At 40.9% G+C, this 144,179-nt stretch overlaps 1 protein-coding gene across 6 annotated transcripts; it reads right to left on the bottom strand.

Moving 5' to 3' along the window:
• Window positions 1-46,269: 46,269 nt before the first annotated feature.
• On the bottom strand, window positions 46,270-128,447 carry KLHL13 (kelch like family member 13). Of its 6 annotated transcripts, XM_080352367.1 has the most exons (12): window positions 128,374-128,447; window positions 118,285-118,349; window positions 111,266-111,324; window positions 107,632-107,677; window positions 83,150-83,194; window positions 82,560-82,672; window positions 67,661-67,802; window positions 65,328-65,460; window positions 64,857-65,053; window positions 57,607-58,402; window positions 49,816-49,929; window positions 46,270-47,784 (listed from the first exon to the last, which is right to left on the bottom strand). In XM_080352367.1, exons 6-12 carry the CDS (start codon window positions 82,655-82,657, stop codon window positions 47,297-47,299), a joined length of 1,968 nt encoding a protein of 655 aa, XP_080208493.1. In that variant the 5' UTR covers window positions 82,658-82,672; window positions 83,150-83,194; window positions 107,632-107,677; window positions 111,266-111,324; window positions 118,285-118,349; window positions 128,374-128,447; the 3' UTR covers window positions 46,270-47,296. The 6 variants fall into 6 exon arrangements, with proteins under 6 accessions (XP_080208493.1, XP_080208492.1, XP_080208497.1 ...); XM_080352366.1 differs by lacking the exon at window positions 107,632-107,677; XM_080352371.1 differs by lacking the exons at window positions 82,560-82,672; window positions 83,150-83,194.
• Window positions 128,448-144,179: the final 15,732 nt, after the last annotated feature.

Raw genomic sequence — 144,179 nt, 5'->3', positions numbered from 1 at the left:
TAATTCTCATAAGAACAATTTCTGCCTGGGCAAATGCAGCTGTCAGCAGTGGCACAAAGAAAACCAGGAAAAGAAACTTCTGCCTGTTGGGAGGGGTAGGAATAGCAAAGGCTGCACCAATGTGCTGCACCCCACAGCTTGTGATGTCCCCAGGACCGCAGCCATGTCCACAGGACAAGTGAGCTAGCCCAAGACATGAAGGTAGAACCTCATCCAGCAAATCCCACTGAATGTCCCAGGAGTCCTTCCTCTCTCAGAAAGAAAGCAGATTATCTGCCTTTCTTTCATTGCCATTTCTTTCCCCAGCAAGGAAGCAAAACCTTCACAGCACTGCATCAGGTCAGAGAGTTTTACCCCATGCACCACAGACCATTTTCAAGGACGCTGATTGCTCCCTGAGGAATGACTGCAGGATTGCAGAACCCTGCCAGGGTATCCCTCCAAAGCACACCTCGCAGGAACGAGAATCACACAGGGCAATATGGCACCATTTCTGCTCTCATAGCACTTTCTTTCACACCTTGAGACAAACACGCTGCTCCCTGTTTCACACCCCTCTCATTCATTTGCCATGAGCTGCTGGCTGAGAGTCCAGCAGAGCAGCTCTGGTGGGAAAGGTCTGGATGCAGCAAACAAACAGGATGTGAGATTATTAAATTCTTGGGAGAACAGGGGAAATATATGCATATAGTTATCCATTTGACTCCTCCTGTTACATTCCTTTTAGTGAATACCCATATACATATATATATGTTGAAAGACAAGGAATAATAGAAAAAACAAAAAAAAATGAAAACTACAGGAAGACCTGGGTGTGGTATTCCTGATACAAGAAGGGATTGTGCCATTTGGCACTGTGGAGAGATGCAATACTAGCAGGAGTGTGAAGCCCAGCAAGCTCCTCCACTGTGGTCCCACAACCCCTGCAACAAACAGCCACAACAGCCACTACCTGCAGAGCTGAAACCAGCACTGCAGTTTTCCGAGAGATTTTAATCAGGCTGCTGCAGCTATTTTCTTCTAGAAATAATGCAAAGAGATTTTTTTTAATCAATGCATGCACCTGGGAAGGAACAGGATAGGCAAGAAAAATTGCCCCTGCAGAACAGACACTGATGCCCCAAGGGCATGGCCCCAGGCACCAGCCAGACCTTTGTGCACTTGCCAGAGACTCACTGCCTAAGTAACCTAGTGCCATTTTTCTTTGCTTTCCTTATTTTCTGCTTTCGTGACAGAAATGCCTAAAGTACAGAAGATGAGGGGAAATTGGAGGGGAGTTTGGCTTTGGTAGAACACTGATGTGCAGCAGCCCCCCTCCTATTCCTTCCTCAGGTTCCTTCCTATCCCTTCATCACTTGACAGCTTCTGGCTATTATTAATTTCAGTAGGTAAGAGAGGACAGAGCCTTCCTTCCCCTGTCCAGAAGCCTGACTTCTAAAAATCTGCGTAACGAGCTGAGAAAATGAACCTCAACATGTTACACACTACTTTGATCTGGGCTATGCTGGAAGAGAGCTCTGCCAATGGCAGTGTTTCTCCTAATAAAGTTTTGTAATGATGCATTTGCAACAAAAATATATTGGGCCCCAGGAAAGCACTAAAACTGCTTACATCACTGAGTCTCCAACATCCACATTTTGAAGGCTAATACCTCTGAGAAATGGAGCACACTGCACCACAGAGCAGACAAAAATGACCAACTCACAAAACCCAGCAATGAAAACCAGTTTGTAATTTCCTTTTCCAATGCGATTTGGAGATGTCACTCAGCAGAAAAGACAGAAAAAAAATTAAAGACCTTTTCTGGGGATCTGGCAGCGCCTGGATCCATCCAGCAACAACCTTGTCACTTTGTGTTTTGTGAAGCTGATGGAGGCACAAGCCTCGGCCAGTCCTCAGTGACCACCAGGATCTGAACCCTGTTTTGACGTGTGTTTGTTGTCGAGATCTGTCCCCCATTCCCAGGCCCCCACGTTTAGCAGATGTAGTCCTAAACTATGCATACTGTTTCCTCTCCCATATGTCTCTGGGAACAAGGAGTGCTTTGGCATGGAGGTTGACAGGGACTTTGCCTCTGTTTAGTGCCCTCATTAAGCTTACCAGTGAGTCCAGGAAAGATCTGATGTTTGCTTCAATCCTTCCCTTAGCACTCCAGAGGCCAAGGCAATTGGCATCTCACACTAGTTTTGCACCAGGCTCTGCCAAGCTCTATTAGTGGTGGAATTTTTAAAAAATATGCTTGCTTCTATGTGCCACATTTCTCTGCTGGCAAAATATGTAGCAGAGATGTGCAGCACCAGCTTGAATTGCATTTGCCAATTTAGCTTATTTTGCTCACTAAAGCAGCTTTGAAACTGTGTTTGTGTTTTGCTGGAGTGGCCAAAGTTCTCAACACAGACCAAGCTGGATTCCCAGCTCAGCTGCGGGCCAGGGGGGGCTCTGGCTCTGCAGACCCAGGGGCAGTCTGGGGGACTCACCCGCTCCTGCCTCTGGCTCAGCTCCTCCACTTCCCTGCTCCTGCCAGTGGGAACAACTGACCTCAGATGGGTCGATTAGAAAGACGATTTTTCACACTGTTGTGTTTCATCTTGCAGTTTCTATCAGCCAAAAGCCGACCTTCTTGCAGTTCTAAGAACTAAAATATTACCCAGCGAAAACCAAACATGACTCTGTTAACACAATCTAAATCACGTCTTTTTAAGAATGTCTTCAAAGTGAAGATGTATTTTAGTTATAGCAGCAAGGACAGTTTTAATGGATGTTGAATGGTTCAGTTTCTCCCCTACATCTTGATTAATGAGCACAAAATACCATCTACCTTATAACTACTCCCAAATACCTAAATATGTTAAACAGTCTTTTGATTCTCTCCAGCTTTTCGAGTGTGCGTGAAACTTCAGCTGAATCCAATTTGTACCATCAGCAACTGGAGTTATTCTGCATTTGTCACTGTTGGCATTACATTTCTCTTAACCATAATGAGGTGACACTGAATTATAGAACTCTTTATACTGTTTTAATACTGTGATCATTCGAGTGTTATGAATCCGTAGGAATGTTAAGGCAGTTAAGCTATACATCTTGCCCAGATGAAAAGGCAGTAGTACTTCCAAGGAATTTTTGACCAGGTAAATTTAATCAAAATTTAAGCCAGAAACAGCTTTCCTGCACCTCCCCTGCAGGCAGTCAGGAGCATGTCTTCTGAGGGACTTGCTAAAGCTTCTGAAATAAATCTCAGCTACCAGTGGGATCAAGACAGGTGTATGGCAAACAGCTTTTGTGCAGAGACACTCCAGTCTAGCAAAGCCATGTAGTCAGAAGGTGGCTAAAGACACCTCCCTGACAAATTTAGGATCCAGTAGCTTGCTGAAGGTGTAGGACAATGCCTTGTTAAACCCCATAGATGGATGCCTCTGACCTAAACAGCAGCTGCATCCTCCCACCCACTTCCTCACGACTTCTTTCACCCTTTGGGTTTGCAGCAGCCTCAGGGTGCTCATCCATGCTCTTCAGCATTCCTCAGCACACATGAAGGGTCAGACATTTGGCTTGGACCACACAGCCAAAACATTCCATCTACTGAAACAAATGCAAGACTTCTCCAGTGCAGTTACAGCTTCAGCTAACCACAGTGTGCCTACAAAAGGACTCTTGGAAAAGTCCAGTCCTCTCCTGTGCTTTCCTGCAGGGTGGTAACATGCATTACGCCAGGTCCACGTGAGCCAAAAAAAATATCAAGAGCACTTTGTTTTGACAGTCAAGAGATGCAGACATGTTCCAGAGCAGAGATAGGATGAAAACAGTGGACAGACACGAATATCTGCATGAAATTCTGGCCACAAGCACAGCACATTCTGTGTAGTGAACATGCATGCAGATGAATGGGGCCATTTTTAAGCTTTGTGCCAAGAAGGAAATCTGTGCTGTCTTCTTACCCAGAGGAGTATGCAAACATTCACGATAAAGCATGAAGGAAAAAACTACTAAATATTTTAATCAACTCAGTCATCATATGAAACAGAAGTAATTTTCTCTCTCAGGGCCACACGGATGGGTGCACACTTGCTGCCTGATGTAGCAGTGATCATCTATTTAGGCTGCTTTATCTTAATAGCTAAAATTCAGCTCTCTGACTTCCTATGCTTAGGAAAGAAATTTATATACATTTTTTAAACCTTGAAATAGAAAGAAGATAGTAACAGCCACCAAGAGGGGGAAAAAGAAGATCATTCAGTGCAAAACACAGGCTACGGTAATCCAGAATAGGTTTAAGATTGTTTCCCCTCCTATTGGCCATTTCTTTCACTTATTTAAAACCTCTCTTTGAAGATCCCCACAGTCCTTCCTGAATCTTTGCGTTGCCTACATGATGGTTATGTTATTCCTTATTCCGATCATTAGAACAGGTGTTGAGCAGCATGTTACCCAGGGCAGGACCTCAAGGTCCTGGCTGCCAACTTTTGCCATAATGAAAACCAGCTCTTTTGTCTCCTTCTGTATTTTTGATGTGTGTCTTCCACACAGCTCTTCATTTCTCCAGCACTCCGTTGCCAGCTGGGCTAAATACCAACCTCTGCCACAGTCCTTGTCCAACAATAACTCAGGAAACACTGGTTCCTACCACCCCAGATATTTACCTTTATAAATAAAAACATTTGTAGTGCTTTCCTAGCTTTTTTACTACTCTCATCTAGCCTTCTTTAATCCATGCATTTATTTTCTAATGTTTATCATATGCACATAAACAGTTTCAGCTCTTCTTTAAAAGCTTTAGTCTTTCTGTTAGTCTAACTTGACCAGTTTTTTTGTTCTCATTGCCTTCCTACTCCCCTTCCACTGCCAAATAAAAAGAATGAGCAGGAACCTGTCACCCATTAACTGATCTTGACAGAAGAGACCTTGAAAACAGTTACTTCAAATACAAACCACAAAATACTTCATTTTCATCATCTTTCAGGCAAACGTCATTTGGTGCTTAATACCAAATCTTGATTATTAAATCTCTGAAACTAGTTAAGCAATAGATGAGAAAGGGAAAACAGAGATAACAGGGGACCAAAAAAATGAAGTGTTTTCAGATGGGATAGCCTCCTCAGCCCCATTACTGTCCCCATCAGGCTCTCACATTAGCCCGTAACACCCCATATTAGCCCATAATGCTTCATAAACTGTAGGTATCAGTTTTCCTCAGTGCAAGGCACTGACTTGCACATTTAACTGGCTGTTTCCCAGTGGAAAGGCCAACATGGAAAATGAGCTGCTTATCTAAGGAGAGGTTTTCCTTTCCATCTTAAAGACACACAGCAGACTCTATGTTTTACTTGCCAGGATGGTAAAAAATTCCACTGCAGAATCACAGCTGCTGACAGCTTTAAATGAGCATGGACAGTGATGTGCAATTAGCAATCATATGTTCATTACCAGGTTCATGATTTGTCATATGACCTTTTTTTTTTCTAATTCTCTCTTCATTAGTGAATTCAAGAAGAGATAAAAATGCACTGAAAACTGAAAAACCCCAAAACACTTCAGGCTGCATTTAGAATAATTAAAAACTGGATTTTTAGACTTCCATTTAGACAAGTTCTGTGCACAAATATTTGTCTACACAAAGTGCACACAAACTTTCATCATCTTGCTTTGCTGAGGATAGGAAGAATGAGGATGTCACGGGATATATTTCAATTACATTCACCCAGGGCTTGTGTATGTCTTACCATTATTATAATTCAAAATTGGAGTATTCCAACATAGATTGTAATAACTGAGACTAGAAAATACTTCTGGAGTTTTCTAGTCCATCCCCTGATCAAAGCAGGGCCACATTCAGAGCTGGACAAGGTTTCTTGGGGTGGCACGTTCAGACACAACATTTCCACTGGAAACCCTGTTTTAGGCTGTATCCAGACAAGCATTTACAAGTTTCACATCTCACAGATGTATTACCAGTCCGAGCAGATTTTTCACCTCACTACTATATTCTTAGCAAATTTCCATACAGGTTGAATAGTAGAACAGTGAGAAATATATGACTGTCACCAACCGAGATGGCTTCTGCAGAGATGAGAAATGGGTCCTGCCATAGAGCCTTGGGAAAGCTGTCTGAAAGAGACTCGGGCACCAGTGAGGGACCAGACTTAATGCCCATCTCCATAAAGATAAGTGAACCTGAAGGTACAGATGATTAACTTCCATGCAAATGAGACATAACAGCAGTGAATTTTGACTCAGTCTGCCTACTCCTGAAATCAGTCAGCCCTTTTCCATTGGCTTCAGCAGCAGCAGGACCCAAATCTCAGTTAAATCTGAAGCTTATTTTAGTTTCCCAAAGCCACCATCAATTTTCCCTATTTGTTTGCCATTTCCTTTGTACGTTTCCTCTTTGCCAATGTCACCAAACTCAAGCTTTCTTTCTCAGGTTTTGTAGCCATCCCAGCTCTCACCAACCGCAGCCAGACTGGCAGTCCACAGGGGAGGAGGGACTGAGCAAACTGAGCAAAAAAAGCACATATAGCGCTGTGCCTAAAACTGAATGTTTCCCTGGCAACATGGAGAACTTGGTATATCTCATGACTTGCAGCATGTACGGATTTACTCAGCCCAGGGAGGTGCAGGGAACTATCTGGAAACAGTAATTCCTGCCACAAGCACCCAAGCACTACCAGCCCAGCATGGCTCAAGGGTCACTGTTACCCACTGAACAGCATCTGGGGGACACAGCCTCCCACAATGGCTCATGTCCTACTGAAGGACAATGCAAAAGCCATAATACTTGTAATGCTTTTCATCCCAGCACACAGCAGTGCCATAAAATGAAAACAACACAGCAGCAAAGCACAGCTTAAATTAATTTCTACTTGGAAAAAAAAAAAAAAGCATTAATAATTACACTTTAAGGAGTTTGAAACTACCAAGCAACTTGGCTTTTAGTAAAGCAATGCCTGTGAGAAACATGGACCCCATATCCTAAAAGCATACAAATTGAAAACACAGACATGTCCTCATTAGAAAATTTGCCCCAATTCCCACAGCACAGATGGAAGAGGAACAACATCTCCTGACCCAAGACAAATTACAGACAGGCTTTGACCTTTGGTAATGGTTCCCAGCTTCCCAAGCCATAGTGTCACAGGCAGTGGCAATAACTGTGTGCTTGCAGTCAGTGTTTGTAGGAGAAAAATGCATGCCGTGCAGCCAAATTAATTAGAAAACATAAGAAATGACATGATGATGTACAAGAAATGAACAAAAAGGAATCCAAAATCATCTCCTTTGCTGCTTCTTACTGAAGATGTTTTAGTATGTTGTTCTTCAATACAATTCAGATTATCAGCTGATGGAACAATTATCTAACTAAAAGATTTGACTATGATTGAAGTCTAAACAATCTGCTGAACAAACACCCACTCAGCCTCGATGAGCCGAATTTCAATTCCCTGCACGTTTAGTGTTTTACTTATGGATTTTTCTAGTAATAATGCTAACAGGGTACGAGGTAGCAGCTCTTACGTTCCCACGCACAATTTACAATTCATCACATAATTACCAGCAGGACAAACGCATTGGTTGCACGGGTTTCTTTGGCCTGACCCAGCCCATACGATTAGTTCATACCATCCTTCACATTCCCATCTGGATGTAGTTTATTTCTCTCCCATCATAAAATCCAGGGAAGGTTAAAATCATGTTGGTATCTGCAACAAAACAACATGTTACTCTGGCTGTTTCTCTTACAGGTACTGCAAAACCCACCACCAATGCCTTTGCAAATACATAAAGGTAAAGAGCACTGAAATTAAATTTTCAGATAAAAACCAAGGGCAGACAGTAGAGGAAAAACAGGCAACAAGGTGTGTTTACTGTGCTGGGCAGAGCTCTTGGCTACACTTTAAGAGCAAGACAGCCTCCCACAGCTGCAGGGATATTCCTTCTTCTATGCTTGGGGCTGTTGCCTGCATTCACCCCATTGTGCTGATTCAGCAGTATTGTTCATTGCTTCCACCTGCCCATAGCTCACAGCTGGGTTTGGGGGTTGCCTTTTTTCCTTTCTTTCTTTTTCTTTTTCCTCCTTTTTTTTTTTTTTTCTTTTTCTTTGTTTGTTTGTGGGTTTGGTGGTTTCTTGGTTGGGTTTGTTTGTTTTACTTGCAAATTAATGAAACACCAAGAGAAAATCCTGGGAAGTGCATAGAGAGAGGGAAGCAGGCTCACCTTTGCCATAGATGATGAAAAAGGGCATGAGGGCAATCAGCAGCACAGTAGGGCATCCAGGGCTGAATGCATCTGCTTAGAAGGATGTTTTAAGGACCCAGCTCTACTCACCACCTTTGTGATGCCAACACCCCTTCAAGCACAGCAGGTCCCCTCCAACTCCTGTCCCTGCACAGGACAACCCCAAAATTCTCACCATGTGTCTGAGGAAATTGTACAACTGCTTCTTGAACACTGTCAGGCCTGGGGCCGTGACACCTCCCTGGGGAGCCTGTTCCAGTGTCCAGCACCCTCTGGGTGAAGAACCTCTTCCTAATGTCCAACCTGAACCTCCTCTGGCACATCTTCCTGCCAGACGCCTGTTTCTGGAGGCCCTGCAGAGCTCTGTGGATCCTTTTGGAAGGGACTGATGCATTTTAATGGATGATTTCTGCAGAAAGACCCAGGCTACCCAGCTTAGGCCTGAAGTAGAAGACAAGTTTATAACTCTGCATAATAAACTGCATCCTAATTAGTAATTGCAGAAGAAGACAAGAGCCAGCGCTCCTCCTTGCCACATGCGAGCCTTCCCTGGTAAGGCAGACGTGTCTGACCTTTCCATGGACAACAGGCAAATGAACCCATCAATTTGTCTGTGATAAATGATATAATGCATTAAATTAAGAGTTTTACAGCAGCAAAATGTCAATATGCCAATAGCCACTGGTGGCTTTCCATATCACCAAACAACACCTTCACATCCCGAAAATGTCACTGTCTTATGGCAAGAGCTGACAGATGTTTAAAAGGCATTTATTTAGGAACCCACGCAGCCACACACCACCACATTCATCATCACCTGCCGCCACACACGGTTCAGCCTTGGAAGACCCCAGCAAAGAGCAGGGACAACCCACTGCTGAGGGCAAGGAGAAATACAAATACAGCCGAGGCTTACGGCAGCTGTTGGGCTAACGTTGAAGCATTTTTGAAAATGCTGAAGTGCTCGTATCCATGTAATGTTATGCCATGGGTGCATCAGCTGAAAACAGAGAAGATTAAACTGACAGTCTATATTCTGATTTATGACATAAAAATGGCAGGATCTTTACTCTTGATAAATAGTTATGCTCCTTTACTTTTTAATTAAAATGTGAAGACTATTCATTATATGACCATAAATTGTTTGTATAACTAGCTGTGGTGTTGAAGTATCTGAAAGCAAAGGCTAAATAAAATAAAAACTAATAAAAATATGTTTTTACTATAAAATCGATAGTAATTTAAGCATGCTAGGGGTCACAGTTCTATCTGAGAAAGATTTATTATCTCATAGGAAGAATTTTTAAACATCTGGTCAGTTTCTTCCATTTTCCTAGAATCACCTTCCACTGAAGAGCCGACAACAAAACATTAAAACACGCTCATTTTAAAATGCTGGACTTTGAAAAATCACCCACAATTGTGCATATCAGGTACGTGATGGGGAATATGTATTTAAACAAAACTGCCCATGAGCTTGCTAAGAAAGGTGAAACACACCATGATGATGTACTACATACCCACATGCAGCAATAAAAGTAATCTGTAATGCCTATTTCCCCACATATTAATTCAATGCCAGGTAATAAAAATCAATACATAAGAGGATCTACAGGCACAACTATGGATATGATTTTGCACCACTGCTATAAAAAGCCTGGTAACATATAGTAATGTTAGGAAACTTTTAGGCTAGGTGGATGACAGGTAAGTGCAAGAAAAACTACAACTGAAGGAAGCTAGTTATGGAAAATCCTGTATAACATAATGCCTAATGCAGAAGTGAGTAGAACTTCCATATTTTCTGTGTTACAGATGTACATATTTGTTTAGGTAGATGTCTCAGAATGGTAAAAAGAAATGCGAGCATAAAAATATTAGATTTCTGTGAAGAAAACAAGAAACAGCAAGCTAGCTCTAGCTGGGAACATCTCCTTATCCTTCAGCACATCCTCACACACACGCAGGGATCTTCCCCATATGGACCACGTCCTGACAGGTACAACAGGTTCAATATCTTTTCCTATTTTTGTACACAAGTAAATAGAATGAGCCAGCAAAAACTTTATTTCTTATGAAATATTAGATATGCAAGTCTGGGGGCTGAAGCTTACAGGGTCTCAGCTCATTTAGTCTTTGACAGGAACACTGAAGTCATTACCACACATAAAGCCTGCAAGTTGTTATTTATGGGAACTGCATTTGAAAGTAAACCAGCTCAGGGTGCTCACCTTTTGCTGAAACCCATTTCTTAAGTTTGTCTAACATTTTCTATCAGAACTTATGCCTGTCACCTATTTTGAGAAGGTCTTAAACCTCTGCTATTTGCTGCCAGACACTAAAACTTAGTGGAGAGAAAAGCCTCCAGCTAGAAAATTGCTTTTCGTTGGGTTTGTTCTGTTTGGGGCTGTTCATGTTCCTTCTGCTCCTGGTGCCGATAGCAATATTGTTTTTGCAGCCTACCAAAAGAGTAATAACTTACATTCAAGACTGCAATCTAATGTCAGACCTCAACATCCCCAGAGAACCCCAGCAGAGACAGCTGGGTCCCACCTGCACCCAGGGTTTCAGCAGGTACCTTGCTTCAGGAGGGCTGGGGAACGGGACCAAGCCCAGAAACACCTCCCAGGCCTTTGGTGGGATTAATGTGCTCCTGAACCTTCTTTAAAGGCAGGCAGAGGATGCTGCTAGTAGCTCGGAGGAAGGCTGCACAATAGTGCAGATGCACAGACTCAGAGGAATGTAAATTTACCAGCAGGCAGAGGCAAAACCTGCGACTGAAGAGACAATTATTATGTTTGCATGTGTCCAGAACACAGCTTAGCAGCCTCACAGGAGGCCAAGAGCCCCAGTGCTTATTGTAGCCCAGCCCCAGGTGCTGATCTCATCTCAACACCTTGGGTCCACACATCAGCAGACACCTTCCACAAACCACAACTTTAGAATACCCAGAGCTACTCTCTGTCTCTGAAAGATGTTACTGCAATAAAAAAATTAAGCAGTAATTTACTTTTGTGGAAAGAGAACTGTATTTTATTGCAACATCAAGGAAGCATTGACTTCTGCAAAGATGAAAAAAGCACCAGCCTAACAGAAAGTGATGCCGGAACTTCTTGAGCTTCTCTGATGTTTGTGATTCCTCTGGCAGAATCTAGTAAGAAAGCAAAGATTATGCAAGCCATATTCTTTCACTAATATGTCTCAATCAAAGGCAAATTGGTGTACTTCTAAATATTTTTAAGATTTATCTATATCCACACTTGGATTATTGTGTATCCTTCTCCTCCTTACAAACTTAATAGTGCCAATGAAGTATAAAAAGCTGTGCAAGCGGGATCAGTGAGGCTTAAAAATGTTTTGCCTGATTAGGTTTGGAAAGATGCCTTGCTTTAAAAATGTTTTGCTTGTCCCTGTGCATAGAGCCAAAGGTGACTCCACTTTGCAGCATATTCCAGCTGACCTCCAGATAAGTAAGTGGGCTGCTGGTACAACAGGAACTCCTAGAGAAGATGTGCATTGAGATACCACATAGCTTCCTTTCCTCCCATCTCCTGTTTCATGTTCCTTAGACATGCCAAGTCATGTTTGTGCATGCAGAAAGTCCCATGGAGAGACTTTTCAGCACAAGGTTTGCAGAATTGCCCTTCACCACCTGCTACAGATGTTTAAAAGGATACATGCAGGCCAGGATTCCAAGTAAAGTGGGTGTAGAAACCCAGGACTCTCAGCATGCCAACTGGCAAAGCAACAAGGAAGGGTCATACATCTTGGCAAAAGTTCTGTGAAACATTTCATTTTCAATGAACTGGTATTTTCAAAGCAGAAAGTGCTTCATCAAAATATTCTCCTTGAGCTCTAATGTGAAGATACACCACAACTGTCTGATTTGCAACACCTTGCTCAATAAAACTGCTGAGCTAGCAGGGCTGTTTGCCTGAAAGGACATGCCAAAGATTTGTACAAACAGCAGAGATGAAATGATATGTTAACTTCTGGATTATAACTAATCCCTCCGGAAATGATCATTTATTCAATCAACAAAACAAGATCAGTTACATTAACCTTGAAAGATCTACTAACAGCTACTCCTCAAGTTTCACATACACAAATGATGAGATTTAGCACCAACAGTTCCCAGAATCTGCTTTCTCACTCTATTTTCAACACAAAACAGTGAAAAATATCCTCAGGCTTTTTTACTGTTTTGCTTACATAGAATGAAATAATGTGGAAGCTAATTTTCTTCTCATATGGCCATGTTTATATGCAGCTTGACTTCAGCAAAGTTGCTATACTACATGCAAACAGGAAAGCACACAGGAATGCAATTTCTCCATACAACACTATGGATTTTTAGAAAACCTAGTTCAAAGTGCATACAGGAGTTTTGTGTCCTCGTTTGAGACACATGGGCAATTTTCTCAGGTGTTCAGGAGACCTTCCCAAACTCAGGTTGGTCAGACAAGCAGCGCAGGTTTTGAAATCCTACTGCCCCCAAAACCACCATGGATGGATGAGGGACTCACGGTGCTTCCCGCGTATGCTGCTGAGCTGCAGAGCAGGTGGACAAAAGGCTGGGAGAGGGACTTCTAAAATTTCGTTCTTTTTTTTTGTTTTTTAATTATTATTCTCCCTATCATCCATAATTTAAATGCACCATCCAGTGCAGTGTATTTTTGTCTCAAGATTAATTCTGATTGGAGAGAGCTTCCTATGGAAAGTGTCACACTGTGGTATCCTTTGTTTCATGTTGTGCTGCTGCCCCTGTGCAGGCGATGCTGTGCCTTCCCACACTGCACCAAATGCCTACAAAATGAGAGGGTTTGCAGCAGTCCCAAGATCAGCATGGCCGTTTCTGGAGGGTGACCATTACTAGTGCTGGAACACTCCTAGAGCACCAGAAGGATGGGCACTGAAATTTTGGACATAACACATCTTTATGTGAGCAGCACACCCAGCTCAGTGAACAGGCTGGTGGGAAAGGCAAGGACATTCCCTCAGCCATCTTCTATTTCCAAGTCCTTGATTTTTTCTCAGAAAGGAAGTTCAGAACAAATGAAACAGAAAAGGTGACTCAGAGCCCATGACAGGTAAAAACTGCAAGAAGACCAGAGCGTTTTGCAAAGCCAGGTCCGTACCCTGCCAGAGCTCCACGAGTGCTCCAGAGGAATACATTGACAACAGAAATTGCCAAGAAAGGATGGCTCAAGAAGACCCAATGACCAGCTGAAAGGCAGCACAATGCTATGGTGTATTTCAGCCAAACTTCAGCTACACTCACAAAACTGCAAGAAGTCAGCTTTGCTCAGTATTCCTGTAAAGCAACAGCATTTAGCTGCTGGCTATGAAGAGGCACCAGGATGGCAAGGTTTCCTGGAGAGCTGGAATTACCTGGGAAATGGTCACCAATGTCCAGATGTACAGAAGGGTGTGAGTGCTGTTTTCCATTTTAAGCACTGTACCTGGGGAGAGCAGGTTGCCACAGGATGGGTTCCATGACCATGGTTACATATAGGAAATGCCTACAAAGACATGGAAGAAAAGTAGATGTCTCCTGTTGGCCAAGACTTGGCTGCAGTATTCACATGTCTAGGTGCAAACTGTAAATATTGAAAAGTGTTGCCTCTTGGGACTGGCAGTGCCCCTGGAAACAGGCACCAGCTGAGCAGAGAGCAGAATTTCAGCTCTTGGGTGAAGGTGAAAGGAAACTTAATTCCAACACACTAAGGAGCAAATTTTAGTGGTGTTTATATTTATATAATTAGTATTTGTGAAAAGTTCATTCTGGGAGCTCTAGAGAACAGCAACATCAGAAGAGAGAGGGTGAGTCGATAACAGAGCATCTTTATCATCCATGTATTTAACAAATGTATCCTTCTGTGCCTTTTTTTAGATAAATCACACTCATGTGCATTTTGAAACACCTTTATTATACAATTCCCTAGGAAAATAATTAAATAGAATCCACCCACGTTATAAAGCTGAAAGTACTTATATTTAACAGAAACTACAGCTTCTAAATGATTATGGTATTTAATTCGCATTCTTTTTGCTATTTTAATTGCAGCTTTCTTAGAACAGCATTGTTGGCTGCAGTGTTTATCTTTTACCACCATTGTCATTATCAGAAAAACAGAGAAAGCAGATGAAAAACAGGGAAAATATAAAAAGAGAAAGCACGAGCAGAGTAGGCTGAATATTTGTGTTTGGGGAAAAAATATCTCAGATCTCTGCAAAGCTCAAATCCCTATTCATCCTCTGTGTGAGCTTCCAGGATAAGAAAAGAAGATGTAGGATGTTGCTGGCTCATTTCCATACCCATTAAACATCCTTTTGCTTCAACAGAGAGGGGCAGAGAGTCAGCAGGTGAAAACTCAGTCCTCTAGCAAGCTGTGCCCATTGGCACTGGGGGAAGAAACTGCTCACAGCTTGCCCATTTCCTCCATCCTTAGATGGTGGGACCAGAAATTCCCTTTCTCTGTTCTCTCCCTCTCAGGACCTGCTCAGCTTTGTGGGTTGGACCCGGTGCCAGATGTCTGTGTTTCTGCAGTTCAGCTCCCCAGCCAGGAAATTACGCACATCTGCACCGAGAGGATCGTCTTGAATTTCTGTTAATTAAATAATCACAAACATCAAGAGACAAGGCTGGAACGCTGGGCGCAGCACACCCAGACTGTTTGACAGAGAAGAATAACAAATGGGTGAGAAGGGAGGTGACTGGTGGGGTGGGTGAGCCGGGACCAGGTGGGTGCCCAGAGCCCCCGCCCTCCCACCTGAACCCACAGCCCTGCTCCAGCCCCACCAGGCTCAGTCACGGGCTTATTCAGAGTCAGACTATAAATTGCAGAGAGGAAAACGTGAGCAGAAAAAGCAAGTTGATCACAGACCCCACTTTCTGAGCTGGAACCAAAAGAGTATTAACCACTGAAATTGTGTATAATCATACAGGGTGATAACGATGCTACGCAAACTGAGCTGCAGTCTCAGCATCCATGTTGCCCTTTGCTACCAGTTCAGTACCATTCCCCAGACACTTTTTAGAGCCACTCTGCAGCTCCCCAGCACGCTCTTCCTCCCTGCCTGAGCACAGATGCACTTCTGCCTGCTTCTGGCAGCGTAGCACCAGCCCATGCAATGCTGGGGGAGCAAGAAATATGCATCAGGCCACTTGCCTAGAAATCAGCACAGTTCCGCGCTACAGAAAGGGCCACTGTCAGTCAGCATCCCCCAAGCCCTCCCGAGGCAGAGAGCAAGGAAGGGATTTAAAGAGGGAAGGTGGGAAGACTCCAGCACTCACTGCAATACAAAACACTGGCGAAACACAGTATTTTTAAGCAACTGGGGCACCTCAATAGCACTCACAGCTCAGTTACACAGGGTGACCTATGTGCATGCAGCCAAAAGATAGTCCCTGTCCTGAATCCCAGGACAGGTGTCTGGTTAAAAAAAGGAGGGAGACAAGAGGAAGCACTGTGGAGTTACTCAGCTCTTTGAATTTGAAGCAAATGTGATACTGGATAAGCAAAATATCATGTAGGAGCCTTACTTCTGCAGATTCTGCAAAACTAGTCATTAAATTGTCTTTCAACTTTGTCCATAGGTGGGATTTGCTTGGATTCATTTAGTCATCTTCATTGCTTGCTGGACGGAGCAAGGAGCAGCAGCTCACCTTTTTATGGATGTCACTGAGTTTATGGCCCCATGAAACTATGCTAAGCAGGTAAGGCTAATGAGGAAATTATTAAGTCTCCATTTGCTAAGAAATCAGGTTCACACTAAAAAGTAATAAAACTATAATGATTTTTTTACTGTTTCTCTTTCTAATAGAAAAAAATTACTACTGTGAATTCTGTTTCTGATGAATGACAGACTTATTGAGATAATACATCCGCTTACAAGATTTAAAGGGGCAGGGGTTTTTTTGTTAATGGATGCTTTTGAAAATACTGAACTTTTTGGTCACTACAGTCATGAGGTTAGACAGATCTACATCAAAAAGCAAACTTTGATCCAGCATAACACTCACCAAACCTGAAGCAGAGTCAAGGACGCCTGCAATCCCAGGACAGCAATATGCCTCTCTCCTGGGGTTCTTGTGCCGCAATATCAACAAAATGTTTCAGACAGTATAATCCAGATAATATTTCAGATAGCATGATTAGTAACAATTGTTTTTTTAACCCTCATCAAACAACACAGAACAAAGCACCATAATACCAACACACCAAGGCCAATGCAGATTTTTTAAGATTTGGTCAAGCAGGTCATCATCAACAGCTTCATCAGGAAATGCAAAGAGAAGTGGGTAACGGGAACATTCATGCAGAGACACATGAGCTTGCAACTATTAAATAAACCTAGGAAAGAGCTTACTATAAAGGGCAACTGAGGTTCTAACCTGACTTAGACCTTATTGCCAACTGAGAACAGCTCTTCAATGGTTTCTCTGTGCCTACCAAATGTCACTCTTCAGCCCTTCTCTAAATATATTCCATGTCATCTTGGGAGAAATATTAAAATGGAAAAAATAATTTCGGTATTTGTACCTTTTCTTGTGAAAGGGCTTCTACCAGCTCCATCTCCCTTCTTAGATCTGCAACATCAAATGGGTCTGCTGAGGGGTTTTGCCCAGCAAAACTTCATAAGGTGGTGATGCCAGAGCACAGAGCACAGCAGACAGATCCCAGCCTTCACTTGGTAGCAAGAGAAAACAAGGTGCCTTCAGCTTTTGAAGTCTTCTTTTAAGCAGATTGATTCATCTGATCAGAGGCAGGCTGGCTACTCTGAAGTAGATTTTGTAGGAGATTATAATGGCAGAGAAATAAAATTTAAATACCTATTTCAATTCAATTAACTTGTGATTATCCAGCATAATTCATCTGCAGTCCTGCCAGGATGGAACAGATGTACATCAGGGACAGACACACGTGGCCTCAGCAGTGCCCACGCTGGCCCCATCAGTCCCAGTGACTGAAATGGGACCCTAAAGCCCACCTCTGACCTCTAGTAATGCACCAAATCACTCCATTGGCATGGATGAACGAGTCGAGCCAGGGGTTGCCATATATCTAGAAGGTATCTTTGATCCAAAAAGACCAACATCCCGTTGCACATCATTTCCCCACCAAGTCCTCGGATCAAGGCTGCATCTACCAGGCTCCAGCTGTACTTTGCTCTTTTCCAGCAGTGGCTCAACAGTTTGTGTTCCCTTCAAGGTGAGCTCTTCCTTCAGTTTTAATTTGTCCATGTCGGCATGTTTTTGTGCTCACATTCAAGTGAAGCTAATTTTACATGGCAATATGCCAGCTCAGGAAACCAATACGCAAACTCATAATTATTCATGCATAATTCAGGAATTATTTGCATACAGTAAACAGGCCATCATCCTGATGAAGTCTCAAATGATATAAAGTGCTAATGAAAGACAGAAGAATAGACAAGAAGAGATCATGAGATCAAGAGAGAGAGGAAGTGGGAGTGGAAATATATCCTCTAATGAACTTTCTAAATTCTCTCCAGGCTCTTGTGCATGACAAGAGACACCCAGAACATCATTAACAACAGGCCCAGTTGCCATCGCCCTCTCCTGCATTTGTGTCCAGGACAGTACAAATCCTCCCAGTGAGCAAAGATACATTTTAAGTCCAGCTCAGCCCAGGATTTATCTGTATATAAATCAGATCTTTCGAATCAAACCAGAAATTATTCATTCCAAGACCTAATAATTAAAAAAAACCACCGTTGTCAGAGGTGAAGTGTTTCATTATCAAAGGGTTCCTCGGCTGTCTCATGAGGGTACCTACACTCTTATTATGTATTATGTATGGTGAGATTATTTCAATCATTTCACTGCAAGAGCAAACATTTCCCAGCCTCATCCAAATCTTTCTTTTACTTTTATCTTGGGGCCTACAAGTGAGACACAGTCCCCAGCTCCAGCAAGAGCAAAAACACTCTATATTACTAAAAGTGCTTGTTAGCAACATGATATTCACTGAGAAAGAAAGGGAGAAATTGATTCACACTCTGATAATCCAGCATTGGATTCATTCACAGTGTTTTACAATGAGTTTAACATCCAGTGGCGAGACCCAGCGCTTAGTGAACACATGATATTTGCAAGGAAAAACAATCAAAGGTTTTCCCTAATAAACTTCTCCTTTTTAAAAAATGCAGATTTCATTATTATTACCCTGAGCATTAAAATGTCAATATTTCAGAAAATGGCTTTTAGCCTTCAAGATTCAGAATAAATGTGCCCTGTTTTAATGTATTTTTATGTAGATGAATATCTCCAATGAACCACGGGTCTAAGTAGTTTCAATATTCATCTTAATAAAAACCTCAGGGAAAAATGTTGAAAATTGTTGTGAGAAGTATGTTTTTTAAGTAATTTTTCAATATTTAATTTTCCAAACTTAAATTTTTAATTATAATTGTTAATGAACAATCTGACGGAGCAAGGAAGAGTGCAAAAAGAAATTAGAAAGCACAGTTCCTGTCCTGATTTATAGTATATGACCCTGTTGCTTTGTGCACATGATAATTGGCATAAAATTAAATAGAAGTGATAACGTATTATACCTGGTAGTAACTCCTGCTGGACTGAAGGAAGCCCAGCCAGACAGTTTTAGACTCCAGGGGGCTATTGGAGTTTCCAGCACTTTTTTTTGCGTTTGCGTTATTGGGTGGTTTATCATTGATTAGGTGTCATAAAAGACCTGACTTTGCTATTTGCTTCCATTGAAGTGGAAATCAGTGGTATCTGCCCAGACATGCTATAGATTTATTATACTTCCACTAAAATGAAAACTTATCTATTATTGACAGAGGGGCAGTTGACATTGTCACTTAATACAGGTACCAAAACATTCATTATCTCTAAGAATTTGATTATATTATGATTTGCTCATTTCTATTCTCACATCAAGAGCAGCAAGGCTGCATTCAAAGGACAAAAGGAGAGATAGGTTTTCTCTGTTGCTTGTTTACTTGCTTTTTAAGCAGATAATATTGCCTCTCCACAAAACCTATTTACAATCAAGGCTTCAGTCTTGCTTTTTTTGTGAATAGAATACCAGGGGAGCTGAGATTGGGAGATAAACACACTGGCTGCAGTAACTCTTGAGGAGAGCTGAGGATCGGCACTTTCACGCTGCTCTATGCATGATAAAAGGATCTTTTCTGGTGAAGATGCTCTAGGAGAAAACATTCAAAGCACAGTGCACAGCAGAGAGGGAAGGAGCGAGACAAGGTCTGGAACAGAAGGCGGGAGCACTTTGCACCGTGAGAAAAGATTTAAGTTGGTCAGAATGAAAGACAGGTGTTTTCAAAGTGCATGATTTCCAGAGAAGTGCATGAGATGTGGGTGGCTTCAAGGCTCCAGCTCCTGCGCTGCCACAGATCGTTTTCAAGGCCAGAATCTAATTTTATCCTGTGATATAACCGTCTGTATGATGAAGCTGCCGAGGTGTGTCTGAGCACCTCTTGCTCCAAGTGATCAGTGCCTTGCTTGCCCTGGCTGTCTGGAGCCAAAGGCAGCATGAGAGTGGGGCGATTTGGGATCACTCTGTGACTTTTGACGTGTCAGCCTTGTAAAAAGCGCAGGTGACACGGTCACAACCACAAACACCACTTCAAGCAGCAGCACAACCACGCTTTTACAATGAGCTGAAGGTGGTGAAGGTGAAGAAATGAATGCACAAACTCCTGTGTCAATCACAGGCTATGGAAGATGCCATTTTTTTCAGTCATCTCACAGAAGTCCTGCACCTACTTCAGTGCAGGAACCAGAAGTGCAAGGCAGAGAGACAACGTGAGCAGTGATCCTGTGCTCATGAACTCTAGATGGTCAGTCTCAGCCTCAAAAGTTTGGAATTGCCCTGGGAGAGGCATTGGGACAAAATTAGACTTCAAGCAAACTTCACCTCTCCACACCCCCTGAAAAAAGAAGCAAAGGCAAATTACACGCCAAGGAGACAGACTTGAGGAAACCGATGAGGATGAGAAGTTGCTGATGTCTGCTCCTCCTAGAGGAAAGGAGGGATGGACAAGACCACAGGGCTGGACAGTTGTGAGCTCTGGACATGGGTCCATCAGGGTGCCTGGCACGGACTCTCTGACATCAGGGTAGCCAGAGCTCTTCACATAAGTGGTTCCTGCCTTGGAGCAAACACAGAGTGAAATGACTTTCTGCATTTCCTGCCAGCCCTGCTATTCAATCATTTTTTTAATATCCATGAATTCCCTCTAATTTCTCTGTTGGCATCTGCGATGCATTGCAAAGAGACGTGATGAGCCTTGTGAAAGAAACTCGGGCAATGTTTTTTGCAGCTCTGAAAGCTTTGTCTGATTCTCTAGAGTACCTCATGAGGTAAATCATGGTTTTGTTAGTGGGGTTTCTAACAAGGCAGTGACAAATCCTTGGGAGATAATGGTCTTTTCAGCACTCAGAATTTAAAAAAAAAAATCACGATTCTGGGAAACTTTCTGAACACCAGCAGAGAGATCAGCAAGGGGCTTGTGTTCACAGACACTATGGATAGACCTATAAATAACAAAGACAGGAGTTGGACTCAATAAGTCCTTGTGGGTCCCTTCCAGCTCAGGACATTCGATGATTCTATGAGACATGCCAAAAATGAAAACAATCTTTTTTTTTTTCTTTTTTCACAAAAATAAACTTACAGATCACAGGGCTGTGCAGACAACGCTGCAGAGCTGCACACTTCCCCACAGCCCAGGGCTGCTGCTCTGCAACTGTCACACAGAAAACATCAGGTTTTACTGTCACCACCATGTTCCAGGGCTGGCTCAAAACCTGATTGAACAGAAAGGTCAGTTCTGGAAGGGTCGATCCCTTCCCAATGCAACAGCCCATCAGGCACTTGAGGACCCTCAGGGATCTGCCCTCAGCCATGTGCTCACAGCCTCCAGACACACATGGGATTTTCGTACCTTGCAATCTCTTACCCTCCTGTGATCTTACCTGTAGCAATATTAAAGCTGTCTCCTAATGACAAGATCAAAGATGATTTTTTTCCTTGCCCATGTAAGACCACTGCCAGTTCCACCCACCAAAAGTATTGACAGCCACTGGGATAGGGTCATACCTGGAGCAGCAAGACAACTGAGAGCAGCAAATTGTACAAGACAAATTAAGTCTCCATCGACAACTCTCCCTTCTGCAGCATGGATGACAGAGATCAGCTCAGTTTTTTTGGCTCTAACCAAGCTGATACCAGCTACCAACCCCCAAGTTAGAGACCCAGGGCCATTGCAAACGCTCAAGTATCTGGCAACTGTAAACAATAAACTCTCATCTGAAACACTCTGTTAAAGCAAAAACTTCACTATCTTTCTAACACAGCCTACTTTTTTTTGCCTTGTACCTCACCTTGCATTTAGCTGTATTGAAATTAGCTTATTCTACACCAGTCCAGCACTGACTATAAATTATGCTGTTGCTGATAATAAATTCTTCATGTCGTTACTTTCAATGTAGGAAAGATTCACAAGGTGGTAGAGTCTCTCCTATAATCCTTTTACCTAAATCAACCAAGCTTAAAAACTTATTATAAAGAAAACAATCAGAAAACCAATATCAAATTTGTCTGACAAGGTTATCTTGTCCTTCTTTAATATTTTACTGATTATGAAGTAGGATTTAAAATAAAGATGCCTTCAAGGTACCTTCACCTCTAGCAAATGGCAGAAGTTGAAAGGCAAAAGCTGTAATTGAAAAATCAATAGCACTCTCATCATTTACTGCCTCCTGCACCAATGCTGAAAAGAAAAAGAGGGGAGTCTGTCTGCTGATATTGAGGGAACTCGTTTTCCAGTGGGTTGCTCCTTGCCCATCGCCTCCACAGAGGACAGCCACATCCCACTGCAGCTATTTTAGAAATCTCAACTGCTCAGTTGTTTCCAGGACAGAAATCGGGAAGATATGTCACTTTGCCTGCTAATAAGTCCCCAATCACTTTTCTATAATGATTTTGAAACTGATTCACAGGGACTGGCAGAAGAAAGGCACTTACACTGAGATTGTGCGTTTTACATCCCCATGACCAGTGACCAGGCTCATCCCAGAATGTCTCCAATGCTATGGTGAGTGCATGCAGAAAACCTGAACTCCAAGAAATGCTTCATGTATGTATGGGGTAGGACAGTTTTAATTACATGCTTTTATATTATTTTTCTCCCCCAGATTCCCAGGCTCATGCAGGACATGCTGCAGGGCTGGTTCATGATCCACGCATTTAGAAGGAGCTGTATTCATAAACCATAAGGATAAGATCAGGCCCGATCCTCCAGGACTGTGTGGTATGCTACGGAGCCCATCTAGGGGCTTAAGATACCCGCCGCAAGCAGTACCTGGAGCTGCAGGATGGGAGCACTCTGTGCTGCAGATAGTCCAGCACAGCACCACTAAGATGCAGTGGGACCAGAAAGCTCCAAAAGTGAAGGGTTTCGGATGAGACTCTCAGAAAGAGTCTGTGCTGAGCTCACTAGGTACTCGCAAGAACCTAATTTATAGGAAAGACATGATAAGTAATTTCCCTGCCTATACAGGTAGGACAGTGCTGTGTAAGGCATACCTTCTTCTCTCTGGCCCAGGCAGATACACCTTCTGGACAGATCATACACACTGCAGAGCTATAAAAGGCTTTTGATTTGGGGAAATCAAATCCTGGCTCTGCTGTGCTAATGAGCAGTCATTATTTGAAGATGGTGGCATCAAAGTCAAGGGAGAGAGATCCTGGAGCGGGGTGAAAACACAGAGGGCTGTCAGGAAGAAGCACGATTGCCTTCCCTTCAGAAGGAGGGTGTTCTCACCCAGAGGCTGCCGCAGTATATCCTAAAAAGCAGCTAAAATTAAAGAAGTTACCAGAGAAGGTAATGAGGAAGTGGCTGAGCTGGAGATGGAGCATATGCAACCCAGTGTTTCCACTTCCCTGGCTCAGCTCTGCCCCAGGGAACTCTGCTCTCTGGCTCCAGGAAGGGGGAGCAGCTACAGCTGGCTTGGCTGAGCACCTGGATTTGATGAAGGTGGCCCTGTTGCTGTGGAGTTTGATCTTCTCCCTCCTTTCAGCTGCACTCTCTCCTCATCTTGCCCGTGTAGGCTCTTGCCACCACATTTTCCCCTTCCAGCAGCACTATCAACAACAGCCATATATCTATTACCCAAAACTTCTCACTCCTAACCTTTACACCAGGGGCTGGGGAACTCACCAGAAAAATCAACCTTCAGCAAGTCAAAATGGAGCAGAAATTCCTGATGAGAGGCAGGGGCTCTGCACCAGGTGCTCGGGTAGGAGAGCCCCCAGCTCTTGCCCAAGTGGGAAGGGAAGGGAAGGGAAGGGAAGGGAAGGGAAGGGAAGGGAAGGGAAGGGAAGGGAAGGGAAGGGAAGGGAAGGGAAGGGAAGGGAAGGGAAGGGAAGGGAAGGGAAGGGAAGGGAAGGGCAAAGTGGCAGCAGGAGGGATGGGAGAGCAGGAGGAGGCTGAGGAGGAGGTGGGCACCTACGGAGAGGGCTGTGGAGAGGGCAGGTTGCTCACTGGGGCTTTCTGGGACAGCCCATTCACCTGGGTTATTCAATCCTACTGGTTTATGCTGTTAAAAGTGTTTCATAAACCCAAGAAGGGAGCAAACAATGTAATTAGCAAGCAAATTGCACATCACAATGTGATACAGAGTGAACAAGGGAAAGGCAACTTGTTGAGATCTATCTGCAAATAAGTTTCCTGTTGGAGCAGGCTACCTAAACAATTTCCAAAAAAACTTATTACATTTTATGAGTCAGAATTGACTTGAAAACAGGAAAAAAGGTAAAGTTCACTGAATCTTAATTGACAACAAACATTGTATGAGCCTCAGACTTAGTATCATTGTTGCACTACTATAAAAAAATGCTGGCTTTTCTATAAAATGTGTAGAAATACGTTAAATAACATCTACTGCTGCTTTTAGTTTAGCTGAATGCTGTAAAATAACGCCAAAGTATGGGAAAATAAAAAGCAAAAATTTCCAGTACGTGAGTGTCAGTAACCAAGGACATGAAAGGGTTTAATAGTAATATTTACTGTAGACATACCTTATGCTATTGGCTGTCCAGCCAGAAACACCTAATTGAACTAAAATTATTCACTCTGAATATCTAATTAGAAGGCACAATCTGAAGTCTGTGATATACTCAGTCACTCCATGTCAGACTTTTATACGAGATGCAACTGATGATACTCACTTGTGCATGGCAGGGAGGAAACGCCAGTGTTGGAATCACAGCTTTTGTTTCCAGCAGACATTACTGTTTATGATAGCCTTGATCTTTTTGTCATAAATTTACAGGCCCTACTGCTGCGTACAGATATCACACACTAAATCTATCAGAAAACATTACCCAGTATAGCTCTTGGCAACACCAACTCCGCTATGTCAACCAGCCAAAACAGGGCTCTAAATGAGGAGAACAACTTGGATCATATGTTTTACTAATTATGCACAAGAAGAAGATGTAAACAAGCTCCATTAGGATTATTATGCATGAGTTCACGTTTTTGCACAATTCACAAATTACCTATAACTGCTCTTCTCAGATAAATAATGTTTGAACAATAAAGCTGACATTTTGTGCTGAAGACTATGACTTCATTGTGGCTTTCAGAGAAATTACCCTTAGATCTACGGTCTTATTAACCCATGACCCTGAAGAATGTCTGATGAGACTTGTTTATCATTCTAATCTGATGGCTGAAAACGGTCCTTTTCTCAATCCAGATGACTAAGTGCAGAAGCAATATGGCTCTGAACCGACTCCTTAATAATCTGATCTTTCAGTACTTAAAAGGGGCCTGTAAGAAAGACGAGGACAGACATTTTAGCAGGGCCTGTTGCAAACGGGCAAGGGATAATTGTTTCAAACTAAAAGAGGGGAGATTCAGGTTAGACATGAGGAAGAAATTTTTTACAATGAGAGTGGTGAAACACTGTCCCAGGTTGGCCAGAGAGGTGGTGGATGAACCATCCCTGGAGACATCCCAGGCCAGGCTGGATGGGGCTCTGAGCAACCTGAGCTGGTGAAGATGTGGATGAGGTGACTGTTGAAGGGCCCTTCCAACCCAAACTGTTCTACGATTCTATAGTCTGAAAAAATAAATTAAAATATATATATAAACCACAACCAAAACAAGCCTAACTTTGTACGAGCATTGACGTCTCTGTTTTGCCTTGGAGAAAAGTTGCCTCAGGAGGATGAACATGTAGGATATCTTTCCGTTTCTGTTTAAAATCAAACTTATACAAACTGAGAATGCTGGAAAAGACAAAACTTCTAGAAAGCATTTGTCCAGCAGTATCCCCAGCTTGCACCAAGCTTGTGATGTTCCTGCAGAGCGATGCATGGAGAATCTGTGGGGTCAGGACGAAGACATAGGGTTCCTGCAAGCAGCAAAAACACAGCTCCAAATGCAAAAATCCATGGCCTCTCCCTGCACAGATCACAATGAGCATGTTGCTTTGCAACATCACGCCCTTTTGAAAGCCCTCCATCCCCAGCATTTCTGTCTTCACTCCTAACTGCATATTTATTTGGGGTTTTCTGTTGATTAATGTTGCCAGGTGACTGCACCCAATTTCTCAGTGCCTTTGTAGTGTTTAATAGTGCATAATCAGATCAGAGCAGACTTGTGACTTTCTCAACTAATCGTATTATTTTGTATTATTTTCTTCTGGATTGCTAGATAACAGGAACCACTTTCTAACCCCATGTTACTCTGCAAATTGGTTTTTTTTTGTACCTACTAAGCACTGGCTCACTGTCCAGCACTAGAAAAAATAAATTTGATATGTAGAGATTGTCTGTTTCTCTATAGTATCTCTTGGCAGAGATGGAAGAAGGAAAGTACCTCCCTGAGACGAGAGTAACACAGGATGAGTACATCATTTCAGGCAACACTGCAGACAGCTTTGTTGGAGGAGAGCAGTGGTCAGCAGGTTTCTTCCCTTGACTGGGCTTGTACAGACGCAGGGTACCTTAATCATCATTTGTTAGATTTGTAAATCCCCAAACGACCTTTGTGCATTTCTTTAAAATAATTTTGAAGCACTGCCAGGTTCACTAATGTTCAGTCATTTCCAAAATGATACTGTGAGCCTTGGCAGTGCTGTAAGAGCACCTTGTCCAGCTGTTCTCTTCACACCTGAAGAGCTTTAAAAAGACAATTTGAGGATTTCTGCAGAAATCTCATCCATCCTCCAAAACTGGCCATCGAAAGGGGCACAAATGCTGTTGATACCGAGCGCCTACTGGACTGGAGGGCAGAGCAAAAGTCCAGATGGACCCAACAAGATGTAAGTGTTAACCCCAGATTAACCCATACCTGCATGAGCTGCCACTACCCCTGAGCCAGAACAAGTGTGTGTTTTCCTAAGGATGTGTTTGGGCTTTCAACGCTCAAATTCAGTTTGCTCAGGGTCTCCTGCTCTACGTAAAACTGCACCCAGACCCTGAACATAACGCATACAAGCAGCATCCATGTTCTCCTTGACTATGACATTCACAGTCTTTAACTACAGGTATTTTAGAATTATATTAATGTCTCCTATATTATGTAAAACAGATTAGAGTTCTATTCCATTTAATCTTTCTCATCCATCATTTAACTCTGCACATTGTCATTCAAAGCAAGTATTTAAAATCAAGGCTCCATTAAACCTATTCAATTATCTGTTGTTCTGAGTAACTGTTATCACCAGGTGCAATAGCTTTTAATAACTGAAATAGAGCACTATGAAAATAAAAATATGATTGTTAACCTTGGAGCATTCCCAGGTCCTCATTTTAAAGCAGCTCAGGCATTAATCCTACAACTTATAAATAAATGATTATTTTAAAAAGACTAGGAAAAGTTGTAGAAACGGACAACTAAGCAAGGTCTTCCATCATTGATTTTGGCTTTTTGAGCAGGTAGGTCTTTTTCTGTGCACCACACAGAGTGGCTTTGATATTTATGTAATTCTGTTGCTCACTGAAAGGCAACTTGGGAACTCAGCATAAAATTCACACTGCACAGAGAGTCTAACCTTGCAGCTACTGCTCCATTTATTCAATGTTTTATATTTAAGAGTATTAATACTGCTTGAAAACTATGTTCAGAAGACAGACAATTGTGGTGACTCAGTCTTAATCACTTTGTAATTAGATGTGGGTTTAGTAACTTCAAAGTAAGGGGAAATATTGGTCTATTTCCGTACTATTCTTACTCTATGTCATGCTTGTAAAATCTTCAAAGTGTTTAAAAAAGCAGTCTGATTTCATACATAATTAGTTATGGAACCGATACTTCCAAACAGAAGCCTAAGACAATAGCAACCCACTTCCTAGCATTTGGCAAGGAACAAAACAAGGCAGAGACAACAGCAAGAACTATAGCTGATAGCAGAAACTGCCTCCCTGCTTTTCTGAGTGGGAAAGCTCAGGATCAGACAAACTATGTGGGCTGCGCATCTTTAGATTTCTTGCTTGTTCCAGGAAGTCAGCAAGGAGATCTTATGGACTAAAACACATGAAATGGTGAGAGGTAGGTGGCTAGATCCAGAAACGGATTTGAAACACAGAGGTGCAGAGAAGTAACACGCTATAAAGGGAAGATGCTCTCAGCCCAACTCTCCAGAGGACAAGGGTACCTGGCACAGCATCACGCAAAGCAGCTAATAACAAGGCAAATTGCAAGTCTGGCTGTGAAATTTCATGATGGTTAGAGGCAGCCATTAGCTTTATCCAGGGAGAAGTGCTAACCCAGGCCTCCTTGTTGTCCATCTCTTTCCCAGTGCTGGCCACATCACCCAAGTAGCCCAAACCACTCTTCCCTGGACAGCAGTGCTTGCACAGCACAGCCTGCCAAAACCACAATGAATCAATGTAAACTGCTATTCAGGCATATTTTTTTTCTGCTGTTCCTCCATTACAGTGCAGAGAATAAGAAAATACCTTTGAAAATATGTACAAATTATGGGCAATATCAACAAGAGTCATACACAGGTATTGACCAGCCTTCTTGTTCAAAGTAATTTTTGCAGGCTACAGTGAGAAAACTGCAGTCTCCCAAATACCTTCAATCATATCTCATTGGCCTCCAGCCAGATCAACATGCAAGAATCTTTTTAATCACACGATGCTATAAAAACCAATTTGCTCTCACAATGGTGATGAATCTGTCCTCTGACTAATCTCATTATTTGTTTGCTTACTTTGAGAAGGCCCAGATCAGACAGCTTCAGATTTATCCATATATTTTTGGTATTCCGTTAATCACCCTATTGCTTTATCAATGTTCCCATATTGGACAATTATCTCCATCTGAAGAACACTTGCTAATTGTCAATACTTGGGAGGCTGGACATTTGTAATAAATCTAATTAGGGGGACAGCATTTCTGTTGTTCTGTCAGAACATGATAATTAGCTGTAAGCCAACAGGATAAAAACAAGTGGAAAACAGAATAAAATGTTGTGTGTTCTCATCCATGGGTAGTCATGCCAGACCAACAGCACATCATTCCTTATAAGAAAACTACTGCGTTGGACTGGGGGAGCAAGCTTGTCCTCATCTATCCAGAGCATGACAGTGTGAGTGGGGTTTACCAGCAGCCTATGCTGAAATGAGACTTCTCAGAGCAAGGACATTATCAGTGATGACAATTCTGTTCATGGTGGCCATTAAGGATCCTGGTACACGAAGTAGTTGTGATGTTCAAGGAACATGTCAGGCTCATGTTCAAGGCAATAGCTGTCTTACAGAAGTAGACGTTGCATCAAACCTGTGTAAAACTGAACTGTACGACCAGGCTTTTCCTTAATTTTAAACCTTGCAATGTTCAGCCTAAGAGTCAGAGAAAAGGTGGTGATTTCAGATGGACTAATCCAGCTAAAGAGCAAAGTGTGCTGCAAAGAGACACAGCTTGCCTTAGCTCTGCATTGGGCTGGGAATTGCTGCCCCAGGCCCCTGGGAAAGGAAACAATAAGAAACATATTTCACCTCCTGAAGAACCAAGATCTGGAAGAAAAAAAAACAACAAAAAAAAAAGCAATCAATGGTACAATTTGCTTCTAATTCAGAAAATTTTGAGGTCTGCTGCTGTGAAATAGTTTATAATGAAGCAATTTCTACCATCATGCTGCAGAGGATCGACATATGGGCCAGGAACAAATCGAAAGCCACTCCACCAGAATCATCCCTCTTGAAGACCCATCAGTATTACTGCTGAAGTGTCTTCAGTGCATGTGACTTGGCATTCACTACCCACACTGATGCTGCGCTAACCAGCCCCGCACAGGTCGGTGTATCGCTGGCGCTTCTCTGCTGCACTGAGCCTGGGGGCTCAGACGGCATTTGAGCTCCTCTGTGCGAGATGTGCAGGGCTCGGAGCATGAGATGCTCCCATTTGCCTCCCAGAAAATCTTCACTTCTAAATAATCAAGCGGTGGAGGAAAAAGGGGCTTTATAATGTCAGCTGCCTTTGCCTTTGTCTGCGAAGCTTCTGCCCTGTAGGGAGTACCAGGAAAGGCTCAGCTGGTGCAAAGGGTTTAGTCCACACAGCGGGGACAGCAACTCCCACACCAAGTCAGGAGGCCTTGTGGTGACTTGCCTGCAGTCACCAAACCCTTGGAAGTTTGCAGGGTTTCCTCAGCTCATCCAGGACCATCAGGGCACAGGGGCGAGCAGAAGCAGCAACACAGCCAGCTGCCAGGACCTGCACCCGGGGCTGAGGCTGCTGCTCCTACCCCAGCTCAGCACGGGCAGACTCTGGACCACAGCATCATGGTGAGGCAAGCTTAGCACACTCATCCTAATGGTCTACCAATTACATCAACAAACTGCATTAATTTTAATGCTCACCGATTTAAACCAGAGTCATTGTGCTTTCACACTCCATTTACCTGATGGTGTCCGCTGAGAGAAACAGCAGCTTATTATTAAAGTAATAGCATCTCTGTACCCCCATGAGCCCCAAGCTGGAGGATCCAAGCTCAGGCAGGAGCTCACTGAGACCCAGATGCAGCACATGTGATGCAGGGGAGAATGGACAGGCACCCTGCTCGCTGCACCGCTGCATTTATCCCAGGGCAGGATCAGTGCTTGGCTGAGGGCTAATGAGGTTTTTGCATCTAAAACCATCCCAGTCCTGCATCTGCAAGGCAGCTGATGGACCCGAGCAGGATCCCAAGCGGCAGCGTGCTGGGGTTGTGCACAGAGGCAGCCCTGGGCTCTTCCATGGACAGCAGAGCCGCCCAGCCCCTCTCATTGAAGAACACGTCTGGCAGAGGACGTCTGCTCATCAGAAACCGTAATTTTCACAGGAGGGAATAAAACAAAAGCAAACAAACAAAAAACCAAAAAGCAGGTGGCATTTTTCAGTCTTTTATATTGAATTTTTAAACTGAAAATACCACAATTTTCAAAGGAGGCTAAAAAGGAAAAAAAATACAAGATAGTGCATAAAAAGAAATTAATAGAAGTATTTCCACAGGATTTTTAAGCATAAAAAAGCTTTTATAAATATCTATGGAGAAATTACTGCTATTTTGGATCAGCTGTGGAGTCAGCATGGAGCAGCAGATTTTTCTGAGCACCTGCTTCTCTAGAAACGCTTCCCAGGATAGAAGCAAAACTCCCAGACTTCTCAGCACCTTCAGTTTGCTAATTTTGTCCAAGGAAATCTACCTACCAGACTGAACCCTTCTTGTTTTAGAGGGAAAAGTCCCAAGGAAGACAACCAGTACAGCAGATGCTTTTGTCACCAATTCGTCCTTCCCAAGGCTGCACTACAGTGTATGTACAACATGGTGTACATACAATACACTGTATGTACAATATGGTATAAATGTCTTGATCAGGGTCTGCCAGAGCCTTTCCCTTGCCAAATACATGGTTTTAACCATATTAATGCTCATCCTCCCTGCAGCCGCTAAGCATTTACAAGGGGCTGAAACACAGGCAAATCGTGGAGGCAGCAACAAAGGCATTCACAAGGCGTTGAGGAGCACCAAACCCTCCCATGAGAGCCCTGATGGGAGCTGATGTCCTCCTTGTGACAAGTGACAGGAGTCAAACAGGGTAGAAATTTGGAGGACTTCTTCCAGCTGCCCAGGGGTGTTCAGCATCCCAGGCAGCTGCTCAGGACTGGGGCGATACTTCAGGAAAATCCAGCAGAGAGCATGGAGAACAAGACCCTTGAGAGAGGGTGGAACAAACTGTACAGTCACAGCTGTTGACTAACAAACAGCTGCTTATTATCTAACTAATGATCAATTAGTGTTAAAGCACAAGGTCTGTCACATTCCACAAGCCAGTGGTAGCAGCATCTCCCTTCATAGCTGGCAGCACCCAGGTGCACATGAAAAAGCCTTTCTTTATAGGAATTACTAGCAAAACCAGCAATCTTTCCCATGCAAACAGAATAATAATTTGAAATAGTGGAACTAATGTGATTTGACCATACATTTGGGGTTTTCCTCTCCTGGGGATAAAGCCCTTATATTATAATTTTTTTATTAACATAAGCCCTTATTGTCATCAGGATTAACCTCCTGCTTTGCACTGCTGGGAGATGGACAGATGCAGGGGACATGGGTGCAGTACAGGGGACCCATGTCTGAACCTACCCAGCGTTTTGTGCAACCTGTGGTGACTGCAAATGCTACCAAAATGGCACTGCCAGTCACTGGGAGGAAAACTGCATCGGTGGTGTCCATGGATGGTGGTGGAGAGGTGCTGGCAGCTGTGGTTTGACCCCCAGGTTGGTGCTGCATCTTCTGTCTGAAGACAAACAATGCTACTTGAGCAGGGCACAACGTGCCGGGATTAGCTGGTGCTTGTCCTAAGTAGCTCCTACACATCAGCATCACCCACACGTCCAACCGCCCTTTCTGACTGTACCACGACTGAAAACAGTGTCGTTGCTGAAACACTTCAACGCATCATCCACTTGCAGATGTGAACACAGGGGAGGGAGCAACTTCCAAAACCACTGCAGATTTAGGGCATAAAAACATTTTGGTTAATAGAGTAAATCAGTATACAGAGACAAATCTCCCTATCCACTGTAAAGTTTCTTTCTTGACAACATGCACTATAGCAGAGCAGCATTCACTCTTAGTAATTCCAGTTAAATCAATGGAAATACCCAGAAAATAATTTAGTCCCAAAAGTTAGTTTGCATTAAGCCAGGCAGGATGAATGACAGTGTGGTTCCTCACATGTTTGGTTGGTTTTTAACAAATCTATTGTCTGGACTTCAGTAATAATCCCCCACCTGGACTCTTAGTGGAGTACTGATGCATTTTTGACTCAGTCCTAGACAGAAGGACCATTTTTACCGACTTGGGAAGGTGTTGGTCAGGGCTCACTCCCTGGAGGCTGCGCTGCCCCAGGCACAGGGAAGGGGCTTTGGTGCCTGGACCGAAGGCAGAACCCACCAGTTCCAGCTATCGCCCTGCAAAGCAGGAGCTCCATTAAAAACCCAATTAAGGACACTGACATACACACTTTTTTTGTTGTTTATTTGCCAATATTAACTCTGTAAGCTGTCGATGCTGCAGCAGAGCTCTGCAAGGCAGGATATTTGTGAGGCTATTTTTAAAATTAGGAAAGTGAGTAAAAAAGGAAATGAAGAGTTTCAGCTGAAAACTTTAAAGCCAGTTTACCAGCAAAATAGTGGAAGAGAAACAAAAACAATTAAATATAAAGTTAGTATGTCTTTAGTACTATTTTTATCAATCTAAATATAGCTGTTAAATATAACAGCTAAAAATAGCAGTATTAGACTAAAACACTCTCTTTAAGAGGGTTAAGTTTCATCAGTTCATTTGTTACTTAACATCTACATGAAATCCCTCAGCACTTTAATGTTTTAAAACAGAGACAAATAGTAAATTTTTATCTCTTTAAAGAAGCTCAAATCACAGTAGGCTAAGCATAGAAAAGGAGAGCAATAGCAATACCAGAGAATGATGTAAAACCTAATTAAAGACCTTTGGCTGCTGCAGAATTGAAAACCAATTAAAAAACCTCTTTTTGCCTAGAAAAGTCCCAGAAGAAATTGCTAAATCTTAATTTGCTTCTGTCCTTATCTCGGTTGTGACAGGTCTCTGAAGCGTCCTCTGCCAAGCCTGGGTGACAAGAGAGGAGCAAGCAGCGGCGCACGGGCTCGGCTCCCCCTCCACGGGCAGAGCTGGCTGGACCACAATCTTTAATTATGGAGCACGACCGGGTGCTCCATTAGAGAAAGGGCTTTAAAAAACCTATTTAAAATTAGATATGCAAGCCTCGCTACCTTGCTGCTAAAACCAGCCCTTGCAGACGATGTTCCGTCCAGGCCATGCCCTGAACCCACCTACTCCTGCCACCAGTTTCAGCTGCTCTGGGTGATATCAGCTGCAGCACAAGCAAGAAGGCAAACTGGAATTTTCGAGTTTCTTCCAAAATAAATGACATTACTTATCAGTTCACTTTTGTCCTGCTGTTTAGGGGTAATGCCTCAGCACTTTGCCATACACTTGATACCACTTTGTTCTATTACTGCAGAGAATCATCAAGGAGACAGGCTGGGGACCTTTTTACAGGTTTCTATTTAATTTAAGAATCTAATCTAATTCTTTAGTAGCCTTTTTGTTTGTTTGTTTGTTTGTTTTGTTAAATTAACACTTCATGCTATTTGAATGAATTCGTATCTGTGGTCAGCCAGAGAAAGTGAAATTGGAAATTACAGTTCTGGGGTGTCATACTGCATGTGAGTAATGAGAACCAGGGTGGGGTTTTTTACACGGATTTTGACATTTATTAATTTTCTTTAATACCACTTTTTGTTCTGTCTGACAATCTCATTACAACCTGGGGTTTGAGATTCACAGCCATGGCAAGTGCAGAGATCAGAGGTAACCCAGTTCCAGCACTGGGAAGACGCAGCCTGCCCACGGTGTGCCTGCTGAGAGCAGCAGTTGCAATCCCGAGCATCACGCACACACAGATCAGAATCCCCAGGCCACTGAGACCCTCTGAAACATGATCTGGTGCTGCACCAGAGGGAGAGCTTCCAAGGGCAGAGAGGTTACAATGCTGGATAAGCCAGGGATACAAAAGCATATTTTTTCCTGCACATCATATCCTCTCCTTGCATGCTCCCTACTCCTGTAACTGCACTCTTTTTTTCCTTCGCCTCTAGCATATTCTGCATTTTCCTTCCTACCAAGCCAGGCTCAATCTTCTGTACCTCTGCTCAGCCATGCAGCCAGGTCAGCTGCCCCAGTGCAAGGAAACAGCCCCTGGGTTTCCTGTAAGCCTCCGCTCAGAGAAGGAGAAGGGAAGCTTTCCGCAGCAGGAAGGGAGGGCAGCTGTAACACAGGGGACGATGAGCACCAGGATCCAAAGACCACAGAGACATGTATCCCATCTTGAGTCGCTAAAAATCTCAGCAGAGAACCAGGTACTAACCTGGGTTCTTACCCTGCTCACAGGGAAGAGGGTTTTCTGCTCCTGCAGGGGTTCACAGTCCCTGCTGCCATCAAGAACATGCACACAGGGCTCACCATGCAAAGGGATCTCACTGCACATGCAAGCCCAGTGACACGGTGCCACTGCTGGAGATGTCCTCATCAAGAGGGTGCAGGCTCAGGCCCCTTCACTTGCACACTGCAAAGGTTTGCTGGGCAGCTGCTGCTGTCTCGGAGCCCAATTACAGAGCCAGAGGCAGTGATGTGTTGGACATCAGCACCTCCCTTGCTCACTCATAGGTGTTATACACTCGGATGAGTGATGAGAGTTGGAATATCTACCTTCCCCAGGAGTCAGCTTTAATTGCAGCATCTTTCACCCAGGATGGGCACTCAGAGGGCAAAGCTTTTCCTCCCTAGAGACCAGCTGGGAGCCGGAGCTCTCAGCCTCTGGCACGCTGGGCAACATGCTCCAGGACTCAAGTGGTCCTTTTCCATCAGGTGGCTGCACATATCATCACTTAGTATTTGCAACCAGCCCTCAAGGATTATTTCCATGAACCAAGGTGATGAGTCATCTGATCAGTTTGCTTAACGTGCAAGTGAGTTTTGCTGCTGCACTCATTACACAGAAAAGGCAGCTTTAATTTGGAGAAAGCAGCTTTAATCCTGCTGGAGGAGAAAAGCCATTAGGAGTTCATTTAGTGCAGTTCGGTGGGAGCTCTGCGTGTCAGCTCTCACACCATCAGACACTTAGTAAGAGGCAACTCCAGTTGGGAATTAACCCACTTTGCAGTTACTGTGAGACCTCTGGGCTTAATTTTTTAAAAGAAAATATTTTTAATCCCCATTTCTGATCTCTCCCAGAGACTCAAAACAGGTTCCTTTCTACAATGGCAACTTCGGGACCTTCTCTAAGGTAGGTTTGATACAGAGCTTGAGGGGCCCCAGGCCATCAGACCCATCCAGGTATCCCAAGATCACCAGCTCAAGAGCCTCAAGGGTACAAATAGGCTCTTCTTTTTTTTCTCCCACTATTGCTGCAGCTAAAGTTTATTTTCCTTCATACCAAGCCTTTATTCCTGAACAACAGACGGCCCTGAGACAAGGATGGAGAGAGACTGTTTGTGTATTGTAAGGTCACAGTAGGCTTTCCCTGATGTAAGTCACTAATAACATGATTAGACACAGTAAATGATGTAAACGTCTAGAATGGACAATTAAATATAATTTAAAGTGATATTTATCCTACTTGGAAAGAGCACTGGTTTTATAGGGTCTAATCCTTTGCAAAATGTCTGCATATTAAATAGCAAAATTAAATGCGGCCATGTATTCTCTTGGTGGTCTCGTTAGTCTATCCTCTTGCTAAAAATACTCTTGGTTTGTCTCTGGGAATACAGTAATTCTCATTAGCAAATCATGGTTAGTCATCTAATACAACAGCACAGACTAATATACATGGAAAATACATTAAAGAAGCTAAGTGATGGTTTTACACCTTTCTGAGTAGTAAAATTAGTCAAAGTGATCAGTAATTTTCTTGTGAGAATATAACAGGGAACAGAAAACCCACAGCAAACAAATTAGTACATGCAAATCTAGCAATAATCTTGTCTATATATAAATTAGACCATACACCTCATTGTGCTCAGACCATGCATCATACCTACAGCTATGTCCTCTCATTCCCTTTACGGCACGTGTTGCTGGAAAAATGGCTGGTGGGGCTGTACAGTTTCCAAAAACAAGTTGCCACTAAACTACTGCACCGCCTTCCAGTGTCTTAATGATAGAAAGCAAAAGTGGGGGCTTGTTGAGAATTGGTAAAGCGCTTCCCACAGAAAATGAGAAGCAGCGGAGCCAAAACTGCCATATATTTGCCACTGTAGTGCATGTTTTTACAACCAAATGTTGATGTATAAATCATAATCTATGGTGGAACAAGCACTAAAAATTGAAGAAAGAACATTCAGCCACTCAGGTTTTTTATTCAGCCATTCAAGGTGGTTTGATTTTTTTGCCATTTAAAAAAATTCACCCCACTCCACCCTGACAGCTTGTTTACAATTTGTTTCTGGCCACAGACAGCTGACAGATGTGATGTGATTAGCAAGACAAGACAGCCTAAATACAGAGCAGACAGCACAGCAGAAGACACGCAACGGGGCTGTGAGCTACTTCGCACGCTTCAAGGTACCTACCAGCCTTGAAGTTTTCATCTGAAAGTAGAGATGGGCATTAACCCCTGCAATTCCAGGCAAGCTTAGGTTTCAAAACTGACTGCATTTAGGAGCAGACCCAGTTTCTGTTGAATGGCAGAGAAAAGTAGGTGGCTTTCTGTGGCTCAGCTCTTTCAGACAGGAACATTTTCAGCTCAGTTCTACTGTCGTTAGCAGAGTTACTAAAATAATTATTGCAGCTCAGCTTGTGCACTGTGACCTTCTCCTTGATGCCACCTCCGCAGTGCTATGGTAACAGGAGCCCACGCGACAGGCACTGCCGAGTGTCACGACTGCTCTGATCTGCAGGAGCAGAGGTGTCTGTGGGGAAACACTCCCCTCCAATATTCGGAGTTCTCAGATGTGAAGTCATCCGTGTGTTTTCCAAGCAAGCAAAGAAATTTCCTAACAAGCCCAAATGAGTATCTCTAGCGGTAGTAAATTCAGAACTCAGATAGCTGAGGTCTCCCTTGCTAGAGGGTCTTGACATCTTATGCTTTGGCTTCTTGAAAAACACCAAGTAATACATCCAGAGAAGAAGCCACTTTGCATTCTTTTGACTGGGCCCTTCCAAAACATTACTCTCTATTTCTGAAGGGCACACAAAGCTATTTGACATTCATACCTCAGTGTAATGCCCCTGAGAGCAGACGAGGAGGTCACAGGCCTGGTCAGGCTGCTTTACTTGCTAGTTGAGTTATGTTACTGAAGATTGTCAAATCATATGGATAAAGCCTTCACCTAGCAAGTAGGCACTGACAACTGAGCAAAGGGCACACCACCTTCTGTGGGAGCGGCACTGGGAGGTTCAGGGGCTGACGGTTCACACCAGACAGTAGCGACGTGCAGCATTTTGGCAGAGGCATAAACTAACAGGGACGAGCATCTCTTGGCTCAGAGTGCAGCTGGCTGAGATGCCACCACATTATTTTAAGTGGTTGCTCCTCTGGAAGCCAGGGAAGCCCTCTCACCGTGCACACAGCAGTGCTGTTTCAGTGCGGCAGCCCAGCCAGGTTGCAGCCACCTCCCGCACCTGAGCAGGGACAGTTCTGAGCCAGGAGAGGCAGCCTGTACTGCGTTAGACATTTAACCTGTACCACACCAGACTTTCAATCTGTTACTTCTTCAATGAGCCCACTTACCTGCAGCAATTCAAGAACCGTTTTCATCAAACAACCGGTGCTTCCTCATGAGGTTCTCCTATGCCTTCCATGTCTGGTCAACACAGCTGCTTGACAGTGTTGTCTTTGATGTTGACATCAAAAAGCTCTGAACCTGATGCATCATCTGCCTTCAGGCAGACCAGAAGATGTCTGGGCTTTTGAGAAAAGAAATAAAATATCAATAAACAGTCAGAGAAAACAAATACTTTAAACCTTAGATGATTGATAACAAGCATCAGAAAAGTCTGATAAATCATTTGCTCTCATTTCATGGGAATGCAGACTTTCCAGGTGGCTTAGAAAAGGAACTTGAAAGAGAAAGGTCTTCCTTTAGCAAACAAGAGAATTAGTAAAATAAAGATGGATCACACCCTCCCACCAAGACTCAGGTCCCTGAGCTCGGCTCATGGACAGCCCAGGCCAAGGGTGCCCCCCGAGACTCCTCTTGCTCTCCCCAACAGCAGCACATGTTCCTGTGAAGCTGAAGAGCTGCTGTTGGGAGCTCATATACCGCTAGAGATTTGTGATGCTCCTACTCTCAGGGCACAGCTTTTGGCCACCAGTAGCAACATTCAAGTATTCTTCCAGCAGGTCCCTCCCTCCACACTCTGGGAACACTATGCCAGTAACATTTAGTAAGATAGGGGTGTCTTTTGCCTATTAGCTTACATATTTGCATCTTACACGTTAAGCATTTCTCTGCTTAATTTTGAGCCATTTCAAACGGCCGAGCAGGAAGGTGAACACAGGGTTTAACGGTTTGATACTACATAGTCAGCTCTGTATGGGGCATGAGGAGGAGGAGAAGACTCAGAGAAGGGGCTTCTGTAAAAGGAAACTGCTGTAATTTTTAATTTGTTTGCTAATTGATAAGCTGATTTTATACTGCTCAAAATAGTAACTATTTTCCTTCAGCCAGTGGACTGTTAATGAAGCTGGAATTTGTCCCAGTGACCATATGGCACACGTCATCTCTAGTGAGTTATCTATAAATTCCAGAAAGTCCATATTTATCAGTGTGTAAACATGGAAGAGGAAAATGAAATGTATTCCTTAAGGAGTGCATTTTATGGAGTAACCTTAAGCTGCAATTTGCAGCTGTTTATTGACTGGCATGATTTCTCATGCCACATGGTGTTAACAGAAGCCTAAAAAATTCATCTTCATTTAGAATAGACAGCAAAAATGAAGAGTGAGATGTATAATGTGAAACATCTTTTAAAACTCCCACATCTATTGCCTGCTCTAGTGCAGATGTATGTTTACAAATAGGATGGGTTTTCTTTGGGGAGGAAGAAAGGAGGAGGAGGAGAACAAACAGGGCTTTTTTTCCCCATCGGCCTCACAAAGTACAGGACATATGCTTCCTGACACAAGGAGGTCACAGTCACATTCCTACCTTTTAGCCTCCACGTGCCTCAACCTGCCTAGAATAAGAGGAAAAAAATAGTGAGAAATATTTAAAGACTAAGCAGAAACTGGAGGGAAAACACCCCCCCACCTCTCTCCAAAATCAGTGTCTGACAAGTGCTAAAACTGAGCGGTCTCGTCTAGACAACCTCTTACAGTGAGCTCTATATGCAATGATTGCAGCTCAGGCTTGCCCTATGCTTTGGAGAGCCAAGATTCAAATAATTATGCGTTTAAAACAAAAATGAAGAATTCTTCCACGCTATCAGATGAAGACGTTTTCAAGGCTCCACTCCGCACAGCAGCCACGCCATACGCCTTGTTCATCCTGCTCAGACGGGCACAGCCAGCACCCAGCAGCCTTCACAAACCCACCTTCCCACCAGAGACCTTCAGTCCCCAGCACCACGGGCTGGCGCAGACAAGTGGGGCTCCCACACTTGCTGTCACAGTGTAGACGCAAGTGCACTGGTATTCCTCGGCATACAACAAAAGTCACAGACAGGGGATAATGCAAAGATGTTTGATTTTTTTTTCCTTTCCCAGCACTGTGTCACTGCAGGCCAAATGGAAACCTCCTGGGTTACTAAACACGAAAAATCTGACAGGATTGTAAATCATGAAATTGTCCCAAATTGCAGAGGTGCTGACAGCACATGTTATAATCCTGTTGGCATCTGATGTTTCCTTTTCCATGTTTTTTCTTGCCACAGGAAGAAATATTCCCCCTTAAATCTCTACAGCAAAAAGCAACAGCAGCAATGCCAAAAATCCTGAATGATGAACCAAAACCTGACATGTCATGTTATCTTTGCCAGATTCAAGTAAACGCAATAATGCTATAACAGTTACATACAGAAAATTGCTTTAAAAATGCTTTAAAACAAGGAAGGATATCCCCTAATATTCTATATAATTTAAAAACATTATTCAGGATTGATTATGAAGAACACACAGTGACTCACGGGAACTAAGGCATCATCCATGTGGTTACAGCAGAGAAGTGATGCGTTGGTTACATATGAGCACTTGAGACATCCCATATATACACACAGTCAAATGTTAAGTGTTGCATATCAACAGAAGCAATCTGTCTCTGTTTTGGGGACAGACTGGGGGATTTACTTAACGGTCTTTATTTAAAGCAACAATCCTTTCATTGTTAATACCCTAAACTCCCGACAAAACACACCTAAGGGACAGCAACTCTCCCTCTGCTTTCTAGAAACACGGGGCTTTCCAATTGAGACGTTGACCTTTCTTGACTGCAATTCAGAAACTGCTTTGATTTTGCATCCAAGCTCAGTTCTCCTGTCCCTGGTGCAGGTTTTCTTTCGTTACACGAGGCTGTTCCTTTGAAGCTGGGACAGTATCGCTCTCATCCAGCCTTTGTGGGCAGCCTGGCAGGCAGAGGCTGAGTAAACCCCACAAGCTCTACCCACCCATTAGCAAGGAATACATGTTCTCTATTAAAAACAACGCTATATAGGCACTATTTGCAAAAACGTATTTAAAAAGTAAAATATTAAAAATTGAAGTTAACAAGCACAGGCCAAATTAATCTGCATTTAAATGATCCAGGGCAGGCCTGTTCTTCAAAGCAAATTATTTGTTCATATGTATTCTACTGTTAAGAAAAGGGATGGCCCCTCCTTGCCACACCTAATGATGCAGCACAAGAACCTGCATCCATTAGCAGGAGTTATAGCACTTTGTAATTATGTTTATTGACAACTGTCAAAGGTTTGGGTAAAAATATGGCAAGATACACTGGCAGGAACTTTGTAACAAATATGGGGAGGGGACTCAGGTGATCAGTGGTGTGTTTATTTTGGTGCATAAAACATGTAAGGAAAATTACTTCCACACTTCTAAGAAAAGGTTACAAGCAATGAAAAACAAATGGAAAAGAAATCAAGCAAATTTTTTACAGTGATGTTGAACATGGCAGCTAAAGGCAAAGTTATTAATTTAACAGAAGCCAAGCATTTTGGAACAATCCTGAATATGGGGAACACATGTTAAAATGGATGAATTTTAACTTTTTCCTTCATTAACTGCTATTGTTCTGTGAATTAATGTTTAAAATCTGAAGCGTCCTTACAGGTCGTTTTTCCCCACAGTGTTGTGCACACAGATGGGAGCGAACAAGTTTGCTCTCTTGCTGGGATCGTGACCAAACCCTGACCCCCTCTCCTGCAATTTCCATACAGGCACAGAAGAAATAAAGGGCAGAAGCAATGGCCAACAAGAAGTATTGCATACCCCTTGTATTTACCCCTTCCAGGGGACTCAGCAGCTCTGGTATACACCCTCGTATAGAGGACAAGGAGATTCTGGTGGTCTTACATGCCAAGGTAAGTAGAATTTTAGGTCAGCCTGAAGAGATTTTTCTCCTGCACACAGTTTTAGCTGCGTTTGGGAACGTTTGCCTGCAGGGCAGCAAGGGGCCAGTGGGTAATGAGATTGCAAAGCTATAGTCCTCATGCCCCAGCTCCACGTGATCTTTAGCAGACCAGAGCCACAATGTACCTTCGATAGAAGAATCAAAGCTCAGATTTGTTTTCGAGCTCAATGAAGAGGCAACATGGCAGACAGGAGAGGGGCTTTTACACTCGCCCAGAGAAAACAGAGCCCAGCCAACGCAGAATGCTGCTGTCTAAGGGAGAACACAGAGACAGGCCAGCCAAGAGGGCAGGCGGGTATAACAACTGAGCTCTGGCTCACCCAAGCCAACTACAAATTATTATTCTTTATATATATATATAGAAATATGTCTCACTCCAGACAGTCTGTAGAAGCTCAGTGTCCAAGTGAACCTCTGAACCATGCCAGATTCTAAAAAATGTGGGGTTTCTGCCTAGAATTATAATTTTCCTCTGAAAATTTGCTAGCTTTGCACATTTCCAGTCCCAAAGACATTTACATCTAAGATCTTTTCACATCCCAAACCTAATTCTTTTAAATGCTTAGGAAACAGAGCCCCAAATAGAAAACTCTTTAATGAACATGTGGATAGCCAGCCGGCACGCAGCTACTTCAGAGAGAACCAACTGAACCTTTCACTCCCACTACAGATTCAGAGGCATCACTTGTTTCATGAATAAGAAGTGAAAAACCCAAATAGCAGCCACAAACACAGCCCAAGATGGGGAGAATAAACCTGCACTCAAGATCCAAAATAATACAGAGGAGGAGGCAACCCCCATTCCATATCACCCCTTCTGGAATGCTGACCACACAGGGCTCCTGCTGTGGCACCACTCCCAGGTTATCTGGACTTGCATCTTCTGCAAATCACCTGGTCAGTAAATAAACTCCCATGTAACACCCATGTTGGAATTCCTGACAAAAACTAGCCATGTCACTTTACTAAGATAAATTGCGGAGCAAATCCCACCACGTTTTCCCCAGAATAAGTAATCAGCAGGTCCAACACACTGAGAAAAGAACTTCCCTGCATAACGTGTAACAGTCTGGCAACAAGAACATGTGAACTGGTGCCAGTCGGTAAAGTCATCCTAATTCCCTCGCTTGTTCTCAAAACTGTGATCACATTCCCAAGCTGAATTGGTCCTGCAATACTCATGGGTCCAAAACCTGTATCATGAAGTGAAGCTTACATAACTCTGCATTTTAAGACTTTTTTTTTTTCCTGAACACATCTGTACACAAAGAATTTTCATTCACATTTAAACTAAAATACAAAAGAAAAAAGATACCTGATAAGCTACATATGCTGTGCAAGTAAAGAACACTTTCACAGGGCATGGAAAGCACAAAGTGCAACATAGGAGAGCTTGACTCCTCCTCCAGATCTCCGGGTAACCTGTCACTATGCTCAACCTAAACCACCACATAAGGTGCAAGCCAGGAGGAGCTGGGGCGGGCATTACTCCTTCACCACACACATACCTTTTACTAGGTTAAAACTGCTTATATATTTCCAAGTATGCACAAGCTGAATTATGATTACGTTTATCAAAAGTATGTTACATACCAGCAGTGGGATATTTTCTCCCCTGACATGAGGACCACACCACTACAAAAGCTTCAGCTTGATCGATTCTGATCAGGAGCAGAGGGAAGCAACAAAGATGCCGGCTACAAAAAGGAAGAGTGACAAACTAGCAACCAGCAGAGCCAGACACCAATGCAAAGACAAAGTAATTACCAGCTGGAGTTTAAATTAAGAATTAACAACAATTCTAGCAGGCAGAGTGAACTTTGGGAAGAAAAGATCAGATAATCCCAAAATCTTTGGCTATAAACTTCTCCAGACATTTGTACTGCACTTATTGCTGTGGCACCAAGTCATTTTTGATGTCCAACCAGAACATCAGATTAAGACTGTAAACCTTTGGGAAGAATTTGTCTGTATGCAAACTGCCCTACCCTAATCTAAGATTTCCATTATTCTGCTAAAGAATCCTACTATTGATTTGAGCTGTTACTAAAATACTTCTCCCTTAAGATTCTCCCCCAAAGAAACAGAATGAGCAATTTAAGAATAGCAATGGTATGAAAAACAACTCATTTTTTGTCCTGGGAATAGGTTAAAACCCACAGTGATTCTTCAGCACAAGGGAACTCCGGAGCCGCAGGTCAGGCCGTCAGCTGCCTTGTGCTGCTCCAGCTCAACCCATCGTGACAAGTCCATTGTCCCAAGAATGCCAGGACTGCAAATGCCCCAGGAATGCCATGAATTGCTTGCCCTGGGCCAGACTCTTAGACTTTATAACACTTGCTAAGGGAAGGGGAACCACAGAAAACTGGACACCTGCAGATGATCAGCTCTTCAGTGTGAACAGGTCAAAGAAATGTCAAATAATCTGGGTTTTTCCAGGTTTTCTTCCCCATTGCTCTTGTCCTATTTCAAAATACGCACAAGGGAAACATCCAAGCTGTCTCAGGTCATTCTGTGTGCCCTGTTTCTTCATAGGGATATCACAGCTGGGCCTTTTGATGAGTTGTATCTGGAAGTGAGCACTTTTGGTGTTGCTAATGGGGCACCAAAGATAGCAAAGTCCACAGGAATTCTGAGATTGCAGCGTGTGTCTGTGATCATCAGGAGAGGGCAGACAGCTCCAGCAGCTCTCCCTGCTAGCGCGCTAATGCAGTCTTATTCACATGCAGGACAAATATCTGCTAATTGCTTTTTATCCAGATGCTTTTCTAATTTAGCTACTGTAACTGCAAAAATGAAAGCATTCCAGATTTATGAAAAAAAGAGGCGGCTGCTTATCGTATGTACACTGCTGGGTCTAGATACTACGACAGGCTTACTCTTCACAAAAGCAGCCTTACTGAAAGTGGAGATTGAGTATCTGCTCTATCTATATGTATACATACAGCTGTGGAGTCAGTGATGCAAAGGGCTTGTTATGCTATGGTTAAAGATCTAATGAGCCTCAAGTCATTTTACACTGCATTACAGAAGAAAACAGTCTGCAGGTATTTGGCAAATCTTTGATGTTTGCTTTTCAATCCCGGTGAGTAGATGTTAACCAATGTAATTATGAACATTTTAATCCAGAGGGAGATATAAGAAAAAACCTCGAAGATTAATTTGATTGAAGCACTATATTTAATCCACTATTCCAACACTCCTGTCATAGGAGCCATCCCACCACATCTGTGGTGCCCATAAGATCACAGCCCCAGAGGTGTCTGCACAGCTCCAGCTCCTCCCATTCATACCCGTGCTATGTGTGTCTGCACAGAGGCATTGAAGTTGAGCCCCCGATGAACCTGACTTCATGTCAGCATGTTCAAACCAGAGGATTTAAACTCAAGCAGATTCGAAAATCTGGTCTCTGAGCTGGAAAAAATAAGAATTAGTAGCATGTGACACTTAAACGACACAGCAACATTTTCCTATCCGGTGCTTTGCACCTCATTAGAAGAGGATTTTTAAGGTGATGAGTCAATTCATCTTGCCTGGCTACTTTCCTCTGGTACCACAACTAAAACCTGTAACAACCTTGCGCAGCTACGCACAAGTTTATTATTTTTTTAAAGAAGAATAATTGCTTTTAATTTTAACCAAAACAATTATAAAACCTAAAGTTTACATATATATTTTGGTAGTGATTATTACTAGTAAACTGCATAAAGAATAAATATCAGTACTTCCAAATTCGACACCATAGTAATACTGCTGCTTGATGCATCAAGCAGGGACAATATACAAATAGCATCCTCCCAGCAAAAGTCTATTAAGCTTTACATGGTTATTGGTAATATGCAGCACAATCAAATAAGCTAACTGGTTTAAACCCTTTTGCCTAGATGACGGTCCCCTGTGTTCATTAGCAAAACCACTCGTAACATACGACAGGAAGCTGAGAACAAGCACAATGGTATTTGCCCCCTACAAGCTCTCAGAGCTGCCATTTGTCAGCACTGCGCTGTATTTTGGAGCAGATAAGGACTTCTGTAACTTCGCACGGCTGCAAACATCAGCAGTAGTTCTCCAATGAAAATAAAATTAAGACCGTTTGTTCTTTTGTCCGTCCTTAACAATACAATGAAAACATTAGGCCAAAATAGTTCCTCAAAAGTAGGTCAAAAATACCCATTCGTGATCACTTCAGCATCGGTTTCCTGGCAAACTAATCAACCCACACAGATATACGTAATGCGTATCCTGGAGACAGCGAGGCAGAGGAAGAAAAGCAAATACATTAATGAGGTAGCTTAGGCTGAATAACTGCAGTTAAAAGTTTTATTGAACAAAAGAAGGTAAAACGTGGTAGTCCAAGTTCACTGAGCAAAAGCAGCTCTCTCGCCGAAGCTGCACTTTGTGCTAAATAACCTTATTAACTGAGACTATACAGAGGACACATTATGCAAGTTATCTCAACAGCAAAGGAGAAAAGGTAGATTAAATTTGAGCTGATGGAACGATTTGGTCAAATTCAGTGGCTTAAGTTAATGTTTCTAGCCCTTATCTACCCACATTCAGCACAGGCATACAACAGAATGTACAACTGCGCTGAATTCCCGTTTGTTAATAGTGTGTGCTCCCATGTGAGTGGAAGCCAATTCCTGAAAAAAACCCAAATTAAAAAACCCAAACAGTTCAAATCTTTTGTTTGAAGTATCATTCAACCGACTCAGGATAAAACACTTGGTATACGTTATAAAAAACTCCCAGCCTCTACAAGGTCCGCTTCCTGGATAGTGCTAATATTTTAAAATTACTTTATTTCCCCCCTCTGTCTAAGAAACTTCAAATGCTCTGAATGCACCCACAGAGGCAGGTGGGTAAACTGATATGTCAAAAATACTCTGTGAAAAGAGGGAGGTAGCTCAGGCCCCTTGGCAACCTTCTGTCATAGTTCACATTGGTGCGGCCTACCCCCCCTCGTAATTGGCAGTCAAAAACGAAAGGAAAAAGTATTTCAACTATGAAATTTAGTGAAAGAATATGGTCAATACAAAGCCTTCCAATTTGACTCATTGGGCTTCCAAATGTAAGCTATAAGGTACCTCACACCCAATACACAACATTAATAACGTACCTAGTTCATACATTTTATAGACAGTATTTTCTCATTTGTTAAACATTTGGCTCGGGTAAGTACATCATTTTTTGTTAACCACTTGACAAACATTCTAGGCCAAACAAACAGCACAAATAATGTCAAAGTCTTTTTTTTTTCCAGTAATTGTACGAAATGCTGTAGGCTAAGCCTAACAGAAACTACTGAAGAAAAATTAACAGACTCCATGATGCAGTGCAAAGGTGTTACTACAACATCATAAGTCAAGGGATGTTCCTAAGGTGCTGAAAGAGGAGATTCTCTCGACGGTGACCCTGTATTGTCCTCCGGTGGGAAAACAGTAAGAGTGCAGGCTCGAATGCCACCAAGCGATTCTGGAAGGTCAAATACTTTATGCCACTCATCTTTTTCTGGATCATATTTCTGAACTATTTCCACCATACACCGATTATTCCAAGAATATCCTCCAACAACATAGATTTTATTTTCAAAGACAGCAACCCCAACATCACTTTGCCCACGTAACATGGCAGCAATTGGAGTCCACTGGTCTAGAGTTGGTGAGTAATATTCACAGCTTAGGACATCATCATAATCACTCGTTCCTCTAAAGTGATTTCCACCAATAACATATAGCTTGTCCCCTACAGTACACATGCAATGTAGACCTCTGACTGTTGTCATCGGAGCTTTCTGAGTCCATTTGTCTGTGTCAGGGTCAAAACACATAAGTTCCTTTTGGAAAGTATCATGGGTAATTCCTCCTAGAGAAATAAAACACATGTTAGAGCACTGCTCACCCTTAATAAGCAATAAATAGCAAAAACAAATTTTTGTGAACCAATTCAGCCTTCCCTAAATCATTATCACATTACCTTAGATTACTATCACATATGTGCTCCGTTTCAAATGACATTTTTAATATACCTTGGTCCTTTAAACCTGAATATGGAAAGAAGCCACGTCTCATACAGTACCTCATTACTTAAGATGATACTGGCAGATTAAAATAACAAAAAATTGTCACCTATGCTTCGTTTTGGCAAATTTATTTCTTTGCTTACATTTGTTCGGTTTGCTAGTTTTCTTTCCCACCATCAAGAAACTAGGAATTCATTTCCCTTTCAAATTTTGATACTACGCTATTGTGTTTTGCTATCACATAGCAGAATTTTCTTCAGAAAACATTTTTCATCAACTTGAACTGAAGAGAGGGAGGAAACAGATTTCAAATATTCTTCTGTTAACGGATGCCTACGGTTCTTTCTATATTTAGCTTCTCCACGGTTCCCTGCAAAAGCAGTTGGAGAGGCTTCAGGGGAAATCACAGGACAATTTCCCATCAGTGGATGAAACGTCCCACCTTTCTGTAAGGTCACTTGGCAGGTCAGAAAGCAGTCACACCAATTTCAGACACTGTACGCTCATTAGTTATGGTTTAAGACCATAATGCAACTGTATTTGAGGTGCTAAAAAATATGCAGAGAACACACTACTACTGAACAGCCTCCTGCTGGGCTAACTATTCAACACTGAGTTATCACCACGCTTGGATTATTAGCTGACAGAGATAGCATGGTGTCTGCAGGAGTGATGCAAGAAATTACTTAATTCTTCAGCTGGACAATAAGAATTAAATATGGAATAAATAAGAGGACTGTCTGGCCCTGACACTTAATGACAGCAAAAGTAGAGGCAGCACTTGGGAGCCTGTCAGAGAGAAGAGGCTTTAATGACAAAGGAGCCAACCTTCACATTTTCAAACCCAAAAGTGTCTAGACTTGGGATATCTGAGAACACAGGAGGAAAAGAAAATTCTGTGGGAAATACACAACATCTACATGAAAAAAAAACCAGCAGGGAGCATATACATGTGCCACCTGCAGTTAAAACAAGCAAAAGGGGCAACAAAATACAAATAGCAGCACAATGATTAGAAGCTGGCTTAATGGACTTGCTCATAGAAAAATAAGCAGGTGTACTTTATTGTAGATTTGAAAACAAATCCCTCCTCCTAGCCTACTGATACAAGGCCCCCTAATTCATAATGCCCCAAGGACCAAACTGTTCCAGTGCGTCTCCCCACCAGTTCTTTACAGCCAAGCAACCTTGCCCCACCTCTCACCCTGAATTTCAGCTTAGTTCTTAGAGGACATCCCTTAAAACCACAGTAGGAGAACATACACAGGGCTGTGATCTCTGCAGAGATCACTGACAGGCTGAATCTCCTTTAAAAATTGAGCAGAGACCAGATTTTCAGAAAACCTATTGCCCCCTGTTTGGAAAAAAATGGAATCAAATAGTGACATATAGGACGGAGCACATCACAGTTGAAAGGCCAGTGAAAGTACAGACACCATTCATACACTGTGATTAACATGACAACTTATCCCTTTCCATTAGCTCAATGAAGGCAGATGTTCTTCCTCAAAGTATTAAAATTTCCAGTGCTTTTTCAAAGTGTATCAAAAAGGGCATATTTAATGGTTATTGCTATATAAAAGTATATATGTGGTGTTGCCATAGAAAAACATATTCTGGTGGCTGAAGTGAATAACTGCTTTGGAATTCAGAGCTGTCATTTATTATGTAAATGCATAATATTACCTAAAATAGTTTCCTCAGGCTCTGCAGTATATATGTTGTTTGACTGGCTTCTTAGGAAATTGCATCACTGCTTACACCATAGCAAACCTACTGCAACCAGAGACAATCCTTATTGTCTCCCACTGAAACAGGAAAAGTTACATAAGTAATTGTTTCATAGAGATGATACGATCACAAGAATTATTTACCTGAAATATACATTAATCCCCCATAGACTGTTCCAGCATGACCATAGTGGGGTTCATTCATTTTTGCAACGTAGCTCCATTCATTCATCCTGGGATTGTAACATTCCACAGTGGCTGTTTAAAACAAATGAGAATATAAAAACGTTGAAGCAGTTTGGGTTTGAGTACAGTCGCAGTGGCAGTAATATATTCATAAGCAGAGGAAGCATCAATGAGAAACATTGTTCAGCTGAGAAAGCAGCAAGGGAATTATTGAGCATTATGTCGAGAGACAATGCAAAAAAAATCTCAAGCCTCATCCCAGAGGAACAAAAAGGAATTAAACACCCTCTTGCATTCTTGCCTTCTACTTGTATCATTCCCATTCCTGCTTGACACCAAAACCTGCCCTGGCTCCTGAACCCGGTTGGGTGTACAGTTGTGGGACACCGGAGAAAATGGCAACAGAACTGGGTGAATTCAGCTTTTCCACCCTTTTCCTCTTGTCCAACTCCCTTTCAGTGCCTGCTGTAGAGAGATGGGGAATAAACTTAAAACCTGTCTCTAAGAGTATCAATACATTTGGCAACCAGAACGGGCTCAAGTCTTCAGCAACGTCCCACCTATACAGAAAGATCAGGATAGATTTTCTTCTTGGTATTTCAAATTGAAATGGTCCTGTGCCCTCAAAAGAGGGCAGCAACTGTCAACTGATTTTCTATTGTCTTGCAATGTGTTACTAAGTACTTGCACAGCAACATATAGTGCAGCATATGCAAGTCACTAATTCAAACAGTTTACAAAAGCCAAGCTTTAAAAAAAACATAAGATGAAACATCATTGACTCTCAAATGGAAAGAAGCAGTGTCTGTGTCAATACCCAGCCCTGTTTGTGCAGTTTTCTTTGTGAACTGGAATGTTAAAATTATCAGAGGATCCACCAAATCAGAAATCAGTTCTAAGTTAAAAAGAAAGGCAGAGCCCAGGTGTCCTTGCAGAAAGCAGTTCTGAGAAGGGATCCCCTCTTTGAAGCGGGATGGAAGAAATGTGGGGTTGCAGGAAAAGGACAATGCAATAAGCACAGAGAACAGAAATAAGACACAGATTTAATAATGGATCTGAGCAAGCTGTAGAGATTGACAGCTTGAATAGTACAATATGACCAGAAGGGCAAGTGATCCTGAAAAACGCTGTAATACAGTGACCTTATGATACACAAAGCAATTATCAATAATTGTGTTATCTTAAACTAAATCTCATTTTAAATAAAGAAAATTAAGAATCAGATTCTAATGCTTTTTATACAAAGCTTAATCTCTGAAGAAAGATGTTTATAAACTATGTGTACAAAATTGAATCTGTCTTTGACAGTGGCATTTTACTTGCTCTAGAAAAAGCTTTTTATTCAATCAAGGGTAGTAAAATCCGAGCCAGTTCTATGGAACCAGTGATCACGACTTACATGCCAGGATTACACATCAACCAAAAAGAGACAAAAAGATATTCAGAAGCTGAGAAGCTTGTCATTTTAAAGGCAAAAACTAGCTGGTGTTAGCATAAGCCTGCAGAATTAGCAATACTGGGCAGGCCAGTGAAGAATATCAATCAGTGACACTCATACAGTGACTATAAGGTAGCTCATCCCAACTCCAAATCTGTCCTAACAAACAAACAAAAAAAACAACACAAAAACACAACAAGAAACAAACAACAAGAACACCACCACCCACAAACAAAACCCATCATCATCCTCCTTTGGAGGATTTTGGAAGAGTAAGGTATAGCTACGGTCCCAGCCTACCAACCAAAAAATCCCTAGTCATGGAAAAATGTAGCAAAGAACACATTACAGTGACTTCCTGAATTTTCTTTTAGCTGCTACGAAACACACAACGTCCTTAGTGTTGCAAAACAGGATCATATTTTTAATTCCACACAATTAGTATCTCAAGTAGACACACTCAAAATAAAAGCTTCCAGTTCCAGTGTCAGCAATACCGTTTCACAACTAGTTGAGCATCATCTAACGTTAGAAATTTTTTAAATCTATATTGCACATACTAGTTGCTAAATTGTTACAGCATACTGGATTTTCTTCAGCTTTTCCCCACCCAGGAGCTAAAATTAAAATTTAAGAAATATTAAAAGTGCTGGTCCAGAACGCTATTCATTTTACAAGGGAAAACAAACCAAATTACTGTTTCTTTCAAAGCAAATTATGTACATTGACTTGCAGGTATGAAATGATTAATTTCATTTACTTGAAACTGTTTAAAAGTAGAAATGCTTCTTGTTTTGTAAGAGTGCCTTCCACATGGACCCCAAGTTATGCCAGCGATCTCCAGGGCTTTGTAAGATGGACAAAAGATTCCAAAAATTATGCAAAGTAACTGAAGCCAAGTGTATCCATACACTACCTTGACATGCCGATTTTGTGACCTAAAAACCTGCCCGACATGAGCAAGTTCCCAATTTTACTCTAAGAGATCCGTCCTTCACTAAACACTTTTTCTATAATCCCATCCTCTTGTTCCCACATTTCCTACCTCAGCCATCTGACATGAGCCTCGAGCTGCCTTTCACATCACACACATGTACAGGTAGAAATCTGCATTAGGAAATGCAGGAAAAGGCACCCAAGCATTCTTCTACAATGAAATGTTTTGAAGTCAGGCTTCATTTTTACTTTCTTTTTAATGAACCTAAAAATCTCCTCTTAAAAATTTTTGTGTTTATCCCATTTGATATCCTGCAGATTATGTATATCCACCAAGGACTTATGCAGCCATAAAGCCGTTGAATGCTGAAGACAGCCTTTTGCTCAAATAAAGGCATAGGCACAAAGAACTGATTCCACAATTGACACCTAAAATTAAGTCTGTGAGCTGTATTTCTGCATACTGCCATGTTCACACCACATGCAGTATTTGCCCAGTCCCCAAATAAACCCATGCTCTCTCCTGTATAAATGTATTCATCCTTTCCAATATACTTCTCTAAAAACGGAAAGCTCCTTTCTACTCCGCTCCACTTAGCAATCAGACGAAAACAAAGCAGCACAGAAATTTCAAGAGTGGAGAAAAACAGATTTGATGTGCAAGTAATTATAGCTGTCCCAGTTCTACCCTGACAGCAGACCCTCTGACCCGCTGCTTGCTGCTATGCTGCACCAAAATCATCATTCTACTTGCTTTCCCAAAAACAAAAGTGCTTCCCATTCTGCGCTGAGGTGAGGACCTTAAATTTCTGATAGACCACAAGGACAGGAGGAGCAGAGTCCATGGAAAGCAACCCCAAACCCAGCAGCAGCCAGACTAACGTGACATTCAACACCGGACAACTGTTCATCTCACTCTGCCCTATGCATCTGAGAGAGGAAGCACAGCCAAACGGGCACTTCAGCAAGAGAAGATAAAATATCCAGAGATTGGTACACATTACTACATCTCTATCACCTCATTGTGAAGACATTAGTTATCTAAGAAAGGATGCTGCTGAGTCCAAGATCCTTCACTGTCTGATGTGGCTTCAAAATTCTTTAAACATCACCAGCAGAAATACAGTACAGTTTGACAGCATTTCAGACTAATCATTCCAACTCATATCTCAAATCTACAGTGCTTTAAAACAAAGCTGATTATTTTCCAGCTGAAAAAAAGCCTTACTGTTCTGTTCAGTTGTTTTGCACAGTTGTTTCCCTGCTCCCTTGCAAGCTCATTCCACTTCTCCCTCTGCATGGAAAAGGAAAAAAAACCCACAAAAATTCAGCTAGTAAAGGTGCCTGTTAATTTCAGAGGCATCAGGATGTTTTCTCTACATCATCTCCAGACAAAGTATCATTCATGAGACACTCAAAAGAACTGCTACTTCACTGAACCCAAGTATATATTCTATATAGCATGAGACTGGTTGATTCATTCTCCCAACAGCATGAATGATTCAAATCAGGCTTTATTTATGTTTAACAGTGGAACTTCTAATCTGTTCATTACCATAATCCAGGGAAGACAGGCCTCATTTTAATAGAATTAAGCAATCTCAAAAAGACACAAAGCTTCGGCAGTCCCAAGGGACGTTCAGTCTGCACTCATTTCACAGTGCCATCTGTGATGCTGTTTGAGGACTATACAGACATTTACCACTTCTCTGTCAGTACCTTCTAATGTGTCTTGAGGTTTCTTACAGCAGCACTTAGCAATTGTGGGTGACATCCTAAAACCCAGGATCTCCATCTTGTTATATCATTTCTGTAATACAGCTTGCTTCTGTAGAACTCAAAGCTGACTTGGTTAAATTATACAGAACCCTGAGTAATTTTGTCCCTAGCACTTCAAAATAAGCTCCTGTGCAAGAGATTCCCAGTTCACACTTCGGTTTGACATTCACAGTAATACACAGACAACCAACAGCCCAACTGAGTAAAGATGCATATTGTTCTTCTTAACCAAAAACATTTAAAATACGTATGTTATATAGAATCATAAGAGAGGTTTTACATAAACAATGAGTTGTTTGAATTGAGGGTTAAGCATCATAGCAGGCACTTGGAAAATAAATGCCTTCCCACTTGCTGGGCAGTGGGTCAGAAGAACACCAAAGTGTTCTGCCCTGGTCTAGAAGTCTTCTCTTGCAGCATGATGATGAAGGTATCAACGAATCTGTGGTTTAGTCACAACCCAGCATGCTCTGAAGTGTTTAGATAAAGCCCATATATAAACATCTCAAACTCCACTCAAGCCCATCAAAAGCAGAGCCTGAAGTATCTGGAGAGTGTCTAACTTATCATGCCTAAAGGCACAACTTCTGCCACCATCATCAAGCACCACAAATGAACTCTTTCAAAAAAGCTAAAAAAATTTACTTGTCCGAGAAAACAGTATCCAGAGCAGCTGGAAACTGCCAATGAGCTCTGCTTCATGAGCATCTCTGAACCACATCTGGTTTTCCCCTTGTCTCCTTTTCCAAGCCATCTTGCCTTCTGCACTCCTGCCTTCTGCAGGTGCTCTCCTCCTCGTGCCAGGGTGCTGCTCTCCCTGCCTTCTGGGAATATCTTTGGCAGGTGCCTGCTTTGACACGTAAAAAGAACCAACCAGAATTACATACAATCCTCCTAGGAGTGGTGCATGCTTCTGCATGGCCCTAAATTGTCACAGGGTTGAAAAAATCTGAACTACAATTTCATAATTCAATACGTTTCAGAGATCTGTTTACCATATCCCAATGCATGTACCACATACATTCAAATTCACCTGTCCTTAGCAATGAACCAAACTTTTCTCAGTGGCACTGACAAAATAGTAGCTCCTTATTACTGCCAAAGCACATACTACTAAGGTAGAAAGTGGTATTTACAAAGTTCACAGAAGGTTAAACATTTGGAAGCTGTTTTGGGATGGCCTGACAGAGAGACTCAAAAAAGTGTCATTTTTATTCCAGTCAATGCGTCAGGAGGAAAAATAATAAAGAAATCCATTTTAGTTATTTTAATCTTTCAGCCGTTTTCCATAAGAGCTGATCTTCTGGAAAGCTGAATTCAGGTTTTGGGAATTTTTCCTCTCCAACAATAGACTGAAATTAGTTTGAACCCAAGGGCAAAATCTTTAATACCTGTCCAACATACATTTGACCTTCTCTCCTATGAAATGCTCCAGAGTTTTTCTCATCTGAAGAGAATGAGAAGTTTAAGCTGGATTTCATCTTTCGGCTGTCAGGGTTTATGAAAGAAACATGAAAATGAAAAGTGACTTGCCTCACAATTAACAAGAAAAGAACCTGAAGCCCCAAATCAAAGCATCAGACAGCTACAATATTTAGCATTTATACAATTCTCTTCCCACAGAATGATCCAACGACATTTTTCGGGTCTGCGTGGCAATCGCTGCGGCATTTTAATGATATCTTTACAGGAGAATTTTAGACAGGTGATAGATTTTTGTCTTTTCATTAGAGCTGCAGAAGAGTTGAGGTCAGCAGAATGACACTGCTTGATCTAATTGAAGAAAAACCCTGCGCCTAAAGCCTGCTGTACACACAGACTGCACTGCCTTAGTGACAGAATTACTTCATACTGATTTTGTTAGACTTGTAACTTTTTCACTGCCATTCTTATAACCTTACTCTGTTTAAGATGGTGCAGTACACAAGGACAGCAACCTAATTATCTGCTATTAATTTATTTGATTAGAAAATAGCTCAATGAAGGTCAGCCTTTCTGCTATTCAGGATAAAGATCAATACACGTTAATTTGTACATTTGGTCTTTTACAGGGTATTAAGCTTGCTTTTAGAATGTATTTCCATGTAGATAAAGTGACATGTAAGAAAAACTCTGAAAACCTCTGGATCTGCATCAGAAAATGGCTGTTTAGGGAAAACAAGTTATTGCAAAACAGTTTCCAATGCCTTTTTGGAAACAGGAGACATGTTTAAATGTCTCATTTCATCAAACATTAGAACAGATTTTAAACTTCTGGCAAAATCAGCTTGGTTTTGAGTAGTGGAAGGAATGCACTCTGTGCTTCCTAAGAAAGTCTGCAATATGATCATGAAACAAAGTGTATATGTGAATGACTGAGATACATTAATAAAAAGAATATCACAGGTGCTGCAGCACAAATTAGGTTTTGTATTGTTTCAATTAAACATGTTTCTCACTTAAAGATATCAATGCATTTCTAAAAAGCAAATCTCAGAGATACTGCCACAAAGACTTGGCAAGATATGTTTGAGTATTGGGCTGAAAGCAGCAAATAAAATAATTAAATGTTACATCTGGTTTAGATATAACATTATGCTAAAATTCCAAGCATAATCATTGTTACACTTCAAATTTTGAAGCACAGACAAATTTCCAATTGACTGTATGCTCCCACACTTGACAGCAAATGCTAACCGCTAGAGTTTTGGAAAATGCAGTGCATTAATTTGGGCCACCCCCTACAGACTTCTATACAATTAAAAGTTACCATGTATTTATTCTTTGTTTCTGACCATCTTATTTCCCAGAAGCTGATTTTTTTTTTCTTTTTTTGGTCAAATAAAATGAAGCATCATTTGCAACGGGGGAAAAAAGGAGACAGCAGGACAGGGTCATTCCTATGAGTAAGTTCACTGGGTGGTCACAAGAGCACAGATGACAGGCAAAATATAACATTTTTAGTAATAAAAAAGTCTAGAATGTCAGGAGATGTGAATTTCGCTGACCTGTGAGTGAAACAAATCACTCAGTCATTAGCCCACCTTTAAAAATAATTACTATTCCAGAAATTTTGCATCTTTTAAAACACAACCTTAATTCAACAGTGAGTTTCAGTTAGGAAGTCATGTATCCCTTAAGAGTGAAAAGACCAGATTTGTTTTCTCGTTTTCTCACTTAAGTAATGATTTGGGGTTTTGTGTACAGTTACATATATATATCTATATATCTATATAGATATATACACACACACATGCTTCATGTTTGATGATAAAGGTGAAGACATTGGATACTATGCATCAATACACAAGATACATGGTTTGGTTTTGTTGTGCATGGTGGGTTTTTTTCGTGGAAGCCCTTCTAAAATTAACTGCTAATAGTGCCCAAATTTCTCTATGCATTTGTACTATTTCCAGAAAGAAGCTGCATGCCAAAAACTGCAACTGGTTTCCTCTCTGCCCATTCCTAGGGCAGCACAGTATCTGGCTGAAGATGTCCCTGCTCATCACAGGGCGGTTGGACTAGATGAGCTTTGAAGGACCCTTCCAATCCAAACTATGATTTGAAGGCCTAAAAAGCATGGCAAGCAGCCACACTTGAGAATAAGCACTCACCTAGCTCACCCGCTGCATTTCGACCACCGACTGCATACAAATGTCCTTTGAGGGCACTTAGGTGGAAGAAGGTGCGCTTCTCATTTAAAGATGCGACTTGCATCCACTTGTTGTAGCGAGGATCAAACCTAAAGACCGTGTCAACCGCCGTCTTTCCTTTCGTGTCATAATTGCTCTGGCCCCCAACCACGTACAGGAAGTTTCCAATCACGGCGATGCCGTGCTGGTACCTCGGTGCATCCATGGGAGCCAAGGATTTCCATTCGTGGGCCTTTTCGTCATACATCCGTAACTCCTTGCTGACCACCAGCTGCTGCCTCAGCACGCCTCCCAAGGTCACCAAGTGAGTGCTGTCCGACCGAATGGCAGTTCTCTCCGACTGCATCACCGGTTGCATGTATGGCATCATTTGGTAATTGCTGGCTTCCAAAAGCAAGTTGACACAGGTATTGTCAGTTCTCATGAAGTCCACTGTCTGAACATAGTTAATAAGATCCTGGGGCGTCATGAGTGGAAACCTGATGTTCTTCATTAGCTTTGCAGCATACTCCATCCGAGGGTCCTCATACCGTAGCCAGCGACACGCGGCCTTGAAGAGTTCAAGTTCAGTGCAGTGCTTAAGGCTATTACTTGAAAGCACAAAGGCAAGACGCTCAAAGGGGAGTTTCACAAATTCACCAGTACTTAATAATGCAGGAAAGTTCTTCAGGATGAAATTATTAACATATTTATCCACTTCTGTGAGATTGTATGTGTTGGCAATTCGCCCAACCTCAACACAGTTTTCCAACGAAACCTATTAAGTAAACAGAAATAGGAATCAGAACACTTTCCTGATTTGGCATATAAATGTTAATGTAGAATTAATGAATCCTATAGAATCAGCAATATTATATCATGTCACAATGCTCAAGGTGATTCACACACGAGCAAATAAATATTCAACGTGATGTATATATTCATGACTGCAAGGGGAGATCCAATGTATTCTTTATTTTGAGGAGAGAAATGAGACAAGTAAAAAGCAGATGGCATATATTAATGATGTCAAATACATTACACAATGATGACATATAGCAATTACGCAGCACTTAATCTTTGAAAAGCTCTGCAAACATCTTTGTAAGTAATATGTTGTGGAAAATGCAGTTAAGGGAGAAGTGATCAGCTCAAGGTTACAGAGAATAATACAAAAGTAGGTCTCACCAACAGACATTTTCTAACATTATTAAAATTGTATTGTCATAGTGCAGCCAAAGAGAATGGCACAGCTACCTCTCCAAAGCCACATCTTTCAGACTATTTATTAACAGTGTTCAATCCCATGAATACATTACTTAGAAACGAACAAAATTGGATTTTTAATAAATCAAGGTGGTACTCTTACAGAATATGTTCAAAATCAAATACATGGCATTGTCAAAAATAAGACAAAGGTAGCGATTTTTTAACACGTATTTAACTTTTTTTTTAAAAAAAGAATGAATCTTGGAGGATTTCCCCTGGAAATACCCAGCACATGGAATGCTTTAGCAGTAGGGGCCATGCCCTAATTCCATCCAATACCTGAGCAACCCTATTTTGATCATCACACCTTTCACAGTGCTGCTGTATCTGCCTTTCTTACATCTTTGGCTCCTAAATTTCTGAGGTCACTTGTGATTCAAGGAGGAAGAAAGACAGGAGGGATGGGACACAATTTAAGCGCGTCTCCAGTGAACCCAGCCAATTCATTTCGGCAAGCTCTACGGTACACATGCAAAGCAAGTCAATTTTCAGATAATTCTTGCTGAGAAGTGCAGCTTTGTTTCCATTCAGTCCTTATTCTAACCCAAGCTTCTTTTACACACCCCTTCTAGTCCCTGTGCATGTCGGTCCTACTCAATGTCGACAATTCCCACAACTTTGTGATTCTCATTATATTTGTAATGCCAGAAGAATTTAAGCTTCCAAATCTCATGGTTATTTTTAAAAAGATTATAAAGATTGAGGACTATGACCTGATTGCAGCCTAAGAACCCAAAAACCTTCAAATGACCTTCTGGTCATGACAGAGATTACAAGATTTTAATACTGTATAACTCAATCTGATCATTGTCCTTTAATGCTAGAAAATTGAAAAGTCTAATGAGTATGGGAACAGGAGGGTTTTTTAATTCACTAGAAACTGATCTAAGGTGCCCTAGAGTTAAGATCTGCAGTCACCCAAAGTCTCCATTCACACATCTTCATACAGTCGAATATTCCAAATCTTATTCCTCATCTCCAGGAACTCTAATCCTGTAAATCAGGTCCTATCTAGAAGATGAATGTGTGGCAGACTGTCAGGAGTTCTATCATAGAATACCTGTGTATTGCATGAATGGAAATTATTTTTGTATTAGAAGAAAGACCACATTGCTTATACCAAAATATAATCTCCTCAGCAAGCAATGACCTATAAAACATCCTCTGATGCTCTAGAAACATTTTTTTCTTCTTTTTACTGTTTTTGAGAGTCAGTATCAAACTAATTTCCGTGCATTTCCTTTCAGTATTTTTAATTTACATAAATTAATCGCATAATTGCAGTAACGGCATACCTTAAATTAAGTACCTGAAACAGGACAGTCTTACTTCTGAAATCTCTTTCAAGCTGTATAATAAAAATAAAGCAACAGAAAAATCACCCCTTAATGAACAGCTGGCTTACCGTATACCACAAAACTTAACTCTTGCTATACAGTAATTGTATTTTAAAACTACATTGGAATATATTCCCCGGTATCAAACTACAGAGATGCAGCACTTCCTCCATACCAAGGTAAGCTGACAGAAAGGTACTATGGCATACAGAAAAGACATGCCTGAAGTCAAAAGAACAAAGCAAAAAAGGTCCAGATTATGTCCCATTGGCACATGGTGCTCAGGTTGCAATGAAGCATTTATAGACCTAGCACAGAATGTATGCCAGTTATCAAGTGCCCAGCATGCATCCAGTTGATGGATCATCATAACTATGTTGCACCGTAAATCTATGCAGTTGAATGTGTTCCCGGAATGCTTACAGTTGAGGAACTTATTGTCACATTATATACTGTTAACGACTGATGAACATGACATCAGCAGTTTCCAGTCACCCCCTAACTCTCTGAAAATTTGCCTTACACTGCCTTAATTAATCCACTGGAACTGTATTGCACTCGGGGTTGTTTTTTTCATACTATCATTGCAAGCACTCCCCATCATGCTTATGAAATTGTGTACTTTGGTTTACTAACAAATTCCATCTCTCACCTCACATCAGGGTATCATATTAAATATTTTATTAAAAGTAACCTTCATTGGCAAAAGTACTATTACCAACTTGACTGTGCTCTAAGATAGCAACCAACAGACCAGCCTAAGTTATATTGCAAAGATTTCACAGTCGTAAAAATACTCTAAAGACTCTTAAGTCCTGAGCCAAAAAATAATCCTTCAATACACAGTTATTTTTACTTAAATATTCAAAACTGGACAGCATTGAAGAACAACAATGTTGTTTAAACACTTAAGTACTTGAGAGTTACTCAAATGTAGATTTTCAGAAAAAGTTTGACTTATGGTATGGTACTTTTGAGAGGTGTGGAAACGGTTCTCTATGGAAGTCAGTCAGTCAGGAGCTCATCAGCAACTGCTACTTCTGGAAATCCCACTGAAGTGAATGGGAAGAATAGAAATATCAGATGAAAATACAAGACTGGCTGTACAGTGAATCCAGTAACTAGTAAAGACACACAGAAAGAGCTACAAGCCATAACTGGTCAAACAGCAACCGCCATAAATCGTCAAGAATTTTGGACTGTTTCACTTGGGCTTTGACTATTGAACATAGCTGCTCATTCCCATTGTAATTGCTCATTAGAAAGCTTGAGTAAAAGTTCCAGAAAATACTAAAGAGCTTTTCAAAAAAAACAAAGGGAAAGCACGGCACACTATTATTACAGCCTGAAAAACCAAATGCAAAAGCTCAAGTACTTTCTTGAGAAAGCAGTTGACAATTCTTTGAAATGTTGAAGCAATCACTTCCCAGCTCTGGTGAAAACACAATTGACTATGAAATACTACAAAGCTGGACACAGAACAAAATGATTGCAAGCATGAAAACCCTGGAGAACAACTCAGGAGAAATAACATGCACGGAAAATCATGTCCCCAAGCCCAGTACCACAAAATAATTAGGCATCTTTCTTCAGTTTCAATGACTGTCAGACGCTGAAGCACCCACCATGGTGTTTCAAAGGCTCTAAGTTTACAAGAGCTTACATTGTCCTGAAATCCTCAATTTTTCTGTGGGGTCCCATATACAGAAGTCCAGAAATAACAGCAGAGAAGTTTAACCAGCTCAGAAAACAGATTTAATCACACCCTCACACTAGAAAAGGTGAATTTCTGGTGCCTGGTAGAGCTGGCCCCGGCATTCCATCCCACACAACCACAGAACTGAGACCACTTCCCTCCATCCTCGGTTAACCAAGTTATTGTGACAAGACAGGACTTCCAAATATTAAGACCTCAATATTTGATAATTTGTTACAAAAATGCAAAGCACAGAACTACAGAAAGAATAAAATTTACTTATGCAGCTATATGAAAGCTACAGCCATGACATTAATTTTCAGTGTTTTGGAATGTTTTCTTTAATTACAGTATAACATTCCCTTCCCCATTACTCTGTGATTTTCCCCTGAGTGCTGTAATTTACGTGGATAGGTTTCTCATATTCCTTCATTTTGTACACTGCTGCTACTTTTACAAAAACATTATTGTGCATTTTCTAACACTCACTACCCTGAAAATATTGCCATGGAATTTTTATTAATTTTAATTACATTATAGCTCATTTAGATCTGAATGTGGGAGCAGTTCAAGTCTATCGTATGGCTATAAATATTTAAAAGCAATACTAGAAGTAAGACTGGAAACATCTTCGGAAACATTCCAGTGCTTCTCTGGGAGTGTGTTCAGCTGCAGAGCAAAGATTGTCAGAGCAATGGGATACTTGACAGGAGGGGTGTAAAAGCAGAACAGCCAAAAGAACATCTACCGGTCAGCTACAACATGTAGCACTCTTTGAAGGTCTCACCATTTTTTGCACAAATTAAGCTGTTACCTTAAGCCTATGTTTTTCTTTGTCAATATTTCTTATGAAGCAACACAGTTACATTCCGCTTTACATGAACTGACTTCTAGAATCTCTTTAACAATGGACTCCCTAGACAATTTAAAGACAATTAAGTATTTGTCTGGGAATGGTTGCATCAGATGCTGCTCTCAGTCAGCTTATTTTCAACAGAAATAAGCTCAAGACTTGCTCAGAAAACTCACTTAAATTACAGAAATGTTCCTTAAAAAATTGACAAAGCTAATACAGTGGGGAGTAACCTTTGTAAAACTAAGATATGGTAATTAAAGAATAAAACCCAACCCTTTTGCTAACCAACTCTGCTTCCTGTTCCAACAAATTCCATAGTAAGTTTTTTTTTCAAAAACTCTTTGTATAAAAATGCTTAGGACATAACTAGGCTAACAGCACTAACTTAGTTTTGTACTTTCTCTACATTTATACAATGAACCAGATTGTCTCCTTAGACATCAATATAAATGAAAATATTTAAGAGAATCAATAAAATTAAGAGAAGTCTTCCTGATTCTTTCAAAATGTAGCGTCAAACAAGACATTTCCTACTTGAACCAAAACAGTGACTGAGTTAACACTGTAAGTGAAGGAACCTCCAGAAAACAAGCATTCGAAACAATGAAAACAATTCTTCCAAATAATGTGGTTTAAGATAAAGAAACTCTTGCCCTAAGAGAGCAAAAGAAATGAGCAGGGAAGGGGAAAGGGCAACACGGTGTCCCTGGGCCTCCCCTCCCAAAGGGAGGCTGCTCCGAAGCCCTGACTCAAAGAACAGCAAGACCTTATTCCAAGTTGGCTTTTATAGCAGCATCCACCCTGGAGAGGCAGATTGCATCCTTTTGGAAGGTAAAGAAACCTGCGCGACTGAAAAATAGATGGCGTAGGATTTAAGAGTATTATCACAACATTCACACAGAGAAGCGGCCATTAGAAAATATGCCAAAATTAAAAGCAAAACAGTAGTGTTATAAAGCCTAAATGCCTCTAACACTTTCCCTATGGAACAGATTGCTGTTATTAGCAGCTTGGAGTCCTCTGGTTTGCATAAATCCTGGTACATGTCTTCATTAGGGAGGTCACAATTCTAAGCCTGTACCCCAAGGATTAATTGGAATACCCGCTTCTTTATTTCTCATTTCAGAGTATCAGAAAGCTGAATTCCACCTATTATAATTCATGTAGAATATACTAGTTTCCATGTTACAGGTAAAGTTAGATTTCTCTTAAGGTATATAAGCAATTTACATTAACATCAGACAACCTCCAGGAAACATCAGAAATAATGCCCAAGTGTCTCTCTAGGCAGAACTGCTCTGACAGCACCGCTCTTAAAGCTCTCTCATTCTGCAGCCCCACAAAGTACGTGCTCCTTATTGCTGGCAGGACAGAACTATATTAATACAAGACAGTAGGGTAAGCCCTAGGAAAGGTATTGAAGCATCACGTTGGCATTGTTTATATACTATGTTTAAGTTAGAAAACAGATAACTGCACTGTTTTAACTATAGAATAAAGTGAACATACCACCTACATTTTGCATGTGTCAGTTAAGTTGACTGTAGCGCTAGAATGAGTGCAGTCATGCAGCAAGACCCTGAAACCTCTGACATGTGAGATTTAAGGAGGATGTTCAAAAAAGAAAACCTCTGAAAAGCAGCTCTAGGTGATCAAATGTGTACATGAGCTATGCTTGATAAACAACAGGATTAAACAGAGGAGTATAAACCAAACGCTTTTAACAAGAGGCTGGAGCCAGATAAATGAAAGGATTGTTTTCATGTCACATCTCTTTCCTTATGTGCCAGTAAGGAATCTGGGAACTCTGATTATCATCGTTGCTGTTATGATGGCAGTGCACTCAGGAATTAAAAGAATTTTGATGTGCTATAATATTTATAGCAAACTCAAGAGTGTACATAATACTTACAAGAAAAAAAGATTTTCAAGAAAACTACAAAGCAAACTTGTTCTCTGTGAATCCAAATTATGAATAGCAGCATTTTAGGCTTAACTTTGACCATTACATAGTCATGGTTCTTATCAATTTAAAAAAAAAAAAAGTAAATGTGAAACAAGCAATAAGTCTTACCCCGGAGATAAGAAACACTTTACAGAAGTCCAAAACAGGTAAAATCTGCAAAAAACTGGCAGCTTCCAGAGTGTCCTGAAGGTTGTCCATATTAAGGGAAAGTTTTGCAGTATAAATGAAATCAATGATCTTCTTCAGGCCTATTTTGTTCACACCATGAAGTTTAATGCACATTAAATCCTGTTCCTTCATTCCTCCTGAAAAAGACATGTAGGTAAGTTTATATGATCAATTTGACTGATTTGAAATAATTTCATAGACTTATACAAAATTTAAATACAATTTTGAAGTCTAGTTTAAAAACCCATATGCAAGGGTAGAGAGAGTACAACTACGTAGATTTGTTTGCAGTCCTGGGCTAATTCACACAATACTGAACATGTGTTTGAGTGTCCAAACGATGGCAATTTGGAGATAGCAGCGATGGCAATTTGGAGATAGCAGCGGGCATTACTTTAACAGAAGCCTCACCTGTGAACATCGCCTTGAAGTAATCACTTGCAGAAGCCATCATTGCTCTGTGAACGGGAAACACTTCATCACCATCTCCTGGAACAAGCGTCACATCACAAAGCAAACCTTCCACCCGCAGCTGGTCAAAACCCTGCAAGAAAAGCACCACGTGAAGCATTCAGTTGATCTGAGAGGAGAGTGGGAATCTCATTTCCCTTACGTAAATACTTATTTACTTTTATTTATATATGTACTATAGTTCCAAAAAGTCACTAAGTTATTTGCCATCTTACAACCATTCTCTCTAATATATTCAATGATAATTATTCACTGGAAAACAAGCAGAATAATTATTATTTTCCAGGAATGGTTAAAGAATGCAAACACTGGGCCTTAGTTTCTTTCAGTTAATTAAGTTATTTCCAGGAAGGAGTTTGTTTTGTAAGCTCTAGCAATTGCTCCAGGTAGGGTCTGAAATGTTTTTTGGACATACCCTTTCTGGACACATATGCATTCTATACATATTTCTGTCCCACACCAGTTTCAGTGCTTTGCAACCTAAGAGGCTGCAAAACATGGGGGCCTAAAAGAAAGGTGTCACCTGCTTCTATGATTATCAAATTTATTGCTGGAGTTTACATGGCATCTTCCACCGAAGATATGCCTGGTTTGGGATATCAGAAGATGGGTGGAATACTCGGCTCCTTCATGCACTGCAGAACAAAGGCTTAAACATAAACCAATTTCCTTCAACCAGTCATGCCTGATGTTTTTCAAGTACTAACAAGAATAAAATATCGTCCTTATAGTTTTAACATTTAATCTTGGCATCAGCCCCCAAGGTTTAAAATGTTATCTTAAAGAAATGCTGCATTTTTAAAACTGCAAAGGTAAGTAGAAATGAACATTCAAATTTGTTGCACAGAACAGAGTGCAAATGAAAAAATGAGTTATTAGCTCAAATAAATACCAGAAGCAAAACACAGGTTGATATAAAACTAATGCATTTCAATGCCTCAAACGACTTGTCTGTAATTTCTACAAACAAAGCTTTTCAACTTTTTGCTCAAATTTTGAAGAAAAAATGAAATGAAGGGCAATAAGTTCTGAACACTTCACCCAGGATTCTCACTATCATTATTTACTGTTATGTCCCTTGCCACATTAAAAGTATCTTTGTATACTGATGACCAGAGTATTTTTCTGACAAACTATGCAAGGCACAACTCCACATTTGGTGTTTTAGAGTTTGTAAACCTCCTTCACTGATGATTTTTTTGAGTATAAAATATACAATATAGTCTAAGCGGTTTCCTTTCAGACGGTAACCAGTTTATATTCATGCGATCTTGCATTGAGGGAAATCTTTCCATTAGCTGATTTAGCTTTAACTAGAAAACCTACAGCAAGGGGACAACTCCAAGCACATCAAATAAACAGTTTCTATTACAATAAGTATAAAACATAAAGAGACATAGAGAAAAATATTTAGAACCATTTAAATTGTTCCAAAATTTACAAATGAGGGAGAGCTGTGCACAGACGCCCAAGCCTTACAAACTAAAACAAAAGAATCACTATCTTCCCTGAAAGAAACAAAAAAAAATCCTTCTCATTTTTGTTCTAAAAGTTAGGCAATTTATTTAAAATGGCAGCAAATCAAAAAAACTAAATGTCAGTTCTCCAAGCAGTCACGCCACACAGAAATCATCTGTACTCCTACGCAAGCCTGCGCTGGAGAGCAGCAAGAGTTACGGCAAGTTCTGTGGTGTGTAGAAACTCCAGCAGAAACAAGAAGATAAAACGAATTTAGGTTTAAATTCTTAAAAGCTTCACAGAGAACATTTTTATCTGTTCTACCATACGGTAGTGCCATATAGTCAGAGCCAGCACAGAGCGTTACAGCAAAGCTGGCCGGGCTCTGCCATGGCAGGGACATGCGGAGGGAGCGCGGGGTTCTCCTCGGTCACACCCCTCAGGCAGCGCTCGCACAGGAGATGGTACTGGGGCTCACCTAACGCAATGACATGATCGTATTCAAGTGAGCTTCTTCAATAGAGCTGCCACTTCATCGTTTAAATGACATCACCTCTTAGAAACACAGAGTGGACACAGATACAACCCAAAGAAAAGGCCAGGGTTTTTATGCAAGCTATTGCTACAAGCTACCTCACAAGAAAAGGAGTTATAAGCCATACTTGCTTGTGGACACTGTCAGCACAGCACACTAACACATTTTTTGAGGCTTTTTAGGAATTACTAGTCTGATAAAGTCTATTGAGTGGAGCCATTGTTTAGAGCACCCAAAATTCTCAGTACAGATCAATAATGACACAAGGACATTTAATTACCTGTAATACCACAGAACTGTGAGTATTGCTGGTGAAAAATCTTGTGGTCCCTGTCTTAGAAGACTGTAGATGGGCAGAGACGCCCATATCGCTGCTACCAAGAGATACTTTCATATGAGGATCCTCCTCTTCCACCAGAGATCTAAGAGGAACAGAACGAAGAAACCTTAAGACCAAACTCATTTCCATTCAGTGCTCTTGTGTATTAAACCCATAGTCTTCTGGGATGAAATGTAACAGCATACATGCTATACGTCAAAAATCAGCAGGTGACAGAACCAGTCCTTAGTGGTCCCTTTCAGATAATCTAAGAAAGTGAAGTGTTAACAGCCCCTAAAACAACGTAATTTCAAAAACATATAATTTTTTCCTTCCACTCTGCCTCCCTGATTAAGACACTTGCAAGTTCTTTTATTTCTACGTGTGCCCCCAGTACTGTAGGATGCTTGCAAGAGCTTCGTTCGGTTTTCAGAATCAAATATCTTAGCAGATTGCCAAGGAAAGGCAAAAGATTGAAACTTTAAATATAATATTCAGTATTTTTGTTCTTATGGCTTACAAGATCTTGCTCAAGCGTGAAATACACATAGTGGAATTTCAAGCTGTAACTGTAAGCTACATTCATAAACAACTAGAAGAACTCCTTTAGGATAAGATACCAAAGAGTTTGTCTCTGCAGGCAACCACTTCATAATTTTAAGATTTGTTAGTGTGAACTCAATACTTATGTTTTTGACTCCAAGCAATTCCTGTCCAAATCTAGGCGGGAAGGACCAATTTTAGGTAGAACTGTTAAAGAATTATTGCACTATTATTAGCCTTCCATGTTAATCTTGAGATGTAAATTAGGTTTACATAAAGAGATACACATATGAGATTCTAACTACCCTAACCTGTAATTATTATAAAATGTAAATAAATTTCATCTCCAGAAACATTAACAATAACTAGTTGCTCTAATTTCCATGATCTAATATACTACCTATTAGCATGCATAGAGGTATAATGCATATGTACACAATATTAATTAGCAGACATAAGCTGTTAATCCGCAGATGAGGGCATCTTCAATGTTAACAGATTCCACATTTCATAAAAAGACCCATTGCACTTTGACATAATTGCTGCAAATCCTGCATACAGAAAGTTTTCCAAATCTTAAACGTGCAGGTACAAACATTGGCCTCCAAGCTAGTTTCAGAAATTACTTTAAATAAGTGACAAGAATGTGCTTTAAATTCCCCTCTCCCCAGGTTTTGACTGGGATCACTATGGAAGGAATAATTTGGAATTTGCAGATTAAAAAAAAATCATATTTTTTTTTAAAAAGCTATTTCTTTTTTTAAAAAAAATATTTCCCCCCTCCTTTTTTGGGTACATGGACACTACAGAGCAATTTCTGAAACTCACACATTACCCTGAGAGCACTGATGTGCCTTGTTCAAACCCATGAGTACGTAAGGTCAGCTATGAAAACATATTCAAAACAAATTCACCATTTAACAGAGTACATGGGTTTGAAACAGTGAGATTTTATGCATGCAGACATAACAACAGATTGTAGGAACAAGAATACATCTGAACAGCTTTGGCTTCTAATGTAGCAACCCAATAGTCTGACATTTGAAAAAACTTAACAAATGTGGATGTGCCGCAGCACGCAAGAATTGTGTCATTTTTGAAACAGAAATATCTCCATTTTATAAAATAAATGCAGAGTGTAATTTCAATCAAGTTTTACAGGGTGTACCTTAGAAAAGTGGTCTCCAAAATATCTTTGGCATCTATAACATACATACAATGATGTAGTACAGCAGCAAAGCAGTTGCTAGGTCATGACCCCAAATATTCGTGTTGATTTTGTTCTAGGGTGTTTTGCATTAAGAGGTGTGTGGTTTTGTTTTAGTTTGAATACAATCACACCAAGGAAAGAGTCTAACATAATTTCAAAGGACGCTCATTCGCTAAATTTGTACATGTCTTTCTAAGAATAATTAGAAAATAACGTGGAGAAATTTGTAAGCGTGGGTGGGAAGGAACCACAGATCCAACTAGAATGAATCTGACTGCATTGCTCTTGAAATACATTCCTGAAATGTCAGATCAGATAGCCATTATATGAAGGGAATTTTTAAAGACCTTTTCTAAACACAGAAGAAAACAGAAGATGTACACATCAGTTAAAATCATTAGGAAGAGAACAAGTAAGCCAACTTTCTTGGGTGTTTCATATGGACTTTTTAGCATGTTTCCCACATATACCATGCTACCTTATTTCCCAACAGCCAGCATACTTCAAAAATTTTACAAATGAAGGCAAAGACCTTGACCACGATTCATTTATTCCAAGAACGGCAGTGATGATGGAAACATTGCTCTCAACAGGCCACATTATGTATAACTTCCCAAGTCCTGAGAGGTCCCCTGTAGCACAAGATGCCTTGTTACAACTGCACAGCCAACAGAGAGGATACAATATATTTCAAAATACTTGTCATACTTACATGTTCAACATGCCAAGTGTGGCTATAAGCAGTTATTTCTGCCTACTTGATTTTTCAATACACAACGGGCAGCTGCCTAATACCTATCACACATACAAGCTCACCAGCTCACAATTTGATGCTATTCTGCAAAAGAGATTTTCACTATTTCTTTTCAACGTTTGCTGCTATGTCCAGGAACTTGTGTATGTGAATTAGCCATGAAAAATTTACAGACTTCCACACTATAAAATCCACCAGAATATAAACATTACAGTTCTAGTCTAAAACATTGACTTGGCTGCATATGACTCCACAATAATAAATTCAGAGATAACAAAAAAATATTCTTCTCTTTGCTTTATATCTAAACCATTATGAGAAATGAAGAAAAATATGTTGGTTGGTTTGTTGGGGTTTTTTTTTTTAATATACCACCTTTTTTCCCCAGCTTCAAAACGCTGAACACCCTTTCCCGTTATGCAGAAAGTGACATTCAGGAGCTGGTTTTGGCAGAGGTTACAATGCAAGTCAGCAATAAGATCTGACTGATCCCCAAATCCCAGCCTTGTGACACTCACCAAGAGGGAAAGAGCATTCCCGGAGCAACCAGAAATTCGGAGTTTGTCATTGGCTTTGTACCACTTTCAGCATTTATCTCCATGCAATAAGATAAACCCACCTTTGTAAGACAAAGCGAAAATGCAACAGCTCTTATGCACTGTGCTGATGCCAATACACAAAGAAACAGCAAAACCCAAGCGCTACATCATATACAATGAGAGTGATTTCAAACTGCACTGCAACAAAATTTTAAGCTATTCAGGATATAACTTCTGTTCGGGGGGCTGTAAAGTGAACATTCAGAAATAAATTTGCCATTCAGAGCCAGAACAGGGGTAACATGCTCCATAGCTGACCGCATTCCCAACAAAAACACAGAAGTTCATCTGTCTTGTTTGGGCACTCACCAAAGGTGTTCTTTACATTCATTAACATAGGTCTGCTAAGCACCAGAATTAATTAGATAATAATGAATGTAAACATATTGATGTTTTCACTTTACTGCAAGTACAGTATATCACAATTAAGCATACTACAAAATAAGAAAACTAATTCATTTTCTAATTAATTTTATTGTTCTGATCAACAGAAATAATTACACAGGTTTAGCAGTAGCACTTTTAGCCACGTTTTAAAAAAGGCAAACCTGGAAGAGACAGCTAAAACTACAACAACGCATAGTGATAATTCACAACAAGTAGCTCTAAATGGGGATATTAACAACACTTTCAATGCATACACTTGGTCTGGAGGGAGCTGAACATTATAATGTTAAGAACAAGGGAATGTTGGAGTTTAATATGAAACGAATATTAACATTGCAATAGCCAAGCAGAGGAGCTGCCTGACTCTGTCTCCAACCCCTGGGAAGAGGGAGCTCAGAGGAAGGCACCGGGGGTTCATCAGCTGCCACCACATAACAAGCTGCCAGTCAGAATTTTCCTTCTAAACTTATGCTGATTATTTCAAGTACAGCATAGTTGGTTTTTTTTTTCCAGCAAATGTGCTTTTCTCATGACTCCAAGTTAATCATCCAAGTACTTCCAATCGCAATTTTTGTAGTGATGAAATATGGAGTGTGCATTATATGGATATTAATTTATGTATCTTATATAAATTATCTTCGTATCCATTTTCTCTCTAAGATTTTTAACCTTGTTAATCTACTAAAAGGTACCTGAACACCCTCTTTGACAATCTGTGCAATTAGCAATTACTTTAGAACTAGAAAGACAACCATAAGCCGGATGTTGAACTATTAAAAAAAAGGCAATAGTTCAAGAGTCTTGCCAAGCTAATGTGAAGCTACACTGACTTTTGGGGTGTGGATTGGGTTTGGGGCTTGGTTCTTGTTTTGTTGGTTATTTGGTTGGTTAGTTGGTGGGTTTTTTCATAGCACGAACAATAACTAAGAACCACCCTAGTGGAAAAAATAAGACTTGAAACTGGAACAATTCAGTAGTACTATTTATATTACATTGATTTGAAAGACACACATTCAGTGGCTTTTAAATATTATGAGGTACATAATTCCCTAAATTGTGTGACAATGTAGGATAAAATACAGTGGTGTAACAACATGAACAGTTGATTTCTGTTAATGAAGAAGATTGGAAATCATGTCAGTCGGTCTTCATGAGTGTCTATAGGTTCAATCGCACAAAAAGAAGAGTGATTGAAGATGATCTTTTGAGGTCCCTTCCAATCCCAAACATACTGTGATGTGGCACAAGTAAATATCCAGACTGACACAAATATTAAGGACCATAGTATTCCTGCAGAATGCTAAATAAGCAATTTGAAAACAGACTGACCCAAGCGTTGACAGGAGTTCTGTCCATTACTGCTCCCAACTCCATACGCAACTTCTCTAGATTATTTGCAGTGAATTTTGGTAACTGTGTGAACTGACTTTAAAGGAGAAACTGAAATACGTATAAAGCAGAAGAGCCGCTAACCCTGTGACCAGGACAGGACACAAGACCCTGAGTCAGACCCAGAGCCTGAGCCTCACTCAATCCTCAGCTGAAGGACTGACGAACATCACTTTCCCCAGCTCTGGCGTAATTGCCATTTGTAGCTTCCTTCAGAATATGCTTTAAGCACTGGAACTTTCCAACAAAAGCTGACAAATATTTTTGAATTGGCGTGAAATATAACACGGTCCACGAATTGCTTTCTAAAGCACTTAGTAAATATTAACCTGTTAAAACAGTTCAGAGGCATCCAGGTGACCCAGGATAAGCAGGGATCTGTGCAAATAAGCCAAGTTTTACTATCAGCTAGAATATTCAAGGATGGCATTGCCGTTTGGTATAGCGTTCAGTGGCAGGAATGGAATAAAACAGTATTCTGTTATGATGTTTTCTTCAGAAGTACTTGAACTCATTCTAACGCAACAGAAACAAGGCAATTATTAATTTAATTGGTAATTTGTTCATTTATCAGTAAACCATTGATCTGTTTGAAATTGTCAGAGCATAGTGCAATCTTTTAAAACAAAGTAAGGAGATCAGCCTACAGCTACAGATATTTTAGAGTGCATGTTCTCTGATTTATTTAAAACCCATAGACTTTACATAACTCAGTACAAGCTTGCCAAAGCCATACTGGCCAGACAGCGAATTCTTAATTTGGTAAAGCTCAATAGCTTGTTTTTGAAAGGATTATAACCTCATTTTCTCTGTCAAATTACTGTCCAATGAACCATGACTGCAAGTGTTCTGGCCACTGGTGAATGGCATCTTCAGCAATCACTCCTGGCAGGTGCCAGTACTCTGGTATTTATCAGCAAACAAACAAAAAAACAGATTTCAAATTCATATTAAGATACTATTATCACAAGACAAATCTTTCCTATTTTATGATCTATCAAAAAAAATGTAGTATATTACAGGGCTACCCTACACATATATGTATTTTGTTAATGAACCTATTCATGAGAAGGCTAGTGAAATACAATGAAACTTTTATTTACTATTAGATATAGAATAATTCTTTACTTTGTGTGCATTATCTGCCAAAAAGTATTTCAGTATGCTTAGTCTGCCAAAAAATAATTGAAGTATTGACTGTCTTACTGTCTTCCCATTATGAACAGATGTTCCAGCTTCATGAGTAATGAATTCAGGAATTCCCCAAATTACATGGCCACCTAGGAGCTCAATAAGCATAACTGATATGGAAGCACTGTATAAAAGAAAATCTCATAATGCTACTATTAATAAATTCAAATATTAATATAATGTAGATGAACAAATTACACAATCAGGGTATTTCACATTTCTTCTATTTCCTGTCTTCTAGCCATACAATTTCAGGAAATCCTTTATTCTGAAAAAGTTAGTTTTACACTTGTCCTCCCCTAAAATCATCTAAAAACATCTTATGTTTTAGTTACTATTTTTTAATTACTATTTTTTAACAGCAGTTAACTTTATTTCTTCATGGTAGCGGTAAGCCAGTAAAACCAGTCAGTTTTATAATTTGTTAATGGTTTCTTATTACAAAAACACACCAAAGTTTCCATAGGAAACACAAGTTTACATTATTTTAAAATAAATACATTATTTCAGCCAGAAGAGAAAACAAAGACAAAAGGTCATTTTTGTTCCGACAGGCTGATAGAGCAAGTTAACTCCTCTCCTAAGAGACCAACCAACATGTTCAGCAAACTTCAAGTTCTCGCTTTGGGAGCAAACAGGTTCTGCCACAGGTTGCTGCCAGAGCTGAAAGTAGGATGAGCACAAAACTAGTGCTGAAAGGCAGGACCCAACTGACCTGTGATACACACAAAGCATTAGGAGTATGAACAACAGCTTTCCCCCACTCCCCCTTTCTTATTATGACCATTAGTCTCATGCTATCAGTGTCAGATGTCATTGCTTTTACTGAACAGCTTAAAGGCTGTATTTTTAATAGATGAACTAGAGGCTGATAATGTAACTTGAAACACTTTGCATTTATCGGGTTACTGCATTTCTTAAAAATGCCATTTTAATGCTGTTCACTTGAAAGGGGCCGCCACAACCAGAAGTTTGCAAAGCTTTACCTCAAGTGAACTAACATCCCATTTAAACTACCGTGCTGCAGTTTTCAAAAGTAGCTACAGCAGGTAGCGCAGAATGCAGCTCACCTCAGGCAACGCTCTGACGGTTATATTTGAATATCTCACTTTTTACACCTGACCTTGTTTATAGATTAGGACACCAGTAACATCAGAATATTTAAACATTTGTTTAGTAACTTGATACTGAGCTCTTCTGAATATCCACTCCAGGAGAAAGGCATAAAGTAAAGCTTACTGCCTTTTTTTTTTTTAATAATGTTCCTAAAACAGTTTTCCACCTTTCCTCTTAACTCAGTGTGTTCTGTAACAGCAGAACAGAAAACCAGGCTCTCTTTAGCCGAGCAAACCAGTGAGAAGTGGCATTTTACCTTCCTAAGGCTCTGGCCAAGGGCACCAAGAAAGGAGGTCATGGGGCTTCCAAACCCAAAAATCAGCAGAGAGAGAGAAAGATGGTTCCTGAACACCTGTTGATGGGCAGCAGAGGCAGGCAGGTCCCCAACTTTAACTGCTGCTCGAACACAGTTACAGCCTGAGATGCTCGTTGAAATAACCACCTTAAGAAGGCGTCTAAAGGGGAAATAAAATACTGAAGTGATGTAGCCTGAGCAGCTCAGCTCTGCAAGCACAATCACCAAAGGTAGCAAGGCCACAAGCAGAACATCTACAAACCAACCTGAAGGACAGGGACACCAGGACACCAAACCTTGGTCACTCAACCACAAGCCTGAAGTAACCTATTGAAGCTATTTTAGAAGCAAAGTTTTGCAGACTAATGCATAAATGTCAAGCTTTCAACATTTTTCTTTTCTCTCCGAAATTAGAGTCAAGTCTCTTTGGACATCAACACACAAACGGCATCTTGACAAAAAGCTTTCGGCCAAGCACACAAGCCCATGATGCAAAAAGAAATGAAGAAAGCTGCTAGAAACCTCACATTGAAGACACGATCACTATTCCAAACACCAACGGATCTGGGTGGAGAGGAGGATAAGACAGAAACAAGGATATTCCTAACATCACCTGAACCTTTTTGGATCACTTCAAAACAAGGCCATGCTGTGACCCAAACCAGCACAAAATCAGACCCCGCAAAGGCAGCAGCAGACTGAGCAACATCATCAACCGTTTCGGTGTGATTTCCCAAGGATACATGCATAGAAAATACTCTCCTCAGAATTCCTTCTTAAACATCTAAACTATCAGCGGTCTCAAGCTGTTTGCAGCATAATTACAGCCTGCTGGTTAATTCAAATTTGTTTTCCACAGAAACAAAGCAATATTTGGCTCAGTCATTGCTATAAAGCTTTTGTTCCTAACAGTATTTAGTCTCTCTGGGAGCCTTAGTATCACATCCACATTTGTCTATTTGACAAAGGGTTTACATCCATTGAGCCATTTGTAGCTTAAATTCACAGACTCAGATTGTTTAATGATGCTAAATTAGAAACGGTTCTCTAATGACTTTTCGCCAAAGTTGGTGTTAGTCTATTGATTCCTGCTATTAAAAAGAGAAAAAGCACAGCAAATACACATGCTTTGTAGCTTTTCTACAGAAACAGAACTAGTTCATTTCCCCGATATTCAAAAAGGTAGAACACAACAGTCACTCAGGTTTCACAGTTTAGGCTGGACTGACACTGCACATCCTATTCTCTGCCCTTTATATTTGGTCTTCATTGTTCAAAACGCAAGTCATAATTTCAAATAGGCAGCTCAATCCTCCTTGCGCATTACAAAACACTGGAGAAAAACATTTTGCATGCACCAGAAAATTACAGTTCTACCTGATATGTCTTTAAATTTAGTTCTCTTACACATAGATATTGTTAAGTTTACAGAATGGTTCCTTAGAGACAAAAAACCTACATATGTCCAAGATAGCACTTGCATTTTCAAGATTTGGCCATAGAATATATACATCCCACTGTATTCCTGTAATAGATTTAGGAACAGCTCCTTTCCAAAACGTTGTGGGTTTGTGTGTGTGTGTTTGGCGTTTTTTCCCCCTATACACTGTAGAGAATAATTCTGATCGCTTATAAGGCAGCAAAAACACATCAACAAGATTCTGATGTTAGGGTTTGATAAGTAACCCCTGCTCCTTCTGTTGCCAGGTCTGCTCTACTATTAAAATCTCCTGGGAAGAACGTAGGGTAACATTAATTACTTTGAATAGTAAAACATTTTTCCCTTACATAAAGAGTTCAGGTCTTAGCATGTCAGATAACAGATGTAGGTGACTTGTCCATCCTATGAAAAAACACATTTATTGCAACTTGGACATTGCAACAATCTCAGTCACTGCTGCATGAAATATTACAGCAATAATATGGATGTGCACTTCCACTTCAGTGTTATAGGTACGTATTATTACACTCCAATTCCCACTATTACCATTTAGAACAAGTGCCTATTATTTTAAAACCCCAATATTCACCAAGTACTTTATGAAAATCCATAGGCATCCCCATCCAAAATTCAACAAAAAATACTGCATAACACTAGAAAATCCAGTTAGTGGAAAGTGATCGGATATCAAGTTTTTTCCACAATAACAAGAATATAATGGCAAAAATGACAAACTGGCAGAACTGACACTGGGGCAGAACATGCTGAGTAACATATTCAAGATAATTCAATAAAGATGCTTTAGCATGTCACAATATAATGTCAATATTGCAACATCACACTGTATAAGGAAAATGTGATTTTGAAGACCTGTAAGCCACAGCATCACCTATGAAGGTCTGCCCAGAAAAATCAACGGCACTGGGAAACTTCACAACAACCATATTTGGGTGGTTTTTTCCTTGTTTTTTCCCAGTTTATTACTGGAATGAAATTTCCCATTTCAAACTTACAATAATCTATTGAAATACCTATTATTTGAAAAGCAAAAGTAAGATTAACAGCACAAACGAGAACTCTACATACACAATTTTTTTATAGAAACAGTCTTCTAATTATACGATATAAACCCCTTCTACTCCCCACCCACCCAATTCACCTGTTTATATACCTTGTCAGGTTAGTTTTAAAAATATTTGAGGTGACCTCCACATTGACTTTCAACATGTTGAAATTCGATGTATCTAGGAGATAATTGCTTAAAATGGCATGTTGCAAAGACCAGTGAATCTGACTTGGTGCAAATACAGTGTAGCCTGTCCAATGCTCTAGAGCCCAGCAAAAGGGCTTCTTTACCAAAAATGACCACTGAAGACAGTAGAGACATACAGGGCAGTCTCACAAAAGAAAACTGCTTAATACAGATAGTCTGATGGATTATGCATACACACCTTTTCCCATATAAGTGCCATTCATTGTATAGTGTGAGTGATAACGCACTCTTCAACTTTATTGTCGTTAACGACACATACTTATAGAGGTTACAGTAATTATGCATACTTGTCACTTGCTGATTGGCTTAAGTCCAAAGGATACATTTGCCTTGACCCTCCTACCTGCGCCTTTTCAACTCCCCCCTACCTGGAGTTGTTTACAAGACTTGCCAGGGTCACAGTGTCCTTGTTCCCTCATGATCAGCAGTCTCTGCTGAGGCCTATTGAGGCCTGGTTATGCTGAGCTCCTAAAACATGTCAAACCATTAACTTATCAGAACACAACTCTTATTAGAACAAACTCTGATCGTGCAACTGCTCCATGGATTCATGTCTTTTGTCTTTAAGCCACTCCCTAACAGTATAGCATGAATTCAAAGAGCTCATTGTAGAGCAGATCTTTTGAGAGACACAAAAGCATAGACACGTATAATCTATATAAGCAGCTAGAACTAACACTGATTGCTCCAGCATATTAAGAATTTATTCTACTTTTCTGCCCAGCAACTGATTTCCATTACTGCAAAGCATTTCCTATCAGACAAATTGCACAACCACATGACTCAGGATGGAAAGACTGTGTTATAAACCCTTTGATAGCAATATACTTGGAATATCACAGTTGTTTATTTCTCCTTAAAAGGCAGACTAAGAACTCTTAACATTTACCTTTCTGGAAAACAGCTATCAATCATTCTCACGTGATTTTTGAAAACAATATCTTTGCATTTTTGAATTCTTTATAAATGTCCATCATAATACTTTAATCTCCAGAGTTTCCACAAACATTTCTTCCATTTATGTTAGTGAAAGATGAGCACAACTTCAGAAAACAATATAAATGACATTGCTAGTGTGAATAAGAAGGACTTCTACTCTCAGTTCTTAATCTGTGGGCTGTGAACACTAACTGGGACAATATTCCTTTACACCTCAAAGCTGTTACATATAACCAATTTTGAACTGCCCTTTACCCTCTCCAAAGTAGTGCTTTGATCGTTAACCTCTGCTTATGTTAGTCACGGTTTTGTTTGGTTTTTAACATGTGGCCATCAATACACAGCTACAATGCCAAGGAATACTACTTTTCCAGCTCTGTACTATTCACTTAGTCCTCTCCTCTGATTCACTTGCCAAAACTGCTCACCTGCCCACATAATATATTAGGTCACCTACGTCTGTACCCACATAGTCAACACAATCACAAATAAGAATATGATTTCACTAGCAGAGCATAAACTTGCTGTAACAGCTTTCACACTCATTTTGACAGAAGGAATCTATATTCTAAACCCAAATGCCAGAGTGTTGTGAAAGAAAATGTAAGGTAGCTTGATGAAGGCACGTGCAAACACACATATCTGCACAATCCTCACTCGTGCACTGAGCCGGGCTGCATTACACCCACATATATTGGTCACATGGCAGTGCTCCACTTCTAATACTGTTTCATTTTACCTACGCAATGTCACTGGATCTCTCCATCAACTCGGGGAAAAGCTCAAGCTACTCCAGACTGGTTCCATCAGAAGCCAGGGGGTGCCTGCATTTCCCTTCAGAGGGACCCTTCGTCCTCCATCCAATGTTAAGAGTTACCTCTTGCAGTCAGGATATACTGAAAATATCATTAATTAGTAACTGGTGGGAAACAAAACCACCAGCCAAGAAGCAGCAATTCACTGCTGCTCGTTTCTATTGCCAGGACAGCAGTACCAGACCCAGCAAAACCAGCAGACTTCCCAGTAACAGAACCACATCCTCACCTACAAAGTCATCAGCTCAACTTCAGCAGGTCCTTTTTTCCTTATGCTCCCTGGCCACCGATTCCCTGCAGCAGAGAACTCACCGGGACAAGCTCTTTGTACTCATTCCCCACCTCAGGAACTATGGCAAACTCTCCAAGCAGAGACTGAAGCTAAACCTCCACAGCTGCAGAGCTTGCAGGACAGGTACCCATAGCATGGTGGGACTTTGGACATACATGCCAGCTTCATCCAAGAAGTCAAACACGCTGGTAACCACCAGTCTCGGCATTTCCACACAGGGAAACTGAGGCCAAGTTTGGATATCAGGTACATAGACTACATAAAACGCGAAGAAAATCTATGTGTCCTGACAATCAGATTAACCACTACCTAAGTTACTTGTAAATCATAAGCAGGATGAAGCTTTTAAAGCTAAGGTCAACCTTACTAGAAAAACCTGCAAAAATTTAATTTCATTTTAAATACAAAAAAAAAAAAGCACTGTTAAGACCTCCCTACTTCATATTCCAAATTACATTACAAACCTATTTTATAAGATTATGATGTTAACTATTACAAGCTCAATTATATCTTTGTATACTCTACATATAAAATATCAAGTATGTATCAAGTATGTAAGCGGTCTTCTGTGAATTCAAGAGTTTTATCATCATTTATTTTACGGCAATGTATGTTCCGTTTCACACGCCACTTGCTCCTGAATCCTTTACTTCAAAATGTAACGCTTTTGTTAGCGTGCAGAGCACTACTCATGAAAGATAACTTATAAATGTGAATGTGAAAAAACATCAGAGCACATTAAACAGTAGCACATTTACAGTAATCTCTGCAACCTAAATGACAAGGGTTTTTTTAATCAGTTGATATATAATGCCTAATCAAATAGGTGCCATTTTGTACTGTTTCTCACTCTTTTTAATAAAGTATGTGAACAATTTTAATGTTAGATTGGAGAGTCCTGCTAGCATCAGGACTGTGTGGCAGTGAAGACATGTCTCCATAAACACTGGGATACATTGACTCATTATAAAAAGATGATTAAGTCTGCTGATCGCATCTATCATGCTCCAGATAAGCTCAGTATCATACAGTTAAGCATGATCACTAAACCTGTTCACATACTTTCAACACACTGAGATAATCAGCTACATGATCCCCATCATAAAAGCCAGAGCACACACAGAACTAGATTAGCAATTTAAAGGCGACGCACAAAAGAAATGCTCGGTTTCAGCAGCAGATAGACCAGACCAGGCTCTGATTTTTCTTGCATTTAATAAGTACTGTAGTTTAAAAAACAAAAACATAACATACAACGCTAAAGACAATGTTACCCTGAAATAGCTTCAAAAGCCTTACAACTCTTTTTTATTATTACACTTTCTTTATATTTAGTCATATTTTTTTTAAAAGTCATAGTAAGTAGCAATTTATTGGAAACAGCTTATTTCTGGTAGCCTTAAACATTTTTGATGCATCCAGTGAGTGAAAAGGCTGAAGCACTTCCATGGAAATTAATTCTAAAATTGAAGCGTGCACAGCATAGGTTCCATACCGCCAGGTTGGCTCTTAAACCCCAGCCCTTCTGCCTGAGAACAATAGTGACCACGCATACGGCATTGTATCGTTTCAGCTCCACTGCTTATCCGTGCAATTCTCAGCAACAACCAAAAAAGAAGACGTTCAGAGGACCTATAAATACCTATTTCTTACAGAACATCCCTAGAGCAGCTGGAGCAAAAGTCTATCTGCAAAAAGACAATACAAGCTAAAAAGTACTAATATTGTAGGTATTAGGCTGGAATACTATTGAAATAAGAGTCTTTATGAGAATTGTCAGATAGGGGAGTCATCTACACTGCTACTTGTGCATTTTAAAGCAACTCTTCCTTATTTTCAAAAGAGCTGCTTACTTAAATAAAGGCAGAATCAATTCAGTACCCTATGCTTAGTTTTATTCCACAGAAGGAAAAAAAAGAGCCACCTGTATAAGCTAACACAGCAACAAAAGGTGAACAAAAGCTCCATCAAGATTTGCAAGACAAAAGCATATTGTTCCATATGTATTAAAATACTCTTTTATGTGAAGCTACTTTACATGGACAAACTGCATAACTATGTAAGTACTCAGATACAAATGATTTCTATATTTATGTTTTAAGCTTTTATTGTAACTTTCTGAAAAGACATTCAATTTGTATTAAAGCTAAGACTTTCAAGAATAAAACAAGACCAAAGCAAGATTTTTTCTTATACGAGAACTTACACAAACAAAAGTGCAGTATAATACAGCAGGTGATGCCATGTTTAATTTCCAAGAACAGTCAGAAGGAGGAAATATTAGCATACACACTACAAAGAAAGGCTGCTTCAGCTTAACTTCTCAATCCAACATCAGCTCTACAAATTAACAGCAACACGAACTTTTCAAATGAACATATGCAATATCGTTATGAATATGGTTTAATCTGCACAATTTCTCTATGTTTCAACAAAGGGGGAAAGACTCAACACAACATCCATCATGAAACATCCAGGATAAAATCAGGGGAGTCCACACAGAAAACAAAGTAAAATTCTGAGTGCCAATGTCATTCAATATACAAGAGGGTATTTTGCCACAGGGTAGTCTCACGAAAGCAATCCCACCTTATTATCCTCATTTCTCTCACTTACATGTATGCTGGAGAAAGTGGCGATGACCTGGATGTTTTAAGCACAGGAACTGGGAATTTCCAGATAGCAGGAGAGCTCGTTTTCCATTTCAATGGCATGTTGTCACCACGGTACTACAATAACAGTAAACAGCGTTTCCATAACAGACTACCAACTAGGACTTCCATTCCACACACTACTGACACAGCAGTGGCTGCTGCTAAGAACGAGGAAATGATTCTGCCAATGCCCTTAAACCGATGCTTCCAATCTGTAAAAGAGGGCTGCAAGGCATCTCCTTTTAAATCCTGCTGTCCCCTAAAGCAAGATGATGATTCTATCCTTCTAACTCAACAATAGTGCCACCTCGTTAGGGAAGCACTGACTGCAGTATATGTTTAAAAAAAAAAGACTGCACTGTGCACACCAGCACAATGCAGCTTTATTTAATAAAAGCAGCTAATTTTCAAAGAACGGTTTTCTGATGCTATTGTTCTACCTTAACAGGGACACTGCAGCACTGTACTATATTCTCTTCCTATTACCCTCATTTCTGACCAATGGAAGCAGAAAAAGAAAAATGGGTTTCATATGAAAATGAAACAACATACCTACTCAGAATACACTTGTCATCCTCTGAACATTCTTCTTTTGAGCTGCAACAATACAAATGGGATATAAATCTCAGCATAGCCTTAGGCCACGGCTAATAGAGATCAGTGACTAAATTCAGCAGCCTGTTTTCCTCCCGTGCAAGCTCTGCCCAAACAATACAAGAATGCCATTATGGAAAAAGCCCATTGCAAAAATCAGTCCTTCTAATCCATAGCTAGGAAGGCAAAATAAAGCATCAATCGCTGCAGGTTTCTGCATGCTCTTCTAATAGCTTCTGCTTGAGGATGCTCTCATTTTCCTATTCTCATTTCCAAGGAGGATGAGCAAAATCTCATGCATTTTACAACATGCTATGGGAACACAAATACCACTCTGTCTTCTGCAGTAGAGAAGCAGAGAGTAGCACGCTGTTAATAGCAGTCCTCGTAGGGATGCTATCAACAATCTAATTCTGAACGCGCCCCCCCAGCAGCTCCCAAATTGCCTGAAGAACTGAGGAAGCAGACGGGCGCGCAGGTGTCCACCAGGGACCACTCTGCAACTCTCTGCTCTGCTTGGTGACCTCCCGGGGCTGACGACAGCAGGGAGCATAAAATGCAAGCTATTAAAAAGGGAACGGAGAACTTAATAGCATATTTAACAGCATAAGCACAGCAGGTTTCTAGGGAAAATAAGGTAGAGCTTCAACTATGTTGACTCCCTTAAAAAAAAAAAGACAAAGAAATACACTTTTAATGTATTACCACAGTAAGATGTTTATTCTACAGGTTTCGAAATAGTCTTTGTACAACATGACAATTTTTCTGTTCATCAGGACAGCTTAATCCCATCACAAAATGCAAACACCCTGTCACGCCGTTCAGGGATAAAGAATAGAACCAGGAGCAGAATTTCTATAAATTTAAGCGGTTTAATAACACTCTGATCGGTTTTTCATAATGGTGAAACCTACATTGTCAAGTTTATTTTGGGGATGAAATCACTTGGGAATATTTGCTGCTTCTGATTATTATTCTTGAGAATGTTTGCCCCAAATAGCTTGGGACATTTAAAGCTGTTACCATAAGGAAGGAACTAAACAAACCGAGGATGATCAGAGCTGAGGACTAATTCAAAACCAGATGCACCTATTTGACAAACAATTGAGGAGCTCTCTCCCACTTCTTTGGAGAAGTTCTAAATTACACATGAACAGCATTAACACAGGCAGCAAATCTCACAGAAACTGCTACTTGAATGCTGAACAGACATTTGCTCTGTAGGACAACCGAGTTCATATGGCATAAATATTAAGAAACACTAGCCCTGCAGAGAGCAAGGATGCAGTTTTAGCATAAAGAAGTCTTACTTTTAGTAAAAGAATTTATGCATTTACATGCCAATAGCCACGCTTGTCTGCACACATTGTAAATACTGCGTCTAACAGCCTCATACATATACATAACACCAGACCACTAGATCGTGCCTTCTCTGCAAAGGCCTGAAATTTAAGTTGAAAGAGATGTTAGATAGCAGCTATTATAAGCACAAAGAAAAAAATATCACCGTTTTGAATTCATACACTCAATTTTGCATTTGCCATCATGCTGAAAAACATCTTAGAATACAAGAAGCAAATGCTGTTATCCCCTTCCTTGCACTGAGTACACAGCCAGTGCAAGCAACTGGCAACTGCTCTCTCTGCTCTGCCAACCCCAATGAGAGGATTACACATTTTATTTATTAACAGCAGCATTACTAATGTAAAAGAATGAGTCTAAGGACAATCAATGGGCCACTTTTTCAAAAGTAACTCTTGAAATACTCTTCTGACCAGTAAAGTCAAAGCCTGCTCAAGCCACACAGTCATTCCTGAGCATTGACTGGTGTTTAAGTCAATCAATGCACATCCGGAAGGCAGAGTTACTTCTCACTCCTGACCCCAACAACATCATTCAACCTACAGGGCAACAGTCCTCAAACACTTGCTCTCCTATGAGTGCTTCTGTTCCTTTTGATTTTTTCATTTGATTTACAAACAACCTAATTAAAACCTTTACAGAAAAATAACAGTGAAAGTAATTCTTTTTTTAAGCGTATGAATCCCAAGCAGTGCCCAACTTAACCTCCTCCTAATGTCCAGCACACACTATTTGATCAAACAGCTAACGTACAACATACGGAATTGAAGGAAGTAGCAGTGCCAGGTACTCCACAGGCAAGTGCTTTTCATTTGCAAAACAAGAACCACATGAGAAATTAATCACCTATCTGCAAATAAGGAAAAAAAAAAAAAAAGAGGGAAAAATTATCAAAAAATCAGTCAAACACCATTTTCCTCCTGACAGTCACAAATCAGTTGTGTATTCCCAGGGAAAAGAATACCTAAATGTATTCTACGCTTTACTTAAACTACTCCTAAGGCAGCAGAAAATCACAGTATAGTATTCTGTTACTTTAATTTAAACTTCCAAATAACAGTTTCGTTATGCATTCAAAAATTTGAGAAAAATAATCTGATCTCCTGGAGTGCATTGAACCCACTGAATATACTACATTTTCTGGTCTCACATTACATTGCTTTGCCACTCATCCACAAATTGACTAGTATTGAGGACCAAAAGCAGCATGACAGCTCTGAGCAGAATCCTACTTGCCAAGGAAAGTTATTCCTAGATAACTGCTATGAAAACACATCAAATTGGAACACCAAAGTGCAGATCAGCTTTTCTTTAAGTTTAAAACTCTTTTAAATGCTGAAGACCCACAATAACTGCACAGATTAAACAGCTTCTTGGGACCATTCAAGGGGCTTGTTTTCTGTATTCCTCTCACAAGTTCACATTCACAATTAAAAGCACCTACCATTTATAACTTGCTTAAAGTTATATTTTACTTATTTTCCAAGCCTCTTCCACATCTTTTGTTCTGTATACAAAATGAGAAAGATGAAGTTTCTGGTTTTTAAGCAATGATTTCCACACTAGTATTTCCAAAGCTGCACTGAGCAGACTGACAGCAAAGTAACTGATGGGGTGTCAAGCGCTTCTGCAGAAAACACCTCCACAAAAATGACTGAACAGGTGGCATAAGGAAGAAAAAAAAAGACCAAGGCAAGATCCCAAGCTGCAATTTTACAGACTTGAGCTGTTAGCAAGGCCAGAAGCGACTGACTGAGGGCATCCGGCAGTGCAGCTCTGACCCCACAAAAAGAAGGCACGTAGTAGAGCGCTTAACAGAACACGGCATTTCTTATCCCTATTCCTGCACCTCCCACCCCAAACCATTCTTTGCTGTTTTCCAAAAAGCAAGGTTTGGCCCCAAATGAGAGGAGCCGGCATGCAGCCCCGCAAGCACGTGAGCAAACCATCCACAGAACCAGCCCTTGCAAGCGCGCTGGGCACAGCGTCCTTTCTTCTGCAAGCTCTCCCTGAGCTGCAGGGTCGGAATGCAGCTAAAACTACTTCCCTTGTGACCCTCTTCCTATTTCTTGTGATTCTCTTCCTTTTTCTTGTAACTCTCCTTCCTTTGTGCAACTCAAATGCTACCACAGTTTCGTACATACCAACTATCAACATGTATGTCTTTGCTGTCTTTTATCTGCATTATAAAATACAAGTTCTCCAGCATGTTTGTATTTCTGGTGCATATATACTTCCAACAAAACTTTTAAACCATTTCCCATGAGACATCCCTTCAAGGTTGTTCAACGAAGAAGTCGTCACAGGCAGAAAGATGCCCAGTGGCAACATAAAACTATACTAGTCTGAAAATATTTATTCTTAGCCTTAGAATGCCACATGAATTTCGTGGGATAACTAAGCAGAGTATAAATTAGCTTCTAGACATGCCACTGAATTTTCATCAGTTTGCACAGATTGTGCTGTATGTCTTTTTTCAGGCCTTAAACTGTTAAAATAAAACTGAAAAATATTTGCTCAGTCAAATGATTTGCTGCAGTTATAAGATTTGCTGTTCTGCTCTAGCAAGCTCTTTACCTCCCTCTGTTTATTCACCTACCAAGTATCAGAGGAACTGAATGCACCAGGTGGAAATAGGGTTTTGCTTCTTAAATCTTACAAACCCTTTATAGGCATGACCTGAAAAGTCTTCTGCACTCCCAGAACCCCAGGCTTCGCTTGGCCTTACAGAAAGAAAAACGTTCAAAGTGACAGTGACTGTGATTTACATCTCCCATTTTCACCTAGAAATGTAGACAGACAGGTCTAAACACCTATGTCATAAATATGTTTTCTAACATTAGACTACTTCCTTGCAATGAAGTGTTTGCTTGTGTAAAAGAATATACCAGATTCAACGCCAGAGAGAAATAGATTAAAATGGTGTTAAGACCAGTAAACTTCTTCAGATTGAGATTCTTTTTCCCAACATCTGTGTCCTAAAAATTCCTTGATGCAAAGCCATGTTTCCACTTTTAAATGGGTATATGTTACTATATGATAAATCCTCTGTTTTACTATATTAGCACTAGCAAAGCTCACTCCAAACTGAAGGCAGAAACTCAAGTTTCAGAATGGAAGGAACTGCTCTGATCTTTTGCATTTCTTACAACTACCAGCCCGCTGAGCTGTTTTCTACTACTACACAAGACCACTTTGATACAGAGGAAAATAAAATAGAAGCTCCAAAATCCAGTAAAATATTCACAAAGCCACGGAGCTCAAATGCAATAATCATTTCAACATCAAATAATCTCAGCATTTTAAATATGGCTGTAAAGGCACAAGTCTAGCAACTGAATACGAGCAAATAAGGATGTATAACGTTTCTCTTCAGGACCTCTAAAAAAAAATCAGAAGTGTGACAGTTTAATTGGCTTCCTTATTCAGCTCTTTCCCATTCACTTGGATGCTCCTCATGCCTCTACCTCTGGCTTTTCAATCTATTAAACTGCAGCTGTTCCAATTACTGGAAGAGAATAATTAAAAGATGGTGTTGACAGTACTGCCCTATATACGAGTCAGTTAATTAATACAATTTCTTTGACCATATATCATGAAAATATTCATACCAACATTCATAAAGGGAAAGCAAATCTCTGCTCAAAGAAGAATCCAAAGGAAATCAGCGCAGTTCTGTCTGCAGTCCCCTCACAGTGAAACCATCACATTCCCCACATACTGAAGTATGGAAAAAACCCAGCAATATGCACCTGACAATACCTTTATTGAAACTACAACTTTTCTAGAAGCCTCAAAGTCTTACAAAGAAACAGTCTTTCAATTAATTTAAGTAAATTAAGAAAAAAAGCTTTAAAAGAGCTGAAGACAGTTCTGAGAATTGCACACATACTTTGACTTACTAGCCACTATGTTGTCTCAAAGAATTGTTTTTAAGTGGGGGGGAAAAAAAGCCCTTTCGACACCAGCTCTTAGTCACAGAATCTATTGGAAGCAATTGCACTGTGGACATCAAGATGTACACAACTTCACAAATGGAACAGAGATACTTACAAAATAATTACTGTCAAACATATTTAATTCTTTTAAATTGGGTTGACTGCTCAACGAACAAGGAATAATCGTAAATTGGAAAGCATAAAGAAGGGAGATAAACTAGGTTTGCAGCAAACCCCTCCTGCTGTCAAAATGCTGTAAGCAAGATGGGCTCCTGTCTCTATAGCAATATCTATAGTGCCACCTCTAGAACAGGAAAAAAAAATCCCCAAATCTTTTAATATTAAGCCGTCAGGGCATGTACCACATATTTAATACAGCATATTTAGTACTGCAGTTTGCCATCCACCCACTCAGCATTTTTTCCGCTATAAATGAGGAAATTGCTGCAGCATTTTAGCATGCATCCTTTCCGTGAAAATGCTTTTATGCATAAATATACATATGCATACTATATATATTATATGTTCATATATATCTGTCAAGTGTATATATACATACACACACTATATATATGCACACTATACATATATATATACACACACTTAAAAAAATATATATATATATGTATAACAAATATATATTGCCCTGCATCTGACACAGTCACTTCCCCTTCCTCCCAGACAACTCAGTTAGGAAATATTCGAGTTCTCATATGATTTTTCAGACTACCAAAATGCATGCTCTTCAACAAACCGAAGAGGTAGTAGCAGCTGGCTGACTGGGAAGTAATCATGAGAGTAATGAGATTCTCCATTACATATATTCTTCAAGAATCCACAGCCCTGGTCCTTGCAAGTATCATTCATTAACAAGAAAAATATCTTCATAGTTTACAGATGAAATTTTTGAAATGATTCAGCAACAGTAAACAGTTAAAAACACACCATTTCCTGTCAGGCCACAATCAGATATTAAAACAATTTTACAAATGTAACTTAGGTTAAATCTTAAGTCAGCTTCCCAGAAACTCACAGGAAAAGAAGGACACAACAGAAATGAATAAAACCCTATACAATTCACACTTTAAGTATTTAGAAGTGTTAATTTATTACAATATTAAATTCAGTTTCAGATATGTTTTATACCTACACAAGGGTCTCAGAAATATCTCAAATCTATTTGTGTTTCTGGCCATGAAAGTAGTGATTTTACGCCACTTACGGATGTCCTGCATTTTCTAGTTTGTATTCTTGAAAAGGGTGTTGCCTTAAAATTGAGGTAAGATTCCTAACAAGAAACCATTTCCAAAAGTCAAGATGCACTGTTAACTTAATGACAAGCTACAGGTTATAATATGGAAAAAAATAAATCAAATTCAGCTTTGCTTGGCCAAACTACTCTCATATAAAAGGTACACACACATAGGGTAAAATAAGGTCTTAAAACACTTAGCAGGAGGTAAAACCAAAGTGAATTAATGAAGGTTTCCAACTTTTGATCCAAGCCCATATACTCTGCTGACAACACACTAAGAAGAAATGCTTTTGAATTAATACAGATTTATTCAGAGAACTGTGCTCATCTTCCCCAGGTCATTGTATTCAATAAATCATCACAGAAATCTGAATGCACAGTCACAGCAGCCAGACTGACCCTGCTGAAAATAATTAGCCTGAAGCAACAGTTATTTTTATTAGGTCAAACTATGAACTACAAAGAATTTATTTCTAAACAACTTCTCCACAGCCGTTACGGTCTGCTGGCTGCAAAATTTATTTTAGCAAAGTATGTCTAAACACATTTACACATCTGACTCATACGATGCAAATATATTAAACAATTTAGTAATTAAAAGGAGGCAAGGATTGAGCATCGGTCACTAACAACTTCGGTATTTCCTGCACCACAGACAGCAAACGGCAAATAATATTAGCCACGTGTCAATTAAAGTATTTTGAAAATATTCTTAAAGTTTGTAGGCTCTTTTCTATCATCCTTCCATTATTTACATGGAATCTCCTAGTCATTTTGCATTCCCTAAGCCTTACTCTCTTTATCCACCGGAGCGCTTGGGGCCCTGCACACCTGGCAGAGCTGTCCCTGCTGCAAAGAGCAGGCACGGGGAGGCAAGAATAAAGCACATTGATCACTGCTGTTATCGTGCACTCCTCTAATGGCTCAATTTCTTTAAAAGACAAAAAGATTAACTTTTTCCAAGCATAGGAATTCCCACTGCTTTGTCACCCCTGATGGATCCAGTCCGCTAACCCACAACCCACAAAACTGCCAGTGTGGGCAGTCTGACGTCTTTATCTGAAGGCGAGAGTCCCTTGGGAAGACTCCGACAGGGAAAGAGATTGAAAAGAGTTTGAGAAAGACGCTGATGCTTCAAGTCCAGGTTGTCAGAAATCGCTGTGCGCAACCTGGGAGCCAACAAAGAGCAAGAAGGCATCTTGTAGGAGAAGACCTCCCTTATGAGGAAAGGCTGAGGGAGCTGGGGCTCTTTAGTTTGGAGAAGAGGAGACTGAGGGGTGACCTTATTAATGTTTATAAATATATAAAGGGTGAGTGCCATGAGGATGGAGCCAGGCTCTTCTCGGTGGCAAACAATGATAGGACAAGGGGTAATGGGATCAAGCTGGAACACAAGAGGTTCCACTTAAATTTGAGAAAAAACTTCTTCTCAGTGAAGGTGACAGACACTGGAACAGGCTGCCCAGGGGGTTGTGGGGTCTCCTTCTCTGGAGACATTCAAGACCCACCTGGACATGTTCCTGTGCGACCTCACCTGGGCGTTCCTGCTCCAGCAGGGGGATTGGACTGGATGATCTTTTGAGGTCCCTTCCAATCCCAAACATACTGTGATACTGTGAAGGCCTGAAGCTCCTGCACCACATTGCACACGGTCATTTCAGTGCCGCTGGCTGGATTCCTTTAAGCAGTCACAACAAATATGACACATCGATTTAACAAATATAATTATTTGTCATCACTTAGTCTCAGGCATGTTAGATACACGCTTTTAGGAAACAGCAACTTGAACTTAAAAGTTCAGCCTGCGTTCACACACAAAGGCATGTGAAAGGCTTACGCGGCAAAAAGTTCCATTTGAAATTTATCACTACCATTAGTATTTCCCGTGTCGGGTGTGAAAAATAAAATGTACAGTTTCTCTACACTAGATAAGGAGTTTCAAGTCCACAGATGATTCCAACTAAATGCTGTGAGAACAGATGGAATTAGTACCAAAGGTAGAACATGGGCCACATGGGACAGAGGAAGTCTTGTACTGAACACGCATACTTTAAATTTCTGCCCTTTTTTTGTTTGTTTTTTCCCTGTAAAAGCCTGGAACAATCAGAAATCAGCTCCTCCTGTTTGATAAAGGTGGGAGTAGGCCAAAGACTCCTTCACAAAGGACCCAAAAGGCACCCCTTTAAATTTCAGCTAAAAGGGGGTATAAGGAGGGTGTACAATCAACGATTATGTTCATGCCACAAAATTAGCACAATCTTTGTGGTTATTAACATTAAAAAACAAAAAAAAGAGACTTTCAAACTCAGATCTTGCTTACATTTAGATTTTTTTCCAGAAGATAATGGCGCTTTATATAAAACAGTTCAATTTCTCCTAAATATACCACTATATTCTATTTCTAATTCGTCAAATGTCAAAATTCCTGCATAAAAATTAAATTATACACAGCAACTTACAAACTGCTTTCTTCTCCAGCAACTATGAGAACATAAATTCAAGGAAAAATGCAAATTTCCTAGACAAAGTTTCAAAAACGCAAGTTATTTGTTTCACTCAAGCTTATTATAGTGTGCAAACATACAATCTATGAATTCATTTCCAAAAACAGATTTAAAGTGACAGCTTTAAGATATTCACTTAGCAGAGTGGAACAACTTTGCAGTTACAGCATCCCTATTTAGTGACAATGTGACTATGCGGATAATTTAGGATCAAATCAGGACATGCTGCTTTGCATAAAATAACTGTACATAGCATGAGAAGTCTAAGCACAAGCTGGTTTTAGAAAGGCCCATAGAAGAATGCTAATCTTATTTGGATTTTTTAAAACTATGAAATATTTAAATCAAATAGTTTAAAGTGTCCTCATCACAAACATTTATTTCATAAAACTTCAAACATCTGACTCTTAATGAAAACTGAAGTTTAGGGCTTTCAGAAATGTTCATGTGGCAGCTTCTACGGGTCCCACAACTGGGTCATTTCGCCAGCACCGCTGCACACTCGGGGCAGTTTTCTACGTGTTTGTACCTGTGATCACACCACTTCATCCCAGCAAACTGTCCCTTATTAAAAACAGAACTGAATAATCATAATCATCATCATAATCATCAACAAAGCTGTGAGGAGGACACTGCCCAGTCAAAGGGCTCAGCCCAGGTGAAGCCACCAAAGCAGAGCTGCACCACTGCCCCCCACCCTCCCTAAGGGGGGTTAAGTCAGCAAAATAAAATGGTCTAAAAATTCTGCAAGTAACACCAGACTTCTATGCAAAACAGCCGCATCACACTCATCTGTGCTGCTCTAGTGAATCACAACAGTCTCAGGAAAGACGAGCATGGTGTAGAGGCCAAGGGGGTGACATGGCACTGCACAGCTTTGACACACAAAAGGACCGCACAAAAGTCAGCTAAAACAAGAAATATTTGTATTTCAGCACCTTCTGCAGCTGCGGTCATCTACTTTTCTACAGCAGAAAGTCTCTTTTTGCTGAATACATAGACACCATCAAACAACTGTGATAACTGTGAGTTGATACAAGCCTTTCTCTGACAGTTTACAATAGAGCAGCTGTAATTCAGGTGTTTGCCTGCCAGAGGGAGCTGAAGGAAAGGAGAAAAAAATCCATGTATCTCAATACTTCTAAACTTTTGGGTTTTGTCCTACGGTAATTAACTACTCAAAAAAAATATAGTTTTAATGCAAAATGAAGGCCGGTGTGCCTGGCACAGGGCAGTCACAGCCCCGTCCCACGCAGGACAGCCCTGCACCAACACCCCACTAACAAAACCCTGCCAATTGTGCCCAATACACACGCTCTATGAATGAGCCCCCCTGGATCTGTGAATGGAAATAACACCTAATTCTAAGGTGTATTTCATTGCTTTTTCTCCAGACCATATTGGGGACGACTGCACCAGACACACACTTCGTTAAGACGGAAAGCAACATGTGAGATGGTACCTAATGCCTTATTACATCAACTTGTCATCAAATGTGTGGCAACACTGTGCAAGTTTTCAGTTTGCCAGAATGAAATACATGTTATGCTCATACTAGATTTTCATTTAAGCACTTATTGGTCTTTTTTGCAGTCTTTCCAGTTAACTGCTTCTAACACTTAACATCGGTACCCCTATAAATCTGCATGGGATTAGAGTTTCTACAGCATAAATCTACAATTTATGAGTTACCATGCTAATAATTTATTCTTGCATAGCACCAGCTAACCTGAAGAGCTTGAAACAGACAGGAATTGCCCTCATTTGGCAAACCGATAAAGCAAAATATCTAAATAATGTGACAGAATCTTGGTTTCCCATGAACAAACAGCTCAAGGAAGAATTCCACTGCACGCAGGATGGACAGCCCTTCTTTCCATCCTGCACTTCAGTTAAGCCACTTCCAACTTCAAAAACTTCAGCTATAAAAGCAACTATGAGTTTTCACATTTTGAAAAAGAGTAGAATAACTACACCTTTAAATATCTCCCTTCAATATTAAGGGTTAAACTGATCCATCTTTCCTTAGATGAAAATTTGACCAAGAGCTTTAAAATAAGCTTAGTAGCATCCTGTGTATTTCTTGCATTCAAAACACTTTTAGGAAAATCAGTTATGCCACCTTCTGGTATTCATCAGAACTGCTCTACAAGACAAATACTCATTTGCCTAAATTCCCATTTTAAATGGGGCGGGGGGGGCTTCTGTGCAAGGCATAATTTGTAGATTTGAATTAACAGTATGGAAGACAGATAGGCAAGAAGAAATACATTAAGAGTCTATAGTGTCACAAAAAGTGTGGTAAAGGTGTACAGGGAATCATTATTCACCAACTCTCCAGCACAACAAAAAAAAAATTCAAATGAAACTAGCAGATGTCTGGTGGAAAAAAAACAGAGGAAACATCTTCACGTAACGTGCTTCAGCTATCACATCATCAGCTTTTCAGTAACCGTTTCTTCTTACGACACAGATTCACAGAAGCAACTGTGAAAAGTGACTTTTTAGAAGTGGTTTGTACAGGATGGCATGGAGGCGGCTCAGAGTCATAGACAAGGCCAGAGATCAAACTTCTCCTCCTTATCTCCCACCACCAAAGCATCATTAATATTAAAGCAAGACAAATGCATGCATATGTAAGAACAACTACAAACATCCTTTCTTCTGTATTATACCTGGATCTATGCAATATAATCTGTACTGCTATGCACACAAGGATGGATGAATTTAAGCTATGACTTCAATAAATTTTTGATCATTTCCAACCTAAGTTTTTAATATAAAACCTTTTATAGATGTCAAGTTTCCACCAACAGTTTCTCAAGCATAAAAAGCAGTGCATCTTCAGTGAAGAAAGCAAGCAAGCATTGAACTAGGTATGAAACAACCTTAATAAATTATGTGGGTAACTGGCACCAAGTGTTTCAACTCTGATGCTCCACTGTTCCTCACAAGGCAAACATCTAGCGATTCTCCAACATGAGACAATATTTGACACACAGATATTTCTGACTATAATTTTCCATTGTAAATTTGAACTATGCAAGTTTAATTCTAGGAATTTAAAATGTAATTAAGAAGTTTGGTGTGTCAGACAAACCCAAGACCATGCTCAGGTACTTAGGCACACGTAGCACAACCAACATAAGACTCAGCTGAAATACAAAGACATCTATAAACATCCCCCCTCTTGCTCATCACACCTTTCCACAAGCCTTTGCATATTCTTTCAGCTATATCTATTCAGTTCCTTGCAGTATGTGTCCCATTGTATGACCATTTTCTGGATCTCCTAACAAAGCAAAAACTTGCATTAAGCAAAGGTTTGCTCTAACATGTTCTTACAATTAAGGTTTTTTTACTCATTCTCAAGTTCAGCAGTTTGGTTTCTGGAAATGCTGTAATTACCATTTTACTCACACAAGGCAGATGATAACATGCAGAAGGGTATACACACATCATGACAAGTACAAAACATTATTTCCACCACAAAGAACACCACAAGTCATGCTGCAACACCACTTTATTTGCCTGACTTTCCAAGAACCCAAGAAATACCTCATATAACAAAGTTGCACAGTAATACTTCAGAAGAATCATTATAGTAACTCAAACAAGGCATAATGTGACTGAGACCACCTGAACAAAGTCTTTCTGCATATTGCACAAAGCATTGCCTGGAAAATGCAATGCTATCAACCCACATAATGCAGTGTCAAAATAATCAAATTTTAAATATTTTAAAAATGAAAAAATCAAGCACTGTTATCAGTCCTGCCTGTATTTACAGACGTTTGCAACTGCCACTCAATAGATTTTTGCAGTTTAGCAAAAACATTTCTTCACTCACCTGAAACACCAATTCTCAATTTCAAACCTTAACCTGAAAGCAGTGTTGGTGTCTAGTGATTCAAAGGCAATCTCAAATGAACTCAGTACTTTCCTTACACTAAAATCCTTGAAAGCTGAAGCTTTTGAGGCCTTTGAGTAGCGTATATTGGAAACATGAAAAGGCAGCAAGATTAACTCTAGGAGCACCTGGGAAATCTCTGCTGAGCCAGCCATACACCGCTCCAAATCCAAAAGCACAGGACCCAGCAGTCAGATTGGAAAGGGAGGAAGGCAGGTCAATAGTCAGATATTTATTCAATAGGGTCAGTACTGAACCTGAAGCAAAACACGCTTGGTAGCTTGAGATAAGATGAACATTTGCCACAAGAGTCCCTGTAAACAGTGAAATAAAAACCAGCCAGTAAATAATACACCCATATGCAGGAAAACCAACAACTACAGCAACTACTGGACCACAGGAGTTTACATAGTAAACACTGTTACATGAATAGTGTTAGTTCCTTAGTGCTTCTTATCAAATTTCTGCAACCTTATGTTCTGGCTTGTATCCTGAATCAAGCAACAAGCTGCATAAACACACCTTCTTCTGTTTGATTCTTTAACTGAAGTAGAAACATAAGCAAACTACCAATACCTTGCTGCACTAGAAGTAGCTTCTGGGAAGAAAATGTCTTTCAAATGTGACAAAATTTCGCTGGGTCCTGAAACAAGTTTTCAGGGCTTGAGGGGAGGAACAATAGCACAACCCAACTTAAGCGCAGAATACTGATTTATTACAAATAAAAGACTTCTTTGAAGACCATCAGGGTTGTTAAATAACTACATTCAATAAACAGATAAGACGTTGTTCATGTTTCTCAGCCATCATACCAAGTGCCTTAATACAACATCACTGAATACATACTTGCAAATTAGCAGCCTGTTTATTATTATCTTTCATCAACACCCCAGAACAACGCACAAGACACAGTGTGACTAAGCTTTGACTTCATTGCTGTAATCTGACAAAAGCATACAGAATCCAAAGGGCAAAAGTAAAAGTAAATAAAATTACTGAGCCTGAGCTTTCTGTTGTTGAACCCACATAATAAATTCTTTTTAACGACAAATTCCAGTAACGTGATTCAGTTCATTTACCCTCCTTCCCCCTCCCTTTCCTCCCAAGTTCTGCATTGTAAATGGTCTTATAACCCAGCATGTTAACTGTCCAGAGAACAAGGCCGTTCCTGTTCCTAAGCAGCACTCCTCATTACTCCTGAACCACACATAGCAGAGACATGGCCAGTCTAACTTCAGATCAAGCCAGCATCCATCACATAATCACTCCTCATCAGCTGACAGCTTGTCACAGCCCACTAAACAGCAGCAAGGACCAGGATGTCCGGTTTGCAATGACAGACCAGTGATGTCCTGGCAAAGCCCTAAGCAAAATCCAAAGCAGACCACTATGTATTTTACTGTATGGGCCCAGCCTTAATTATCTGAAAACAGAACTTAACACAGTCACATTGGTGCTCTAATTACTGGGGAGGCAGAACAAGAGCGGAGGAAACCTCACTGTGAGTGCAAAGAGGAGCCCTGACAAGAGCCAAAGATGCTGCTCTAGCCAGGAGAGAACAGCTTTACAAAGCCTGCAAACTCCTCTGCTTCAGTTCTCGAGTTCTGCTTTACTCCCACATTGCTCTGACTCACATCACATCAATCCACATTTAAGCAACTGCAGATACGTCTCTACTGTCCTTGTCCAGCTGGGGTACAGAGGAACTTGCTGACTTGTTGATATGTGACCCCTACGCTCTTTTGGACAACAGAAGGAAATTGAGGGTGGCTGAAGATTTAACACACTCACTTCGAATTAAGTTTCCTTCCAGATCCTTGGCTAATGCACCTCCACCTTCCTGGCTGTCAGCTTTGATTCAGCCATCCTCTAACAGGTGAGATGGAGCAGAAGAATGAAACTAGAAGTCTGGAATTTGGAACACGGCAGTTTGCATGCTGCAAATGTCTGGAATCCAACGTGATGGAGCTAGATGGGATAACACAGCTTGGGAAGATTGAAGGAGATTATCAAGATGCTAAGGTTTCAGAAATGTCATAGGGAGGTCAGGCATAAATATACGTACAATATCGTAATGAGGCAGAATTGTAGTTATAGCTGAAACCTTTCTATAACGGACACATTCCTACATTTAACAGTGCACTGTTATCTTCAGTTGTTAAATTTACTATTACCTGCAGGAATCATACTAATATCTGGAATTCAGCTTTCAGTATGCATCTGTTTATGGGACTGGTGGTCATCAGGCTATAGAAGAACACGCTCCCTGAAATACTGAGTTGCTTCCCTCAACAGCCTTCGCTGGTCCTGCAGGACGCTACTATAATCCCTCTGAAGATGATACAAAAACTTCATAAATTGCTTCAGTATTCAGCTGTTTGAGTAGATTATTTTAGATTTAGGACTGTAAAGTACCTTACCATAAGAATAAAGTTGCTTAGGATAAAGCTTCTCTTTTTAATTTGATGCATTCAAATAAACCCCAAACTGAGCAGAGAAACGACGACTCATAACACCAAACCCACCACTTGCCATCAAGAGAGCAGCTAAAACACATTCACCCCCCAAGTGACACAAGATGGAGATATGAAAACGAAAGGGAAAATTACAACGTGAGATTATGTTGCACTACAAACAACACGTCACCAGTCAGAGAACTTTTTGGAGTTGTATCTTTTCAGCACAAACAGCTCATTAAGTATTGAACAAGTACAAACTCAGTCACATTTTCCAAGCAGCTAATCTAGTTTCCAAGCTTAGCCATCCCGTTAAAAGCTGTAGCCTGGCTTCCTGCAGAGACAAAATAAATTTTAGATCCACACCTATTTCCTGCTCACATAGAGTTTCACACTTCATGAGTCAAAGGCACTGTATGACAAACATCATACTGAAACTGCTTTTGGACCGATGGTAGGATCCAGAAGCCATACAGAGAAATTTAGTTGCAACTAACCCAGAAACGTACCTGAACCAAAACCAAAAACGAGCTCTTAAATATGTGAGAGGGTGTTACTAGTTTGAACCAATGTTCCTTTAATGGAAAAAAAATTAAGAGTTAAATGCTACCAATTTATTCATCACCGCTGTACATCAATTTCTAGTCATACAAAAGAAACTTTAGCTTTTTCATCAAATAGTCCATCATTACAAAGAAAATATCACTTTTACCTCATAAATAATGAAAAAAAAATCCAGAGATTATTTAAATATAAGTCAACACTCAATCTGTGAGTTTTCACATTATTAAACATTAAGTCATTTGTAGTGGTTGGTTAAAAAGAGTAGTTTGGAAAGCTAAAAGCATCTACTAGGGAAACAAACTTTGATTGAAAAGGTTAATTTTTCCACTGAGGTTACAAAATCATTTCCTCCTAAACAGGCACAAACACTGTCATACGCACCATACTGAGGCCAAATGTGGCCAACGTAAATCTCAAATAAATAAGGTAAGAAACTTGTCATGTCCTCAGAAAGAATCCACTGAATGTGTTCCAGTTCTTTACTTTCTAACTTCAGCTCCTACATGAATATATTCAAAAGGCTTCAAATGAAAATGCCAACATTCACATTCCAAATGAAAACATACTACTTCTGGAATATTCAAGAGCACATGCCTAAGAACTTAGGATGTCCTGGTGAGACCACATTTGGAATATTGTGTCCAGTTGTGGCCCCTCAGTTCCAGCAGGACAGGGAACTGCTGGAGAGAGTCCAGTGCAGGGCAACAAAGATGATGAAGGGAGTGGAGCATCTTCCTTATGATGAAAGGCTGAGGGAAGTGGGGCTCTGGAGCTTGGAGAAGAGGAGACTGAGGGGTGACCTCATTCATGTTTACAGATATATAAAGGGTGAGTGTCAGGAGGATGGAGCCAGGCTTTTCTTGGTGACAACCAGTGATAGGACAAGGGGTAATGGGTACAAACTGGAACACAAGAGGTTCCACTTAAATTTGAGAAGAAACTTCTTCTCAGTGAAGGTGACAGACACTGGCCCAGGCTGCCCAGGGGGGTTGTGGAGTCTCCTACTCTGGAGACATTCCAACCCGCCTAGACACCTTCCTATGTAACCTCATCTGGGTGTTCCTGCTCCATGGGGGGATTGGACTGGATGATCTTTCGAGGTCCCTTCAAATCCCTGACATTCTGTTATTCTGTGATGTAAATTCATGGACCTAATGCGAAAGAGAGAAAACACTGGTAAACATCACTGCTAGGGACAGAGAGAAGCAGGGCTGCTAAATAAAATCAAGTACAACAGAATAACCAGAGGGAAATAGGATGGAGAAAAGAGATACTGTTTGGGATGACTGGAGACTGGAAGCTTTTGAAGACGGAAAGAACACATACATAATAACTCTGCTCTAAGGAAAGCTTTTACAATTTCTTTCTTCAAGTTTCACAGCATGATTCATTAAGCAGCTATTCTTCATGCCAAGCAGAAACGTGACCGAGCCCAGCGCTGCTCTGAGGCCGTGCGCATTCACAGGGAGACAGCACGGCACAGGAATTTCACTCATACATAAGTCTGCAGAGTGAAACTTGAGCCTGAATACGCTCAAGTGACCATAAACGCATCCAGCAGACAAAAGGCGTTTGTGTGCCTGTTTTGAAAAAAATAAATCTGTTGCTTCTAATCCGAGATCAAACATGCAGTGAAAAATCCCCCCGGAAGCAGAGAGCAGCATACTGATGAGTCTGATCATTCTTCAAGAATGATTTAGCTACTGCCAAAACATAACTTCAGTAATTTAAACTGTTGTGGCACGAATTATCTGTTTAGACCGAAACCAAAGGACACAGGATCAATCAAGGAAACTACAAAAACAGCTCTAATAGATGTCTTTAATCTAAACTTGTTAAAATATGAGGTTCCTTAATGTTAATGTCATCTTTGGAACAGAAATAATCAAGCATTTATTCATAAGAAGAATGCTCAGAACAGGTCTTTATATTAGCCCAGTTAAATGAAAGGTTTAAATGTCATTACCAATCAAAATGAAGAATGTGGAAATCTTAGAATTACAGAATAGCTTCGGTTGGAAGGGACCTTAAAAGGTCATGTTAAATGGCACCAACAGAAAATTGCTACTCATGAATGATGCCATTTGATGCAGCAATATTTTCAACCATCTACAGGGGAAAACAAACCCTACCAACACTGTTTACCAACTGAAATACTCATATTCATGCTGCTGTATTTCATACAGAAGTACGGAATAGACAGCACCCGACAGATCCCTGCCACATGCTCACAAAATCAAAAAATCAAATCAAAACTAACGTTCTTGGCATGATGAAACTCCTTCACAAAGGGGTGGCAGAAGCTTTTGTGCTAGCAGTTATTTCACTATAAACTTAAGACACCTAAGCTTATGTTGTCTTTTTCATTTAGGCATGAAGTTCCTAATTCAACTACAAAAAAGCACAAAAACTAATACAGATAATAGCAAACATCTGAGAAGATTTTCTACAGAAAGATACTGCACACGTTGATTCTTCTAGTTTTTTTGAAAGAATGAAACCAGTTAACATACATTAATCAGAACAGACAAAACCACCATTACAGGTGTGCAAAGTAGATCACAAGATAAAAAGATAAATAATTTTATAGCTTCCAGGTTCAATTACTTACAACATAATTGTTCCTTTGTTAAGAACTTTTATTTCCAGAAAGGAAGCCAATGAAAAATTATCCTGGAAGAAATTCCAGCAACCTAAGTATCTCAACTCTTACACTAAATGTGTGAGGTTTCTTTCTAAAAACAAGAGTCAGCACAATAAGATTAAATAGCAAGTAACGTATAATCAAGACCAACAGAATGATTAATTTTAGTATATTTTAAGAAAAAAAATCCCATTCCAGCCAAATCAGGAATCTTTTTGGGCATGCTCTGAAATATCTGATAAGTAACTGTTATTGCATACTTATTCCAAAATCGGTCTTTGAACACCTAAATGTAGATGCAATGGCAGCTGCACCAACTAAATCAGAAAAATCCACAGAAATCTGGGATTTGGCAACTGTTAAGACCAATGCTGGGGATTATTCTTCTGCTTTATTTGAAAAAACACACAGTTTGTTATGTGAGGAACAAATGATCTTACAACTCGCTAACTAGGTCCTTTTGTTTCTTAAATTCATTTGCTAATTAGCTCTTGGAGAATTCCTCAGTTTTCCAGATGGGGCAAAAAGGCTTCGAGGCTGCCAACCCCAAAACCAACCGGCTGACGTCTCTGCAGGGATCCCAGCACTTGGCACATCCCTGACACCTCCCCCCGAGCACAGACTCATCCATCCCACCCAGCCTAGAAACTCCCCTGTTGACCAAAGGAGATAAAATGTAATTTGTCATTTTAGGTAAGAGCAGCCACACTGGAGTGTGCTTGATATGGTAGAGGAAATAAAGATGCAGCTGCCAAACATCTGTGGAATCCATCATTTCTGATAAGAAAATTAGCCTTTTTGTTTGAAGAAAAAATAAATCACAGAAAGCCACAAAGCAGACAAGCCGCATTCTGAACAGTATTCAAGCACAACAGTATGTGCATGCGGTCCCTCCCCGTACTGCCTTTCATGGTTTCCACAGATATGTCGAGACTACCAGCAGAAAGAAAACCAACTCAAGAATAAACCTCATCAACTGAAAAGTCTGACGGTAAAAAAGGACAAAAAAGGGGGCAATATAAAAAGGGCCAATCTCAATGAAAGCTTTTGTCCTAATCTTCCACAGACCTAGTGCACATAAACTCTTGCTGCATGAGTTCACTCTCTACTGCTCAGCTGTGTCGCCTGTATCTCTGCTACTCCCTTGACTACCATAATCTTCAATGAGTCTTTTGGCTTGCAAAAACAAGATCTAATCTAGGATTCCAGTTTCTAATTAACTTGTCTTGTATTCATGTGTACTTTATGAGCACAATGAGAACATCTAAGAGGAAATATAATCATAGTATCCTGTTTCAATGCAACGACCAAAGCTTTGGTGCACCAAAACTTCACTGCTCCTCAACTGTTAAAAGACTGAACAGATATGATGGAAGAGTTAGGCCTAACAATAATGAGAAATGAGAAAATGCGATTACCTTATTTAATTACTCATCTTTATTGAATTTGGAGAAGAAAAGGTTCAGAGGGATGTAATCACAAATTTCAAATATCTACAATATAGTCATAGAGAAGATGGAGGTCTCGTTTCACAAGGATGCACTTATTTTTTCCTTTTTTCTTCCTTTAAAATGTGTTACAAACTCAATTATTTTCCAATGAAAATCAACACTAAATTACTTTTGTCACCACAAAGCGTTCCAGGCAATGCAAATATTCTGTAGCAATAAAACAAATTACTAACTTTCCTAGTTTGTACTTGGCCAGCAAAGCATCAAGAATGAAAATCAAATTCAAAAGCTGAACTAGGTCTGCAGATATTTTAATATTATAAAGCCTTGGGCAAATGTGACAATATTGATATCAAAATAATCATTTCATGTCTTCTTTCCTACCCATGTACTACTTCAAGTCTTTGGACATTTGTGCTTTTCATCTTGCCTGCAGTACTACATCATTAGGCATGTGCAGTTTTGCCTGACTGGTAATTTGTTTGCCAGAGGGAGCAAAGAAAGAGCGTTTTGTTTGCAGGATCTTTTCCCTTGGCAAGAGAGAAGATATAGGAAACATGAACGGTGCTGTTTCTCTAAAGAACTTCAACATTCAGACCAGCAAGAGCCTTAAACAAATGCAGTTACATTGACAAATTACATTTATCAATTTAGGTCATCCGATCAATCCAGATAAACAAGAAAAAAGCCATCTTCCACAAGTGTATGCTGCCTGTATAGTTACTGTCAAATATATTTTTTCCAGAAGTTTCTCTCCAACATCTTCAAGATGCAGCATTTTCTCCCTTATTATCTACTCCGGTAAAATCCATCTTTCACTAAACTAAATTATTCTGGTTTCAGACAAGCTCTGCGTTTCTTAAACCTTTGAAATTTCTGAAACGTTTTCCTGCCTTGTCCCTTCAGCCACATTAATTTGCTACAGCGCATCCATCCAACTCTGCTTCCCTCACCCCCTCAAGCATGAAAAGCTGCTTCCTCATGCCCTTCAGGGCTCAGCTTTGCTGTTTTTGCAACATTTGTTCCCTTTAATTAAATCAAACTTTGGCAATTCATCCAACAAGCACCTCTGCATTTTCCTTTATGTGATGCCTTACTCAAAACTGTGCCTCACAAGAACACAGTGATAATTTCTCCTTCAAAACAACACCGAGTTGGCGATGACTCACGGCACTTGCCTTTGGTCCGAGTGCTCATACATCCCAACTGTTTCTTCCCAGTCACACAGTCTGATTTTTCTACAGATGCCCATCTGCACCCGCTCTCCTTTTGCACTCTGAGTTAGAAGCACTTTGGATGAAAGATGTTTTACCTTTTTATACCAGCATCACTTCTCAGGTGAATATCTGAAAAATATAACACCTAAGAAAAATTTTGGCAAACTAGCTGCTGAGCCGTACTTTTCGCAGCATTTGCACATACATGCAAAACTAAGTAAAAGCATAGCATCATTAAACTCAAAAGAATGAAAGACTGAAACTTGTCACAGTCAGTCGTTCATCTCCACAAAGTAAAAATGAGAAAACTGCTTCATAAGAAAGGTCGTAAGTTTCTTCAATTTTTAAATTTCTCTTTTTTAATTTAAAACACAGGACTGCCTCCAGTAAGGCAGATTATGTGCAAACCTTTGCAGGAAGAACCAGGAGCTCAAGGTTGATGCAGCACAGAGAAGCATTACCAGCGCAAGTAAGCAGCAATTCTAACAGCAGCACTTTGCCTCTTGCAAACCCAGTACAAAAGCCAATCTTCTCTGCTCAAAAGCCTCTAGAATTAAAGATGACAAGAAGTGCAAGCTGATTGCCAAGCACTCTGATAGCACAATAACAGCAAAGACTCAGGCCTTTCCATCATAGGCTATTCTAATCCAGCTGCAAACGCCCAGAGGCAACATCTGTTGAATGAGGGCTGCCCAGGAGCAAGTGTTAGAGGTCATCAGACGTTTAAAAAAATAACACTCCCCATTTCTCTCTAATGGCAAAGACACTACAACACTGTTCCTTACTATGTTTAAAAAAGTAATAATAATAAATCAACATACTGTTATCAAAGCCATTCGGTTTTAGCTCCCTGAAGCAAAACCAAGAGATTATTGTTAAAAGCTGTGTGAAACTGCCTGAAATCTACAATTTAAGGAGGCTTCTGTTACCAAAAAAACAACACACTTCATATTGCATATAGGAGTTCATTAAAAATCAGCAGTAGGTATATGCTGGATCAGCTCAGACTTCCTGAAATGTCATTCACAAGCAGTGTAATTTCAGGTAAGCCTCATATACTAAAAAGAAAGTGAGACTGTTTAATAGGGCAGGATCCACTACACTGAACTCCATAATACAAAACCATATTTAAAATCAGTGCAAGTAATTCTTGTTTTATGTAAACCATTCTACTGCAAAGCTGGCTTGTACAGCACATAAAAGAGCACTAATAAAGCAATGTAAACATCGGGCTTGTAAAAAATACACTCTAATACGCAGGATGCAAGCTGGGAAAAGCAACATTACCGACGTGCAGAGTAAAAACTCCAATATACTTCTTTGCCCTCATCATCCTAAAACATGTCCAAAAATCATTCAGAAGGACTCCTGTACCAAATCAGAAACTGTTTTACTGCACAGCTACAACAACCTTTAATAAGACATTGTACAGACAGCAAAATATACCTACAGAGCTATTACACAGGGATGAAAAACCTTTATACAGTCTTAATGCAATCAAACCTATAATCTCAAAACCATTCAGCAATTTCCACCTCTGCAGAGAATTTGCAGGAGCATAATCATGCCTCTGTGTTCCTGAGCTAAACCAGGATTATTTCATTGCCTAAGTACACTAGCATCTGTGCCCTAACGGATCTTGGCTCGCATGTCAACGCATGTTTTGGCAGTTACAGGCTTCCTAATTTGAACTCCAGAAGTGACAGGTCTGACAATACCAGGGTCGTTGTTAAATTTCAAGGCAAACACAGAGTTACATTTTATATAAACATTTATGTAGCTGAAGTTTAAAAAACAGACCTGTCTGCTTATATACACCTTAAGTGACAGGCAGGAGAACAGCTGGACTTCAGAGCACACTTATCCTCACTCCAGTCCATGAGTTTGTGTGAGCCACAAGTCATTGTCAGAGGTCCCTGCTGTCTTTGTACGTTATTGCTATGGTTTATCTGAAGCAAATCAGCTGCTCTTTCCACATCATGGACCGCGAAGATGACACTGCCTCCATCCTACACCCTTGTGTCTAGACTAACTAGTCTATCTGCTGTGGCTTTGTAGCTGATGGCCTCATCAAGAGCAGAGACAGACAGCTCTTCCCCACCAGCACTTCACATCCAGTAGACCCCACGGACACTTCGCTCCAGACCACAGTGGAACAGACACCTCTTGCCACATCCACTACTTCAGGCTGTATTTCAGGTTTTGGATGGTAAGCCGTGAAGAACCAGGCTGGCAAGTCCCATACACCTGCAACACCTCACAGGTGGCAGAGGGGTTCTCCCTTGCCCCTTCCCTTCTTCAGTGCCCTTACTTTACCATCAGCAATGTTAGCTTTTAGTTTTCCAAAGAGATTCCAAGCAGGATTTTTGCAATGCTGAAGTGTATCAAAACATCATTTTAAACAAAGTATTATTTTGAATTGTATGTCAGCTGATCAACTGTTTCATGCCTGGGTTTCCACAATGAACCCAACTCTCACACATTTATGGCAAGATGAATCAAAATATTACGAATCTTATTAGCCAGCCCAAAAACACCTGATCAATTTGATGTAGAAGTGTTCTTAAAACATTTGAGCCCTTATAGATTTAGCATATTTTCATCATTCTGTAAACAACCTGCATTTCACCTGCATTTTCTATCCTTCATAAAGCCTTTCTCCAGCCTAAGTCACCTACGGCTAAAACTTCAGCATATTAAAGCTCATTCATCACCACCTCTACTTAATACATCCACACTGGTGGAACAGACTCCACTGACGAAAGTTTGATTAGATAAGCACTGCATGTGGGAAAAAAAATACACAGAAGCAATCCAGCAAATACAAGTAAAAGAAAAATATCTCCAGGAAGATAAAAGGACTCATGACATTTGGATCCCACTTTCTCCTCACTAGCAGTGAAAAAAATCCTGGTAAGAAACCAGCTGCTGACTGTCAGTTATTTTAAGAGCATAAAGCTTTATGTGGTTACTAAGATCAGGGAAGGGCAGCGGAACATATTAGTCCATTCACGAGGAAACTGAATAGCTTAGATACAGCATGTCCCTTCAGTGTCCAACGTGTCACATACACCCCTAATCTACTGATTACCAAGGGCACAGCTCAAGTACCTGTTACTATTGTACAAATTAGACTTACTCAGACATGGGCAGATGTCAAGTAGAACAAGGCACCCTCATTCAGCCTGTCAGGAAAAAAGAAAAGCAGCATAGGGAAGGGGTGTGCATCTCCAGTTTGGTTGAAATAGTTTATTTCTACCATTTTAAGTATTATGCAGTATACTTAGGAATTCATATTTTTGAAGTTTTTGAGTCAATATTTATGTTTATGAAGTTTAAGAGTTATGAAGTTTATGAATCAATATTACTAAATGTGAATTCTTTTCTTGCACATTCTCACTCTATTAGCAAAGCTACTTTTTAACTTAACGGACTAAGCCGTAGTACATATTTTAAGCCCGTTACAGATTGCTTGAACATTTAAAGGGGAAACATTTTCCCACTTTTAACTAGAAATCCTGCGCATTCCTAAGTGCACAGTAATAACTGCAATAAAAACAAAGGGTACAGGTAAATAGCAATTTCCATTATACATCCCACAAATTTTATATAACTGTATAAATACTACTCACAGAAAGAGGAATTACAGCACAGAGGTTAAAGTCAAGGTTATGATCGTGTAGAACTGAGCAAAGAAACCAGTTCCTGCACCTCCACCCTGCAACAAGCACTAAACTCTATTCAACTCCCATTACATCTTACCTGTATTCACCCTTCCCGTAAGAATTAATGAAACTACACGGACAGATATTACCTGTTATTGCAGCTACTAATGCTGACACAGAGGAGTCTTAATGTAGGCAAATCCAGAAACGCTGCTCACGGTGGGTGTCACTGGCTGTAAGCCTTATCCGCTCTCTTAAGTATCAGAGCACAACCTGACCCAGCCATATGCTGAAGCCCGTGAAAAGCTGACTGCTATGCAGCTAAAAGGTCCTTAACAGCAACCATCTGTATGAATTAAATGCTAGTCCCAAAAAAATAACTGTCGCCTGTTTTTTTCACTGAGCCTTTTCTGAAAATTACCACGTGAAAATATGGTCGACATCTCTAAATACGCTCAAAGAAAAACGCAGGTATCATCAGTAACTGTGGCACCACTACGAACATATTTTAAGGAGTGTAGACTGATACTTGGAACATTTATACCTAAATTATATTTCTGGTAAAAAAAAAAAAAAAGCACACACACAAAGCCCAAAAAACAAACCACGATCAATTTCCAATTTTATTAAGCTGATAATAATGAAGACCTCATTAAAAAATATATATATATTTTAAAAATTAAAAAGTAAGTTATTTCTCAACTGCAATTTTTTTCTAGGTTCTGTAGAGTGATACCCAGCTGGGAAGTAAATACAGCTGTACATGTCTAACACACTGTACCTGTTTGAAGCACAAACTTACATGGGCCTGTACAGACTGGACTGTACAGGCACAGCTTCTACTTCCCTCATTCACCCTGATCCCTGCTAGAAAGCTACAGTGAGATTCTAATGCAGAACAGTGTCACCCATGAGGGAAGCAGCAGCAGAGTCCTGAGCACGTCCTGCTCAGGAGATCTAACCCAGGGACTCTGTTTGAGCCCTGGCCAGAATCTGAAAACAAATAGAACAATATGTGCCATGACCGAGGAATCAAATGCTCCACTACTTTAGTTATCTGCAGAAGACATCACAGAATGTAATACCTTTATTCTAAATATGAATTATTATTCTTTAAAGATATAGTATTAAATAATATTCCATATTATCACTGCTACTCAGCCAACTGTGACAAAGCCTTCACAGACTTCGATCACTAAAGAGTGATCTCAAAGTCACAGACTCAATCAAATCACCACCATCTCCTGGGTAAACCAGTTGGAGCAGCACAAGGATTTCTCCTGCTGCTTCATAAAGAATCCAGCACTGGGCCAGGACACTGTTGTAAAGAAATCCTCCCGCAGCCTTCCTGAACTGGCAAGCGGAGCCTGGAAGGAGCCAAGGGAAAGATGACTACAAGCCAATATTATCTTGAATCCGATTTTTCTCTCAACTGAAAGCAAGACAGACTACCAGCTGCTATTTGCAGATGCCAAACCTCATCCCAGAATGAGGAAATTAAGCATTAATGACTTTTTTTTAAAGCAGTCACTAAACTACAAATCACAAAACCATATCTATGAAAATATGCAATGGGCCCCAGGATAAGGGAAGCCTAAAAACCATTTAAAAACCTTTTCCTTAGATCTAAGCAAGAAAAGCAGAAAATCCCATATAAGAATCCAAACTGGCTCCTACCTAGGAGTTTAAGGAATTACTAGTCTATTATAACACCATTGCAGATCTAAGTCTGCTAGTTGTTATTGATTTAAACAATTCCAATTTGTTTTGTTCTAATCTCAGATCATAAAGCAACAGCACCCAAGATGTTTTTTTTTTATGGAATTGGCAGTATAACTTTTCAGTGAAATAAACACTTTTTGTAAATGTGGCATCAGTCTTGTGTCAGGATATTCTTAGGTCTGAAAACTTTTCATAATTAAGCTTCTCATATTGTGTAGAGTGAATTAAGCTTTAAAGTAACTACAGGCAGACCTAAGTCACAATTTTAAAGTCAGAAATTTGCTGAAGTTTGTTGCTGCTTTGATTCAAGGACTTTTTCCTTATTCTTTAGAGAAAAAGGAAAGATTGGAAAATAAACCATCATATACTGGGGGAAAAAATGATGAAGTCATGTTTTAAGAAGTTTAAGAAAATACCAACATTTTCATGGTATAGCATTAATACTACAAATGCAAGAAAAGTTAGAAATCAAGGTGCCTGAGGTAACAGCAGTTCTTCTAACCTGAGCTCTTCAGTGCCAAGAAAAGCACTGAAGTTCTCCACAAAAGCACCATTCTCTTAGATAATTATCTTTAGAACAAAGCAGTAGCTCCAGAGTATCAAAGGTAATGGTTTAAAAGCAAGCACTCAATACCACATTACTTGTATCATATACTTGTATTATACAAAAAAAAGACTGTCATGGAAAATGCTAAAATAACATGCTGCTTTAATTCTCAACCCTTACTGGAAATTTGGCAAAAAAAGGAAAGCCTGGGACTAATTGCCCCAAAGGAAAGAGCTGGCTGATGAGTCTACAGCACTAGAAAACATATTTATGGAATCCATCTGACAAACAAGACACTGCATCACCTAACTGTGATCATAAAAAATGACCTTGTTTCCACAAAAGAACTTATTTAGGTACAGTTATATTCTGCCATAGAGGTTCTTCCTTTCCTGTAATATTTTGGGAGCACAGTTTAGCTGCATGCTCCCAGGATGTTGCTGTGTTCCAGCAGACAGGAATGGAAAACTTTCAGGAAAGCTTCCATTGACTGCTACCATTCCCAACTTCATGGCAAATAGATCAGAATTCCAATCAAAATTAGACAAGAACAACAACTGTCATGTAGAACAGGTAGCACCCGTAAACTGATCACTACAGAAAAGAATTATGGTTGATCATCTACAAAAATGCACATATTCTGTTGCTCTGTCTTCCAGCTCTTTATTTCAACCACCAGCTTTGTCTATGGTTTCCATGAAGGGCTCTATATTCACAGCTTTCCAGAACCAAATGAAACTGTCAGGCAAATGGCACAGTTCTGCTAGATTAGGAAAAAGAAAAATGAATTCCCACATTAGCATTTTGGGCTTTTTAGAAACCACACGTCAGTTACTCACAAAGTGTCTCTCCACATCATCTCTGATAAGCGGAAATATCTCCTCTGTTCTTCATGCACCTGTAGTCAAACAAAAAAGACGTGAAGCAGAGTCACAGACAGACATCCTGAAATAGCATCTGCCTCTCAGATCCCATGGATTTGCACACAACAAAACAAGATTCATTCTAAACATTCACACACAATACGAGTTTTTCCCCTTTTCACTAACTTTCTCCAGTAAAATTACAGAGATGAAGGAGCACAAAAGAAAGAAAACTGCTTCTTGTCTGCATTTATTACACTGCTCTTTGCTGTGGAAACAAGGATGAATTATGAAAACTAATCAAGTGAACACAGAAAGCACATGCCCTAGATTTTTCAAATAATCTCTTGGTTTAACCCAGTTGTTCCTGAGTCTGCCTATCCCATGAACAATTCACTAAAATGGAAGCTGTGACTCACAAAAGACACCTTTTATTTTGAGAGAGGAACAGCTCAAATTATTTACATGCAAGACGTAATCACATTAATTTGTACAGAAGAGGCCAAAATTTTAATGAGTTCCATTTTTGAGATCTAATACAGTTGATCAAAAACTCCGTGGTTTTGTTTTTAAATGTCTCAAGAGTATGATATCTTACAGCCCTTAACCTAAATAAAAGACTACAGACTATATCCAAGTTTGGGAACTTGTACTTTCATTTGAAGAGACCATGAAAACGTTGTAGCGTTTCTGTTTGCTGACATAATTTAGCAACAAGCATTGCAAAATATAAACTATGCAATAGATGCAGAATATAAACCATGCAATACATATGCAAAATGGTTGGACTCGATGATCCTGAGGGTCTCTTCCAACCAAAATGATTCTATGATTCTATTCTACCCCCCCCAAAAAAGCCACACTTCTGATTTTTGGTCTTTTATATATTTTATCTTGGTAAAAATAAGTCAATGACAGAAAATTAGTAGTCACATGAATTCGGTATTTCTTTAAAGCAATTACTATTTATTCACAGCCCAAAGCAGAACTTCCTGGTTTTTAATTAGTACTTTCAACATATGAAAGTAAGTTAGTATATTTAGACATTAGTATTAGTAATTAAGATATTAGTATTAGTTAGTATTTTTAGCATTTTTTAGATATGGCCACAAAACAGTAAATCTATGCAATAGATTTGAACTAACAAGTCAGTTTATATCTAACAAAAACCAGCAACTTCTGCAAATCATCGTCTCCTCTCCAATTGCTCTGTACCGTCAGATATTAAATTCTGACTTCAGAGAGCAGGTCACAAGCAATGCTAATTTAGGAGCCTGTCTAAAATGTTATCTGGTTAAGAAAGATTTAGACATTTGGTATCAAGAAATTGCACGCAATATTTGTAAGCATGAATAATAAATTCAGTGTGTGCTTTGCAATACTTTAAACAGCCGTAACAGAGACAGCATCAAACAGAATTGTTTAACAGCATCTCCCTTGCCCGCTCCCTCCCACTGATGCTGGAGCAGCTGGGAGAACAAGGTTCTTAACTCCTGGTGCTGCTGCACCGGGATATTCTCATTTCAAATGAACTCCAGGTTTTCCTCCATTAAAGAAGTCTGCTGAGTAAATAGGATAGCTTTTATCTGTCTTCCATCATAAAACTAACACGTTCAAGTAGTACCACATACAGCTGAGCTACTTGCCTGCCATCCTACTCAGAAATAGTTGTCAAGCCCTACGTGACATGCAGCGTGGTTCATGCATTAATCATTAGGATGGCCACTGCAGTCTCACTCCTTGTTTTACCATCCTGTGGGCTCTGCACGGGCTCCTCTGATGAGGCAAACCCAGTGCAAAACAGTACAAAGGGATCACAACACAGGTGGCCCTCAACTTTGCAAAACTCTAAGGTTGGGATTCAATTAATTCTAAGGAATAAATGAAGTTGGCCTCATCTTGGGCAAGTATACACTGCAGATGAGTTTATGTATATAGTTTAGCATCTTCCCATACACCAGCCCGGTGAGGTCAAAACCACGTTCCTTTGATGTGGTCTTTAACAGGCTTGATTATCTGTAGGTATCAACTATACTGTTCACTCCAGCTTGCTTGAAGACAGGGAAGAAAACCTGACTTTTCCATTATTAACTACAAATAAAAGAGGGTTTTTTTTAATCCTTCCATTTTACATAACTCTCAAAAATGGTCACTCCAAGCCAATTTAGTTGAAAGATTGTTAACGTTTTTTGAGAAATAAGAGTGCTAGTAGAACGCAATAAATTTGTGCTGTATACGTCAAAACTAGACCTGGATTCCTGAAAACACAGTTTCACCTTCTTCCAGAGACTGTTTAACACATTAGACTGGCCAAACTACTTACACACAGTCAGTACTACCTCTAGCAACTTTAATCGTGTTGCCCAGTTTCAAGTAAAAGGCCATTTATCAGAGTGATTTCAAAAACTGAATCCCTTCTATCTGTCCATCTCCTCCCCTCACCTGAAGGTTTCTTTGTGATGTTTTAGCGGCACAGTTTATATGTTACTTGCTCACATCACTCTGCTTGTGAAAAAGCTGAGCCAATTAAACTTTTGAAAGGTGAAAGCTGAATTCTTCTTAAATTTGGGGCATTTTTTAACAAATACCACTGAGGGAACAAAAGAAACGACCTCTTTTGAACTCCATGGCTGGTTTGCAGCAGAAAGCCATAAGAAATGTTAAAGGTACTATGTTCTTGTACATCGGAGAAAACTAAAGATTACAAAAAATAATAGTGCAGCATGTACAAACTGATGCATACAAGTTTCAAAACTGGAAACCAATGGATTTTCTTCCAATAAAGTTCAAGCTTCAGAAAGTACATGAAGAATATTTACCAAGCCTCATTACCACAGAAATTCACAAAGCTCAAATTCCATGTTAAAAATACAATTTTTCATACTCACAAAAGTTCTCGCCACCTTTCAACAACAGAGCTGCTATCAACTTTTCCACCCTCACTGTTGACTCTACATGCCCAACACACAAATATGAGAAAAACACACCTCCGCTTACAGCTTTACAGCTGCTCATTATGTCCACAGAAAGGACAAATCTGATCACCAGCACTAACTTGTGTGTCCCCACCAGGAGCTGGGGACTGAATTTCTCAGATCTCTTGCTTTGCGGTGTTTGCTCCTGTTGCCGCTGTTATATTTTGCTGACATTCTTTCAGATATGCAAAAGCAAGTACATATATTTATGAATAACGATTCATTTCCTCTATGACCGATTACAGTTGTTTTAACAACCTTCAGCATGAATTTAGGAAGACAATTTAAAAGGGACATGTGAATGTAAAAGCCCCATGTAAAATCGATTACCATTTCACAGAGAAGGTTAGCTACTTCTAATTCTAACTCCATGAAATAAATAAAAACACTACATGTGTTGGTCATACGCCAGTACACACAACTCACAGAGCAGACACCCTGTGAAACTCTTTCATTTTTATGCCTATATTTCATTTTCTATCACAATGTTCCATTTTTGTTTAGAGTTGACAGATGATGCATGTGGCTTATGTAGGTGGCATGTATCAGTTACAGTCAGCTCTTCAGAAACAACAGCAAATTAGCAACACAAGACATGCCAAAGAGTGGACAACGAAGTGTGTGGGGCACAGTCTAGGAAGCCATGAAGTGAACAAGCTCACACATCCCCAGTGGCAAAGACAAAAGCATACAGTGAAAATGAAAAACAGACTCGTCAGGTCAGAGGACAGACCTCAGCAAACACGTCATTTCTACAGAAGGTGGGTTGCTTTCCAGTGACGCTCAGAAATCACAAATGCTGTGATTTAGCCTGATCTACAACGTCAGCGCAGTCCTTTCTCTAGCACAGTAGCCAACAAAAATTAAAACCGTAACAAAACCAAACTACTGAAAAACAGACTGTGGACTAAACCCACATGGAGCAAGAGGCTCAATTCCAGCCTGGGAACATAACAAAGGACACAGTTCGTGTTGCACTTAGTCTGACCCAACTACCACTCGCCTACCTTGTCCTGAACCAAACAAACCGACCAGCCGGACAATTGTGGAGGCTGCCGAGGGCAGGGAGTGCCCGGCACGGCCCACGCTGTGCCCAGCACAACCATCCCACTCACCTGGTGACAGCCACACGTCCCCGGCATCCAGGGATCAACCCTGCACGGGGCAGCAGAAAGCAGCATTGTCCCTTTTAGCAGCAGCTGATTAAATCCGACATGGAACTGCACTCCTAAAGAACTGCTTTAATCTCTAAATAAGAAGTAATAAGGCAAGCTCTCTCTAAATTCAGAGAAGTATATGCCTAAAAAGGCATTTTTATCTTAAAAGTAGGATGTAAAATCGACTGATATAGGCACTTCCAGCACTAACTTTGGACACTTTCCGGTTGTTTGCATCGCCTCCCATTTTTTACAACAGGCATCAGAGTTGCATTACCTGAGAGCACCATTAACATATATCAAATATCACCTGATAATCAATAATTAACAAGTAGAATCATTACTTTTTCCACATACAAACCAGAAGCATGTAAGTATTTAAACATTCGCAATAAAAATCAAGTTAATACACAAAATAAGCCCCATATCTAAGACTGAAGATACAACTGAAGCCACCAATTTTCTTCAGTCAGCGAAGGTATTGCATTTTGAAAAACTCAGTGTTATAAAAGAAGCAAATAGACTGTTGAAATACAGCTCTAGGTACCAGAACAGATCTTATCCTAATGGAAATTCAGTAATTGTATTTAGTGATGAGGCTTCACCTGCCCGAAGTATTGCTACCGTGCGCTTTAACTGCAGTTACATCATGTCCTTTCTTAATGTTTTTTTAGAATATGTCCGATAAAAATTCTATTTGACTATTGACACAAAATAAACCAAGATTCAGCATGTTCACAGAAGCTTAGAAGTCTTCAGTAATATTTTATGTATTAAAAAAAGCTTCTCATCGGCATAGTATTTGTCATACAGCAAGAGAAAACAGTTCTTTGAAGAATACCAAACCATTAACACATTGCTTACAAATCATATCCAGGTAAACACCTGTAGTTTCAAATGGCACCACAGGCTGCAGGAAAATTCTATGTCATATTGCACAGAATAGAGCACTGGAAGAGGCTGCCCGGGGCAGCAGTGGAATCACCGTCTCCCAAACATGAGGACCTTGAACACGAGCACAACAACAGTCCAGTTCTCTTGGGCCCAAAAAACAAGTCAAAAGAAGAGTCAGAGAAACCACGTAACTTTTAGATAACTGACTGACAGGGGGCAGAAAAACCAAAACCAAGACCCTTCTTGGTTTCCTAATTTGTAATGAGAACTATTTCCAACCTTAAAATTCCTCTTAACTGCACTGTACATGCATGATTATTCTCTGATATGACATACATTTGTTCTGAATTCCACAAGAAACCACAAGGTTTCGGTCAAAGCAAATCTATGACCAGCAGAATTCCTGCCTTACCCTTCAAACAGTGAGGCTTGTTATACAGGACAGTTTAAAATGAACGTTTCACCCTCCGATCAGCACAGCTTCAAACTGATAGCTCAGTCTATTCACAATCAGAAAAACTAAACTGAAGCTTCAGCCACATTCTAGTAAGATTTCAAAGCTATCTATTTAATAATCTACACACGTATACAGTTGTCTTTTTCAGCTAAACTGAACAAACTGTTACGCCTTATTGCTTTCAGCTTTTTGAGAAGTATCTCCTTGCATTGCACTCACTATTTTGTACAAAGAACTCAGTGCTTCCTGTGTCTTTATCAATTGCTCTGATAAATGACCTAAGGCTACATAATTTGATCCACAATTTAACAATTACAGTATTTTCAAATTAAATTTCTGAGATTTTTCAAAGTATTAACATTGCCTAGTATTTCAAGTGTATTAACCAGCTTTTGAAAGCCCAGGGTAAAACACTCTTACCATGGAAAAATTCAACATGACATGGTCAGAGAGTTCTACAAAAGAAAATGAAATCTTCGTCATTGGGACATTTGCACGTTTAGCATTTAAACTGTTGCAAAGAGCTTATATACAAGAGTTTCCAAGAGCTGTTCATTTCCAATATCCAAGTATATCCAAGTCATGATATTTAACAACACAAAAGCCTTCTAATTTGTGTCCCAGTGAAGGCTGAAAAACAACGTCAACAGCATCTGCTGAAAATTTACACTTTACAAGTATGCTACTCACTCCCACAGTCTCTCATAAGTCATCTATTTGGTACTGAGAAAATTCATCAGAATAATTCTCAATGCATCAGTTTAAGGATGCCTACAGCAACATCTGGAAAAGGCTACATAAAGAATACAGGCTATATACATATATAAATATTTATTTATGTATCCTTCAAGCTAGAAAGTTTCAGGATACCAACAACCTAAATATTTTGATCAACACTCAAGAATTAAAGGTGCCTGTGTTCTTGAATATACAAATTATTTAATCAGCATCTACTAAACACAAAGTTTCATACAAGGAAAGCAACACACAGAAGTCAGATATGAAAGGTCAGACCAAAGACTTCTTTAGCCAAACTACATTTCTACAAACTGCATCCAGAATGCCGTCTTCACCACTTTGCAATTCACTTTTCCGCTAATTTGTCTAATAACACTTCAAACTGATTTGCACTCAAGATATACCATGACAACAGAGTCGCAATATGATTATACACTAGATAACAACAGAACCTCACAATATCACTACACATTACAGGAAAGCATCCTTCAACTATCAATCCCAATAATTTGGTAACAACCCACCCACAGTAGCGTCCCCGCAGTGTCAGACTGGGTGCAGAGCCTCCCCACTTTGTTTCCCAAAGAGTCTTCCCTGCTGACCCCCCCCCCGACTTACTGTACTGCACGAAAAGCTGGAAGTAAATCCACACAGACCTATGCAATGTGTTGCCTTGTTATGTTAATTGAAGAGGAAGAATTTCACTAGGATTTAGCCATTAAAATAATAATAATAATAATGATTTGCATATACAAAGCATCTGAACTTTCTTACTGTTCATGGCAGGATCCCAGGGCTATGTTTCTCCATTCCCAAGTAGTCCAGGTTAATTTTGACATCTAGAATAAGGTTCAGGAAGAGAAAAAAACAAACAGTCACACACTTTCACACATTATTATTTACCATAGAGGTTATTTTAAAGAACTGCAGGGTACAGCACCTCCAACAGAGATAACTATTGGCTTCTGCAGCTCTTTGAGCTCTATCTCCACTGTGAATGGAAAATTGGATAGCACCAATTCTTGCCCAGAGGAAAAGTTCACATAACCCACTACAAATCTGTGGTGTCCTGCTCTTTTACATCTATACAGATTATTTAATACACAATTCTGCAAGATCACAGCTTCAAATAAAAATCCATTGCAATGACAGTGTGGAAGAAAAAAGTCAGAGCTAATTCTCGCTTTTAAATTAGTCAAGACAGTCCCTCTGTACGTTCCAGAAGCAGAGCCACCATTTTACATAAATAACTAAACGCATACAAGTCACAAGAAGTACTGAAGTCCTAACAGAAGTAATACCTTGCATCATGATACTAAGCCTGGCATGCTTTTCATAATTTCAACCCATAGTTGCTATCACAGCAGGAAGCTATCTAGCTGGGCTTGCAAAATAGCACCAGTCACAACGGAGTTGAAACAGCATAAAATTACAGCGAAAGGTTTTGCAGCCATTTGGAAGTCATTTTACTGGCCAGAATGAAGAAGTGGAGAGCAGGGCTTGGGAAGAGACACAGCCTTCCCTCTGTCCAATTGAAAAGAAAGAAGGCAGCCAGTTAATCCAACATGCAAAAAGCAATTAGCAGAATTGCCATTTGCAATGGCACTAATTTTTTTAATTAATTCTAACATAAACCGGAGCTAGGAAACGCCAGCAACAACGTTGCCGGCTTTCGCTTCCTCTGGGTTTCCTCTCAGAAAGTAAGAAAATTGAAACATGACACTTGGCAACTTGTACTCTCACATTCAGTTAGCACCAGTGAGGGTCACTTCCATAATTCAATGAACGAACAACATTTTTGCAATTGCAAGCCCTTGCCAACCTGAAATTATTCATCCAGTTAAAACAATAAACCAATACTAACAACAAAATCACATAGGAAACCACAAGTTAACCAATAGTAACAGATAAGAATCACTATGGGACATTCAAACGTCTTAACCAAAGCAAAGGAGTTCCTAAAGATTAGAGAGGATATTGTAGTCTTATTTCATGAAGCTTTCTTCCCTTTGATACTCCTTAAAATAAATCAAATTTGTTTTTCCTATAGGCACATCTACGCATGGCAGCCATCAGAAAGACACATGTTCCAAAATTAAAATGTTAATGTGTCAAGGATGACACACACAATTCATCAGGAAGCCTCTTACGCGAGTCGTTTTGTTGAAGAAAAAGACGGAAAGACAAGAAGTTAGAAAGCAGTTCCAGGCGGCAAGAAGCCCTCAAGTTGGGGGTAAGATCCAGGCTTCCCACCACCCCCGCTCAGAGCATTCTGCATAACCTGCGTCTCTGCAAAGCCGTGTCAGGCTGCTCCGGGGACTCGCACAAGCACCACAGTGGAAGGTCTTATGAAAGGCTCTCAGTAATGAAAATCTCAAACAATGTCAGACTTGTTAGACACATCTGGGATGGCACTGAAACAATAAAGTCAACACAAAGATAGCATTTCTTCCTCCAACCCACTCATTTTTTCCTCCTCCCATTTCTTTTTCCACTATTATTTTTTCTTGACTCCATGTTCGGGATTGTAAATTGTTGCCACGCAACCCCTTCTCTCACACATTGTCATTTTCTGGCCCAACTCCCTCCTACCATTAATTTTACTAATGAATAAACAATCTGAACTAGTAACGGGAGCTGGTTAGAACCACAGCATGGACTTTTCTGTACGTAGATGGGGAAGACAGGATCCTGTTGCCCCACAGCACCCACCAGCACAAGCATCGCTCCCATCCATCCCCAGCATCCCACCAACCATGCCTGAATTTAACCACTTCTTTCACGCCACACTGGCAGATCACTACAGCCTAACCAGAAAAATACCCTTATCCTCTACAAGGACAATGAACTCCAAATCTCTTCCTTCTCCCAGGGATATTTGCAGGGGAGAAGACACATTTCAGCCTGTCAAACAGCGTTCTAGCTTGTGAACCTCTGCCATGGGGTTGGATCTCCTCCCCTCCATACAGCTGTGCGGTGGAAGAGCTCAGCATCCTCAGCTGCTCGTCCCTGCTCTCTGCCAGAAGGCCACCAGCTGAGCTGCTCTTCAGTACTTTCTAACCTATTTACTCAGGATCAATCAATACAAAGAGTGATTATTCAGGCTGTTTAAACCAGCTCGGCTTATTTTGGTTGGCATTCTGCAGAAAAGCTCACATAATTGCCTCAACTGCCAGAGGTAAGGTTCACAGCCCCCTCACTGAAATATTTACTCTTTCTACAAACCAGGAATGATAGCCAACAGCAAAACCAGACAAGAAACCCCTGCTGGCACCCCAAAAGAAACTAGTGCTCTTGGCACTTTGTCATCCCCCAAGGAACGCATTTTAAGAGTTGGGCGATTCTTGCTTACATTTGCTAAGCCCTTTCCAGAGAAGTAATTTCCCTCTAGTCTCAGAGAAGATGTAACTCGCAGAGCCCCCCAAGCAGGGACAGCCACATGAGCACCTATAGCACCATGGCATGCAAGCCTCTGCCCTTGAAGAAAGGGAAGAGATGCTGGTAAAATCTATCAAATTGCCTCATGGCTACAAGTTTTGATAGAGAAAAATGCCATCACCATAGGCTAAAGACTATAGACTACACCATAGACTACATGCTTATTAAGATGTTGACTACAACGTTAACCGTTTCATTATTCTGCTACTCACTCCACCCCCCACTGCACACAAACCCCACAAAAATAACAGGTGAAACAAAGACTCCTTCAGCATAACAAGTTTTGGGAACAGAAATTGCCTTTTTGGCTTGCGCATGTGAAGCACAATCACACCAAGGTCTTGGTCTATCACTGTGGCTCTTAAATAGTGCCAACAATTTTAAAGAAAAAAAGTTAAGAGGACAGACTACATAGGATAGTATTAACATAAGTTAAGTGTACTCACTAAAAGTCATGCAATATAGTTTCTCATTAGTGATTAAAATTTTCTTAAATAAATAGTTAAGTATGAAATCCTAAAAGTTAACATTAACCAAAAATAGCAAACTTTCTAGAAGACGATGCCATCAGGTATACCAACCAGGAAGACCATTTTATTAATAAAGAAAAAGAAGTAAAACTCAGGAATTGTGGTAGAAGAAAAAGACACCCAATGTCTGGGTCTCGATCTTCTTGCAAAAAGAGGATGCTGGGGGAGTTGTATCATGGCCCACTTAGAGCCTCACTGCAAACTCCTCCATACATTCAACCTCATATTAAGACAAGCTATTAAACCATTCCTGAAAAAGATCAGCCTACTTGCAAAGACACAGGCCAGGCCCTCTCATAGCATGCGATACCACCACCATCACCAAGATAATTGAGCTAATGACACTGCCACCAACTCCAAGATAGCTGGTACCATTATCATTCATTATGACTCTTCTTTAAGTAACAAAACTCCCTTTTTGGACATTAAGGACAAAATTTTCAGATTCAGGGGGAAAACATGGTACAAAGTCTCACCTGGGTTACAAAACTCCCCACAGGGGCCCTTCTACCACTAAAGATGTCAGTGTCTTATATTGCCCAAGTCTCATTAAGAACAGAGACAGTGAATGCCTACGCATTTACCGTTACTCCTCCGTGACAAATGTGAGTAGCCACAAGGGACTGGTGTGATTTGCACAGCCTCTGAGGGAGCAACGTAAGGCAACGCAACCAACCCAGTAAGTTCATATTCAATATTGCTGAATTATCTAGATTTTTCCTTCAATTATTTTGTAGCTCAAGTGTTTAATTCATGAATTCGAGTTTGAAGGTGTAAGCTTGCAAAGTCTTTCGTTTATATAAAATATATCTCATAGGGCATATACCCTGGCGGAAATACTTTAATTCCACTGTATAGAACAGCAAACACAAGAGCCCAGCTTAAATTTCTAGTTATAACATCACTGCTAAATTACAAATTCAACATTGAACAGAACAAAACGGGTGACACTCTGTTCCTGTTAAAAGCTTCCAACATCACAGGCAATAAAATATGGTTGTTAATAAATGACAGCACTATAACCCCATATGTGTATTTTTTTAACTTCTAGTTGCTACTACTTAAAAAGATACTCACTAGCAGTGAGAGTAAAGATGATCAGGGAGGGGAGGTGTGGAGATAAACTATTAATACAAGTCTTCTACAACTCTGGCACCATGGTGGATAATCAGCTTCTAAAAAAAAATACATATATACAGAATACATGCCAACGTCTGTAGGATTCTAGTGCCACTCACAGCTTTCTTTAAATAACGGATGTGCTACTCACTTCCTCTGTTCTATTCAAAATCTGTGGGCAGCCATGAACTTGCCCAGAACCATCCCCATTTCGTAACACCAAAGCTGCTTGAGAGTCAGGCGCTGAGAAGCCAAAAGTTGACAAGGCAGAAGATCGATCCATTTCTCCCTCTCCTTCAGGAGCCAGAAACCATCTGTGAGCAGGACGCAGGCCAGTGCTTTGAGTCCTCCAGAGCAGAGACAAAAGCTTTCTACCCACCTTACTGTTGTGCAGAATTCACGCTTTCATGTAAAGATTTTACTGAAAGCCCAAATTTATGCGGATCATTCAGCTCCTACACAGGTGGAAAGCTAGCTGGAGAACAGCAGTCCCAGGAACATCTCTTTAGAAGCACCTGGAAAGATGACTGGTTTGAAGTGGGAGCAGCATTGAGTTGGATGCTCCATCCCCAGCATCTGCTGGGAGAAGCAGAGTCTGCTTTCCCTCCACTCACCTCCAGCCACACCTGTGAGAGCAATGGCAAGGTGTAGCCACAGGGTGAGTTAGCAAACTGATAAAAGCGTTACCAAGCGGCTCAGTTTCCCATGAGATAAGCAGCATGAAAGAAATCACCCTGCGCACACACAAGCCTTAGCTCTGCCAAGGGAGCTGCAGCGGGAGATCAGCGGCAGGACCACCCAGGGATGCACCAGATGCGGTACCTGCACCACCAAACTGCCTCGAAAGCCTCTAGCATCAGATTTTGCCCTCCAAGCATGACTCTTCCGGTTAATTTTCAATCCATAGCAGGTTTATTAATAAGTTTAAGATTAAGAAATAAAGGCAAAACATTTATTTTTACAGAATTATTTAAATATGTCAAAAATATGCTACAACAATGCATAACAGAAATAGAGATTCAACCTTAGAGAGCTGGGGTTTGTGCCAGTAGAGTAAAAAGCTGCTGGATATTTCAGATCATCATCTTAACATACTGCTGGATATTTCACATTAGCATTATCAGATAAGGTCAGTTATTCAAAATAATCAAAGTTCCCACGATGCTAAATGAAATGCACATGGAACACACTCAACTTGAAACTAGAAGAGACCACTGACATGGAGATCCCAAAAAGCAATCAGGAAAAAGGAACTAAGCTGAAATTCCCATGTTTATCCTTTTTTAGCTTGGGATTCTGTATAATATTTCACCATTATCACTGGGACACCTCAAAAATTCTGCTTTATTTTTTTCATTACATGGAACTTCATGTTCCTCCTAACAACAATTCGCACTTGACCAGATGGAGATGTAATCAAGCTCATTTACAATGCACCACAATTTTCATTTGTCATGTTGCTAAATCTCGGTCTGCAATTTCTAAATGATACAGACTGATAAAATTGGCCCTCTCCGTTTATCTTTCTCACCAAGAATAACGAAACAAAATTCTTCCCTTGCTTCTTACAAAGATAGAAATTTATATTCATAACAGGACTAACATGCTGAGATGCTGAGCACTGCAATAGCAGTTCTAAAACATTTACTTTTAAGTCCTCAGAGCTAAGACAGGCACTCAAATCATCACATCCTTGGTGCAAGACTTGTGCAACACATTCCCACATGATTTGTGCCGACTGGCACAGCATAACTCATAACCTGACGGCCCGAGTAGATGTGGAGTACCTGGTAAGATGCATACTATTTAATTTAGAAATGGAAAAAGGTTATAAGTTTCCCCAAAATTTAAACAACTACAAGTGGGGCCAAAAACTCTGAGAACTTCTTTGAAAGCAAAACTTCTCTTCACAATCTATTTTCATTTCTACTTTCACCTGTGCGTACGATTTCTCATATTTAAAATATTTCTTATTAAAAGAACCGAGCGGAATAGCTTTCAAAATGCAGAGTGTGTTGGCGTTGCCAAATAAATCGCACGCATTTCACAACTCTAGAACACACCACCAAGCAGCTGCATCAATCACAAAGAAGTCGTTAAAACAAAAGCCCCCAGAAATCATAGACCAGTGTCATTAGTATTTACAATAAAGCACTGTTTCCACAAAAGGAAACAAAATTACATACTTCCCACAGCAAGTATAAAGCAAAAACATTGACAACACAAATCAATAGCTGGTGCATTCTTCACAAGATTGGTACACCTGATTCACTTAAAAACGGCTTCTCAGAATAGACATAGAAGACATGAAATTCATTACCAGACACTGAACATGGGAAATCTTTTGCAGTTTCTTACTGCTAGTTTTCTGAAACACAGATGCCAATTAAATGGGTCAGACTTAAATTTCGCCCCAGCTTGCATGCTCCTCTTGAGTTCAAAGAGATCCCTTTCTACCTCGTAATCCAAAAGATAACGTGAAGAAATCCACTGCTGAAAAACTCCAGTCACCAATACCAAGTCACACATTGTAATTCCCCGTACCACCCATCTCAAGGCACTTTCAGCTTAGTTCCCTTGTCAGATCCTTCTGACACAGGATACAGGCTACCGGCACTATACAGAGCATCTTCACCCCAAACCACTTACTACTGTGTAAAACCTTTGGAGACAGTTTTATTAAAATAATTCAGATGAAACCAGTAAATTATCAATTACCCTGAATGCCCACTGAAAGCATGCCTTTTCTTCCAGAGACTACTATCTAACATTGCTTAATTACTTCGTAGTTTTTCAAAGATCCTTTGGTTAGGGATAGCAAATATACTAAGAAAAGTCTTTTCCACATTAGCATTTTTAATTTATTCGTTTATCTCTAATCTCCCAATTTTAAGAAACTTGTTGCATCACAAGCAGTTAAAGAGAAAACCATCAAAATGTTCCCATCCAGTATTCTGACAATGGAATACAGTTGTGAGAATTAAAAATAAGCTGAAAGTAGAGAATCTTGAAAGAAAACCAGAACACATTGCCCTGTCTATATGAGCTTTTTCCTCCCACTCACACTGACACCCATATACCCCACACCAGACCTGTGACAAAGGCACCTACCCCTGTGAACCTAGCCTGAGGCCATCAAAGTCAACTTTCATAAGCTATTAAGAGTAATTAGAAAAGTTTTGTACTATTGACATCACGAAACAGCCAAACACTGAATATTCTCACTGAGGCTGCTAGCTCTTTAAACAAGTGCTCCAGAATTGTTCAGTTTTTGCTGTGGTAGTTTCTCGGAAAGTTTTGCCGGCATAGATATATCAACTAAAAGAGTAAAGAAAAATAAGCCATGTACTAAGCATCACAGCTACTTCAGCAATATAATAACTACAAAAGAGCAAGGCACCTTTGATAGCTTTGCTTGTGGTGTTTGTGGAGCTGCTACAGCAGTGCCAGCAGAAACACTCCTGGCAGAACACATTGCAAATTCATTTGGGGTCTCTACCAACATGTTTCCTTATATTGTGAACTCATTACCCCTTTCTGATAGCTGGACCATACTAAGAACATACAGCCCTTGAGGTAACATAATTGGAACTTTGAATTCAGACAGCAGAGGTTATGCCTTCAGATCGAGACATCCTCAGCTTGATCACCGCTATCAAAGAAACAGATACAAGCATCATATTACACTGAGACACACTCCACATGAGATAGTTTGTTGATTTTTTTTTAAGGAACAGCAACATTTTTCTCAGCTTGTTGCAAAACAAAAGAAAAAAAGAAAAACAAACACATTTAAGGTTACTAGAGTTCAGAGGAGAAAAGGCAAGGCTTTACTTTCTACATTCAATTCCACCGTGCTTCCGAGCAGTTCACGTGCCAGCACAAGAGCCACTTCTGCAGCAGCTCCATTTCACTCCCCCCATGAGCCCGGTCAGATCTCCATGAAGGATTCACCATCAATCTCACACGCTGCCTCTGTAGCAGTATCAGCTGAACATCCTCCCTCTCAGCTTCACCCCGCTCAGCCATGCTTTGAGAGAGCCAAATCCTCACAGGCTGTTTGCGATGGTCCCACAGCTCATCATCTGCCCATGGACACGGTGTCCTGTCATTTTACGGGACCACACTGCAAACTCCATCAGGGACTCTCTGCATGATCCCTTTTTACTAGCTGGGTAAGTTTGCCGATCTGCTCCATACCTGGCACAGTCAAAAGTCACAATGCAAGTCACAGAATTCCCCAAGCCACCATTACTGCCACAGATTAGGTACAGCTGAACTATGGCTTTAGGTGGCTTTCAGTTTACTGAATCTTTTAAAGAAGAGCAGAAGAAACTCTTTAAAATAAAATAATAATAGTAACAATAACGATACTGTGCTGGCTGGGGCAAAGTCACTTGAATTCATTTTTGACACCTGGTGTCAAGCCAAGGCTCACTAGAAACAGCCTTGTTTCTTTGAAGCGGAGCAGCATGCTAATTTGTGCTGGCAGCTCACTACAATTTTTTGAACTTCAGAAGTGAAGGCAACTGTTTAAAATCACAATTTTGAAAATCACAGAATCAAAGAGATCACAAGCAGTGCAGTCAGTGTAGCATTTCATCCTAGTTACTACCCAAACTTTTTTTTCTTTTTTACTATCAACACTCTGCAGCATATTCCAGTATTAAATGGGATTGCAGAACAGGCTTTACCATGAAATCAGAGAAGTGGGGAGAGCACCCTGAAGGTTCTTCATTAGCATTATCTCTATGTGTAGCTCACTGGAGAAAAAATAAGGAAGACTCCTCTGTGGCATTCTATTCAAATGGATGAGCCATATTTAAATGGGTAAGGGAGACATTTCTGATGCAGACTTCACAGCAGGTCCACAGCATCAGTTTCATTAAACACTCAGAACCTCCCAGTTAAAGAGCCCTTTGCCATACAAAACTGAAAAAGATGTGCACTTTGCATCTCCTGAATTATACAAAGGGCCTGAGCGAAGACTCCAAGGGCTCTCAAGTTAATATCGCACTTTTCATACGAAGGCAAAAAGTCCTGAACAGTACTGAGTAAAAACAGAGCTTGGCCTAAATTTTATGCGTACAAGAAGAGGAAACCGGCAACTTAATTACAACCTACAGTTACACCGCTGTTTCTAATGGATGCATCTCAGAACTAATCCCCAAAACTCCCTCCAGCACCCAGACCTCAACCGGCCTATTTAAAACGGAGGGAACAATAAACACTGATGAGCAAAGAGGGTCGAGGGGAGGAAGAAAACGATTACAAAGCCTGCAAAACAACGCTTGGAAAAAGAGTTGAGTACAGTTTTTCGGCAAGGCTCGAAGCCCACCAGCCGGGTCCGGCTCCGCTTTGTTCCCCGCCCGGGACCCCTGCCCGCCCTCACCCCCGGGGCACGGACACTTGCGCCGCACACGGAGCTCCCTCCCGCCTCCCCCGCAGGGACTCCAAGGGGCAAACCCCCTTCTCCTCCCGCACAAACGGGCTCTCCCCCCATTGCAACGCGCTGCGCTCCCCGAGCACAGAGGTTACACCCCCTGAGTGCAAGCAGGGCACCCCCGCTGCAAACACCGCTCCCTTCGCCCGCCCCCTGGCCGAACGCAGCCCCCTCCCCGCCGCCCCGCACCGCTCAGACACTGCGGCCCCGCTCTCACACCCCGGCCGGCCCGCAACCCGCGGCCGCACAGGCCCCGCAGGACACAGGACCCCCGGTCTCTCCGGGACACCGAGCGCGGCAGAACCGAGGAGCACGCCCCGCGCAGCCCCTCACCTGCGGGCCGCGGCTGCCCGCCCGGCGCCGGCCGCGGGCCCCGCTCCGGAGCGCTCCCAAAGTCCCGAGCGCGGCCCCGCTCCGCGCGCCCGCCCGCCGCCGCCTGGCCCCGCCCCCGGCACCGCGCGTCACGGCCCGCGCCAACATGGCGGCGGCCGGCCTGTGCGCATGCGTCTAGGGGCAGCGGCGGGGAGGGGTAGGCGGGGCTAGATAGGAGGCGGGAAAGAGGGCGGGGCGACTGTGGGAGGGAGGCGGGGTTATAAGAAAGGGGCGTGGCCTCGGTGCCGTCGGAGCCGCGCGAGGGGCAAAGTGGGTGAGTGGATGGATGGATGGATGGATGGATGGATGGATGGATGGATGGATGGATGGATGGATGGATGGATGGGTGGATGGATGGGTGGATGGATGGATGGATGGATGGGTGGATGGATGGATGGATGGGTGGATGGATGGGTGGATGGATGGATGGATGGGTGGATGGATGGGTGGATGGATGGATGGATGGGTGGATGGATGGGTGGATGGATGGGTGGATGGATGGATGGGTGGATGGATGGATGGATGGATGGATGGGTGGATGGATGGGTGGATGGATGGGTGGGTGGATGGATGGATGGGTGGGTAGATGGATGGGTGGATGGATGGATGGGTGGATGGATGGATGGATGGATGGATGGATGAGTGGATGGATGGATGGGTGGATGAGTGGGTGGATGGGTGGATGGATGGATGGATGGGAGGGAGAGTGGGAGGGAGGGTGGATGGATGGATGAATGGATGGGTGGATGGGTGGGAAGGAGGGAGGGAGGGAGGGAAGGCGGATGGAAGCATGGGTGGATGGGTGGGTGGATGGGTGGGTGGGTGGGTGGGTGGATGGATGGATGGATGGATGGATGAAGAGGTGGGTGGATGGGGGCCAGGGTGCAGAAGGGCAGGAGCTCTGCCAGCAGGGGCTGTGTGCAGGAGCACGATGTGTCAGGAGAGCTGCTGGAAGAGCAGGGAGAACACAGCAAGAGGTAGCAACGGTCCTTCGTGACTTAGCCGATGCAAGTCATAGATGTACAAACACACGTCCTAGTGTTCTCCAGGGAATTAATTTGGGACCAGCAATGTTAGCAAGTGAAACCCAGCCCCAGGTTGATCTCCTGACCACAGCGTTTACTGCTGGAAAGCTCAGAATTGCTTCCCCCACTGCTGTAACACTGCAGGACAGTAACCCTGAAGTTTCTTCACAGTCCTCTTCTCTCTTTCATGTGGCTGCAACTCTGATTTGGGAACTGTTGTTCTTCTGCCATTCTGCCTGTATTGTTTCCTGTAAACACAGCTTTAATTACTGAACTCCCAACATTCAGCAAATTTTTGACTGTAGGTAATCTTCAGGTAAATAACACCTTAGTTAAACCCAGTCAGCTCTAATGAAGTTATAGGAATTTCAGCAATGCAATTCAGGGCAGAACTCGATGCAAAACTATTTATGAAACCATAGGTAGCCTTCCAGCCAAGACTGCAACCATGTCCTCACAGCAGCTCTGTTATTTCAGCTTGATAAATGCCCTTGGCTTTAAAGATGCCAGCTTTAACCCTAAAGGAAAGGTTAAAAAACCTTTGAAACCATACCACACCATTTTAGAGCTGCATATCTCCAACATCGCTTGCTTTTAAAGCTGTCTTTAATCTAGAAATTTTTTAAATTGGCTTATCAAAGCCTGTGCATCCTCTGTCTCGGAGCCAAAGAGATTCTGGTTAAGTAACTCTAACAGATTTTGCTATGGGCAGTTTCAGGTTCACTTCTGTTCTCTTCACATCATTGACAGCAACTGAAGCAAATTCAGGCACAGAGAACTAACTCATCACTACACTCAAGCTGACAAGAAATCCCATATCTCTTTTGCAGAAGAAAGCATTTCTGTGTATATTGTTCCTACTTCTGTCCTTAAAAATGACCTCTTGCATAAGCCAGTGCCAATCTTGACCTATCTTTACGAAAATTTGGGAGGACCACATCTCCACTGAGAAGAGATATGGACATAGCAACATGTTCGATATTTCACAAATGTTCCCAAACAGAACAACTTCAGTCTTGGAATGTGCTCACTCACGATGCTTTACAAAAAGCAGGTTGTAAAAGTGAGGTCTTTACTTTTTTACTTGTTCATTTCCATTAGAAAATAAGTGAAATTTGCCATTTAGACTGAAAATATAAAACACATAACCCTCTAGATACAATGCTCTTGCAGCTCTTTTAACTCCTAAGGCAAGGTAATGTCTTGAATGTACATTAAACATGGGATCTTTTTCCAAGTTTCAAACTGATGCCCCACTTCTAACCACACAGGAACTTTCTGACTCTCTTTGCTTACTTACATAGTAGAAGGTATTTTTTCTTACAACCCTCTTCCACCTCATTTCACAGTTGAATATACCCACTTTTTTTGCTCAGGACTTGGCAAGTAAATCAGGTGCTAACAGTGCTTCAGTGTTCTAATGATTCCACCTTTAAAAACAGACAGGTTTTCCCAAGCTTTACCTGGAGGTTCTCAACACCAAAACCCATAGATGTGCCGCTGGGAGCCCCAGCAGATGACAGCCCAGCAGGGCTGGGGAAAGCTGGAAAGCTCTGTTCAGCCAACCTAGACTTTGCCACGAAGGATTTCTTATTGAAAATACATGTATTAGGCTACTCAAATATTATTTTATTATTAATAAGATTGTTCTAAGCATACTGTTCTACACAGCTTTGATATTTGTTACATTCTCTGCAATAAATTCGCCTTAAATTTGCTGTAGACTCTCTGAGAGGCATCTCACAGTATAATCATGGCATGAGACAAATATACAAAATTACCAATATAAAGCAATTTACAAGGCAAGTTCTTTATACATAAATTTACCACAAGACTATAATCACAAACATTTCCTATTAAAGTCTACTTGTAGCATAGTTCCTTTCAAAACATCATTCTAAGTATTTATGCCCTCAAAACTGACGTTTGATATCTATATTGAACACAGTTTGCTGTGGCAATGTATGTTCTCAGCATCTAATAGCAACATAAAGAATGAAAAAATTTACCAGTTCAGACAGAGCATGTTTATATTCACCTCACAATCATTTTCCATGGATATTACAGATTATATAGAGAGAACAACATCCATTAAGCAACAGTATTTCCTGTTCAGAAATTTTACAACTTGATTTTATCTAGTAATAAAAAGAAAAAATAACACACACCCACCGTCACCTGAGCTAAAAACATTTCACTCAACATTTGTCACAGATTACAACAGAATCTATTACAAAGCCAAACACAGAGCTTGGGTAGAAGAGGAACCAGGCTCTATTAAGCTTCAATTGCTTGTGACGAGGTAGATTCACTATTTGCAGTTTTGCTGTCACTGCTGACTTAATTTGAGCGTGCGAGGAGTTGCAGTGGGAGTGCCCATAAATGTGTATTTACAGCAGCATTTCTGCAGCTGTTTCAACTTGCATCGTCTGCCAAAGTGAACTGTACCATCCATGACCCCTTCTCCAAGTGCGGTGTTGCAGATGCATTTATCTCCAACTCTTGAAGCATCCTCGCGTGCTGCATGAGCAGCTTTTATTTCCTCTTACCTTTTGCATGCTGCAGTTAAGAAAACAGTTACTTTCAGGATTTATACTTTCTCTATACTGAAAATGTTCTGTGTCAGATAGATCTGCATACTCATGCCACAATAACAGCCTCACAGAAGTAAAATCATTCTAAAACGAGAGATAAGCTGAATAGTTGTCAAGCAGTAAACACTGACAATATTTCGTGATAAAAAAATCATCCATTTTAAGTATTTTTAAAGCCCTCAACTTGCCCCCTCACCCACATCTATAGATAACTTGATTTCAGCCGTACACAGTGCATTTTAAAGTTCGCTGATGACTCTGGTTACGGCTAATGCACAACAAATCCTATGGAGATAATTTTTCCAAGTCATTTTATTAAGCTGGAGTAAAAACTAACATCTGCTGCGTGCAGGCAGCCGGTTCGCAACTGTTCCCGCAAGCTGGCATCTCATCCTGAAGACCAGGATGCACGGACAGAAGCTGCTCGGCAGCCAACCATCTGGAGCGGCTCCATCACTATTATTCCAGCCTTCAAGAGGGAGAAAGGAATTTGAGCAGCAATAAATTGTGTTTGCTGAGGCTAGTGGAGCCTCATTTAAAAAATCTTTTTAGAGTGATGTGTACCTATGTCCTTTTCTTGCTCTTTTCCCACAGTGTGAATTGGAAATTTCCCCAAGGAGGTTACAGAAATAAAAATCCCTAGAGAGAGGTTCACTGACCCAGCTGAGCTCTGCTGTTCTACCACATTGTCCTGTTCCATCTCTTTTTCCAGAAGCACCATCTCCCTGCCCAGAGCTGCAAGCACTTGACACCTTTGTTGCTCACAGTGGAAAATGGAAACGTCAACTCCCAGCCTCCTGCTTTAGGGCAGAGAAATAGATATTATCTTCCATATCACCCGAGTGCTGGTAGGGTCAGAGCCAGCTGAAGCTCTCTGAGCCACGGCCATGCCTGCCTAGACAGTTGAAGGCAGCCCTCAAAAGAAAATGACACTAAAATGTTTATTAAAGCTTCATAAAAAAGATATTTGAAATGTCTCTCCTTGCAGAATCAGTGCCTTCACATTATAAAACAACCAGATATCAGAGTTTTTCCCTATGCTTGGAAGAGGAAATAACTGCCTAGTATGTGCTGGCACACATTATCATTTTAAATTATAATTATAATACAGATAGACCCTACATGTACGAGCCTTGATTTTCAACCTTTTTTCAGCACCCAGTCATTTGCACAAATGTAAAAATGAGGGTAAAACACCAACATCATTATTAAATTGATGCTACTTTTAGTATCTTATCTCATTTTGCCCTCCATGTAACCACCCCCCATGCAAATCACAATTATTGGGGTTGCAGAGAATCTCAGGCTGTTTTGACAACCTGCCCTTCTCTTCCAGGCAAAAACAGAGCAGAAAAGGGAAGAAATCAGAGTAAACATCACTGCTATTCTCAGAGAAACATTTCCAATGTAAATGGAGCATCTCACCAGAGAGGCACAGTTGAAATATTAAAATATGTAGGAAGATGGTATTATTTTGGCCACTGAGCATTAAAATTCATAATATGTGGGAAATAAAAGCAAAAAACATTCAGTGTATGATTGATGCAAACCTTAGGAGTTTGCAAAGACAAATGAAATGTGAAAGGGGTGGAAGGAAAGACGGGGAAATCAGAGAAGACAACCGCAGGGAGTACAGTCTGTAACTAACATTCAGACAGAGGGGAGGCCATCCAGTGCAAAAGAGGTTTAAGTGCCTCAGGAATTTGGAGTGGTTGCAAAATTTAACATAGCAACTACAAAGACAGTATCTGACCTAACTAGGCCACTTACAACCTTACATTGGCCAGTGCTACAATAGCCTGTCCAGTTTGAGAACATGAAGGACTAAGATAAAAGTACCACTGACATTTTAATCCTATTTTTTAAACTCATACATTGTAAGATTGCCTTTTAAGAAATACCAGTAGATCTTATCTGCTGTATCATGTCAGTTTTTAATAAATGAGTGAATGCATCACTCCCTTCCATCACCAGAGGTCCATGGCCCAGAGTACAAGTCACTGTGGAGGACACACCAAATGTTTTACCCATTTTTGTCTTGCAAATTCTTGTATGATTGCAACATTTACATTTGCAACAAGGACTTCCTCATCTTCAGTTGACTAAATTGTTTTGGAAGCCTTCCATGGGCACAGAAGCACTGAAAAATAACCACCTTAATCAACTACAGTCTGCCAGTCCCAGCGCCAAGCCTGCCCTTACCTGGGAGGATTTCACACAGAGACAACAAATAGCAGTGGAACTTGTCATTTTCTCCAGACTCGTTTTGGAGTTCATAATGTTTTTTTTTCTCCAACTAATCTCAATGAAGCCGAACTTCAGATTTGGAAGAATAGCTATTTTTAAAATAGATTTTTTTCAATGTTCTTTCTCTACATTGCTCTTTTTTTAAATTTCTTACACATGTTTTGAGACAGTGAGGAGAGAGGTTTGAGTCACAGATTTTCAGAAAGTCCAAAGTATCAGTTATCTATTTGTTTTGGTATTGGTTTTGTGTGGATTGGGGTTTTTTGGTTGGTTGGTTGGTTGGTTTTGGTTTTTCTTTTAAAGCCAACTTTGTATCTTCTTTGAAAGTTGGAGGTTTTTTCTGGCTTTTACTCTCTTGGAAAACATAGCCAAATGTAATTACTTTCCACTGCGAGGCAATAAGTGAAGCAGTGTAAGTAAGGAAATGCTTCCAACAAACGTCAGAGGAAAAATGCAATACTTAGCTTCGACTCCATACATTTCCAAAATGCACTACAAAGGGCATTTTAGTATCATTCCCCTCAATCTTTCTTTTTTTTTTTAATGTCTGTACAGCAGAATGTACCAACATTGAGCTTTGATGTGCTAGCATGGGGATGCTTTATGATTCATGAAATAATTACATTCTCATTTACCATATACAAGTTCCAACAGCCAGCAGAAATGTTGGATTAATCAATGTGTTCTGCAAGTCCTCACTGTTCTCCAACTTCGGGCAATAACTGCAACAATACTTTTTGCACAGAATTACTGGTCACTGGTTACTTCTACCACTATAGACTGTTTGTTCTCCAGGATAAACAATTTATCATTGTATGTGTATATGTTTTTGTTCCTCAGTGGCACATGGTACTAATTCCTCTCATATGACTGCAGATCAGATTTAAGAATGTGATAGGAATTAAAAAAAAAAATAATAATAAAACCGCCAAAAAACCCACTATTTTTTCTCTCAAACTTCAGTAAAATCACCTTGCTTTTGACTACTAAACTAGTGATACAGGTCTTCCTTATCACAAACAGGAAATGGGGAGCTGAACCCTCCTTATCTTGCCAGGAATGCAGCAGGATAAAGAAGATTCCTTTCATCTTCCTGCTGGTTCCCACAGGTGGGGAAGGACAAGGGACAAGTGCCAGCAGAGGAAACTGCTCCAGCCAACACAGTTTAACCAGGATGCAGAAAATGTTGTCTGTGCCAGATGGAGAGTTAATGTATATAATTCCCCATGGAGCAATAGGGAGAGCAGCAGCTTTTGATGAGACAATAAAGCAGCGCATACAGCACCGCACAGTTCTTTTGCTCAGGGCATATGGCATAATCCATATTTGCATCTGGGAATTTCTTTTCATATAGAAGAAAGCAATGCACCTTAGTTTCCTAATAATTAGCACTAAGGATAGATAATTCGGAACTCTAACAACCCCTGTATGTCTTAATAAATTATCATTTATCACTACGGTTTCAAAACAAGATACAAACTTCTGTCAGATACTATTTTTACTATCATGAGGAAAGTATTAAAAGCCAGATCTTGCTTGGCTTTTGCAAACGCTTATGCTGATCTCTGGAGCACTGCTCATGTGAAAGTCGTAAGATCTGACTGAAGCTGGTTATGACACAACCTGGCTATATCCTGGCAGAAGAGTTACCTCTTACCTCCCCTAATACCACAAAAGCGGTGCAAGCAGCTGTATATTCTTGTTCTCCAAAATGTAACCTGCTAAGTGGCCTTTCTGCATCAATCAATAGTTCTTCTATCCAAGCAACTTGTCTTTAGGTTCCTTCCCTGTTAGAGATCACAATGAGTATAGAAGAAATTATTGATTGCTGTCAGGAAATACATTAACAAATCTGTCTCCAAGCAAGAATAGCTGAATGGTTCCAAGGGGAGGAAATTTAGTAACTGTCAGTGATGTGGAAGTGCTCCATCCATCAGCTGAGCTCACCCAGTAGTAAAGAAGCTTAGCATCCTCTGAGCTGCTCCTAAACCTGGTCAGGGGAGCAACCTGAGACCATCCAGTGGACATTTCCAGAAACAACGCTTCAAAAAGAAGTTTCAAGTTGCCATGGTAGAAAACGGTATAAATGGTATTAAACATGGTGTCTCATCACGATAATCCTGAACTTCTCTGCAGCATCCAGTCCTCTCTTCAACGAGTCAAAATGAATTAGCGTAAAGTGGGGTTTGTTGAGGTTTAACCCAGCAGGCAGTGAGATGCCACAGAGTCATTTGCTCACCACTCCCCACTGGGAGGGAGGAGAGAATCGGAAAAGATACACACACAAAAAAAGCTGAAACTCATGGGTTAAGATGAAGACAGTTTAATGAAGCAGAAAGGGAACACGATAATAATAATAGCAAACAAATAATAATAACAAAACAAGTGATGCATAATGCAATTGCTCACCACCTGCTGACCAGTGCCCAGCCTGTCCCTGAGCAGCAATCGCTGCCCCCAGCCAACTCCCTAAGCTTATATACCGAGCATGATGCCATATGGTATAGAATATCCTAATTTGGGTCAGCTCTCCTTGCTGTGTCCCCTCCCACCTTCTCGTGCATCTCCTCACTGGTAGAACGTGGGAAGCTGAAAAGTCCTTGACTTAGTATAAGTACTACCTAACAAAAACTAAAACATTGATGTATTATCAAAATATCATACTAAATCCAAAACACAGCACTACACCAGCTACTAGGAAGAAAATTAACTCTAACCCAGCCAAAACCAAAACAGGGTTTAAATTGCAAGTCATCAGTATTGGCACAGAAATTATAGGTGCTCCGCACCACAATAAATACTGGAGCTGAACCCAGCCAATTGCTTTCGAAACTCCTTATTTACTGCTGGCCACAGCTGCAGGGTTGTGATGTCTGTAAACATCACTCCTGGATAATGGAACGTGGATCACACTGAAAGTCTGTCCATAGGATACAGAGGCAAACCCACACACAAAACAGTGAAATGCAGCATCGAGAGTAAAATAGATGTATAGGATAACTGGGTCAGTGAAGCTGCACTTCATTTGGTTCAACACGTCATTCAAAATAGCTTCCATTAAACTATAGAGCAAGCATTTTAAAAATATCCTTAAAAACTCCTGGAGGTAGTTGCGAGTGCCTGATGAGCAAGCACGACGAGTGCTCCTGTTTGTACCACTAAAACCAGAGGCACAGAAGCAAGCCCTGATTGTCTTTTCTCCAGTATTTTGTTGTTTGGGCTCTGTGACCATGTTTTTTATGTGAATACTGCAGGCTTTACAAGGCAGATACTCCATTTTCTTTCAGATGTCTGCTGTCTAGCAATCCCTGCAGCGCCAGGGAAGGATCCTTAGGGAAGCTCTAATCCAGGTGGCCGAGCAGAGAGGGGAAAAGAATATTTGTTCTACATTTCCCTTCAAGAGCAGAGGTCGTAACACTCTCAGTCCACAGGCTGTGCTGTGCTGGCAGTCCTGCCTAGTCCACGCTTAAGGATGCAGCTACTGGTTCTTTGTCATTTCGTATCCAAGCAGGATTCCTTGATGTCACCAGAGCCTTCCTGAGGATGCCATCCAGCCTGTCATGTCTGAGTGTATTGTATGACATCCATTTAATCCCAGACCTCTGCCTCCCATCCTGCCTTGGCACACTTGCTTTTATCCAGATGGGGGGCTCTTGCTGTTCCTTACCACCCGCACGCCCTGGGCTCACCAGCAGCAATCCATTTTCCTTGCACGGGCAGATATGCACCCAGGTGGGCATCAGCCACCGCTATGTGCAATTTCCAGCCTGCTGGGATGCTCAGAGTCACACTGGGTCATGTAGGGCTGCCTGAAAATGTTTATTATTTTATTCTTTTTTTATTATTATTATTCATGGAGGAATTTAGAGCATCCTTTAAAAATATTTTTAATATACATGTTGTCTTTTTTTACATCAAACTCCATTTTCTGGACAGCCCGTGTGTCCCGGTGGGGTAACATGGCTTCTCCGTGACTTCTTCTGGCAGAGATTCAGTTTACTCAAAAATGAAATGAAGATTCTCGTTGGACGAGAAAAATGTGTCTGTTCTCAAGAGCTGTTGTGTCTCAAGGCATCATTGCTGAGCTGCTTAACCCACTTTTCAGTCTCCTTTCACAAACCATTTGTACATGGTGCCTCAGAGGCAGTTCCCAAAGGCCCTGAGCTTTTCAGGAGAAAAAAAAAGACATTGAGGTACTTCCAGTGTTTTTGGTTGGTTTTTTTTTTGTCTATGGACTTCATGTTAAAAACACACATTTCTGGCAGCAGAAACTTTCACTGATCCTGCCATATTATTGTCAAGGAAGCCTGAATAAAAGAAATTACTGGTCCTGCCTCACTGCATCCCTCCTGTTTGTCCGTGGTGCTGCTTATGCTCAGAAATGCAGGCAGGTGTCCTGGGTGCTGCCTTGCTTATTGCTATGCAGCTCCTGAGGGGCACTGAGGAATCACATTTTAATACAACACATGTGAATTTTCCTTGAATTGTAGCCTGCAGCTAAGTGGAAACACATCAACATCAAACTTCAGTGTTTCACTGTATAGTTGATGTTCCACTGTACCTCTGAAATAATTGATCGTATATATATGTGTATATATTGTCTCTTTCGTCACCCATGGCTCTGCAAGCCCCTGCCAGCCACCTGGTACAACTTCCCAGGCAGGTCAGAGACATGGACTGTGTCCCAGTGACACTCACTCAAATGACTGCCTGATGCTGGCAGTGCTGGACCCCATGTATTTCCTATGTAAACTATATTTTAATGACGACTGCTGTAAGGACAAGGTTTTTCAGATAAACCCTGAGTATAAGGAGGGATTGTGACAAAGTAACCTGAATTTCAATGGAAGACATCTCTGTCAGGATGTTGTCTAAATGAGCAGCAACCTCTAGATGCATGGGATTAGGCACTTCAGCTCACTGCTTTTGCTTCAGAAGAGAAAGACTGAAAACATGCTGCTTTTTTTTTAGCTAAAGAAATCTAAGAAATCATTTCTTCCCCATTTCTTCCAAAGCTAAAAGCCTCCACCGGTGTAGAGTCCCTGCTTGGCCAAAGCAGGACAGAATTCACCATTGCTCCAGGGGTAGGGGCCTGGCCAGCCAGAGGGGATGTGTGTCATCAATCCACAGTATCACAGTATCACAGTATGTTTGGGATTGGAAGGGACCTCAGAAGATCATCCAGTCCAATCCCCTTGCTGGAGCAGGAACACCCAGGTGAGGTTACACAGGAATGTGTCCAGGCAGGTTTGAATGTCTCCAGAGCAGGAGACTCCACAACCTCCCTGGGCAGCCTGTTCCAGTGTCTGTCACCCTCACTGAGAGGGTTCCACTTCACTAAGTGGAACCTCTTGTGTTCCAGTTTGAACCCATTACCCGTTGTCCTTTCATTGTTTGCCACCGAGAAGAGCCTGGCTCCATCCTCGTGGCACTCATCCTTTGTATATTTATAAGTTCACCCCTCAGTCTCCTCTTCTCCAAACTAAAGAGCCCCAGCTCCCTCAGCCTTTCCTCATAAGGGAGATGTTCCACTCCCTTGATCATCTTTGTTGCCCTACGCTGGACCCTCTCCAGCAGTTCCCTGTCCTTCTGGAACTGAGGGGCCCAGAACTGGACACAATATTCTAGATGTGGTCTCACCAGGGCGGAGTAGAGGGGAAGGAGGACCTCTCTCGATCTACTAACCAACCCCCTTGTAATACACCCCAGGATGCCATTGGCCTTCCTGGCCACAAGGGCACAGTGCTGGCTCATGGTCATCCTGTTGTCCACCAGGACCCCCAGGTCCCTTTCCCCTACACTGCAAAGTGTCAGCAGTAAAGCTTTTTTCCAGGAGCCACAGCCCTCCATTCCCTTCTCAGTGCTGCAGATGGGAGGCAGCCTCTGGGCTGGCACCTCCGAGGTAGCTGCACAGACCACAGACAGACGCATATACGTGCTGTGGTTGCAGAAAGCTCCTGCAGAAACCAAGCTAAAAAATAAATATTATATAAGCTGAAAAGCATAATAAATTAATAGTACAGACCACTTCAAAAAATATGAGCCACTGTGCACTTTGTAGTTCCCCAAATCAATTGCTCTTCGGATACAATTCAGTGGCAGCTGCAAATTTATTTGATTTGATTATATGTTGTCCCACTTTATTCATCCTGCCTGAGTTTTGCATCATGACTCCATCCTGGTGCTGCAAAATGCAAAGTAAGTGTCAGAAACAAGAAGGTATTAGATACATTCATCCCCATGCCTGGAGTTTTGGGGCACACAGGACCCCAGAGACGAGAGCAGCTGGGACACCCGGTCCCCAGAGCATCCCTGACAGCTTGTTGATGTGGTAGAGGTGCCAGTCGTGGTGACCATGGTGATCAGTGGGTGCTCTGGCCCCTCCCTTAATATAACCTTTTTCTGCTTCAGCACTGTACCCACTCTGCTTCTTTTCTAGGCATGATTTAGTTCTGACTGCGAGTAGTATTGTTCTCATTTACTCTGCGTGTAGCACAAACATGGAAAATGTGCAGAGGAAGGTTGTAAAAGTTGCTGTTTTAGCTGGAACTCAACAAAAGAATGAGAAAAACCACAATTAGAAACACAGAGCAGCTATAAATGAGTAGACACATCCTTGCAAGAGTGGAGATCCAATAAATATTTGAATATATCGACCTCTGAAATCAAGATGCTAAAAGTAGTCTCTAGCTTTTGTTTTTCAAAAGGAGAGTATCCTGTTGCCAGAAGAGATTTCTCTAGTATTTGAGGGGAGTTGATGTGAACCTGCTGCTTGCCAGGAGCAACGCAAGACATTTGGGGCTTGCTGAAGCTGCTTCCCACAAGGTGTAATTGCAGCGTCCATGCCACATCCATCCCCACTCCATCCCTGTCCCTGCGAGCCGCAGCGGCAGTCAAGAGCCTCTCTCCTGCACTCCCAGACGCTTGCCAGGGCTGGCGAGGAGGAGGAGGAGGAGGAAGGGCTCTGGCAGCTCTGCTCAGTGCAGCAGCAGCTTCTGGCAGGAACTGTCAAATTTTCCCTGTGGAAAAGGCTGAACTCTTTTTCTCAAAGCTTTGAAACCACCTGCAGAGCAGGAATGTCCCCCTCTGGCCAGTCCTTGTTTATGTTACTTGTCCACAAGAAATTGCGAGCACAGGTGCAACATCACAGTGCGACACAGCTGCCTGGGTTGCATAGAATCATAGAATAGTTTGGGTTAGAAGGGACCTTTAAAGGTCATCTAGCCCAACCCCCCCTGCCATGAACAGGCACATCTTCACCCAGATCAGGTTGCTCAGAGCCCTGTCCAGGCTGGCCTTGAATGTTTCCAGGGAAGGGGCATCTACCATGCAATGCATCACTCATGCTCCATAGCGACTGACCTTTTTATTTTCCAGGCAGTTTAACTGCCCTAACATCATCAGTTAACCCCAGACCATTTCTTCTCCACTTGTATTTGAAGACTGTTGCTGCTATTTCAGGTCTGGTGTGGGCTGTATGTGCAAAAGTGTGTTCATTCTTCAGGCTCCATAAATGTCACAGAAGAAACTGTGTCTTCATGAAACTTGTCCCACTTTCATTCTCAAACCACCACAGCTCCAGGAGTGCCACTGCTAAGCATTTTCTAGCCACTTTTCTGTTTTTCCTTTTTTTTTGGGGGGGGGGGGCGGTTCTTGTGTTAAAGTCATAACAGTATAAAAAGGCAACTTTACATTAAAGAGCAAAACTTCCTTAGTATGACCTGCTCCACCATTGGAAGAGGAACCGTTTTCCCAGGGATCATATCCAGCAGCCTCCACAAAGATACTTCATAATTCATTTTGTGTATTTTATGAGTCAATGTGCATGGAAGAGATGAACAAACAAGGGTCCACATGCCAATTCCTTGAAATGCCTGTGATGTAGAATATAAATATTATTTATGTAAAAGGAACAAATCATACTCCTAAGAAACGAAAGGTCGCTGAGGAGCCTTGCACCACGGCAGCAGCAGCTGGCTCATGGCTGGCTCTGCTCCTTGAGGCACTGAGGAGGGACTTAAGCCCTTCTGCCACTTCCAGCCGGTGGCACTGGGGTAGAAATTGTCCATCCTCCTGGGGCAGCACCTGGATGCTGGCCCGAGCTTGGTCCCCCACCTCTTGGGTGCTTGTGGGGCACTGTGAGCAGTGACGGCAGGATGAGGCTCTGATGTTGTCCCGGCTCACTCCAGGTCCACGGAGGGGCCCTGGCACAGAACATCCTTCAGAGGGACATGCAGGTCTGAGAAAAGGAGAGCAGAGACAGGTTCCACTGAGATCTGGTTACCTGTGGCTGCAGGGTGACCATTGAGAAACTTCACAGACTATCCTGAGGCTCTTACCAGTCATCATTCTTGCTATTGCTGCTTCTGTAGTAGCCTTGACCTGTAAAAGGGCATTTAAAAACTATTTCTACAAAAGCTTTTTACTTTCTAAGCCACAGCTTCAGCTTTTGGGAAAATGCCCTCAAACAGGAATTCCTTGCACTTTTTTTAAAGAAAATGGAGATTAGGTGCATAGTCCAACAAATAGGACAGACATGGCCAACAGAAGCAGGAAGAAAGCTATATGGAGGTAAACACAGGCAGATTCATGAGCACGGTGTCCCAGCCTCAAGCTTCTGCTCTGAAATATGCCTTGGCCTCACTGAAATGTGTTGCTGCTGCCTCTGTCCTGCTTGTCTCAAGCATGGTTATGCCAATGGCCATGGGCATTAATGTCCTCCGTCGCTGCAGTCACCCAGCAGTGCCGAGCTGCATTAATTTGAAGTACTTCTTGCAACTCTCACTTCCTCGCATCTCTCCATTCAAAGTGGTTGCCCTGCTTCGAGGAGGATGGGGTTGGGCTCTGCCGTTTTGGACATCTGCCCGGGGCTGATGGGGAGTGTAGGGAGGAGCGGTACCTTTTCACCTGCCCATCAGCCTTGGATTGAGATTCATTTGAACATACACATACCATCACAGAATGCAATTGTATTTACAAGCATGAACGAATCTCATCAGTTTTGCTTATTATTTCAAGGGGGGTTTGCTTGCTTAATGCTCCACAGTTATTGTCTCTGCTGTAGAGGAGACAAAGCTACTGCTCTGTTCTCAGTCACAGCTATTTATATCTTGTAATAACACTCCTCAGGATACAAGGAAAAGCATGAAACCAATAGTGTAAAATTAGGACAAAGACACAATCTCCAGGGCCTTTCTGCTCAAAACCTGTCACTGACATTACCACCCTGCTTTTGTTTTCTCTGCTGGATTGCTCCCCTGCTACCTCTCAGGTAGAAGCTCTTTAATCTTGTTTATTTAAGCTTAATTCAAAGCAAAAGGAGTCTGTGTCTTCGGGGAGATCAGTCCCACATTCAGCATTAGACGTGCTGACGCCTCCAAAAAGCCAGATACAATAAGCCTTTCAAAAGCCTCTAAATGCTGGGAAAATTCGAGGTAGCAGTTGCCAGCTCTGGTCAGATATCGGCCCAGCCCTGCTGTGCGCAGCTGCTCGGGGTGGGACATGTCCGAGCCTGCTGGTCACTGTGAAGCCACTTGCTGGGGAAACATTCCCAAGGGAATAAAGGGAGAACAGACCTGTGGAAATCCAGCCATACTTGAGCACTTGGCAGGTACTTTTTGTACCTTTTATAATGCTTCCTCTAACTTTAAAATCACATCTTGTCTTTTCAGGGATTTGTTGAGATACTGCTTTGCTGGCCCCAGGATGTTTTTCCCTTAACGATTCCCTAAGGAGAAACTGGCTGGCAAAAATAAGTACTTAGTGATTCTTTGGAAATCACATGTGGATGCTATTCACTTAAATCTCTGCTGCCAAAACATATATATATTTGTAGCATATATGTATAGTTCCTTGTGCCAGCTTGTATTTAGATGATTTTGCAATTGTTTCCCCTGCTATT

This window comes from Nesoenas mayeri, assembly GCF_963082525.1.
Source record: "Nesoenas mayeri genome assembly, chromosome: 13".
NCBI classification, from domain to species: Eukaryota; Metazoa; Chordata; class Aves; order Columbiformes; family Columbidae; genus Nesoenas; species Nesoenas mayeri.
Note: the sequence above shows the minus strand (reverse complement) of the source record. Positions and strands in the feature narration are given on the sequence as shown.

Bases quoted from the DNA above. Each gene is read 5' to 3' on its own strand.
- KLHL13 (XM_080352367.1), bottom strand. From the start codon at position 82,657: ATGCCATTGAAATGGAAAACGAGCTCTCCTGCTATCTGGAAATTCCCA. The intron at 67,803-82,559 runs GTAAGTGAGAGA...TGTTCCTCTTAG, and splicing joins CCACTTTCTCCAGCATACAT to ATCTCTGGTGGAAGAGGAGG. The intron at 49,930-57,606 runs GTGAGTGCTTAT...TGTTTTAAACAG, and splicing joins AAATGCAGCGGGTGAGCTAG to CCACTGTGGAATGTTACAAT.